This window comes from Staurois parvus, unplaced genomic scaffold (genome assembly GCF_062004578.1).
Source record: "Staurois parvus isolate SC_StPar_1 unplaced genomic scaffold, SC_StPar_1.0 ptg000172l, whole genome shotgun sequence".
NCBI classification, from domain to species: Eukaryota; Metazoa; Chordata; class Amphibia; order Anura; family Ranidae; genus Staurois; species Staurois parvus.
The window spans coordinates 10,792,937-10,914,832 of NW_028317968.1; the positions used below are offsets into that span (position 1 = coordinate 10,792,937).

General features: G+C 41.2%; 2 protein-coding genes across 8 annotated transcripts in view; both read right to left on the reverse strand.

Annotated features, from left to right (window-relative positions):
• The window catches only part of CLTC (clathrin heavy chain), a 108,086-nt gene extending 97,565 nt beyond the window's left edge, over nt 1-10,521 (reverse strand). The window contains exon 1 of one of the 2 annotated variants that reach the window (XM_089676662.1): nt 10,012-10,521. In XM_089676662.1, the coding sequence (XP_089532788.1) occupies nt 10,012-10,053 (42 nt within the window). In that variant the 5' untranslated portion in view covers nt 10,054-10,521. The remainder of the gene's footprint in view (nt 1-10,011) is intronic. The other variant, XM_089676664.1, reaches the window with a different exon arrangement.
• Nucleotides 10,522-40,101: 29,580 nt separating this feature from the next.
• DHX40 (DEAH-box helicase 40) lies at nt 40,102-121,429 on the reverse strand. 6 transcript variants are annotated; one of them, XR_016312630.1, is made up of 20 exons: nt 121,254-121,413; nt 116,812-117,001; nt 113,835-113,980; nt 112,685-112,804; nt 109,792-110,022; nt 109,076-109,142; nt 106,008-106,139; nt 105,105-105,204; nt 101,514-101,600; nt 101,229-101,411; nt 97,763-97,843; nt 85,698-85,855; nt 71,507-71,621; nt 66,888-66,996; nt 64,155-64,249; nt 61,095-61,164; nt 48,207-48,435; nt 44,883-45,022; nt 41,424-41,566; nt 40,102-41,066 (listed from the first exon to the last, which is right to left on the reverse strand). XR_016312630.1 is itself a non-coding variant. In XM_089676666.1 (19 exons), exons 2-18 carry the CDS (start codon nt 116,990-116,992, stop codon nt 44,886-44,888), a joined length of 2,241 nt encoding a protein of 746 aa, XP_089532792.1. In that variant the 5' UTR covers nt 116,993-117,001; nt 121,260-121,413; the 3' UTR covers nt 40,102-41,069; nt 44,883-44,885. The 6 variants fall into 6 exon arrangements, 3 of the variants coding, with proteins under 3 accessions (XP_089532792.1, XP_089532793.1, XP_089532791.1); XR_016312629.1 differs by having other exon boundaries at nt 40,102-41,069; XM_089676666.1 differs by lacking the exon at nt 41,424-41,566 and having other exon boundaries at nt 40,102-41,069; nt 121,260-121,413.
• Between the last annotated feature and the right edge of the window lie 467 nt (nt 121,430-121,896).

A 121,896-nucleotide genomic window follows, 5' to 3' on the forward strand; every position in this document is an offset into this window, starting at 1 on the left:
CAAACTCTTCCTCCTAAGAGTGTTTGAGTGGGTTAATATTTTGCATGTACAGCAGTTTTAACATGGTGCAAAAAGATATACAGAAAATTAAACTAGACCACGAAATGAAAGTCTGTGGACACCACACCCTGAAAAATACACTTCAATATGATGGGGACAGGATGGCACTGGTCCTTAAAATGTAAAACATGCTAGTGTTTTGACAAACTCCAGTGTAAGATGAATTCAAGTAAAAAACAAAAAAAATAGATTTGCATGCAAGTAAAACCCTGTACATAGTATTAGAAAGATGATTTTCTACAGACATTTCCATTTACACTTTTACTTTCTTTCATTTCCCCTGATGGATCATCCTAGGAAAAACAGCTAGTTTTGTATGATCTCACAAACCACTACAGTACACACATTTGGGAGGAAGGACATAGAGTTTGGTAATATACGAATACAAATGTTAGTTTCCAATTTTAGAGTCTGTAAAATTCTTTGTGTTGCCTCTACAGACTGGCTGTTGAATTCTGGGAACATGACAGGAATCTACGCCATTTTACTAGAATGGCTATTATTACAAATGAAACCTGGCAATCAATACCAGATGTCATCTGAACAGGGTAGTTAATAATTCAATAAAAGCCAAAAGACAATGTATCCATTACCTAGCTGTGTAGGAACACAAATTTTGTTTTTAAGCTTACACAAAGGAGAAACAAAGTTTCTTTTTTTGGGAGTGGGTGATACGTTTGTTACAATCCTTGAAGTATCAAACACAACCCTAAAAATGTAATATACTGCAACTTAGCAGTCATGATTAGATGAAGTGAATGCATTAGGTTTATTCCCTTTGTTTTCACCTGGTGATCTGGCCAGTAACATCTCCTTTATTATAGTGCCTCCACTCTGCATGAAGGAGCAAAGGGGGCACAGCAGCATTGTCTGAGTGGGATGGAGTGTTAAATGTACCAGCAGATTTCAATACACTAACAAACTGAAGCTAAACTCCAGCTCACACTTTATAATCAGTTACAGAATACCTTCTTTCCTTTTGCAATAAAGGTTTTAGATGAATAAATAAGCTGATCATTTTAAGCACCACTGCCAGTATTAAATTATTTTCTCATTTCAGTAAACTGATACATCTGGAACAGGGGCGGACTGAACATTCGGAAACTCGGGCACTGCCCGAGGGCCCGGGGTCAGTAGGGGGACCCATGACATGCCCCTGGTACCTTTTTCATAGGCTTTTTTGAGTTTGGGCATGGACATAGGGGCCCCATGATCCGCTATTGCCCGGCGGCCCCATGAGTTATCAGTCCACCCCTGATCTGGAAGAGAACTTGTTCAACAGACTAACTGGATCAACAAATTAAAATGGAAGAAAGCAAGCCTAACGAAAAAAAAAGTAATGCAGCCATCACATCTACAAATTAAGCTGCCATATAATAACTATGCACTTTTGGGTATAATACTGCTTTAAATTTGCTACAAATGTCAAGGCAAATTTAAAGGATATTCTGTATCACATGCACTGTGTTTTATCCCTTTGAAAGATCCTGCAAGAACAGAAAAATACCCGCTGATGTGCCAGAAGTGCACTAGGCTGTTTGCATCTTTCACACGGGCCTAGAGAGGCAGTAAGCATGTTAGTTGCATTTCTAACTCTCTGGTACCCTCTGTCAATGCACTAGGTATTTAAACAATGGCAGGTGGATGGGTCATTACACATAAGCGTGTTAGCAGTGCTTCATGTTGTGTCAACAATTTCTGGGCATGACCTGTTCTATGAGGTTTGCTGCAAGCTGCTGCCTCCATTGGCGTCAATTGCAATTCACCAAAAAAATGCACCTATAGTGCTGTTGATGCAGTCAGCATGTGCTTTTGAAACGCTCAGAATTTACTTCCTTTTAGAGGTCTACATAAGTGTACAGAGGACACAGGATATCTAGGAATTTCTGACAACCAGTGTTTTTTTTTTTTTTTTTACAAATCAACCAGATTTCACAAAATGCATCCAATGGAATATTTAAGAGACTAAAAGCAAGCAAATAAGTGAGGTTCAGTGCAGGGGCGGACTGACCATTTGGAAACTCGGGCACTGCCCGGGTCAGTAGGGGGCCCCATGAGATGCCCTGGTACCTTTTTCATAGGCTTTTTTGAGTTTGGGCAAGGACACAGGAGCCCCATGATCCCCTATTGCCTGGGGGCCCCATGAGTTGTCAGTCCGCCCCTGGTCCAGTGTTAGGATTTACATACCCTTTAATTAAAAGGTTTACACAAAGTGTAATGACAGAGTTACACTGCCATAAGTAATATGAAAAAGTAAATTTGTTTTTCTTGGTTCATGATCGACCGTCTTCAGAGGGGTGCAAAGGATGGAAACATGCATTTCCTACCATGGCTAACACCTTCCCCTCATCAGCCCATTCATTTAGTCCCAATAACTAACATTCAAGATCTTTTACTACCAGCTGCTATTACCAATTATTATGGCACACAGCCAGAAGACTGGTCACAATTATTGCTGTCAGGCAACCACCCTGATTCTTTAGCCCAGTACCCCATACAGCAACACTGTTTCTGCATTCAGGTTGCAATAAAAACCATCTACACTCTGGGTGACAAGATGAACATTTCTTCCAAAGTTTAGGGGGCTTAAATATAACTGTAATTTTTGTCAGTACAAACATATCACTATCACAAATGCCCTAAATGGTACATGATAGCACTACAGATAAAAATATAGCTTAAAATGTTTCTATTTTTTTTTTTTTAATTAACAAACATGTCTAAACTTACCTGTTGTGTGCAGTAGTTTTGCACAGAGCAGCCCGGATCCTCCTCTTCTCAGGTTCCTCGCCAGCACTCTGTCAGGTGCCCTCACAGCAAGCTATGGGGGCACCCGCTGCTCCGTGTGTCCATTCACAAGCGAAGCCGTGGCTAGGCCCTGCCCTCCTCTCTCATTGGTTCACTGGCTGTGATTGACAACAGTGGGAACCAATGAGAAGAGGGAGTCCGAGTCTCCAGTGCACATCGCTGGATCAAGAGGGGGCTTAGGTGAGTATTGGGAGGGCTGGGGGTGATGCTGCACACAGGTTTTTTACCTTCATGCATAGAATGCATAAACGTAAGAAGCCTTGAGCCTTTACAACCACTTTAAGCTCAGTAACTGCAGCCTGCCCTACTCCACCCACAGGGCCGTATCATTCATTCAGTTTCTGTAAATGAATAGCCTACAAGTACTGCCAGCTTGTTGTTCTCAAACTATGAGGGAACTGGTAAACGCTCTCACAGGCTACCGATCTTCCTACTAAGCTAACTGCATGTCACCTTTCAAACCCCAGCCTGTTGATTAGACAATGAGGTGCATGACAAGCCTTTACCATGTTGGCCCTCCCTCTCCTTTTTGTGAGTCACTGGTAATGTGCAGTAGACTGTGTGAATACATGTTTACCTTAACACACAAATTCAGTAAAGATTTTTTTCTTTTTTTGAGGTTCTACTATCTGACTTGCCACAAAACTGGCGTGAGTACAGTGATAGGATGTACGAGGAGGATTCCATCACTGCACATAAACCACACCGAAATGTAGGCATGCAGGAGTCTATGAGACGTTAACATGTGCTGTATATAACTGTATAAGTAGGAGCTGAATTATTTAATGACATGATTCAGTTCTCATAGGCTTAGATGTAAACTAGCCAATCAATAGACTACAATGCAAAATTAAATACTAGAAAAAAGCATCTCTGTAAAGAATAAATCACATACTTCCCTTTCCCACTTTCTATGCTACCAATCTTCCCTGTCTTCAAAAGTTATTGTGCCCAGAGAATCTACTTCATGCACACATTTCCAGAGTATAAGAATCTTGAATTCTTGCACATCACTGCAGTCCTGCCCACTTGTGTCTATAGCACTACTGTTTCCACAGTGACATACAGGGTCAGTGAAGCCAAAGTGCTCAGCAGGGATCAGAATCCAACACTCACAGTGTTTCAGATAGAGTATTCACTGTGTCACATACCTTTTTAAGCATAGTAAACATCAGAAGTGCAGGAGTGGTGCCAGGCTGAACACAAAATTAAAAGTAGAACCATAGGTAAAAAATTTTTTTTGTTTGAGACAGAGCAAGGGATGGTTATAACCCAGGTCCGTTTATTTTTTGTACTCTGTGTCCCATTGCAGAGATTTCCCTTCACTTCCTGTCCCATACCCAAACAGGAGGTGAGAGGAAATCCCTGCAAATTAAGGGAATTCCCTGGGGCCCACAGGTCACCAGAACTAGTGTCTCCATTGGAAGATTTCCCCTCTATTACATTTCTGGGGACAACCTAAAAAATTTAATTTTCTTTTACTTTCACTTTCAATAAAAATGGTAAACAGGATTAATAGAGAGGGTGAATCTCCTTAATGGGGGAACAGACAATCACAGTTAAATGTTAACATAATTGAATCAACTTCAATTTCAGTAACCTTTCCTACAACACATCTTTCTGTAAAGTGATCTGCTTTAGGTCTTGTTCCCACAGGACATACTAATGTGTAGGCCTGTGGAGGGACATGTTTACCTGCACACGGATATTGCACATCCCTGTACAGGAAGTCCCATTCATGTCAGATTGGACACAGTGAGTGCAGCCAGAGACGCTGCTTTCAATCTAAAATCCATGTGGGTACACTGTTCCATGCAACCACTGCATCCCAATGGGACTGCTTGCACCAGGATGCATGGAACAGTGCATCCCTGTGTGGGTACACATGGCCCTCCACATGTGTACACTTTAGTACATCCTATGAACAAAGCCTTAGTCACAACAACTGCAACATACAGTAGTGTTAACTGTTACTGAGGGGGTGCGATTTCAAATACAGAAAATGTATATGTGAGTTACGTACACCAAGTCTTAGAGACAAATTTATTAAAACCGCAACGTTCAAACATTCATTGGTCATTAATCATTCATGTAAAATGTCATTCACCAGGAAGATTCACCTGCAGTGAACGTTTCACTTCTTTACATATATGTCCTATTGTACTTCATGCAATCTACAGAGAGAATTCCTGCTCAAACTAATGAATGACACATCTGTGTCAAAGTCTCTATACAAACTTTTCATTTGCATATGAAGATGATTGCTTATTCTTTCAATTATACTGCATCTTACAGTCAGATATCTTACCGTAGTACTATATGTAATGAGCCAAAGCACGCAAATGCAAAAATACCAAAAAGATAAGCTACATGACTGCAAGTCAAGGAAATCTATATACAAAAAAAATAGTGATATTTCACCCATATATAGAGTTGGCTTCTTAGATTTCCAAGTAATCCCAGTAGCAAGATCTCTTAGCCACTGTTCCTGGCTCTGCTTCAGTTCAATGTCTATAATATGTCGAATATTCCTGCGAACCCCAGAGGGGGATCATGGCGATTAATTGTGGGAGGCAGTGCCACCGAAAGCAAAGAGGAGGCTGCCAGCTACTGCATTTATTCACTCATGCAGTGATCACCTTGGATGGTGACATGTGAGTGGCCACAATTAGATGCGGGAGCTAGCAGCCTCCCATAGCTTTCAATGGGGCTGCCTCCTTGAGCTAATCGACGGGAACCCCTGCTGTGACTCTTACATGTAATCAATGTCATGTATTTGCAGGTATGAATGGAAGACAGGAAGAAATGAAAATCCATGCAGGATATGGGCCTGCTCCCATGGCAGGTCTACATACTTGGGAACCTGAGTGCAGAGATCACACCACTAAACCTAAAGCACATAAGAGGGCATTAGATGCCTTCATTCTAAAGCATCCATCAAAAACAACCAACCATTAGCAAACAAATGTTTGCAAAAGTTTTAATTAAAGCATCCCTAGTAGAATTGTAGACAGAAGTGTATGAAACAGAAATTCAACATCCACACTACAGTTTGTGTAAAAACAAGCTTCAATTCTAAACAGAGTCTGACTATTTTCTGATACAAAAGGTGAATTTGTTTCACTACACAAGCACAAACAAATGTTGCACCAGGTTTGCGGGACAGAGGTACCTGGAGCTCTGCCATATATGTAAGGGTGGTTAGACCCCAGAAAACCCCACATCTGCTGTGGGATTATTAATCTGTTTGAAAAATGGAAACTAATTCCACTGAAAACTCTTTACTCAAAAGAAAATGCAGACAAAAAGCAAGAGAACTGATGCTGTCCAGAAAAACAAACAGTGGTAAAAGCCCTTTCTGGTGCCTCAAAACAAAAAGGTGTGTAAAGTCTTACAGCAGCCACAAGAGTATGAATTATTTACAGTCTAAACAAATGGACTATCGGTACTATTAAAGTCCATTTTTTCATTCTGTAAATAATTCATACTCCCTTTTAGATGTGGTACCAGTGCTCACCACTGATCACATGTATAAAGTGATAAAGCCCAAGCAGAAAAGCATGTCCCCTGGCAGCATGCTACGATCTGTCTGGATACAGTGGTGTCTCTTCAGAGGTCCATCACTACCCCTGCAATCAGCAAAGATCATGCTCCACACTGATTTGAGAGCTCAGGCTCAGCAGGAGGCATGTCAGTCCTCTGCAGAGATCTCCTGCTTCCACAGAGAGCAAGTGCATGCTGACAGGGGAAAGGCTTTTCTAGTCCCACTGTGGCTACTTTCTAAAGAAAAGCAACTGAAAGACTTGTTTACATGACCCTGGAAAATTATCCACCAGATCAGTGCAGCTCTAAAGGGCAGGTTCACATACAGACATAGTTAAAGTAGAATTACAGGTTTGTCACTTTAAATAGTTTGGGACAGAAAGATGCAGCCGCTGTGTGTGCTGGACTATACTGTAGTAGTCTTCACTACAAACAGTAAACGGTGTAGTATTCAGGCAGCACAATGTGTAACTTTCCATTTGCTTCCAAGATTAAAGTGAGTCATGCTGAGTGCTCCTCCGCCATTCAAGAGAAGTCTTGTATTTTTATTAGTGAATACAAGACCTCCTCTGATTGGCCAAGGTGTTAAGTCATTACAACATACACCTGCCTCTCCACCTTGTCCAATCAAGGGAAGCCTTGTATTCATTGATAAAAAAAAAATAAATAAATAGAAGGCTTCTGCTGAAAAGCATAGAGGGTTACTGGAAACTGAAATCTCAGCAGTGGAAAAACCTGATGCATGGACAGGATGACAAACAGAAGCCCTCAATATGCAATGTCCCTTTCTTACCTAATTTTCAATCTTAGCAGAAACATATTTTATAAGGAACAACACATTCAAATGAAAGTAACCTCTGACCTACAAATCAAGACCTGTCAACCCAAGGTAGTAACCCAGTCCCCTTTGCAAAAATGTAATATTTGAAAAGAACTCTTAAAAGTAGAACTAAACACTCCTATCCTATACAGTCAAGGAAGCTGCCATCTTAGCCTCTGATCTGCATTCGTCATGGTGCTGCATGTGATCAGTTATGACACCAAACATTTGATGGCTTGACAGTCTGGATGAGACCAAAACAACCCCTGACAGCTATCATTCACAGCATGCCTTGAATGTAACAGTTTAGGAAAACACTTGGACAATATTTAAAATATAGTAGTGCATGAATGTGCACAAAATCAAACAATTTTGCACATTCAAAAAAACGGTCTAAACCGCTTGCTTTCATTCATTGTTAATGGCACCCTATTCTTGGTACCAAAGATGCACATGGCATAAGTTTTTGCAGGCTGCAAAATGTGTGGTTAAAAAAGCAAGCAGCTCAAACAAAGGTGAAAAAGCTGCTTTGCTGCGCCGCACATAGCCCGGCCTACTGAAATGAATGGACTTCCTTATGTATGAAGGGCGACAATGTTCAAAAAAGTGCATACGTGTGACGCCTGACGTCACGCAGAAGTGTGAATTCTGAGAGGGAATGGGGGTCTTAAATTTATAGGTTTAGTTTTGCTTTGAGCTGGCCATACACTGCACAATCGCCTTTAGATTTACCAAAACAAAAAGCTGGAGAGTGCAAAATCAGACTCACTTCCATATAGAAACCAATCAGCTTCCAGGTTTTATTGCCAAAGCTTCAATTGTACAAGCTGAGGTTAGAAGCTGATTGGCTTCTATGCAAAAGTAAGCTGATTTTGCACTCTTCAGCTTTTTTTTTTTTTAATCCACGAATAAGCTTTATTAAAAAGGTAGAACCAAAACATTGCCATGCACTCTCCAGCTTTAGTGAATAAAATCCTAAGTGTAATTTCTCTCTGCTGCCTCCCTGCTCTGCTATTAGCATAAGTCACTTCAGACAAGGTTCCCTAACACCAAGAGAAAAATGTTGAGGGGGGGGGGGGGACGGAGCTCCAGCACCCAGCCTGCAATTGACAACCCCAGCTCTGTTCCTGTGTGAAGGGAGATGTGTCTCTCTCCTTGGATAGTGTAACTTCAGCCCCGTTTTCTGAAAGCTCACACAAGCTTTATGAATTCTGGAATGTTAACAGATGTAGAAGGGCAACAGTGTGGCTAAATGGTTAGCACTTCCGTCTGGCAGTACTCGGGTCGTTGGTTCAAATCCCAGCCACGGCACATCCTTCCTGGAGTTTCTATGTTCTCCCTGTGCCTGCTTGAGTTTCCACTGAGTACTCCGGTTTCCTCCCACACTCCAAAGACATGCTGGTAGGTTAATTGGATCCTGTCTAAATTGGCCCTAATATGTGTATGTATGAATGTAAGTTAGGGACCTTAGATTGTACGCTCCTTGAGGGTTAGGGACTGATGTGAATGTACAATATATATGTAAAGAGCTGCGTAAATTGATGGTGCTATACAAGTACCTGTAATGAGCAGCACAGTGGCTAAACGATTAGCACTTCCACCTGACAGTACTCGGGTTGTTGGTTTGAATCCCACCCACGGCACCACCTGCCTGGAGTTTGCATGTTCTCCCTGTGGTTGCGTGTGTTTCCTCCAGGTACTCCGATTTCCTTCCACATGCCAAAGACATGCTGGTAGGTTAATTGGATCCTGTCTAAATTGGCCCTAGTGTGTGTGTGTGTATGTGTGTGAATGTAAGGTAAGGACTTTAGATTGTAAGCCCCTTGAGGGTTAGGGACTGATGTGAATGTACAATATATATATGTAAATTGAAGGCGCTATGGAAGTATCTGTAGCAAATAATGTAGAGAAGACTGCAGATAAAGAGGTACAACTTATGTAAGGGGATTTGAGTCATGTCTATCAGGTGAGGTCACTTCACTGGGTATATGGAAGGGATTAGACCCTATAGTGGATAGTAAATCCAAAGTGGGTGTGAAATCAGATTGTTTAGTGAATGGACAACTTTAGAATGGACGAATGACACATCAATATAAAAAGGCTCCTACAGGACCAGTAAGAAGGATGAGACAAGCCGCCGCTCATTGATTGGCACTACCCAAAGTGAATATACAACAAACCGTGGCATGTGAATGGTCTAGATTGCTGTGGAGCCCCTGGCTTGTTCAGTATAACTGGGGGATATGTGATTGCAGTGCTGAATCAATGATACAACATTGGCTTGCCTCAGCCAGCAGCGATCAGCCATGAATCAAACTGAAGATATAATAACGGCCAAGCCCAGTGTGTATGATGAATGATGCAGGTCGGGCCGATCTTTGCCCTTTCCTATAGAAGACACACACACTCTCACAGTCATTCATTCGTCACTACACCCAAATTACACAATGCCTGTCCCAGTGACACTCCCTGGTGTCCATACACTGCACCTGCCCAGGTCTACACCTTCCTCATCTCTTCTTCCGCCCTCACTCTAGTCAGGGCCCCCAGGCCTGAATCCCATCTACACAGGCTGGACGCCGCAAGGTGATTCCTGCTATCCTCGGAGCCGCCCGCCGGCCCGCCCGTCCTCCAGTCAGGGTGACCCGGGCGCTGAGGTGAAGGCCGGAGGTGGATTCATTGAGCCGGCCTAGCAGTGTAGAGAAGTCGGGCGGGATGCCATTACTGGAGGTCTCCCTGAGGCGCCCCCTCCCGTCCCCGGGCCGGCCTGCCCGCTGTACCTGCAGGTGCTCCTGGAAGCGGATGGGTAATATCTGAGCCATGGCGGTTCCTAGCGCTGCTGCTGCCTCCTTCCTCTGTGTGGTGTGTCACCTCCTCCTCCTCCGGCTTCCTGGCTCGCTGTGAGGGAGTGTGGGCCGATGAAAGCGATGTCCTGGCTGGGCCGCCTGTCAGGGAGAGAGAGCGAGTCCTCCGGCTGTTCCTAGCTGTCTCTCTCGGGCAGGAACCGCAATGGCGGAAACGGGAGAGCTGCCTCTGCAATCCGGAACGACAGCTTCACCCTCACTCTGCGCCCCGCCCCCTCGCCGCGGACGAATCCGGCCTGACCTGAGCCCAACGCCCGGCGGAAGGATACCACGTCCTGCCTTTAGATTATCCCGCCGTTCAGAAGAATTCCAGGCTGCGTCTTGCCTGCGGCGGCTGAGCTGTAGCTGCTTCCTACATCCAGCGAGGCAATGACTGGGCTCTCATTGGGGTTTGGGCTCAGCGCACCGGGATTCTTTTTTTCCTCCTTCCTTTTTAATTTTGCCACATCATGCGACTCGATGCTGTGATGTCATTTCCGGAAATTCTGTACCTTGGCCTTGGAGCCCTGGTCACATGACGCGGGATGCTGCCTGATGCTGGGAGGCGGTGATGTTAGCTGTCAGCCACTTGCACAGTGGGATGCCGGTGTCCTATGTGTGACTGGTCCGTGATGAGCAGGATGGAGAGCGATCGCTGCTTCACACTGCAATACACTGAGCAGCAGGATGCTTCAATTATCCGGGACATCTGTGTGCACGTGTGAGCCTGAATTGGTGCTACAAAGTGCCTCCTCCATAAGCATCCCTAGTCCAATCCGGTCACCTTGGCTAAGGTCATACAATGACACCAAAAACCTTCCCGGGAAAGAATCATGTTAGAAATCCATCATGTTCAATGACAACCAAAGGGCTCATGCACACTGGGCACTTTTAACGCTGCTGTTCGGAGCGTTTAGCGTTTTTTGGTGTTTTTTTTTACGCCGGAAATTTTCGTTTTGTTTCAGATGCATTTGTTCAATTACTTCATTTCGTCACATTAGCTACGTTGGACTGATTCGTTTTCAGAATTTGTTTCATATGTTCGGCATTCATTTCATATATTCATTAGTCCAGGTGGATTCAAAAAATGTAACAGTTTTTCCCGAAGATTGCTATATATTCGATATATTTTCAGAAGCTAGGCCAATCCACTAGGACAGGTGTAGGCAACCTGCAGCTCTCCAGCTGTTGCAGGACTACAAGTTCCATCATGCCTCTGCAAGTCATAGCTGTAACTCAGTTTTGTAATGTTGCAATGCCTCATGGGAAATGTAGTTCCACAACAGCTAGAGAGCCGAAGGTTGCCTAGCCCTGCACTAGGAGAAACGGCATGAGCTGATTGGACGTTATTTCCTGGTGTCATGTGCATCCAAATTAACCACTTGCCCTCCTGAGGATTTACTCCCCTTCCTGACCAGGCCATTTTTTGCGTTATGGCGCTGTGTTACTTTAACCCCCTGGCGGTATTCCCGAGTGTAGCTCGGTAAAGTTTCAGTACCAGAAGCGGTAACCCCGAGCTACACTCGGATTACCCTGCAGCGTTGCTCTGGGATCCCTGGATCACTTGTTTTGTCCCGTGCTGTCCCGCTGTGTCCCCAGCCATGTCCTCCGACCATCCATCTTCCGGGTTCCATTCCCTGCAAGCGTTGGGACGGAACCGGCAGGAGATTCAAAAATGTCAAAATTTCACATACACATAATACACTAAAATCTTATAGTATTACATTACTGTTTCAAACCATTTCACATACATTTTGTCCCTAGTGCTTTGTCCTGTGCCCTGCCTGCATTTTACCGTTCTTTCTGCCTGGAAACATATTTCCATTGAAAACAATGTACCGCTTTGAGCACAGAAATACTGACATAATCAGACCGCTAGGGACTTTAACTGACAATTGTGCGGTCATGCACCCAAATGAAATGTATGTCCTTTTTTTCCCACAAATTGAGCTTTCTTTCAGTGGTATTTGATCGCCTGTGTGTTTTTTTTTTTTGTATTTTTTTACACTATAAAAAAAAAACAATTTTCAGAACAAAACAATATTTTTGACTTTTTGCTATTAAACAAGTAAAAAAATTGTAAAAATCTAATTTCATCATAAATTTAGACCAACATGTATTCTGCTACATGTCTTTACTAAAAACAAAATCCTAATATGTGCAAATTAATTTGTGTACGTGAAAGTTAGTGTTTACAAATGGTATATACACTGGAATTTTTTATTTTTTTTTACTAGTAATGGCGGCGGTCAGCGACTTATAGCGGGACTGCGGCAGGCATTCTGACACTGGGGGGGACTGGCTTGGTGTCACTGACATCCCCAGTGTCACCAATACAGGGATCAGTGCTAAAAAAAAAGCACTGACACTGTACTAATTGCACTGGGCAGGAAGGGGTTAACGTGAGGTGTGATCAAAGGGTTAACTGTGTGCTGGGAGTGTTTTACTAGGGGGCTGTGTCAGTGTGCTTCATTGCAAGCACACTGCTTTGGATGGCTGTGCTGTACACAGCCATCCAAAGCAGTGTGCCCAAGCTGACAGGGAGGAGAACTGTTAGTAAATAAAACAATCCTCCCCATCGGAAATCATCGGGCGCCAGCGAGTAAGCACTGGCCGGGACTCAGTGATTGACAGCCATGGCGACGCAGGTATGGCACGTGCGCCCCCTACCCGGAAGTGCAAAATCACGTGTATATATATATATGTGATTTTGCGCACTCGTGCCACACTGTAGCAGTATATCTGCTATAGGGTGGACGGGAAGTGGTTAAAGTGTTAATAAACCCACAAACAGTAAAATCAATCTGTATATGCAGTAAGAGAGAATTCACACATCTGCTGATTGAAGCTCAGGTTTCACAGCTAATTGATACAGTAGTTGATTATGTCAGGTTTACATCAGGATTAGGTCAGGATTTTATCCTGTTCACACATATGCGGTTTAGAAACAGTTCCTGTAGAAGTCAATAGCCTGTACCGGACTGCACTGCTCAGAAATCGTACAGGACTCTTTTTCAATCCACACTGAATCTGCACCGAACATGAACAGGTGAACAGGCACCATAGGAAGCAATGTTATTTCACATGTCATGTGAATTGGATGCGGTTCAAACCGCATCCAAACAGCATACATGTGAATTGACACTAAAGCATGCTTATTATGCTCACTGTGGAACATAAGGGGTTAATCCTCTGCATTGTGTAAAAAGGCTTTCTGATCCTGGCTTCTCTAATCCTCCCCTTCTACTGTCCCCAATCCATCTGCTGATAGAATAGAGACTTTTGGGTAAGTTGAACATGCTCAGTTTGGTGTGTATTGCTAGAAAGTTGTTTTTCTTTTCTTGGGAGAGTGCATGTGATCAGCACAGGGCCAATCAGCACTGTCCAGATAGAGGGTCAGGGGTCCTGCAGCCTCAGAGAAGAATGAAAACTCCTGCTAAGAGCTTTAACCAGTGCTCTTCTGGACACTGATAGAAGTCACAAGCCTGATATATGCTGCTGATAAGAAAAGGTATTTAGCAGTTTATATTTACTAAAATAATTGCATTTCTGTGTTCTGTGGGAGACCAGATATAGTGAATGCAGGGTCCTGGGTTTAGTAACACTTTAACAAATGGAACAAAATTTGGATCCATTCGTTATCTGAATCCAAATGATCAAACAAATTAAAAAATTTAATTAATTTCCCCATGGGCCCAGACACCTATCACATCATGTGATGTCATCTGAATGAAACAAATGCATTTGTTAATTTTGTTATAACATTTTTCAAATTCGTTGACATTCATTAACATGTCCGTTCGGAGATTCAAATGCAGTATATCTGAATCTCTGAATATATGATTTTAGTCTGAAGAACAAAACACACGTGTCTACGCTGCATGTTGGCCAATGTGTCCATGCACACATACATTATATTGCCAAAAGTATTGGGACACCCCTCCAAATCATTGGATTCAGGTGTTCCAATCACCTCCATGGTCACAGGTGTATAAAATCATCACCTAGGCATGCAGACTGCTTCTACAAACATTTGTGAAAGAATGGGTCGCTCTCAGGAGCTCAGTGAATTCAAGCGTGCCACCGTGATAGGTTGCCACCTGTGCAATAAGTCCATCCGTGACATTTCCTTGCTACTAAATATTCCACAGCTGTTAGTGGTATTATAACAAAGTGGAAGCAACTGGGAACAGCAGCAAATCAGCCACGAAGTGGTAGGCCACGTAAAATGACAGAGCGGGGTCAGCACATGCTGAAGCACACAGAAGTCGCCAACTGTCTGCAGAGTCAATAGCTAAAGACCTCTAAACTTCTTGTGGCCTTCAGATTAGCACAACAGTGTGTAGAAAACTTCATGGAATGGGTTTCCATGGCCGAGCAGCTGCATCCAAGCCTTACATCACCAAGTGCAATGCAAAGCATCGGATGCAGTAGTGTAAAGCACGCCACCACAGGACTCTAGAGTAATGGAGATGTGTTTTCTGGAGTGACGAATCACACTTCTCTGTCTGGCAATCTGATGGACATGTCTGGGTTTGGCGGTTGCCAGGAGTACTTGCCTGACTCCAATGTGCCAAGTGTAAAGTTTGGTGGAGGGGGGATTATGGTGTGGGGTTGTTTTTCAGGGGTTGGGCTTGGCCCCTTAGTTCCCGTGAAGGGAACTCTTAAGGTGTCAGCATACCAAGATATTTTGGACAATTTCATGCTCCCAACTTTGTGGGAACAGTTTGGGGGTGGCCCCTTCCTGTGCCAACATGACTGCACACCAGTGCACAAAGCAAGGTCCATAAAGACATGGATGAGTGGGTTTGGGGTGGAGGAACATGACTGGCCTGCAGAGAGTCCTGACCTCAACCCGATAGAACACCTTTAGGATGAATTACAGCGTAGACTGCAAGCCAAGCCTTCTCGTCCGCCATCAGTGCCTGACCTCACAAATGCACTTCTGGAAAAATGGCCAAACCTTCCCATATTGTCTTTCTCTCCCCTCTCAAAAAAAAAAAAGCAACAAATCTGCATTCAGAGAGGAGCTGAGGAGCATAATTTAGACGCATAAATGTGCACGTATGAACATAAATGTTTTCGAATAGCCAGAATACATTAATATTTTGACCAGTAGAATAAATTCACACGTCGTTGTGCATGAGGCCTTATGGGAATTCACCAGGACAGACATTACAGTTCAATTGGACCAAACTGAGCTTTGTTGTGCCGAGTAATCTTTTCTCAGTGGGTTGTCAGAAACAATTGAATCAATGAGTGATCATTTATTGGTACATTTATGACCAGGATAAAAGTATGTAAGCACACTGAAAACTGGTGGTGTCATTGTTTGTATGTTCATTGAAAAGGCATTTTGAACTTGTGTTGATAGAATTACATTGACATCAGTTTGAGAAGTTACAAGATCATCCAATATTTATTGACAGGTGGATCTGGCCTACTTCAAGCATTCTATCAAAGTAGAATTCTCTGTTTATGATGACTTTAAACTGTTGGAGCCTCCTTTATCCAGAAAACGGTATAAATCTCTTCCCAAACACAACGCAACGCGAGCCTTGTATGTGGAAACAACAGTCAGTCCAAATGGTGGCCAATTGGCTGGCATGAGTGGAGGATATTCAGCAAATGGAAAACCTGACTTCTGCTCCATGGGGCAAATCTGAGGAACAGATGGTTTTATTGGGACCTTTTTCACTTCTTCAACGAGTTCCTCCAATACTCATAACCCCTGTGCCACATAGGTGGCATGTCATGCTTAATTGTTATGGGTTGTCCCCTTTCCTTTCCCTTACTGTCCCCCCCCCCCCTTATATTTTTTTTTTTTTCTCTCTCTTTTTTCCCCTTTTATTTCCCCCCCCCCCCCTTTTCTTTCCTTCTTTACCCTACCATGCAATACACACAAAAAAACATTTTTGGTGTGCTCAAAGGCTAGCTAGATCCCCTGCTTTCGACTTCCCTCCATGATTGATAGTCACTGGTGGGGGACAATGAGCCTTTTAAGGTATCTTGGCGCAGACCCCAATATAGGCTCTATTATTTCACCATTGAATATCTCTATCTACTGGTTCATTTTGAAATGTTCTTGGATTCAGTTAATAACTGATGTATACTTTGCTTGCTTATTGATCGTCTTACTGATTACAAACTATTTGCCTAACATATCACTTGTACCATACTTGTACCATGTCATTGGCTGAATGAGAAATCTACATTTTAAGGTGTTACTAAACCCACAACAGTAAAATCAGTCTGTATATGCAGTAATGCATGTTTGATATACTCACTGTGGAACCTAAGAGGTTAATCCTCTACATTGTGTAAAAAGGCTGTTTGATCCTGACTTCTCTAATCCTTCTCTTCTTCCAGTTCCCGCCTTTTATCTCCTGGTAAGACATTCCATGTGGAGACACTCTGCACATGCTCAGTGTGGTGTGTATTGTGTCTTGTGAAAGTGCATGTGATCAGCACAGGGCCCATCAGCACTGTCCAGACAGAGGTCAGTGTTTCTGCATCCTCCTAGAGCAGAAAGAAAACTCCTTCTACAAGCTTTAACCAGTGCTCTGTTGAACCCTGGTAAAAGTCACAAGAATAGTTAGTAGAGAGACCTCCTCGTAAGCTGCTCAGTTGTTTTTTAAACGTGTACCAGGCTTTGCAGTTGGTTTTCTTTAGAAAGCAGAATTAGAAAATTGAAACCACTTAGGACTTTTAAGGTGCTAAAGTAACAGGAATGAAAATGGGAAAATATGATTTTTTTTTTTTTATTTCACAAAAGTTCGTAATAAAAAAGGTATGTCATTCATGACTTGCTTATTGCACTGATGACCTTTTTCCAGCATTGCCAAAGGTCTACCAGCATAGCCATTGCTACAGCAAGCTGATCCCATGTCCAGGCAAAGAGATTTGCTTAATTTGGCATTCAAGTAAGATACCAACAGATTGGCATCAGATTTCCCCTGCTTACCACAGATATGTTGAAATATCCCTGTGAGGTACCTGGTTTTGACAGGTACCCGCTCCCACTTCTGGCTCAGTTCCCCGTCAAACTTCCAAGATCCCAGAGGCCTGCAGCCCATGTACAAATCACAGCATGCTTCGCACATGCACAGTAGGAAACCCTAAGTAGGAAATCTAAAGGTTTCCCTTAATCAAGAGCGCTGGGGGCACCAGCACCTGACAGCCAATTGAGGTATCAGCTCGGGGTGAGGACACCGCTGGATGCATGGACAAGTAAGTGCCCTATTATTAAAAGTCAGCAGCCACAGTATTTGTAGCTGCTGATTTTTAATTTTGAGGGGGGGGGGGGAGGTGACAGGGCTGGAACTCCGCTTTAAGCTGAAAGTTCAGTTGGATTTTAACATTGGTTTCGATTTTCAGCTCCCATATAGACCATAAAGGGAGGAAAATAATAAATTGTATGTTTACAAAAAAACATGTAGGAAAATGGTCCATAAACCAGGGCTAAACTACATGGCAGGGGCGGACTGACAACTCATGGGGCCCCCCGGGCAATAGGGGATCATGGGGCCCGTATCCTCACCCACACTCAAACCACACCCAAAAAAGCCTATGAAAGGTACTAGGGGAATCTCATTGGGCCCCCTACTGATCCTGGGCCCTCGGCCAGTGCCGGAGTGCCCAAATGGTCAGTCTGCCCCTGCTACATGGGCTGTTCATACTCACTTGTTATTTATTTATTTATTTATTACAGGTACTTATATAGCGCAGTCAATTTACGCAGCGCTTTACATATATATTGTACATTCACATCAGTCCCTAACCCTCAAGGGGTGTACAATCTGTGGTCCCTAACTCACATTCATTCATACTAGGGCCAATTTTAGACAGGAGCCAATTAACCTACCAACATGTCTTTGGAGTGTGGCAGGAAACTGGAGTACACGGAGGAAACCCACGCAGGCACAGGGAGAACATGGATTTGAACCAACAACCCAAGTACTGCCAGGCAGAAGTGCTAACCATTTAGCCACTGTGCTGCCCGCTCTATTGAGAGCTTTAACCACTTGCTGGCACGTTACCTTATTGGTCTGCACAGAAGACTTGTAGCTCAACCACTAGCAATTAATATCAAATTTATTGCTAAACATATGGAACAAAAGGCTTCTTACAAAGTAAGCTGAACATGTAATGTCTTGTAACAATAATTGTACATGATTGTAGCATTATGTGATTATGTGAAAAGTAGCGGTACTCTACATGCTAGCTGTGTAACTTACCACACAGAGAGTCATTTGTTCCATCTGTTTAACATCCAAATAATACTTTTATTAATGTTTAGCAATTGCAGTAGCACCGTTAAGCTACCAAAATGTGCCTCTCTAATTTTATCTTTGAGGTATCTTCCAGCAATTGGTTAAAGTTGCCCTTGTTGCTTAGACCTTCAGGGTAAATAATGAATTGCTTGTAAGTGATGTGAAAATAGCTAATTAAGGGGATCTGCAGTAATACGAGAAAATTAGACTTCTTGCATGTGTATACAGATGTGTCATCTGGAGTAGAAATTGTAGTAATTGCAGCCCAGGGTAGGGATTGTACCCAAGACAGTGGGTTACAAATAACGATTATCTACTTGTATACAAGGATAGTATCGGGCTATGCTCTAGTTGCTCACCCAGATAAGGGGACATGACATACAGTGGAAGTACTGACAAGAATAAAAACTACAGCATTACCATGACAGAATAAAGTATTTCTACCAGGAGAAAAGCAAACCACTTTCTTATGGCCTATTTGTGTTTAAGTAGAACTGTTACAGAATTACAGTAGCTGCTTATCCCCATCTGAAAACGCTTGTAGCCTGGCTGTTATTTTGACCCTCTGGCTTCAATACTGTCACAGTCACTGACCCATAACAAGTATGTAAAATTGTCTAAAGTTGTTATTGTTTCAGATCAATGACTCAAAGTATAGAAACAGGGTTGTACATGACAGTCGGGCAACTTTCATTTTTAGAGGTCAGCAACAGCAGACTCTAAATTTCTCTCATAAGTTAAGTTCTAACCTAATCTAAAGCCTAACTCCAGACTTTAAGTGCAGGTATCATTTTTTCAGCTGTCTTCTGGTTGTCAAATGTCCAGTGGGGTCCATTTCTCTTCGGTGGTGAGCAGTCCTTACTGCTTAAGTAGTGATGTGTGAACACAATTTTGTGAAGTATGAGCCTAGGCCGGTGTGGTAACACTCTCCCAAAGGGTTGGTCCACAACACAAGAAGTTGGTTGACTGATGCCAGGAAGAGGACTGGCGCTAGAGGACAGGAGCAGAGTTCGAGCAAGGAAAGGGTGAGTACAACCCAATTACTCCTGTATTTTACTTTTCTTTTTATTTTAAATAGAAGGGGAGGCTATATTGAAACAACACAATATTTGAGGGTGGACCGGTGCTTCAAGCAATATGACCAGGGAACGCTCTACTTCATGCAGGTCTGCATATGTACAATATAAACAAATCTAATGTTAAATATACAAATAAATGAGACCCAATTTGCATTATTTTGGAAAATATTTATTAAGTGCTTTTCAGGGACTAGTTTAGAAATGTAAAGCAGACCACACATAATATATATTGACTGTGTAATCTTCTTTCTATCTAGCAACAACTACACTGCTCCAAAAAATTAACGGAACACTTTGAAAACACATCAGATCTCAATAGGGAAAAATATCATACTGGATATCTATTGTGATTATAGACTGGTTAACATATTAGGAATGTAAGAATGCCCCATTGTTTTATGAAAATGAAAATTATCAACCTACAGAGGACTGAATTCAGAGACACCTCGAAAATCAAAGTGAAAAAATTATGCAGGCTAGTCCATTTTGCTGAAATTTAATTGCAGCAATTCAAAAAGATACTCAGTAGTTTGTATGGCCCCCACATGCTTGTATGCATGCCTGACAACATTGGGGTATGCTCCTAATTACACAACAGATGGTGTCCTGGGGTATTTCCTCCCAGATCTGGACAAGGGTATCACTGGAGCTCCTGGACAGTCTGAGGTGCAACCTGGCATTGTTGGATGGACCAAAACATGATATCCCAGAGGTGTTCTATTGGATTTAGGTCAGGCGAGCACGGGGGCCATTCAATGGTATCACTTCCTTCATCCTCTGGGAACTGCCTGCATACTCTCGCCACGAGGCCAGGCATTGTCGTGCACCACAGAGGTCTGTGCGTCCCTCCATGGATATGCCTCCCCAGACCATCACTGACCCACCACCAAAATGGTCATGCTGAACGATGTTACAGGCAGCATAACGTTCTCCACGGCTTCTCTAGATCCTTTCACATCTGAACATGAGAGCAAGTTCACCCTGAGCACATCTGTGAAAAGCACAGGGCACCAGTGGTGTACCTGCCAATTCTGGTGTTCAATGGCAAATGCCAATCCAGCTGTATGATGCCGGGCAGTGAGCACAGGGCCTACTAGAGGACATCGGGCCCTCAGGCCACCCTCATGAAGTCTGTTTCTGATTATTTGGTCAGAGACATTCACACCAGTGGCCTGCTGGAGGTCATTTTGTAGTTCTCTGGCAGTGCTCATCCTGTTCCTCCTTGCACAAAGGAGCAGATATTGGTCCTACTGATGGGCTAAGGACCTTCTATGGCCCTGTCCAGCTCTCCTAGAGTAACTGCTTGTCTCATGGAATCTCCTCCATGCTCTTGAGACTGTGCTGGGAGACACAGCAAACCTTCTGGCAATGGTATATATTGATGTGCTATCCTGGAGGAGTTGGACTGCCTATGCAACCTCTATAGGGTCCAGGTATCGCCTCATGCTACCAGTAGTGACACTGGCCCTAAGCAAATGCAAAACTAGTGAAAAACAGTCAGAAAAGATGAGTAGGGAAAAAATTTCAGTGGCCTCCACCTGTAAAACAATTCCTGTTTTGGGGGTCATCTCATTGTTGCCCATCTAGGTCAGCTGTTAATTTCATTAACACCAAAGCAGCTGAAACTGATTAACAACCCCCTCTGCTACTTAACTGACCAGGTCAGTATCTCAGGAGTTTAATTCAATTGATGCTATACTCTGATTAAAAAGTGTTCCTTTCGTTTTTTTAGCAGTGTATATACTGTAGTATAAAGGCCCTCTTGATTGTATATAACTTCAATGGATAGTTTAGGAAAGTCCTTGTATTAAGTCGATTTCTCACCCAAATTGTAGCATTCATTCTTACCCAGCATGCACATATTAAAACAACAAGTACATTTGATTCTACATTTCCACATATACAAGCACACATAATGATTTATAAATGGCCCATACAATTTTAAGTTTAAGAGCAAAAATAAGGTCCATGTTTGATATGTGTATATGTCTGAAGTACACAATCTCAGAAAAACATAAATGGTGTCAAAACCTCTGTTTTTCCTTCACTAAATGTTTCTACTGTTGTGCTGTAAAAACACTATTTAGTGACTTTTCTGTCAGCCTTGGGAGTTTACTTGGAGTATAAATAACACTGCATTCATAGCGGTTTAAAGCAACAATCATCCATGCAAATAATACAGACAGATCCATGTTCTGACCCTTGCAGTGTGGGTAGAGGAGATGCATCATACTGAACATATGGAATCACTCCTGGCACAAGAACTGGGCACCCATGGATGATGTCATCGTATGTGGCTCTACTGGAACATGTACAGAGAATCCACTGAGCTTCGAGGCCTGCTAGCTGGTAGAAGGCTGCCTAGCCTCCCTAGTTCATCTGATGGTTCCGTTGTGCGCCTGAGGGCACCCTCCTTGGGCTGGTTTTTTTTTTCCCTTTTTCTCCCCCTCCCCGTTTCTTTTCTGCTATTCCTCCTCTATTGCCCCCCCCCCTTTTATCTGTTCCCCAAGTTTCTGACCCTGGTGGGGCTTTGGTTAGCCTGCTGTATAGGTTTCTTATGCTTGCCGGTTTGGTGGTGGTGTTATGGGGGCACCGCCATTGCTTATTGAATGTTTATCTACTGCTTCTGGTAATTAGTGCTTGAGCTGTATTTCTATACTTGCACTTCTGTCTTTGTTTATGTTTCTGTATGCTGGCGCATTCCATGTATGTACCAATCTGACCACAGTCCTAGTTGTTTACTTGTTCTTGAATATTATTTTGTTCTGCCTTTTATTGTTTGTTTATTTAACCACTTGCCCTCCGGAGAATTTCCCCCCCTTCCTGACCAGGCCATTTGCGATACAGCGCTGCGTTACTTTAACTGAAAATTGCATGGTCATGCAATGCTGCACCCAAATTAAATTTATGTGCATTTTTCCCACAAATAGAGCTTTTTTTTGGTGATATTTGATCACCGACAAAAAACAATATTTTTGACTTTTTGCTATAAAACATCCAGTAAAAATATTTAAAAAATCAAATTTTGTCATAAATTTAGGCCAAAATGTATTCTGCTACATGTCTTTCCTAAAAAAGATCCCAATACGTGTAAATTAATTGACTTACGTGAAGGTTATAGTGTCTACAAATGGAGTTATATATAATGGAATTTTTTTATTTTTATACTAGTAATGGTGGTAATCAGCGACTTATAGCGGGACTGCTATGCAAAGCAATATAAAGCAGCCTGTTCATGTGCTGACAAGGGAGACATCTGTGTTGTTTACACAGAGACCTCTTCCCTTTCACTGTTCCTCAGCAATCGCTGAGGAATCTCTGGCCAGGACCCAGTGATCGACAATTGTAGCCACTAATGGCAGCATGTGTGCGCGCCCCTTACCCGGAAATGCTAAATCACATATGTATGTGATTTTGCACAGCCCTGCCACCCTTTAGCAGTAGTTCTGCTATAGGGCGGTCGGGAAGTGGTTAATGGGCTTATTTATATTTTTGTTTCTTGTGTTTTTATGTCTATTTCTGTAGTCCTTGCCCCATATTGTCAAGGCTATATACAAAAAAAAATGAAAAAGTGCAGTGCTGTATGATAACATATAAAATATGTATTGTCTTACATAAACATAAATACGATATGCTCCACACCTCACTTAAGGTGAACAATCAAATTTAAATCGAAAATCAGTAGTGCCCATTCAAAAGAGTTCTTCCAAACATGCATTAATATCTACACATTTTTTTGCAGTGTTCAGATTGTGATGGTTAAGAATCCCACACCTTCACCTCTACACTGTGTGCGTTAATTATGCTTGCCTGCATCTATACCTCCTAAATTATAGGAGGTTGCATGCGTTCATAACCAACCACACACCATATACAGGTCGATCAAGATCCTCCACCCTTCCAAGGCTCCTGAATGGATCACGTCCGATACCTGGGAAATCCCCACGGTGGAACACACATCTTGAAAGATTTCCTAGAGTGTTAAAATACAAGCACATGTATTCAACTATAACTGAGCCCTGAATCTCTTTTGCTGCTTCTTTGCACTTATGAATTGAGATTCCATCAGGTTCTACTTGATACTCTGGGAAATCAATATTTTTTTGCCATTAATTTACATGGGAACTTGTCTCCCAGGATTTGGACCACATCTTCCAACTTCTTGGCATTGCCAGTCACAAACATGATGCTTTTCAAGAGGTACCTTGGTAGGTATAGACATCTTTCCATTACAGGGTAGTTAGCATAGGGGTTAGAACGGGTGAGAGCAGGTTTAAGATTAGCTTTTGACTAGACTTCTACTGTAAAGTTATCATATAAAGTAGATAGTTTTGATGCTACTGAAACAAAGTATCATCTAATGTATCAGGTACAATATATACAATGTTTTATTAAACATTTGTTCAGCTAGCTTGTTTTCTGAGGCAGGGTTCACACTGTTCTTGTGCAGTAAAGCAAATGCATCAGCACAAATGTTAATGCAATCCATTTATTATGGATGGGCTGCCAACAAACTCCATCACAATCAAAACCCAACCTGAGCCTTATTTAAGAAATATACAGTAGTGTTTAGCTGTACATTACAGTGCACAGCAGTGCAGGTATGTTGCTTTGGGGCGCCATTTAACATGAATGGCATCCCAGTGCACCGATGCACACAACATGCATTGCAGTAACCACCCACTATTGTATAGGCATATTGCAGCTTTGGAAAGTAAGGAGAGCTCTCAGACAGACCCTTAACAATGATTATTAACAACCTGCTTCCCAAGCCTATTCCGACACTTCACGCCTACATGTAAAAAATCTATTTTTTTTGCTAGAAATTTACTTAGAACCCCAAAACATTATATACAGTATGTTTTTAAGCAGAGGCCCTAGTGAATAAAATGGTGAGTGTTGCAATTTTTTACGTTACACGGTATGTGCGTAACAGATTTCTTTAATGCTAATTTAAAAGAAAATGAATGATCAGTGCCGATCCCTGCTCTAACAACTGCCGGTTCTCGGCAGTACTTTCCTCACGATCTGACAGCGTGAGGAAAGTGCAGCCGAGAACCGGCAATAGCATTTCCCTGTGATCAGCGTGTCATTGGACACGGCTGATCACGTGGTAAAAGGCCGCTGTGATTGGCCTTTTACCACATTACGTAATCAGCTGTGTCCGTAGGACACAACGATCACGGAGATCACCGAGAGCGCGTTCTGGGAGGACGTCATATGACGCCCTCCCAGAACTGGCCGGCCACAGTGTAGCCGTCATTCGGCTATCTGCGGTCGGCAACTGGATATATAAACACACAATTTAAAGCAAAAATAGCATCTCCATCTTTAAGCCACTAAAAGACTTGTGCAGGTTACTGGCAGGGGGGGCTGGATGGTGCACTTGTGCTTTCTGATTACACGTAAACTCTGGAATCTCAGGCACAGGGCAGCATGGGACCTATAGAGTACCGGTATTCAAGTCTGTCTAAACTGATATCAGCATGTTGCTACAAAGAAGTGTCTTTACATATCCTTCATTAGCTCCTAGAGCATCTTGGGAGCTCCTAAACTGTGAGCACTCATATGCTGTTAGTTTATAGATTTATGTGAGCGGAGATTCATTTTAACCCCAGCTTCGTCCCCAAGTTTAGCCATAATCCTCTCACACTAGCACCCAAATTATTATGCCAAAATATAATGTACAAAATAATTCTATACTGTAATGTAACAAATATTTTAGCGATGTCATATAAAGTATCAATTCTGTATGCAGAAATATTAATAAAATGTCTTTACCGAAAGCAAACGACCCACGGTGATTGTAAGTGCTCTAGGATGCTTAGAACTTGTCAGGATACAATTTTCTTCTTGTCTAAAATCACAGCTGAGAGAAATTTAGAAGCTACTGAAGTGTTTTAATAGTTCTTGTACCTCCAGTGGCCACAACTCACTTGAAATTGATGTTCCCGAGAAACAAAGTGCTTGGTTTATCTACATTGTCTTAAAGTGGTAGTAAACTCTTTTTTTTTAACTTTTACCTACAGGTAAGCTTATATTAGAGCTTACTTGTAGGTATAATGAATATCTCCTAAATCTGCACTGTTTAGGAGATATTCGCTCTCTTTTTTCTTTTTCTTTAGAGTCGGCACATGCACTCTGATGGAATGGCATACCTGTGCCATTCCATCAGAGTACTATGCTGTGGCCAGGGACTCCTGCGCGCATGCGCAGGAATGACGTCATTGTGGCTTGGCCAGTCAGATGACCAGAGCTCGCGAATCTGGAAGGAAGACTGGGAGAAGATGAGAGCGTCTGAAGCGGTGACAGCGTGGTGTTAGAGGGCTTCGTTTTAAGGCATACGATGCATACTAGCACATTATGACATTTCCTTGCAGGGGATTTTGTTTTGTTTTTTTTTTTTTACCTGTGGTTTACTACCACTTTAAAGTGAACTGTTCATATTCAGTTCCTGGACTAAGTGCCCATTCACACCAAAGTTGTTCAGCGTCATTACAACACATGGCCAAAGCAAATTTCCTTATGTCTTATTACAACCCCTGGCAAAAAGTATGGAATCACCACTCTTGGAAAATTCTCATTCGATTGTTTTTTTTTTTCTACAGAATTTAACAAACAATCACAGGCACGTCTCAAAACTAGTTTCATTTAACCACTTGAGCTCCTGAGGATTTACCCCCCTTAATGACCAGGCCTCTTTTTGCTACTCGGCGCTGCACTAATTCAAATGATAATTGCGCGGTCATGCAATGCTGCACCCAAACGAAATTTACGTCCTTTTTTTCACACATATGTAGCTTTCGTTCGGTGTAATTTGATCACCTGTGCGCTTTTTATTTTTCACGCAAACAAAAAAAGGCCAAAAATTTTGAAGAAAAACAATATTTTTTACTTTCAGCTATAAAAAATATATAGTAAACTCAAAGTTGGTTATAAATTTAGGCCAAAATGTATTCTGCTACATGTTTTTGGTAAAAAAAATCCCAATAAGTGTATATTGATTGCTTTGTGTGAAATTTATAGCGTCTACAATCTATGGTATAAATACTGCAATTTACGCCATTTTTCTGCTATACAGCGCTGCGCTAGTTTAACGGACAATTGCACGGTCATGCAATACGGTACATAAATGAAATTTACATCCTTTTTTTTCCACAAATTGAGCTTTCTTTCAGTGGTATTTGATCGCCTGTGCGGTTTTTATTTTTTGCGCTATAAAAAAAAAGGCTGACAATTTTGAGGTAAAAAAAACAATATTTTGGACTTTTTGTTATAAAACATGTCCAGTAAAAAAAAAAATGCAAAAATCAAATTTAGTCATAAATTTTTGCCAAAATGCATTCCGCGACATGTCTTTGCTAAAAAAAACCCCAATACATGTAAATTAATTGGTTTACGTGAAAGTTATAGCGTTTACAAATGGCGGGAAAGATACTGGGATTTTTATTTATACTAATGACGGCGACCAGCGACTTATGACGGGACTGCAGTGGACATTTTGACACTGGGGAGGAACTGACTTGGGGTCACTGACATCCCCAGTGACACCAATACAGTGATCAGTGAAAAAAAACCACTGAAACTGTACTAATGTCACTGGGGAGGAAGGGGTTAACATTTTTAGAATTTGCTGTGTAAGGGGAGTGTTTTACTAGGGGGCGGGGGGGTGTACTGGACAGGGGAGGGAGGGGGGAGCTGATCGAGGGAGAGAAACTCTTCTCTCCCTCTTCAGCTTGTCGGCGAACTGTCACAGAGCAGGGCTGTGTGTAAACAATGCATCCCTGCTCTTTGTCAGTGATTACCGCTCATTGCGGAAAAACGGCCGATAAAAACCGGCCGTGACCCAGTGGCGGAGACCCTCTGCTGACACCCGCGGGACAGGTAGGGCGGGCACGCGCCCCCTACCTGTTTTGAAGTTAGCTGTTTTAAAATGTGCTTTTGCCTACGAGCGCCGCCCTGCCACCGTTTATATGCGGTGGCTGGGCGGCAAGTGGTTAACATTCCAACCCTCTGGCTTTAACCGCTTCCGTGTCACCCTATAGCAGAAATACTGCTACAGGGCAGCTTGGGTGTGCAAAATCATGTATATATACGTGGTTTTGCACTTTAGGGTAGGAGGTGCACGTGCCCTACCCACGCCGCCATTCACGGCCACGGCTGGCAATCACTGGGTCCCGGCTGGTGATTACTCACCAGCGCCCGGTGATTTCTCACCATCTCCGACGGGAAGGAGAACTGTTTTGTTCCTTTCAGCTCAGGCACACTACTTTGGATGGCTGTGCACAGCACAGCCATCCAAAGCAGTGTGCTTACAGTGAAGCACACTGAGATGGCCCCCTATGTAAAACACTCCCAGCACACAGTTAACTCTTTGATCGCCCCTCGTGTTAACCCCTTCCTGCCCAGTGCCATTAGTACAGTGTCAGTGCTTTTTATTAGCACTGATCATTGTATTGATGTCACTGGGGATGTCAGTGACACCAAGTCAGTTCTCCCCAGTGTCAGAATGCCTGCCACAGTCCCGCTATAAGTCGCTGATCGCTGCCATTACTAGTAAAAATAAAAATGATTTAATAAACTCCAGTATCTATACCGCCATTTTTAACTGCTAAAACTTTCATGCAAACCAATTTACATATATTGGGATTTTTTTTTTTTAGCAAAGACATTTAGCAGAATACATTTTGGCCTACATTTTACAAAATTTGATTTTTTAAATTTTTTTACTGGACAAAATAAATAGCAAACAAATCTAAAATATTGTTTTTTTCTCAAAATTGAGGGGTTTTTTTTATACCACAGAAAATAAAAATGCACAGGTGATCAAATATCACTGAAAGAAAGCTCAATTTGTGAGAAAAAAAAAAGGACATAAATTTCATTTGGGTGCAGCGTTGCATGACTGTGCAATTGTTAAAGTAACGTAGCACCATAACGCATAAAATGGCCTGGTCAGGAAGGGGGTAAATCCTCAGGAGGGCAAATGATTAAGAAACACTTAAAAGAAAGAAAGAAAACTGTAGTCAATTGCAACTATTTTTGCAGATGAAACAGAGGGAAAAAAATATGGAATCACTCAATTCTGAGGAAAATATTATGGAATCACCATGTACTTTGCAGTTCTAAAACAAGCATCGGCACCAGATTACATCTGCTAATTAGTTTGCAGTTGAAAAAGAGTGCTTGCACACCTTGGTGAGCTGTTGCACCAAAATGATTGACATGAATCATGGCTCCAACACGAGAGATGTCAGTTGAAACAAAGGAGAGGATTATAAAACTTCTTCAAGAAGGTAAATCATCACAGAATGCTGCAAAAGATGTTGGTTGTTCCAGTCTGAATTACGGTGAATGCTGGGCAATGGGAAAAGCCCTTCCACTCTCACTGGCCATTGGTGGCAGAGATTATCATTGCTAGGCTGTAGCTTGGTGCTGCCTGTTCCACCTACTGGATATCCCAATTGGTCAATGGAGCTGTGGCACTCTATATGAACATCACAGACCTAGGGCTCTACTCTTGCGATACCGTTCGCTTCCTAGCTTCTGTACCTTGTGCCTATCCATTCTTTAGCTTGCCACAGCTGCTGACCCTCGCTTGGAAGACAGATATACTAGCCTTCACCCTTGCCCAGATATCAGATTATACTACTGATCACCACCTGCCCTGACAATTTGTCTGGATGACAGATTATGATACTGATTGCTGTCTGCCCTGGCTTGTGCCTGGATACGGACTGCACTACTGATTGTCACTTGCCCTGAACGTTACCTGGATAACAGACTCAGGTATTGCCTGCTTCCTGCCAGCTTGGCATTTAACCAGCCACTAGTTCTGGTCACTCCTGTAAACTACGCCTACCTTGAACCACTCCACATTCTGAAATCATCTCACACAATAAGGGTTCATTTATACCTGCAGAGCTATACAGACAGGTGGTGAGGAGGCAATATGAAGAGCTTTGTAGGAGAGAGAGTGCATTTACTTGGACTGTGTACACATACGTAATTATATTAAAGTGGTAACTGTAACGGAACTGGACCCCGACTGCACTAGGGTATATCCGTTAGACTCCCGCTTCCCTGTCTAAACACAGATCCACGGCCACCACTGCTGGCCATACAAGACGAGACAGCACCAGACTTGAAGGAAACCAGGAGATAGACTGCTTTATTTTGTATTTCAATGGTTTTTATTATTTTAAACAGTATAAAACAGAGGCAACAAAACACACCCACGCAGGGGCTATCAATTGCACCAATAAAAAAGGCATAATAGAGCAGACAACGCTCTAATTCCAATAAGGCAAAACGTATGCCCACGCAGGGGCTATCAATGGCACATAGGTTACAATAACATCAGTAAGACTCTGACTATCGCAACTAAAGACAGTTGTCCACTGTCACATCAAAACAAACAGAAAAGGAGAGAAGAAGAGCAGAGAAGAAAGGGAAAAAAAACAAAAAACAAAAAAAACCAAAGAGCAGGGGTCCACGAGCGCCAATACCAAACTCCATTACCTCCCCACACTGGCCGGGGGGAGCGTGGGAAAGGCGTATTGCAACCACAGCTCCCATACTTTCAAAAATTTATGTTGAGAGTCGTTGCATATACTCGACATCTGTTCGTTGAGCATCATAGTAGTCATACGATCCCGCACCCCCTGGAAATGTACAAACGGACTCTTCCAGGCCTGAGCAATTGTCCTAGTAGCCGATAAAAACAAATAGGAAGCCAACCGCTGCTGACGAGCCAAGAGGCCCGGTATGGGGCAATGAAGCAAAGCATACCGAGCATACCGGCGTATGGAGAGATGGAACAATGTGAAAAGGAGGCCAAACACACGAGACCAAAAACGAACCAACCTCGGGCATGACCACCAGATATGCAGTACATCGCCACGATGGCCACAATCCCGAAAACATCGATCACTACAGGCAGGGTTAGCCTGGGCCAGACAAGCCGGAACCCAGTACCAACGGAACAATACCTTGTAGGCTGCTTCCAGCGTGGTCGTATTAAATGAACATTTAGCTATGAGTGACCAGGCCCTACTCCAGTCCTCCGGATCCACAGCCACTCCCAGGTCGCGTTCCCACTGAACAACATATGAAAGAGAAGTGTGAGACGAGCGTCTGTTCAAAGCTGCGTAAAGAAGGGAGATAAGGCCCGGGGCGCCCGGGTGCTGCTGGCAAAGCCGTTCAAAGGCAGATTTCTGATATGGGAAAGCAGAAGTGGCTCTCAGCGAAAGTAGCCAGTGCCGCAATTGAAGGTACCGAAAAAATTCCGCTGGGGGAACATCCCGAGACTCCCGAAGGACATTCCAAGCGGGAAAGGACCGAAAAATCAAAAAGTGTTGCACCTGTGAGAAACCATGAGCCACCCACCAAGAAAATGCCCTCGGGCAATCTAGACCCGGTGGGAAAAGAGGGTTGTTAACAATTGGAAGCAAGGGCAAAAAGGGTGACATCAGGCCACTGGAGTAACGTACCGAGTCCCAGACTTGTAGGCCATGGAGCAACATCGGACTCAGCGCCATAGGGCGCAGGGCAGGGGGAAGCCATAGGAGTGTCGACAGTGCAATAGGGGCACAATTAGGTAGTTCCAGCAGGACCCAGAGAGGAACATCGGAGGAAGCGTGCAACATAGACAGCGGGGCAATCTGGCTCGCCTGATAATACTTAGCTACATTGGGTACCCCAAGACCACCCTGGAGTCTATGAGCAAAGAGCGTATTTCTAGAGACTCTGGGGTGTTTATCGGCCCAGATAAAACGCATAAACTTCGCCTGAAGCAACCGAACAAAGTGAGGGGGAACCCGCACCGGGAGGGTGCGAAAATAATATAACAATTTCGGCAAGATGGTCATTTTCACTGAATGAACCCGTCCTATCCAAGACAGGTGCGGAAATTGCCAGGAATGCATAAGAGAAGATAAAGAGCTAAGCAAAGGATAATAATTTGCAGCAAAAAGGGAGTCATAGGTGGGGGTCAAGCGAATGCCCAAGTATTCCAGAAAAGAGGAAGCCCACCGGTAAGGGAAGTGGGATTGTAGGCGCGAAACCAAATCTGAAGCCAAAGTAATATTGAGAGCGACGGTTTTATCCAAGTTGATACATAGACCCGAAATCAAGGAGAAGCGCTCAAGAACTCGTTGCAAGTTAGGAAGAGTCGTCAGAGGATTAGTAAGGGTCAAGAGGGCATCGTCCGCAAAGAGGCTCAGCTTAAACTCCTGTCCCGCGTATGGAACCCCCGATATATTGCAATCGGTCCGGAGCGCTAAAGCCAGTGGCTCGAGCGCCAGGACAAAGAGCGCTGGGGACAGGGGGCAACCCTGCCTCGTCCCTCGCCCAACAGGAAAGGGATCCGAGAAATACCCAGCGTATTTAACGGAGGCCGAAGGAAAGGAATACAAGGCCTGAATCCAAGAGAGAATAGAATCCCCGAAACCCCAACGAGACAGCACAAACCGCAGATATTCCCAAGATAGAGAATCAAAAGCTTTATATATGTCCAAGGACAGTAGGAATCCTGGGATTTTTCGTTGTTGCAGAAAATGTATAAGATGGACCACCTTACGGACATTATCACTCGCCTGCCTCCCAGGGACGAACCCTACTTGGTCCCGGTGGACCAGGCTACACAAATATTTATTGATGCGAAAACTAAGGATCTTGCCCAATATCTTCAGGTCTTCATTAAGAAGAGAAATGGGCCGGAAGGCTTGCGGTTCCTGGACATCGTCGGTCGTCTTAGGAATCATAGAGATATGTGCCCTAAGTGCATCCGGAGAGGGCAAAGAGCCCTGTCGTAACTCATTGAAATAGGCCGCTAAAAAGGGCGCCAATAGGGCTGAGAATTTTTTATAATAGAGACCGGAGAAGCCGTCGGGACCTGGGGCTGCGGTGGACCGTAAAGATTTGATCGCTTGGAGCACTTCCGGTACGGTGACACCAGCGTTGAGGGCCGCCTGTGCTGCCTCGGTTAATCCAGGAAGATGGAGGTCTTGAAAGAATGCCTCTGCCTGGGCCACAGGGAAAGGATCTGGGGCAGCATAGAGGCGCGAAAGGAAGTCCGAAAATCGGGAAACAATCTGCTGGGGATTAGAAGTACAGCCACCTGTGGAAAGTCGAATCGGTTTATGGGGTTTCCCCACAGAATTGAGTTACCTGGCTAGCATGGGACCGGGCTTATTAGCGCAGGAGTAAAATTTATGTCTGGTCCAACGCATGGCCCGTTCCGCCTCCGAAGAGGCGAGGAGGTCCAATTCTGTCGCCAGAGCGTCCCGAGAGCGTTTATGGGCCACGGATGGAGATGACTTCCAACGCGCATCCGCAGAGGCCAGGAGAGAATGAAGCTCCAAGAGTCGGCGTTCCCGCTCCCGCTTCCGGACCGCAGCCAGCTGTATAACATGACCCCGCATCGTGGCCTTATGCGCTTCCCAAAGGGGCACTGCTGAAGAGACCGATCCCGAATTTTCCGCAAAGTATGTTCGTAAAAAGAATTCTATTTGTTGGCAGGTAGCCTGAGTGGTCAGCAAAGAGTCATTGATGCACCAATGAAAAGGGCGCCGTTCTGACCCAGAAAGGGCAAGGAGGAGTACCAAGGGATCATGATCTGACCAGGGTGAGGAGGGAATAGTTATCCGCCAGACCGAGGGGAGCTGCTGGACCTGCATGAATATATGATCAATTCTACAAAAACTGTCATGAGGATTGGAATAGAACGTAAAGTCGCGTTCAGTTGGATGAAGTTCCCTCCAGACATCCGCTAGCCCCGCCGTCCGTAAAAGAGAGCGCATACGTTCCTCTAGCACCAAGTCATGAGAGGGGGTCGCTCCCCGTGCGTAGCGCCTATCCAATGTGGAATCCAAGGTAACATTCGAATCCCCCATAACAAGAAGAAGACCCTTAGAGTGTCGAGAAACAATGGTGCAAAGATGCGAAAAGAATTTATGCTGGGAACGGTTAGGCGCGTAGTAAGAGACAAAGGTAACCTCCTGGTCCCAGAGGGTGCCTTGCAGAAGCAAATACCTGCCCGTGGGGTCCGCTATATGCCTAGAACAGACAAAGGGGAGATTGCGTTTAAAAGCTATCAGAACACCCCGACGCTTCTCAGGAGCCGAGGCCGTGTAAAAGATGGGATAGTGATGTGAAAGATAATGTGGAGCGGAGGACTGAGAAAACCTGGTCTCCTGTAGACATACCACATCAATTTGTTGCGATTTAGGTGATGAAAAACTTTAGCCCGTTTCTGAGGCAAATTGAAGCCTTGAACATTTTGTGAATGTATTTTCAAAAGGGGCGAGGCCATGGCAGTATCAACGCAACACGCTCAGCAGAAAAAAGCCCAAAGCAGCCAGCAATCTCCACTCCCAATGGCAATCGGACCATGGCGTCCCAGAACCCTGCAGAAAACAAAAACAAAAAAAAAACAGAGAAAAAGAAAAGAACAAAGAAAGAAAAAAGGAAAAAGACACAAAAAGTATACATAACAGTGCAATTGTGTCACACCAATGGTGACGTGCATCCTACACATGAAGGATACAGTTAGGGGTAACTCTACCGCCGGACACATGGCTGCAAATGGAAACATCAAAACAGAAGCCCTCAGAGGGCAAAAAGGTAATAAACATAATATAATGTAGTAAAACTTAATAAAACTAAAAGTCCCAGGAGCAGGGACCTCCGCGATAACCTCCCCATAGAAACCTGGAGAACCATAGGGGCCAATCCCCTTCCACCCAACCAGACCCACCGGGTCAACCTCCCACCCCGGAGCCCGAGGAGCAGTATCAACCCGGAACGCAAACAAACTGGGGGAGCCCCAAGGGCCAAACTCACCGTCCCGTCAGAGAGTTCATCGGTGAGATGATACATGGAAAATCCAGGACGCATCTTCAGCCCGGAGAAGAACAGGAAGGACTTGATCGCAAAGGGGTCTGAGACAGGGCCCTCTTCCTATTGGACGACCGCTCCCAGATGCGGCTCGGAGGAAGCGGCCTCGCCGGGGATCCAGATGAATGAACTGGGCTCCGATCCGCAGCCTCCGGCGAAAGAAGGTGTAAGGATTCCAGGAGAGAGTGAGCCTCCTCTGGTGTAGCCACAGAGTGACTACGGCCCTGGTAGGTGAAGGTGAGGCGGAACGGAAAGCCCCAGGCGTATTTAATACTATGTTTCACCAGGACCGAAGTGAAGGGCTTCAACTGGCGGCGCTTTTGAAGAGTGGTCTGGGAGAGGTCCGCGAAGAGCTGATAGCGATGCCCCTGGAAGCTGAGATCAGGTTTATTTCTGGCCGCCAAGAGGATGGTTTCCTTAGTGCGGTAATAAGTGAACTTGATGATAATGTCTCTCGGGGGCCCATCCGGTCTTCTGGGGCCCAATGCACGATGTATACGATCAAATTCAAGACGGTCAATGGGAATGGCGGACATCAGCTCCTGGAACAGAGCAGTAGCAGTGGAGGTAAGATCCGTAACCGTTTCCGGGATACCCCTTAACCGCAAATTGCCACGGCGGGAACGATTTTCAAAATCCTCAAGCCGTAGCAGCGCGTCCGCCAATTCTTTCTTGAGGTCGCATAAATCCTGCTCGTGATTTTCAGGGACCGTAGCCGCAGCATCCATTTTATCTTCAAGGTCGTTCGTCCGACTGCCCAACTCCCGAATTTCCCGTGAGAGACGGTCGGCCAGCTTGGAGGTAGCGGAGGACAATTCTGATTGTAACATAAACTGGAAGCGGCGCAGGAGCTCAGCATCCCGCAGAGATGGCATGGGAGACTGCTGGGATGGCTCCAGTGGCATGGGAGACTGCTGGGACGGGTCCTCCACACTGCCATGATCCGACCCACCTGCAGATGGTGATGGCATGGGACCCAAAATTGCGGCTGGGGCTCCATTCAAGGTCTCCGGCGGGAGCCGCGAATCCGCGGCCGGGGTCCTGGAAGTGTTCGGCGGCCGGCCCAAAATCGAGGCCCCGGCTTCAGCCGCGATCTCCGGCGGGTAGGCCGCAAACTTCCGAACGGCCCCCCGGGAGCTGGAGGCACGGGCGGCCGGCGTTTTTTTGCCCATCAGGGCACCAGGGAGACAGGGGGCCAGTGAGGAAACAGGGGGACCCCCCCTGGAGGGCGAAAATCGACCGATGTGTCCGGCGGCCAAAGCACAGATTTAGAAGGCAGCCATCCTGGCTGCTGCTCACGAGCGCCCCAGACTGCTTTATTTTAACACAGATACAAGATATATACACAGGGCGGGGCAATACATTTAGTAACAAGAGACACACAGCAGGCACCCCCCACCAAGCCAATACACAAACACATACATCCCATAATAGTTTGCTCCCAAGCAAGACACACAATAGAACAATGGGACAACCACATGACATTAAACAATGAACAACCCCCACCCCACCTATACATGTCTACACAATAGCAGGACATTTCACCCTGCACCCCTAACAAGCACAGGGTGACTTACACATAAGAGGGATATGGGGAGCTGAGACGGGTCTCCCCACCTCTGTAAAAGTGAGCTGTGTTCCATGGGCCCCCCACCCAAAGTGACTCCCGTCACAGTAATAAACTCATTAAAAAAAAAACCTACTAGCATTGCATACTAGCACATTATGAAAGACTTACCTAACAAAGACCTCCAGCAGCGTGCGGTCACCGCTGCAGAGGCTTCTATCTTCACCTGGACTTCCTTCCGGGTTTGTGGGTTATGGCTGCATAAATGGCTAAGCTGCTGATGACATCACTACTGCACATGGGCGCAGGAGTCTCGGTCACAGCACACAGCTCTGAAGAAACGGCACAGGCACGCCATTCCTTCAGAATGATGTCACTAGCTGCTGCTCCATAGAGTGTCGCCTAAACGGTGAAAATTTAGGAGACATTAATTTTACCTACAGGTAAGCTTTATTATACACTTACCTGTAAGTAGAAATGAAAGTGACTTTACTACCTCTTTAGCATATATACCGTTGTGCTCAAAAGTTTGCATACCCTGGCAGAAATTGTGAAATTTTGGCATTGACATTGAAAATATAACTGATCATGCCAAAAAAATGCTCTTTTATTAAAGGATGATAATCATATGAAGCCATTTATTATCAAATAGTTGTTTGGCTCCTTTTTAAACCATAATAACAGAGATCACCCAAATGGCCATGATCAAAAGTTTACACACCCTGGAATGTTTAGCCTTGGTACAGACACACAAGGTGACACACACGGCTTAAAATGCCAATTAGAGGTTAATGTCCCACATCTGTGGCTTTTTAAATTGCAATTAGTGTCAGGGTATAAATAGTCAATGAGTTTGTTAGCTCTTACTTGGAAGCAATGACTAGGCTAGATACTGAGCCATGGGGATCAGAAAAGAACTGTGAAAAGTCCTCCGTAACAAGGTAATGGAACTTTATAACGATGGAAAAGGACATAAAAAGATGTCCAAAGCCTTGAATATGCCAATCAGTACTGTCAAATAACCTATTAATAAGTGGAAAGTTCAGGGATCTCTTGATACCAAGCCAAGGTCAGGTAGACCAAGAAAGATTGCAGCCATAACTTCCAGAAGAATTGTCCAGGATTCAAAGAGAAACCCACAGGCAAGCTCAAAAGAAAAACAGGCTGCTCTGGAAAAAGATGCTGTGGTTGTATTTAAGGAGTACAATACGGCGATACTTGAACAAAAAATTAGCTGTTTGGTCGAGGTGCCAGAAAGAAGCTTTTAATGCCACAAAAACGCCCGGTTACAATATGCCTGACAACACCTTGACATGCCTAACAAGGCCTTCTTGTGTCATTGATGCAGTAAAGGCTTCTTTCTGGCACCTCCACCATGCAGCTAATTTTTGTTCAAGTGTCATCATATTGTGCTCCTTCATGACCAGTCATATTTTCAATATCAATGCCAAAATGTCACAATTTCTGCCAGGGCATGTAAACTTTTGAGCACAACTGTATCTGTCTATCTTCCATGTCTCTATATCTCCCTGGGGTCAATTCATGAAGAGTTAAATACCACATAAATGTTTGCCTTAAATTAACTCATGCAGTATTTATCTCAAAAGTAGCCAATTCAATATAAAATATGCCTTATCTCATGAATTGTTGAATATTTGTTTTGCCATATTTAGCACTTAAATTTAGTGTTCTTTATTGCAATTTTCTGCCCCAGAGGAAGTCTGTTCTTTGAATGAAGACTCAGAAATATTGTGAAACTGTATTCCTATCCTAGGTTCCAACTTGTGCAGGTTTGCAGCCCACGTTTGCGCAGGCACAGCAGCCCATTCATTTGAATGGGCTGCTGTGCCTGCGTTTTCCACAAAAAAGAAAAGAAAAAAAACAACACTACTGTAGGGAAATCGCATGGTGCTTTTGCACCTACACCCACAAACACGGTGAGAGTTGAGATGTGTAGGGGTGCCATTAAGAATGAATTGCAGCCATGCACATCTGTACAGAGCAGTGTGTTTTGGCTGTGGGTGCTGGAATAGCTGCGATTACCGCACCCCACAGTTTGAATCTAGCCTTAAGCTGGATGCATACAAATTTTCTTTTTTGTTCAATCAGCGAGCTAAACAAAAAAAAAAAAAAAGAAACTATTCCTGCATCCATACATGCAAGGCGGATGCAGCAATATCCTCCTTGCGATGCTACTGTATTCTGACAGCGGGACTTCTCTGCTGTCAGATACACTGATCAGAACTGCAGCCGACTGGCTGTAAGAAGCTGATCAAAGGAGGTTTTCCAGCAAGATTATTCGACAGAATAAACTGTACCATTATTAGTGCCAAAAAGAAATTATTTTGGAAATGCTATAAGGTATTGTTTGGAATACATGTATACACCTCTTTCAGAAAACAAACCAAAAAACTGCCCAATGCAATAGAAGTCTATGGCAAACCACAGGTGCCCTGTGCGGGAAAACAGCGTGAAGTGCCCTTAGATGTGTGGCATTTCACATTACATGAATTGGTGCAATGCCATGTCAGTAGTTCTAAACACCACCCCAACACACCTTGCTGACAGATGTGTAATGCAGTGCTGTGCAACGCAGGACAACACAATTGTATGTGCATTGCAGTGGGTGTGCTCTCAGAAATGGTATATGCATCTTTTTTGGTGCATTCTGGTGTGGTAGACAGTTCATTCAACATGTGGCATAATGTGCATGCCTTACTACACCACCATAAGTCTACATAGGTCTTAGATCTAAAGCTGGGACTTTTTTCAGTCCAGCTACTAACAGATTCCTCCATCCACACAAACAAGGTGGCACCCACAGCTCTCAGAAGACACTGATCAAGAAAAGTTTTGCAACATGTCCCAAGTATGATAAAGTGGTTGCAAAGGATGAAGGTTTTTTACCTTCATGCATTCTATGCATGAAGGTAAAAAACCTTCTGTGTGCAACACTGCCCCCAGCCCCCTCAATTCTTACCTGAGCCTCATCGGGATCCAGCGATGTGAATGACAGCCTCGGCTATCCCGGGTCTCTGCCTCCTCATTGGCTGAGACAGCAAGTGGGAGCCATTGGCTCCAGCTGCTGTAAATCATAGCCAGTCAGCCAATGAGCAGAGAGCGTAGGTAGGGCCAAGCAGCGGCTCTGTGTGTGAATGAACATACGGAGCAGCAGGTGCCCTCATAGCAAGCGGACTGGAATGCCATGACTGACTAAATACAGGTTGCTATAAAGCGAATGGAAAATGGGTACCATTCTTATCCAGTTATTGAACTTTAGACAAAGCATACCACCTTGACTTCAATAATTTTGCAGTGTATGGTTGAATAGAATACTGGTGTCCTATATGACTTTTTTGGGTTTGCACAGAGATTTGTATAATGCATCAGTGAAAAAAAAAACAGGTTGTTGCTAACAATGACCAATTAGGTTATATCAGTTTTTAGACAGTTTGTCCCTATCCGATAAAACCAGCCTTGCTCTGCTCAAGGAGAGGCTGAAAAACCCATCTCTCAACAATTTAGAGCCACCTAATGGGATTGATTTACTAAAAGAGGAGAGTGCAAAATCTGGTGCAACTCTGCGAGCCAATCAGCTTCCATGGTCTTTGTCAAAGCTTAATTTAAACAAGCTGAAGTTAGAAGCCGATTGGCTACCATGCACAGCTGCGCCAAATGTTGCACTCCCCGGTTTTAGAAAATCAACCCCAGTGTCTTCAAAACCTAAAGGAAATCTGTCAAGATACCTCTGGGAAAAACCCCAGGGACAGCAGAGCCTGTATCTACTAGACTTATATTGAACAGAGATCATAAATCCGTGTTTCGTTATACTAGTTAATAAAGTGCAGGGGAGTGCATTAAGGTAAAAAATGTTTAGATTTTAGAAACGTTATATCATTGTGTCTTGGCATTTCTTGTACCTCCAGAAGAATTTCTTAGTATGCAAGTCACAAGTTCCCCTATACAATGAAGAACCAGGAATTTTCTTTTTGGTGACCAGGCAGTGGATGGAGGTAGCTGGGGAGCATTGAGGAAGGTAAGTACCTAATGGAAAGAAAACACTAAGAATGTCTACAGTGACTTCCTATACTGAAACAGCTAATTGCAGGGGTATGACAGAACGGAGCTAAGGATATCTGCATTTATATGGATCGGTCACTCCCTATCATCATCACTAGTTTAAAGTATTTGAATACACCGGAGCGGCAAGCCAAGAGTCACAAATTCTTTTAATAGTTTTTTTTAACAACAAAACAACACAATTTGGGGGCCACAACCCCCAAGGCCTACAAAAAGTACAATTAGTCCTATATTTAAAAATATAGAAACTTTATATAAAGGGATACATAAAAATATTGTGAATTAAAATATACAGAACAGATATGAATGAAAAACAAAACAATGTAATTAAATCAAACTAATATAATAAAAATACAAAATTCAGTAAACATGGAGAAGTGCTGTGTACTGGGTGGTTGCTGGTAGAGCTCTGTACTTGTGCGTTACCCACTCCTGAGCCCTATAAAATACCACCCCGGTACAATATTCACTCCTGAGCCCTGCACAATATATAGTCCAGAGCCTATATATGCACTGCTAAGTCCTGTACATTCTCCTGAGCCCTGCACTTTGCACTATATGCATTTCCCACTGATATTTTTGTTCTTCGTAACAACATTGACACAAGGGTATTTCTTCATGCCAGTGACACCCCTGACACAGGGACATTTTTTCCTTTCAGTGACACCACAAATGCAGGGACATTTTTTTTTACCCACTGACAGTGATGCAGTGCTACCAACACAGGGTTCATTTTTCCTTTCAGTGACACCACAGATGCAGAGACAATTTTTCCTTCCAGTGAATCCACAGATGTAGGGACATTTTTCCTCCCAGTGACACTTCAGATGCAAGGACATTTTTTTCCTTTCAGTGACACCATCAACACCGAGACATTTCATTTACGCACAGGGACATTTATGCCTTTTTACTTATCCCATTTTTGTGTATCAATTTTAAACTCTTCAATTTGCTGCAGTGTACCACAAACATTGGTACTAGATCATCACATGCCACAAATGGGTCTATTGGCTCCACCCCATTCTTCATCCAGCAGGAAAGGGGAGAAGCAGTTTTCCATATTTGCTCAGGGCAGTGGGTGACCTTGTCCTGGCACTGCTAAAAAGGAACAAAAAACAGTCTGTATTTATGAAAAAGCAAAGGACAGACAAAATATAAACCATTTTGCAGAGCTGTAGGATGCTCAACTAAATTTAACTGTATTCAGACACCTTAGGATTTCAAAATAAGCAGAGGTTTAGCCAGTGTCAGTGGCAATGTGCTGAGAGTGCTGTTATCATCTGTGTATAGTTTAAAATGGGTAATGGGTGCCAGGAAGGTAGGAGATACAAAGAAACAAGCTGAAGTGGAGGAGTGATGTGCATGGATGTGATTGAAAGTGACACAATGAGAAGTGCCAATCTGAAAGGGAGCATAAGCAAAGACTTGTGGGTGGATCTAATTAACACTGACCTATTGCTTGTGTGCAGAGCCAGATATATCATTAGTGTGCGTGATGCTCTGCAGAAAATACTGTACATGAAGACAATCATCAGATTGCATTTATGACCGTTATTACCAAATATTGGAAAGATGAAGGGAGAGATCAAGAGACCCTAAAAAAAGTGAAAACAAAAATTGGAACAATCTATTGATGAAAACGTGAGCAGATTAAAGATGGCCATACGCTGGTACAACTTTGTACAAAAATGGTTGTTTTGTAAATATTTGTTTTCTTTTCAATTCTTTTTTATTATTTTTCAGAAAAAGGTTACATTTCACAGAGATAGGTCCAGACAGAGAATATACAAAACCAGTAGGCATAACACGTCTTAGCACCACAATGTCACTACGCTCACAGGTCTGGTGGAACCTTGGAATAATGGCCCATGGCCTACAGTTGCATACATAATAGATTACTTCTAACTTGTCAGTACCTGTAATCAACATTTGAGTTGACCTTTAAGGCCTAATATTCGTTCTATTTTCTAATTGTTAATGGGAATAAATCTATGTCTGTTTACAACTGAACGAACAAGAAAATTTGAAGGCTCAGGATGGAAAAAAAAAAAATAAAAAAATTATGGTAGCTTCAGTTTTTATTTTGCATGATTTTTGCACAACTGTTAGTCAAAACTATATTTTCAGTTAAGAATACTATAAAATTAATTTTATCACACACTATAAGCACAATTGAATTACACAATTTTTGTTGTACAAAATAAAAGATGAGGTAGTAAATAGATACCAGATGTGTGTTTGTATCTGTAAAATAGTGAAAAATTATAGATATGTGGTGCGGCAATAGATAACGTGTGGTGCAATTACTGTTTGCATACCCATGTACAGGTTTACATTTATTGGTGTGCGTAGGGCAACAGGGCTGCTAAAAAAATAAAATTATATATAATATATATATATATATATTTATTATAAAATATGTATTTTTTTCTTTTTTTTTTTTTTAAATTGATTTTACTATAATGGGGTTTTTTTTTACATTTTTATATTTTTGTTAAGATTACATTTATTGTTATTACAATGTAACTAACAGTGTGAAAGCACTGGGCATTCGGACAGGCCCTCTTTATGGAGACATTAGGGGTCTATCAGCCCCTAATATCTCTCCGCTACAGATATTCAAGCACATATTGTGCTAGAACAGCCAGGAAATTACAGCTATGAAGCTGGATGCACTTTGAGCTGAGCTCTTGACAGTTTCATACACGGCAGAGATGATTAAGAAACAGATGTTTCCTGAACTCCTGCTGCTTGCTGTCCTGTTGTGATCCCAGGCTCCCAGAGTGAGCCCAGGAACCCAGAAAGGGGGGATCCCTGTAAGCACTGTAAAAGTAATCACTTTTGCATTACAGCTGGGGGTTGGCAGAACAACAGTAACAAACTCACGACTGCAATTTGTTTAACCTTTTTAGACTCTGGACATACATAGTACTTCTAGAACTAGGCAAAGTGGTAAAAAATCTGTTAGATTTCTATGACAATCAAAGTAGTTGCCGTCAAATGAAAATTCCTTGAGTCAACGATGGGCACATTGATTGTTCTGTTGAACAACCTTTCACTAACTGTTTTTCGAAAATCTAACAGTGTGTTTCCAACTTAAAGTAGTATTAAAGCCTCAGTGTTTTTTAGTTTAACACACTGAGCACATCAATATATACTGTCCCCAGTAAAATATTTGTTAAAGGATAAATTCACCTTTTGACCAAAAATAATAAATGCACTTTTTTTTGCAGGTAAAAAAAAAAATAAAAAAATGTGCATTTAATATTTTCAGTTGCAGGAGACTGTAAAGCATTGCACCAGCGATCAGCAGATGGCTAATACCATGCAGGTCTCCTGCAGACCTGTCAGTATATCTACTAACTAGCCCACACAGATATACTGGCAGGAAAATTCAATGAATTACCAAGCCAATTCAGTTCATTGAGAACTACAAGCCAACAGTCACTAAGACTGTCAGGACTTGTAGTTCATTCATTCACAGAAACCCTGCACAAACTCACTGTTTTTAAAAAGTGGCAGCTAGTACAGGGAACTTCTCCCTGTTCTTCTGTCACAGGGAGGGGGGCAAGCGGACAGCGACAGCAGCACTGGGAACATGTTACATGTTCCATCCGTTTTTAGGGTGGAACATGTAGCATGTTCCCAACGGTGAACTTATCCTTTAACATTCTTACTCCAGCATTTTCAGTTTACTACTTTCAATGCTGCTGGGTCCTGCTCTCTCAGCGCTGCTTCCTCAAACTTTTGAAAAAGTTAACAGTGAGCACTGTCTCCAGTCAGCCTGTTAGCTTGGAAAAAGGAAGCAGGAGAAGGAGGGAGGAGCAGGGGAGTGGGCATCTATTAATGCACGCAATGTAGGGAGACGCAACTTTAGTCCTGCATGTAAGGGTGGCTCCACAAGCTGTTGAGAGAAAGGATCCACCCTGAAAAAAGGAAACCTGGGGCAGTGCTAATGGTTTGAAATGGAACATAAGCAAGGACTGAAAAAAGAAGAAGCTGCTTACTTACTCAGTATGTAATTAGGTAAGTGTACCTTTGAAATAAATAAATGCACATATTTTTGCAGATAAAAATAATAGACAAAAAAGTAAAAATACTACTACAGTGCTTTGTATAAAATCATATGAATGAGTTGTGACATTGGGTGAAATTGTAAGCACTGCATAATTGTACATATGGTACACATACATAAAATTGAGTGTATATATTGAAAATAATGCGAGAATCTTAAGTGATATGGAAAAGGATGTCGTCGACCTTACGTTGGTAAGATTGACCTATTTTAGCATCACATGGCGTAAGGTCAGATACATAGATAATACAAAAACACTAAATGATGCAAAGAAAAAAGAAAAGGGGGGGGGGAATGGCAAGTGAGCAATAGTTTTGGACAGTGTTACTATATGCTAGGTAAAAGTAATGAACTGAGGTGGGGCTTCTGTGACTGCTTCTATTATAACCGCTACTAATCTATAGAAATCCTTGTTATGGTTCATAAGAAAATGAATAGTCATTCACCCCCAATCTAATATTGGATCCATGTTTGTTCAGTCTTTGTCCCGGCATATTGCGGGGGGGGGGGGGGGGGGGGCAGACCCCCTGCAAAACACAGTAACTCAGTGGGGACATCGCAGTATTAACAATGGATCGTTAGTACAGCGAGCACCTCGCAAGCTCTTCATTTCAACCTTGACAACTTCTCCTTAGAAAAAATGAAAAGGTAAGTAATATTTATTTTTTTTGGAATGCTGTGTGGATTGGAACACATAACATATAGTGAGGTTTTCTCAAATTTGACTGCAAAAGTGCAAATATGCTAATATGCTTTAAGTAATGTCACTCTTTCTGCTAGTTGTCCTTTAAACTATATCAGAAACCTAAAAGAGAATGATCGCCAAGAATGCATACTTGTCAGCTTTTGTCCACCTGCTGAATGTTTGTTTTCTGACTCTTCTGATGTTTACGCTCAAGGAAGCGTGCTCTTGCATCAGATATGGACTGGTCATCATTTCTCTTCTGCATTTTTTTCAATGAGGCCTCAAAATCATCTGAAATAGATACCATTAACACTCGCAACACTGGACAAATGGAGGGAAAGAAAATGTGGTTTTACTGCAGGCAAACAAAATCTATCTATATTGGTTGTTTTTTTTTTTTTTTTTAAAGGAAAACCCAAATTTAAATGCACATCCATCCCACAGCCATAAGCCATCGCAATGTTTATTGCTTTTGGTAGAATCTTCTTTGCACTGGCAGCACCTGCGCAATAAATCCCTACATACTTGAAGACCCTGCACTGCCTGTATGATGTAAAGAGTGCAGCAGGCAGGGACTACAAGATTCAGGTAAGAATACTGGAGGAGAGAAGGTGAGGGTGGTTTACTTTAGGTCTGGGTGGGTAAGCAGGTAGGGTAAAATTATGTGAAAACAAACCCACTGGTGACTGTTTTCACATCACTAATGCAGGCAACACAAAGACTGATTTAATATGAGTTGCTTTCAAGTGTACACACTGTGGTTAATTTACTAAAACTAAAGAGTGCAACATCTGGTGCAACTCTGCAAAGAAACCAATCAGCTTCCAGGTTTTTTTGTCAAAGCTTAGTTGAACAAGTTGAATTTAGAAGCTGATCGGCTACCATGCACAGCTGTACCAAATTTTGCACTCTCCAGTTTTAGTAAATCAACACCACTGTAATGTGTTCCAATGATTACTCCTAAGTGTCATGAGACCTCTATCTAAAACAAAACCACACATGTCCAGTAAAAGCAATCAAGCAGCCCACCTCTACATTAAATCTGGGAGTTGGTTGTACTACAAAAACAAGTTTACAGCTACTGCTGTGGCCTTAATCTGGCTTAGCCACTTGAAATTATGGACATACCAGACATGTCCAAAGAGCACACAGCCATAACATATTCCTTTACCTTGGGGAGAAAAGGGGATGTAAGCCATGGTATGCAGAAACACTTCTGCCATCAGCACTTGTGAGACAGTGCTGGCATTTTGATACCCACAGTAATTTTATACACTATGAAGTATTTGATAGATATACTTTACTCAAGCACAGATGCCAAGCACCCAAGACAGCTGATAACCACTGCAGACAGCAACTTTCGGTATACATTGTTACATTTTTATTATTTACAGTGTACCAAGTAATGCAATAAACAGCTGGTGTGTAAATATCTTGCATGCACTGCTAGCAGTTATGTACAGGAGCTGATGAGAAAAGATATAGGCAGAAGTGGCAGTAAATTTTGTGGCATGTGGGATGTTTTGGGTCTGCATTAGTTTTAGAAGGCAATTTGTGGATGCACCTTTAATGAAAATGGCAGGGAACAAGAATCTGCATGGTGCTGAACAGGCTCATCTAAATGCATATACAGTACCTGTACCTTCAGTTAAATAATCATTTAGTTATTCCCTCCTGCCATTTCTTTAAATAAAGTAGCTGATACTATACACAGCGTTTACAATATGAAAAAGTGCAGCGCTTATAAACAAATTAAATTTGCTATATCAGAGTCTGGCCACACCCTCAAACAGAGAGTATAAAGTTCATAGGAGCAATGTCCGGTAAAAGACAAATGGATGAAATGGTGACTTAGTTACTCCCAAGGAGGCACTCGTTAAAACCGTGTAGGAAATGTAAGAAATGCGCACTCACCAGATGCGCATTAGATAAGCGCAATATTAATAACCAGAGGTCCCCTCTTATCCTGTGGAAGGTGCAGCTCACGCTGGACAGGCTATCCCACAATACTGGCGCCTCGAGGGATCTTCTCTACTGGTGGAAGCTGCGTGTATGGCTCCTCCTTAACACGTTTCGCACACAAAGTGCATCCTTACACCTTCTGAGGATGCACTTTGTGTGCGAAACGTGTTAAGGAGGAGCCATACATGCCTGAGACGTCACGCCACCGGATCAAGGAGGTCTGGTGGCCCCCATAACTATCCAGCTGGTCAGTTTTTCAAACGGTTCATGAACGGTTTTGCTGCATGCTTTGTCTACTTTTCCTTGGCGATAGCCTCCATTTGCTTTTATGTATGTTCATCACTTTTAACCAGTAATAAAAGAATTTATATTTTGACCTACTACACTATGGCCACTATTCTCTGCACCACATCGAGCATTTAACCCCCCAGGACCATATGGTGACCACCCTGAGGCCCAGAGGAGAGTGACTCATTTGAGCTGACCCCCATCGCAGCTTCCACCAGTAGAGAAGATCCCTAGAGGCGCTAGTATTGTGGGACAGCCTGTCCAGCGTGAGCTGCACCTTCCACATGATAAGAGGGGACCTCTGGTTATTAATATTGCGCTTATCTAATGCGCATCTGGTGAGTGCCCATTTCTTATATTTCCTACACGGTTTTAACGAGTGCCTCATTGGGAGTAACCAAGTCACCATTTCATCCATTTGTCTTTAACCGGACATTGCTCCTATGGACTTTATACTGTCTGTTTGAGGGTGTGGCCAGACTCTGATATAGCACATTTAATTTGTTTATGAGCGCTGCACTTTTTCATATTGTATATGTTCGAGAGGTTATATGGTTTCCTTGTAGTGTATCAGCAGCTTATGTTATCATCTTAGCGCTCGCTGAATCATCTTTATATCCTATACACAGTGTTTGGCTGCAGTACAGAAATCAATAGTGAGCAATCAGGCTTCCTCATAATAGGTTTCATTCTCCTGAGGTATCTCAAAAGAATAGTATTTGTACTGTATACATTAGTCATATTTTTCTTGTTAAGTTTCCAATTTCTACTAAACCAGGGCTCCCCAAAACTTCCAACACATCAGATTGTTTGTTGACCCTAAATACTATTTAACAATCAAAGTTTATATTGAAGGTTTCATGGCATGAGATTGGCTTGGAGCTCTACAGAGACCTCATTAGATTAACTGGCCTTAATCAGCCTTCTATCATTTAGTACCTGCTGACCCCCTGACATGTTATGAACCCGTTGAATAATCCCATCATTCCTTCAGGGTCAATTTTGACGATTTTGGGGAACCCTGCACTAAAAACAATGACATCAGGATTCAGAAAGTTTGTTGTGGTCAACACAGCCACTTCCTTCAGACATTTTAAAAAGACAAAAAGGCCCATCAAGTTGCGAACAAGGACCCAAAAACATAAGGAAAGTAGTATACAAGACTTGGATCATCAATTGCTGTTCTAAATTTATAAGAGTGTGTTAAATTATGAAGGGAGTTTACCATAACGTTGCCGTGCTTTTTCTCTAGCATTCCATTTAGCCAGTTCCTCTTCAGTCACTTCTTCTCTGGCCACGTTGCTCAATTCATACGCATCAATATCATGCAATTTTGGAAGCAAGTCTTTAACCCATTCATAGTGGATAGGACACACAGTCCTGACAAATATCTTAGACGTCACCAAAACACTATGGAACAAAATCCACTCTAAGTTGGTTTCCTGGCCAAACAACTGAAATATAAAATGGTAAATTTTATTTATGAATTCACATAAGAAATCACGATAGGCAATGGTTGGCACACGTATGTGCAAACAAGCTTCAACCAAAAAACGTTACTATATTGTTCTTTTTCTTGTCATAATCCCACAGATGTCACTAGAAGACTTCTATAGCAATAACAATATAATTTGTGTAAGTAGTAGTGTCTGCACTTCCTTGCACTTGCAAAATGTCAAGGCACTCTGCCAAACCAAATTACGATTCAGAAAAAATACTTAAAGTGGCCCTAGCAGTAATTTTACAGTTTTGCTTGAATACTTTTTTGAGCAAGAGAATTAAAAGTATCATTTTTCAAAAGACTGTACCTTTTTTCATTAAAAGCAGTCTTTCATCTGCAGTCATAAATGTGCCCAGGTTCAATTTTTTAGGTCTGCTTAGGCAGAGCATTCTAGAAAAATGTTAATACTCTCTAATATTTACTTACATCATCTGTCTGCTACAGTCAGGAGGAAGTATTTTCTAGTTCTATGTCCAAACCATTCCACCTTGACGATTTTGTTCAGTGTAGTTTTCTGGCAGGTAACTGAGATATACAGGTGAAACTCAAAAAATTAGAATATCGTGCAAAAGTTCATTTATTTCAGTAATGCAACTTAAAAGGTGAAACTAATATATGAGATAGACTCATTACATGCAAAGCAAGATAGTTCAAGTCGCGATTTGTCATAATTTTAATGATTTTGGCTTACAGCTCATGAAAACCCCAAATCCACAATCTCAGAAAATTAGAATATTGTGAAAAGGTGCAATATTCTCGGCTCAAAGTGTCGCACTCTAATCAGCTAATTAAGCCATAACAACTGCAAAGGGTTCCTGAGCCTTTAAATGGTCTCTCAGTCTGGTTCAGTAGGAATCACAATCATGGGAAAGACTGCTGACCTGACAGTTGTGCAGAAATCCATCACTGACACCCTCCATAAGGAGGGAAAGCCTCAAAAGGTAATTTCAAAAGAAGTTGGATGTTCCCAAAGTGTTGTATCAAAGCATATTAATAGAAAGTTATGTGGAAGGGAAAAGTGTGGAAGAAAAAGGTGCACAAGCAGTAGGGATGACCGCAGCCTGGAGAGGATTGTCAGGGAAAGGCCATTCAAAAGTGTTGGGGACTTTCACAAGGAGTGGACTGAGGCTGGAGTCAGTGCATCAAGAGCCACGATACACAGATGGATCCTGGACATGGGCTTCAAATGTTGTATTCCTCGTGTCAAGCCGCTCCTGAACAACAAACACCGTCAGAAGCGTCTTACCTGGGCTAAAGAAAAACAGACCTGGTCTGTTGCTCAGTGGTCCAAAGTCCTCTTTTCTGATGAGAACAACTTTTGCATCTCATTTGGAAACCAAGGACCCAGAGTATGGAAGAAGAATGGAGAGGCACACACTGCAAGATGCTTGAAGTCCAGTGTGAAGTTTCCACAGTCTGTGTTGATTTGGGGAGCCATGTCATCTGCTGGTGTTGGTCCACTGTGCTTCATTAAGTCCAGGGTCAACGCAGCCATCTACCAGGAGATTTTGGAGCACTTCATCCTTCCTTCTGCAGACAAGCTTTATGGGGATGCGGACTTCATTTTCCAGCAGGACTTGGCACCTGCCCACACTGCCAAAAGCACCAAAACCTAGTTCGAAGACCGTGGGATTACTGTGCTTGATTTGCCAGCAAACTCGCCTGACCTGAACCCCATAGAGAATCTATGGGGCATTGCCAAGAGAAAGATGAGAGACATGAGACCGAACAATGCAGAAGAGCTGAAGGCCGCTATTGAAGCATCCTGGTCTTCCATAACACCTCAGCAGTGCCACAGGCTGATAGCTTCCATGCCAAGCTGTATTGAGGCAGTAATTGCTGCAAAAGGGGCCCAAAACAAGTACGGGGTACATATGCATGCTTATACTTTTCAGAGGTCCGATATTGTTCTATGAACAATTCTTGTTTTATTGATTGCATGTAATATTCTAATTTTCTGAGATTGTGGATTTGGGGTTTTCATGAGCTGTAAGCCATAATCATCACAATTATGACAAATCACGGCTTGAACTATCTTGCTTTGCATGTAATGAGTCTATCTCATATATTAGTTTCACCTTTTAAGTTGCATTACTGAAATAAATGAACTTTTGCACGATATTCTAATTTTTCGAGTTTCACCTGTATACACAATGCCAAGAATAAAAGGCAGTTTTAAAGTCATAGTAATTTACATGATGGTCTCATCTTTGCACCTGAACAAAGATGGTGATGGTGATGATGAAGAGTAAAGAAAAAACAATGGCTGGGAGAATAATGTGATATTTTTGAGAGCTAATAGTTTGCATGTTCACATTACTCCCATGGAAAATTAAATTTTTTGACTTACCAGTAAAATTTGTTTATTGGGAGTACAGGAGATCAGTAAAAGACACAAGATCTTTAGTCTTTAACCATGGGGTTATTACAGGTGAAACTCGAAAAATTAGAATATCGTGCAAAAGTTCATTTATTTCAGTAATGCAACTTAAAAGGTGAAACTAATATATGAGATAGACTCATTACATGCAAAGCAAGATAGTTCAAGCCATGATTTGTCTGTGGCTCTGCTGAGGTGTTATGGAAGATCAGGATGCTTTAAATAGCAGCCTTCAGCTCTTCTGCATTGTTCGGTCTCATGTCTCTCATCTTTCTATTGGCAATGCCCCATAGATTCTCTATGGGGTTCTGGTCAGGCAAGTTTGCTTGCCAATCAAGCACAGTAATCCCATGGTCACTGAACCAGGTTCTGGTGCTTTTGGCAGTGTGGGCAGGTGCCAAGTCCTGCTGGAAAATGAAGTCAGCATCCCCATAAAGCTCGTCTGCGGAAGGAAGCATGAAGTGCTCCAAAATCTCCTGGTAGACGGCTGCGTTGACCCTGGACTTAATGAAGCACTGTGGACCAACACTAGCAGATGACATGGCTCCTAAAATCAACACAGACTGTGAAAATTTCACACTGGACTTCAAGCATCTTCCAGTGTGTGCCTCTCCATTCTGCCTCCATACTCTGGGTCCTTGGTTTCCAAATGAGATGCAAAAGTTGCTCTCATCAGAAAAGAGGACTTTGGACCACTGAGCAACAGACCAGGTCTGTTTTTCTTTAGCCCAGGTAAGACGCTTCTGACGTTGTTTGTTGTTCAGGAGCGGCTTGACAAGAGGAATACGACATTTGAAGCCCATGTCCAGGATCCGTCTGTGTGTGGTCGCTCTTGATGCACTGACTCCAGCCTCAGTCCACTCCTTGTGAAAGTCCCCAACACTTTTCAATGGCCTTTTCCTGACAATCCTCTCCAGGCTGTGGTCATCCCTGCTCAGGGGTGGACTGACCATTTGGAAATTCGGGCACTGCCTGAGGGCCCGGGGTCAGTAAGGGGCCCCATGAGATGCCCCTGGTACCTTTTTCATAGGCTTTTTTGAGTTTGGGCAAGGACACAGGGGTCCCATGATCCCCTATTGCCCGGGGGCCCCATGAGTGGTCAGTCCACCCCTGTCCCTGCTGCTTGTGCACCTTTTTCTTCCACACTTTTCCCTTCCACATAACTTTCTATTAATGTGCTTTGATACAGCACTTTGGGAACATCAAACTTCTTTTGCAATTACCTTTTGAGGCTTTTCCTCCTAATGGAGGGTGTCAATGATTGTTTTCTGCACAACTGTCAGGTCAGCAATCTTTCCCATGATTGTGATTCCTACTGAACCAGACTGAGAGACCATTTAAAAGCTCAGGAACCCTTTGCAGGTTTTATGGCTTAATTAGCTGATTAGAGTGGGACACTTTGAGCCTAGAATATTGCACCTTTTCACAATATTCTAATTTTCTGAGATAGTGGATTTAGGGTTTTCATGAGCTGTAAGCCATAATCATCACAATTATGACAAATCACGGCTTGAACTATCTTGCTTTGCATGTAATGAGTCTCTCATATATATTAGTTTCACCTTTTAAGTTGCATTACTGAAATAAATGAACTTTTGCACGATATTCTAATTTTTTGAGTTTCACCTGTATGTAGCTCCCTAAACATGTTTGGACACAGGTTAAAAAAAAAAACAACAAACAAACAAAATAAAAAACTGCAGGAACCTCTACTAAATAACCCCTACCAGCTAGGTTCAGTTTTGTAGCAAGCAATAAGGAGATCATAAAGAACAAAAGGGAAGGCCCCATGTCCTGTACATTACACCCAGAAATTGAATTTTGCTATTAAGTCAACAATTCTATTCCCTAGTCCTGCATTACAGGGGGGGACAGAATGTTGAGTCTTTAACCATGGGAAATCCAACAACAGTCCAATTGCGAGGTGGGCAACAAAGAAAACAAATGCCAACAGGCCTACCTAACAAATGGGTCAAGAAGGACTTGCCATTTTTGGGAGTAAGGTGCTACAAGCTGCTCTGAATCTGTCATCAGAAGAGGCTTGAAAATCCATTTTGGTAAAACTTAAAAGTAGTTACTGTCTGGACATTTTTGTATGCAGACCGATAGCAAAGTATATTATTATTAATTTGTTTTAAACCTTTTTTCCCCCCATTTCTACAGTTTTTCCAATTTCTGGCCTATGTCAAAATTATGTCATACATCCCAAGGCATTTATTTTTCATCTGGTGGGGGGCAAGGGTCTTCTCAGCTAAGCACACCCCCCTACCTGCATTCCTGGCCTAAGGGCAGCTGGATTCCAGGAAGTAAATGCTACATGAATCATCTACTCTTACTCAAGATGGCCAAGGCCAGAAATTCTAAGGAGGTGTTTCTCAAAGAGATTTCTCAACAAAATAAAGCATGAGACATGGGTGAATAGGAGAGTTTGCTTTGAATAATCAATATGAATTACAAAGCACTTTGATTTGTGGTTCTCTGATACAATTTAGGTTCTCTTTAAACATGTGAGCAGAAGGCCAAGTGGCACCCTTGAAACAGATGCTAAAAAGCCTATGCAACACTAACAGATTTGGTAGAGCGCAAACTAACAGGGAAAGGAGGAATCCTATTCTTTAGAATAATTACTTGTCTAATCCAACTAGCAATAGTCGAGTGAGAAGCAGGGAGCCCCTTGTGGGAACCCTCAGAAAGCACAAAGAGGGAATCGATTACCTAAGAGGCTGTATCCAAAACTCTCACAGCCCATTCCATGGTAGGACAGTGAAAAGAAATTTCCTTGGGATGTTTTGGAGCAGGACATAAGGAAAGAAAGGCAATGAGGTATAAGGAGGAAAGTACCTAAGGAGAAAAGAAGAGGCTTTCAGTCTTAGGACGAGCTTGTATTTGTGAAACACTAAGAAAGGCTCTTTACAGAATAAGGCTGCTAATTTAGAGACCATCCATGCAAGAAGGTAACCTTGCAAGGTCAGATAAAAAATATCACTAGTAGGTTTAAAGGGCTGCCTCTGAAGACCAAAAGAACCAGGTTACAGGGAGAGATGTGTGATACCCTGCACAGGAGCCTAAGGAATGAGAGGCCAATGGTTTCTGAAACTGAGCAAACAATGTTAAGATCTGTCCCTTGATGGTACTCAAGGCCATATGCTGATCTAGACCAGACTGCAGAAAGGACAGGATGCATCCAACAGAGTACTTCCTAGAATGGACTTACCTTGCTTCACAGCATGCAAAATAGAAGTCAGCTTTCCAGGCTTTAAGGGGGTAGGGACGACTGAATCCAATAAGCTCCTGTCGTTCAGGACCTGAGATTCAACCAAAGCGCTGCAGAATCTACACTGTCCACTGGATACCGACTGACAGGGATAGGGAGGACTGATCCTGTATCACAAGATTGTCCAGGTAAACCCACATGTATTCCATGGGAACAGAGAAGACCTAAGACCTGGGCAATCACTTTGTTGAAACCAGGAGGAGGGGGGGGGGGTTCATGGACAGCATGAAGGGGGACACAGTTTGGTAATGCTGTCTGCCCACCACAAAAAAACAAAAACACACACCATAAAACCAGATAACTGATAAGGAGAAAAGATGTCAATGTGTAAGTAAGCATCCCATATGTCTACTGAAACCAGCAAATCTCTTTTAGGGGTGACTGACCTGGCCAATTTCATTTGGAATTTTTTAACCTATAGGAACAAGCAGAGAGTATTCAGATGTGGGATGAACACTTCTATTTATCTTGAGAACTGTGAATAGGTTCAAGTGGAAAAACAAAAAAGGCAACTGCCCCAATTCATTTTTACAGTAAGGTGCACATGGAAGGGCACTGCACAAAATAAACAAAACAAACATGAGCTTCCTTGAGGCATACCTGCCTTTAAAATATCCATTTTCCTATATGGAAACTCTTGAAGATTACAATTGGGACCACACTATACAAAGGGGCCTTGACGAGGGAGTTCGGCTACTGCATATTTGCAAATGTTGTACATATAAAACCTTTGTTTTTAATGCAAATTGTTAGTATATTTTGGGGGTTTTTGCTTGTTAGGTGGCAAGTGTGTGATCCTTGCATGGAATTAGAGCAACAACTCCCTGCGAAAGGAACTGCTGAATTGCAACAAGAATTCTGCCTGTCTTTATGGGAATAGTGGAAAATGTCAGTGCAGGAGGTGTGGAGGGGGCAAATTCCCAAATTCCAGTTTGGATTTCCTGGAAATGACACTCTGAACCCAAATCCCTGAGATTTCCTGGGATAAGAGGTCCAAGAAAGCAGCAAGATGTTCCTCTCACCCTGACCAGGCAGGATGCCCCTTCAAAGGGAAGAGGGCTAGAAGAACCACATCTTCTGATGGAAATATGTTCCAGACTTCAGCATGGAGCTGGAGGCCTAAGTGGGATGAAAGGAGCTTCTCCTAACCTAAGGGGTAAAAAGGTCTATCCGCAGAAATGCGGGCCTTCTTTTTGTGGGGGAGGAGAGTATACTTAACCCCCCTGATCTCCATGATGTGCATATCCAAGCATGAACCAAACAGGTGCCCCTTCAAAAGGGAAGATGTTTTAAGCATTTCTTGCACAGAAATTCAGCTTACCAACATTTGAGTCAAAGAATCCTCTGCAAGTCGATGGAGAGAAGACTCATCATGGAGATCTTGCAGAGCATGGGCACCAAGTATTTTAAGCAGTAGTGTAAGGCTACAGGTAAAAGTTCTAGTTGTTGCTCAGGCTTTGGGACCATGTGTTTAGTCCGGACAGCAGTGGTCTGGCAAATAGCCTTCGAAGCAACCACGAGTTGCATGGTGGTGCCTGCCAAGGAAAAAAAGTTCTTAAAGAGGGCTTCTAACTTTTTATCTACTGGGTAACTGAACAAATGATTATCCTCTAAATGTTAGAGTGTTATCCTCTGTTAAAGTGTTTTGTTAAGACAAGAAATTTAGGGTCCACTACAGAGACCATCCATTTTGTATGAAGCTTTCTCCCATAGGATATTGCTGAACAAAACTTTTGGAAGAGAAAATAGTTTCAGGGTGGGGCCAGTAACTGTATAGAATGGGTTTTAAGGGCAAGTGCACTGGGAAGGTCTTGGCAAGCTAGGGTAATTGTAGGGATCCTATGAGGGACACCTTGGAGTGAGCCGACCCAAACTGTTCAAATGCTAAACAAGTGTGTTCAACCTCAAGGGTAGCAATGGTATCCTTAAAGTGGCATTCCAGTCAAACTCAAAATCTATTCCATTCTAAGCCTATTTTATCTACCCTGTAAAAGAAAATATGCCTATATTTACCTTTTTTGAAGCTGCTCTGGTCTAGTCACATGGCTGGCTTCAGTGTACAGGAGGGACCAACGACAATGGATGCCCCATAGTAAGCCAATGGGTGACGTCATTGCCCAGGCTCTGAAGCTGTTGTCCTCTACATGGAGGCCGACCATGTGACTGGACTGGAGTGGCTTCAGAATAGCAGAATAGGCAAGTATAAGCAGCTTTCCTTTTACAGGGTAGATAGAATAGCTTTAAAGCACTGAGTAAACTGTTGGTGCTATATAAATCCTGTATAATATTAATAATAGTCTTAAAATGGGGGTGGGAGTAGATTTGGGCTTAGCTACGGTATGACTGGAATTTCACTTTAAGCTTGGAAGAAATTTTTAGCTGGAGGAGTCTAATCCTGATCAGATTTCTCAGAAGGAGAGTGAGAATCTTCCTCATCTACCTTTTCATCAGGCAAAGAGGTTTAATTACTAAAACTGCATGGTGCAAAATCTGGTGTAGCTCTGCATAGAAACCAATCAGCATCCAGGTTTTATTGTCAAAGTTTAATTGAACAAGCTGAAGTTAGATGCAGGTTGGTTACCATACACAGCTGCACCAGAATCTGAGTGCACCAGTTTTATTAAATCTCTCCCAACGCGTCTTCAACCAAGTTACAGATTCACCCAGGAGGGGAGACCGAAGGCACTCGCTTGTGACCTCTGTTTTCAACAGGACTGGAATTTGACCCATGAAATCGGACATTATGACAGCAAATTCCTACCTAGATAAGTAAAATGAAGGGCCCTTGGAGTGCTCACAGAAGTAATCAGACTGGGGTAACTAAGAACAGAGGGTACTAGACTACACCATCCCCCCTGCCCGAGCCATACGCTAAATCTTAGCAATGCCACATGACTCCTTACCCATACATTTGTGATCTGACATTTGCAATGCAAAAGTGTCCCCAGAGGAGTAATCTCTGTTGTTGTGGGAAGGGGAGAGTTAGTCTTCTGGGTCAGGCACTGTAAGCTGCTGCACCCAAGTAGGTATACAGGCATTGCTGTCCAGCACTGAGGGGGCCTTGGATTGCTTGTGCTGGCTAGGTAGAAGCATGTCCACAGAAGGAAAATGGCAGTTCTCTGAAGTGGCTAAGAAAGAGGCTACGTAGGCAGGATCACCAGATGCAACAGAATTGCACCAGACCAAAGGCAAAAATTGGTGCCAAATTTAAACAGCTTTTCTCAGTGCAGAGGTTCAGCACCGAAGGAAACTAACAAAAAAAACCTGAGGCTAGCTGGCAGTGGAAGGGGTTATATAGGTTATGTCCCAGCAGCTTTTTTTCTGCAAGTCTCCAATCACCTGAAAGTAGCTGTATAAAACCCACAGTTAAAGACTAAAATACTGTGCCCCACTAAGATCCTATAAATCGGTCTTCACACTACTGATATATTATAGAACAGATGATTGTTATCTTGTAATCCTTTTGTAAAACATTTAAGAATAATTCATAACAAGAACAAATATCTGGGCCATTCAAAATGAGTTTTTCATTAAAATGCTAGTGAAGAGCCAAACTGCCCTGGGTTCAGTTTGAGCATGGTTCGGTGAACTTCTCTCAAATTAAAAATGCCAATTTTCTGGGCCAGCAAGCAAGGAAGGGGGGTGGGTGGGCTGAATTTTAAAAAAAAATAGCATTGGGGGTGGGGAACTGCCCCAGAGAACATGTACCAATGAAAAAATAAATGTTTCTAAAAAGGATGAAACCGCTAATGCTGGATACTGTAAATGTGTTATGGGTAAAGGTCAAATGTGATTTTTGGTGCAGCAAACAAAATGCTTACAATACCAGCCTTAAAGTGTTACTAAACCCAGGACCGTGCATTCACTCTATCTGGTCTCCCACAATACACAGAACATGGAAATGCAATTATTTTAGTAAATACAGTATCAACTGCTAAATACCTTTTTTCATCAGCAGTTAGAGCAGTCTATCAGTGATCAGCAGAGAACTGGTTAAAGCTTGTAGGAGGAGTTCTCTAGGAGGATGTAGAACCTCTGACCTCTGTCTGCACAGTGCTGATTGGCCCTGTGCTGATCACATGCACTCTCCCAAGAAAAAAAAAAAAAACATGTGCAGTGTCTCTACATAATATGTCTTATAAGGAGATAAGAGGGAGACACTGTAAGAAAAGGAGGATCAGAGAAGACAGGATCCATCATCCTTTTTACGCAATGCAGAGGATTAACCCCTTAGGCTCCACAGTGAGTTTAACAGGAATGCTTTACTGTATATATAGACTGATTTTACAGTTGTGGGTTTAGTAACACGTTAACTATATAATATATAGAGTTTTTAGCTAGGCTTCTGAAATACATTATGCTTTTATAAAATGTATGTTTCTGTACCCCTAAAGTCTCAGTTCTTTATTTTGGGATGGTTCAAAGATATGTGTAAGGATGTTGGTACCAGTCATCTATCCTACTATCCTACCTGTCAGCACATTTTAAATGAGCGAGTTTAATACCATTTTAAGTAATTTTTAACGTGACTTTACATTCATTGTTCAAATAAAATTCCAGCCACATTTTACAGATTTTATTTAGTTGTCTTTCACCCCTACCATGACACAATTTTGGACTGGGTCCCTAAATTGCCAAATGGCATACACCAACATGGCTATGTTACATAGTACATTGTAGGAGAGTACAAGTTGCTGCAAGGGCCAACATTAAACTGGGCCTGTTTTGTCCTGCACAAGTGCACTTTACCATGTTGGATCTAGCTTTGCTTGGGCATATCAGCTGCACGGATGCATATATCATTTGCAATACAATATGAACTGGTAAATTACATCAGTAATTATGTATATACCCCATTAATACACTCATATCTATGCTAACGTTAAATACTTGAATCATCTTCTATTCCCTTTCCTATTGAGAAAGGCTTCAACCTTGCCACTCATATCTCTACCTAATTAACTGTACATCCTGAGGTTTTCCCAGGTCTGTAGCTGGTCAGTGAATGAAGAAAAGTCTAGTGCTCTTAATGTTTCTTTGCCTAACCAGGAGCTGGAAACACTTAAAGCTAGTTTCAGTTCCACCAGGGTTGAAAGAAAAAAAAACAAACTGGAATATCTCAGTAATTAATTAACCCCCACATATTCTGATCTATATTAGCTAATTATATCCTGACCATCCACTAAAATAACATCTTGGATGTATCATATTTTATAGAAGGGCAAAAATCAATGGAATTAAACTGAACATACTACCAAAACTCCTGTATCTCGTACGTACTCTCTCTATTCCAGTCTCCTCTTTCACTATTAAATCATTTCAAAACCATGTCATGGTATTTATATGGAATAATAAACGACCAAGGACATCCAGGCAAACTATGTACATGCATAAGCGCCAGGAGAAGCTTGAGGTCCAGAAATTTTTTAAATGTTAATCAGGCAGCCCAAATCACTATATTCACATTATATGCATCTGGGAAGACATCCTTCTGGGTGGAATTGGAATGCTATCTCTGACTACCTATAAATATGAGAGCTGTTCCTTGGATTCCACAAAGATGAAGACCAAACACAATGAGCCCTTTGATGCCTCATGCCTTAAAAATTTCTACCCTCCCTCCATCATTTTTTTTTGTCATTGGGATAGTGAATTTTGAGATTTTGCCCTCAAGTCATGCTTTTACCACTGCCTATTCCCTTCTTGAGAAAGGCTCAATCCTTATTTGGTCAATGGTCAGGGATAAATCTTCTACTGATTTTTATTTTCATTATTAGGCAGCTCAAATACGACCTCACGTCCAAACTCACAACTTTCAAAACACGTGTAATTACACACTTCTATCGCCTAACCGTATCTCTATATTTTATTCTCATTTAACCATTTACCCTCTCCCAAACACACACTCCCATTTCACCAAATGATGGACATTAAGGCAGAGAAAGATAGGACAAAAACGTGGTCTGCAATTACCACAAGCACTAATAACGTCACTACTTCTGAATCTGACCTTAAGATCTTGACTAGGTGGAGCTTAGTAACCTCAAAAGAAGCACATCTACATGCAAGGCTTTCAACCTATTGCTTTAGAGGCTGTAAGACTATCAAGGATGTTCTGCATACCTGGTGGACTTGTCCAGTGCTGGTCTAGGACTTCAACCTTTTGAAAAGACTGGTTGATACTCATAAGCCTAAAGATCCACGGCTAACACTTTTGCGTTTCAAAAACTCAATTTACACTAGCTAGTATTATATTGCTAGCTTCAAAATTCACAATAGCTCTTGCATGGAAAAAACACATTTTCAAAATTTACCAAGGTTAGAAGATGCATTGATGATTTGTTCACAAACAAAAAATGAGTAGTATTCTCTCAGATACCTATGGTAGGTCCCTCTGAGTGTGGGGCCTGTGGATCCAATATTCTCATCCACTGCTTTCTGCCAAGACCCTGGCAACCTTGTGAACCGTCTGATATTTGGGGGATAGGGATCCCCAATACATTGCCCTGAACTCCCTCCCCTACTAGCTGTATTTTCCCGTTGACAGTCATTCTCTTTTCTCTCTTCTTCAGACTTGCTCATCTGGACAAAGTGTTCACATTACCACTCACGCAATTGTCTACACTCACTCTAAATGTTCTTCAACAAACAAAAAAATGGTTAAACTGTTATGGAGCACAAACCAAATCACCTATCCCTTTACCCCCTTCCTCTTCCTATTGACCCTTCCCCTCCATCCTTTTTTTTTCACTGGGATAATAGTTTTTGAGGAGCTTCTGCTCCTGAATCACAGTTCTTGATTCCCTCTCGATTTGCTCTAATAAGCACAAGATGCAATAATTGATCTCTTTGCCTTTGTTCATTGTCGCGTCACTGATGAAACTTTTTACAACCTCTTGTAATCTAATAATTTTTATTGGGTTTATAGAAAATACAAATCTTTATTTCAAATACTCACAGTTGATGAAGGGTGGATGTGCACCACACTTCCATTTCCATCCATTGTGCAGAATGTTCTTCCTACTGACCTATACAAGCAAAATGCTCTCACAATGTAAATTAAACAAAAGGGCAAAGAAAACAACCAGAAATCACTTTTCCCTTATCTTACTGCAGAAATGAATATCAAATTAGTTGATATAGGCCACAACAGTCTAGTCATTCTCATTGTTCCCACTGCCCTAATACGCAAGCTGGATAACTAAAATGAATAAACATTCACTATAAATTTATACAGAAATCAAATTTAAATCTTTCATTGTTGGGGCAGTGATTTGTTTGTATAATAATGGAATCAAGCTTTGTGCAGTATTTAAAAGGAGAATCTTGTATATTCCGATTGACATCAGAGTAGCATGAAACAGGACTACAAGGGAGCCCTCTTGAAGGTTGTATTGTAAAGCTTTTGCTATCAACCTGCTCATCTCTTGCCAGAAGGTTCTAATATAAGGACACTCACAGCACTGATGTAAAAATGTACCCCTCCAACATCCTGCATCAACTAAAGGATATATCAGAGCCAAGTTTGCTGGAACCCTATATATATATATATATATATATATATATATATATATATATATATATATATATATATATATATATATATATATATATATATATATATATATCATCTTGATAATAGCTTATAACAAGATTCTCGTGTTTTAGAATGTATAGAGTACGTATGGGTTAGCATAATCATCTTAAAAATTGTGCTTTCTGGAATCATCTTACCCAGATCCTTCTCTCATGTCTCCACGTATCCAAGACAGAAGGTCCCCACAACCCTCACAAGGACTCAAAGGTTCTCAAAACAGGAACTTGTTTATTTATTTCAGGTACTTATATCACGCCGTCAATTTACTCAGCTTTTTACATATATATTGTACATTCACATCAGTCCCTAACCCTCAAGGGGCGTACAATCTAAGGTCCCTAAGTTACATTCATACATACACATACTAGGGCCAATTTAGATAGGATCCAGTTAACCTACCATCATATCTTTGGAGTGTGGGAGGAAACCGGAGTACCCGAAGGAAACCCACGCAGGCACAGGGAGAACATGCAAACTCCAGGCAGGCGGTTCCTTGGTTGGGATTCGAACCAATGACACTAGTTATGCCAGGCAGAAGTGCTAACCATTTAGCCACTGTGCTACTTTAAAGTAAAAGCTCCTAATCTCCCCTGATCCTCCTCAGCTGCTAAAGAAAGACATTCCCCAGGAGTGAACATCGGGAACACCCCTGGTGGTAATAGTGGAGACAGGGACAGGCCCAAGTATTGTATTTTCTTATGCCTAATATTCTGCTGGTCAATCCTTCCTCGAGGGTTATAAAGATTTGCATATTATCTATGCTATCTGCACAGGTTTTTACACATTCTCACCTGTACAGGATATGAGGGGTGGGATATAAAGATTAACAATTTTTTTGGAGCGCCCATGCTAACATACATCCATATTTATTCCCCTCTTCATAAAATTGGTGCGCCAAGATATATATCTGCGCTGAACTGGAGACTCAATCTTTTGTTTTAAAGTGACATTAAAGTCTTTTTTTTTCCTTAAAAATAACAAAAATATATCTATACTTGCCTGCTCTGTGCATTGGTTTTGCACAGAGCAGCCTGGATTCACCTCTTCTTGGGTCCTCCGTTGCTGCTCCTGGCCCCTCCCTCCCGTCAGGTGCCCCCATAGTAAACAGTTTGCTAAGGGGGCACCCGAGCAGGCACGCTCCCGAGCCAAAGGCTCTATGTGTCCATTCACTCACACACAGCCGTGTCGTGGCCCCTCCCATCCCTCTCCTGACTGGCTCACTAGCTGTGATTGACAGTAGCGGAAGCCAATAACTCGCGCTGCTGCCTCAGCCAATCAGGAGTGAGGGTCTCCAGAGAACCAAGGCTCTGGTGGACATCACTGGATTGGGATGAGGCTCAGGTAAGTGTTAGGGGGGCTGCTACACACAGAAGGTTTTTTTTTACCTTCATGCATACAATAAAGGTAAAAAAAACTTTGAGACTTTGGAAATATCTTAGGTCAGCTCGAAGCGGTTTCAATTTCAGCCCTATAAGATGGATCCAGGAATCTTTTATGAAGATGTTCCAGCTTTGAAATTTGTGAAAGTAACTTTAAGTCAGCTTGAAGCTGTCATTTGAGAAAGGCTCCTTGAAAGATAACCTCCCTTGCACTGTTTTGTAAGCCTCCAACAGCATGCTCTCAGGTAGCCCCTGCTGAGCATTTTCTACAAAATAATTTCATTGCATCCATCATTTAGGTGAGATTCATCCAACCTCCAAGTCCACTCACTGGGGACTACACAGGGCATCATTAAACGCAACAACACTGGGGCATGATCCAAGAGTGCGATGGGGAGGATTGAAAAAAGATCCAACCTAGAATATGACTGACGCACTGCAGGAAAGAATGTATAGTCTCTGTCTGATGCGTGTGTAATAAACCAACAGTCCACTAATCTAAGTTTAGATAGGGATTCTGAAAATGTCTCAGTGCTACACTTGACAATTGTGATCTTCCAGATGAGTCTAAATGTGGGTTCTGGCTTAGATTAAAGTCTTTAATAAGGAGCAGCCTTGTTGCAAAATTTAACAATTGCTGAACGACTGCATCAAAAACTGAATTCTAACTTTTAAGTGATTTAATTATCACCAATTTTAGTAGCATTATGGAGTGGTGTATTCACATCACAATTATAGATAAGCAAACTGGTATGTTTTGTGGTTTGTGAGTCCTCCAATATGAAAGTTCTTACTAAGCTTCACTTCTAATATGTAAAGTACCAGTATGGTGAGTACCAATATGCACGTATTTATTCATTGACAAGCCCAGTGACATAAGCTATTGTGCAGTCAATAATTGGTCATTTTTATAAAAGTTGTGCGAAAGGAAAAATTGATGTAAATGCCCAGAGCAACCACATTCCTTCCTTTAAATACTATGGGCAATGCAGGCACTTTCCTTTTGGACACTTTTCTTTATACCAAAGAATATCTGACTTACCTTCTGGCAACATTAGAAAAGAAACCAGCACAAAGACAACGTATGATTTTTTCATTCCTGGGAAGATCAATCTTTTCAATGGGAAAGTCCTTCATCTGAATAAATAAACAAGCACTATGAGTGATTTATGGAGTCATCAACTTAACTTCTTTACACTTGTTGTCCATGCATATGGATTCCCTTTAGGAGCAAAAGTCACTGGGGATGTCAACAAGGCGTTATTGCTTATTAATGCATATTGGATCTGTTTTTCCTTGAAAAAAAACGTAATAAACTTTATTGTTTAAAAAAAACAAAACACCAGAGGCAAGATTCTATCGTCTAAACTATAATACAAAAATGCATATAACACAGCCATAATGTTGGAAATAGAAAAATAAAGAAATCTTTGCATACAATATCCATATCCTCGTATTGAGGTGGTTATACCAAGATCATGGTTGCAGCTACAACTATGATCCTTGTTTGCGGTTTTGTTTAGCAGGCGATTCCCCATCTGGTAAAAGTGATCTGAGTGGCTATACAGCAGCTTGATCACTTTTACAGGTGGTGGAAGGGGGTCACCAACCTTCCAGTTGCTGCCTGCTGACTTTCTCGGGCTATCCCATCCCACCGAGGAGCCTGGGACCAATGCGACCAGTTGCATCAGGTGCACTGTGAAGAGTGGAATGAACAGAAGTTCCTTCCCCTCTTCTGTTATGTCAGAAACTGGAAGCAATGAGGATTTAGTCACTTTTGTTTTCAGTTTGTTTGTTTACAAGCCATTATTACCAATCTCAATTTGCTTGGCTGCTTTAGAGGGCAGAGGAAAGATCTGGGGTCTAATAGACCTCAGATCTCTCCAAAGAGTGCATCTCTCATGCCCCATGAAATCAGCTGTGCATTATTCCACTCCTTTTCACCGACAGGTGCTGACTCCTTCCTGTTCTCTTTCAGGCCTTCCCTTGATGCAGGTTAACCCTTTTGGGACCAAAGTCCCTGTAATCAAGGCTTGGAGGATCTTCGCCAACCAAAGTCTCTCTGCATCTCTGAATTTGGGGTCCTAAATAAGGACTTACCACTCTAGAGGGTACTGTAAATCAGTCCTTTTCTCTCTGACTAGTCTTCCCTAGAAACCCACATAGTGCAAGGGTGAGAACCCCGAGTACTAAAACTATGTTCCTATCATCCCACTTAAAGGGACCACAACCCAAATAGTAGGAAAATATACCTCCCATCCAGGACCCACGCAGCACAAGCATTCTTTACAAGATGGAAAGCAGAGAAAACAAACACAGTGAGCTTTAACCACTTGCCTACCAGGCACTTATACCCCCTTATTTACCAGGCCAATTTTCAGCTTTCAGCGCTGCTACATTTTGATTGACAATTGCGCGGTCATGCAACATTGTACCCATATGAAATTTTGATCATTTTTTTCTCACAAATAGAGCTTTCTTTTGGTGGTATTTAATCGCCACTGGGCGCTTTACTTTTTGTGCTATAAATAAAAAAAGTGCAAAAAATTTGAAAAAAAAAAAAAGTTTCTTTGTTTCTATTATAAAATTTTTCAAACAGGTATTTTTTCTCCTTCACTGATGTGCGTTGATGAGGCAGCACTGATGGGCACTGATAGGCGGCACTAATGAGGTGGCACGGATAGGCGGCACTGATAGACAGCACTAATGAGGTGTAACGGATAGGCGGCACTAATATGCAGCACTGATAGGCGGCACTGATAGGTGACACTGATGATGGGTACTGATAGACGGCACTGACTGGCATCACTGCTGGGCACTGACTGGCGGCACTGACTGGCACAACCCCTGGGCACTGACTGGTGGCACTGACTGGCAGCACTGCTGGGCTGCACTGGTGGGTGGCACTGGTGGGCAGCACTGGTGGGTGGGCACAGGTGGGTGGCGCTGGTGGGCACAGGTGGGTGGGCACAGGTGGGTGGCACTTCTGGGCACAGGTGTGTGACACTGCAGAGTGGCACAGGTGGGTGCACTGCTGGGCACAGGTGGGTGCACTGCTGGGCACAGGTGGGTGATCTGCTGGGCACAGGTGGGCGGAGCTAGTGGGCGCACTGCTGGGCACAGGTGGGCGGAACTTGCGGGTGGCACTGCTGGGCACCGATCATCAGGGCACTGATCATCAGTGCCCTGATGATCGGTGCCGATCCCCGCTCTGACAACTGCCGGTTCTCGGCAGTACTTTCCTCACGATCTGACAGCGTGAGGAAAGTGCAGCCGAGAACCGGCACTTGCATTTCCCTCTGATCAGCGTGTCATTGGACACCGCTGATCACGTGGTAAAAGGCCGCTGTGACTGGCCTTTTACCACATTACGTGATCAACTGTGTCCGTAGGACACAGCGATCACGGAGATCGCAGGGTGCGCGCCCCCTGGGGAGCGCAGGAGAGCGCGTTCTGGGAGGACGTCATAGGACGTCCACTCAGAACTGGCCGGCCGCAGTGAAGCCGTCATTCGGCTATCTGCGGTCGGCAGGTAGTTAAGCTCCATTGCTGGCTGGAGAAAAGAATAAAATATTTGTAAGCAACAACATTTCATACGCATAAGCAGTATTTATATTTTTAAATCAATATACATTCCCTTTAAAGCAGACTTTTAAAGTTAACAACAAATAAGTCAGAATACATATGAGAGCTATGTCTTTTAAGAATCCCTGATGAAAATAAACAAACACTTTTAACAATTGATATTTAAAAAAAAAAAAACTACAGAACATACCTCTTTGAGCTTATTTGTAATGTCTCTTAACTGCTTTTCCACACTGAATGCAGTTTTTACAGCTCTCCAATGAACTGAATTTTTTTGGCACCATGAAGCAGGACTATCACTGTAAAAGTAAAACCTCTATTAATATTTCATTATTCAATAAAAAGAAAGTCAAAAATGTTGCAAATAGATCACCTGAGCATTGACCGCTTCCTTCTCTCCCTGTAACCACTGACTACGGCCAGGCGGGCCACAACATGGGATATCCCCTTCCCCTTACCCCTTCCCTACCTCTCTCTCTCTCCTTCCGTTTTTTCTTTCAGTCAAATATTCAATTATTTTGTTAACATAGCTCAGCCTACTGAATACTTATTGAGCTCCCCTCCCCCGCTCTCAGGTTGGTGTGCATTGGCTTACAGACGGAGGACTCCTCATGGGCTTATCAATACCGTGCCTCCATACCCAGATGTGTAGTATGTGTCCTTCCAAGAAAAAACTAAAAACCTTCATGTTTACATTCTCTTTACTTCTGACTGTGCAAAGCTCACTTTCTTTGGTATAATACGCTCTGTTCTGAGCCTGCACTGTACTCCATTTCTGACAATTCAATAAAGAAAATAAGATCTTTAATAAGGATTAAGTACATTTTAACAAGGTATTCTACTACCTTTTGATATGTGCCTTCAGTTGGCCTTTTTTCTTTCTTATTATAAATGTATATGTAAAGGTAAATGTGTTTTTGTTGTGGATAGAGTAGGGGAAGGTTAAAATCCCTACTTGGTTATTTTTTCTGTTTGTGTCCTATCTGATTTACCTTCAGATATTGTCCTGCAGAAACAACAGGAAATCTCTCCTGAATTAGAGTTGTCTCCATTTGATGATTTATCTTCATTCCTTGAATTTCGGGAGCTCTAAAATTTTTCATTTCCCATCACTTTCTGTCTCAGGAACACAAAGGGTGAATCTCCCTAACAGTGACACGGGTAGTAATAAAAAGTTTGACAGTAGCCTGAGGGCCAAGTCACACTAGTGATGGCCACCAGTGTGGTGGTCCATAGCCGATGACAGATCACTGCACTGGCTTGCTGCCTGTGTCATGTGATTGCTGTGACCAATCGAAGCAGATCACATGACAATTTTATACAATGGAAGGCTTCCTTTCATGCCATCCATTGTATACAATTCTGTTAGCAGCGATTGGTCACAGCAGTCACATGGTACAGACAGGGCCAATCACAGCCCATCTGTACCATGTGATCAGCTTTGGCCAGTCACAGCTAATCACAACAAAAGACTGAATGAATCAGTTTCATTCAGTAAAATGGTTGCAAATATCAATGAAATACATTGGTATAAGCCAGTGGTCTCCAAACTACGGCCCGGGGGCTGGATATAACCCTTTGCTTGCCTTTATCCAGCCCTTGGCATACTATTCCTCCCACTAATACAAAGCACTATTCCCATCATTGACACCAACAACGGGGCATAATTCCTTCCACTGACACCAATAGCAGGGCACTCCTCTTCCCACTGACACCAATGATGGGGCACGATTCCTTCATACCAACAATAGGGCAATATTCCTCTTATGAATACCAATGATGGGGCATTGTTTACTCCCAGGGCTTTTTCTGTTCTCACTGGCCACAGTCCAGCCCCCTCAGAGTCTGAAGGAAAGTAAACTAGTCCTTTGTTTAGAAAGTTTGGAGACCCCTGGCATAAGCAATCATAAGGCATAAAACCCTGATCACTTGCCCAGAGTAGTACAATGTTACTATGGTAACATTGTATTGCTCTGGTCACAGTGTATTGAAAAAATAAAAAATAAATTGTAATAAAAAAATTTAATTTTTTTTTCAAACATACTGTCACCAGTCAGTGTCCCTGATTATCACCACACCAGTTATATGAAAACGCTGCACTAGACTGGAAAAAAAAAAAAGTGATTTTTTTTTTTAATTCCTTATTACCAAAAAAGTGTGTCAAAAAGAAAAAAAAAAAAATCACAACTTCAAAAAAACTCGCCATGCCTCTTACTAAATACTTTGGACTGTCTGTTTTCGAAAAATGCATCACTTGGAGGGTATTTGTACTATCCTGGCTTTTTTGGGCCTCAATAAATGAGATTGGCCATCAGTACATCAGGATTGATCGATTGTCAGATATATATAGTATATAGTACATAGTTTGTGGACTCTAACTTTCTTACCTAAATATTATACACCAAATTGGGTTATTTTCACTAAAGAACTGTAGCAGAATACAGTTTGACCTAAATTTATGAAGAAAGGTTATTTGCAAAATAGAAACAAAGAAAAAGACTTTTTTTCCTTCAAAAGTTTTTTTTTTTTATTTGGCAAAAAATAAAAACTCAGTGGTGATTAAATACCACCAAAAGTAAGCTCTATTTGTATGAAAAAAAATAATTTTTTATGGATACAGTGTTGCATGACTGCGCAATTGTCATTCAAGTGCAACAATGCTGAAAGCTAAAAATTGGCCTGGGCAGGAAGGGGGTAAAAGTGCCCGGTATTGAAGTGGTTAAGGTGTGAATACCCCAAGATTCTTTACTTGATAACAAACTGCATGATGAATGCTGCAAATCCTTTAACAGGAGGTGAGAGCAGCTAACTCAGTACTATAATTAAAGGATGTGAATGGGGAAGTATTTATACAGTAGATCAATCAAATAACAGCTACTATACTGTTTAGTCGACAGGCTTAGATTCTTATTATAGGCCAAAATTTTTATGGACCTTTATTTTGACTTTCAACAAGTGCATCTAGAAAACAAAAAAGCAGATACATGACAAAGACCTTAAAGCCATGTTGTTTTGCATGCCATCCTCTTTTAATGCACATCTCATTTTTCATGTTATACAGTATGCACATGCAAAAAGGAGAACTGATAAGTCAAGTTTCAAATCCAGATCAGTTAATGAATAATATTACATACAGACAGTCTATTGTGGTAAATTAAAATTTGTTTAGCTTTTAGGTCTATGACATTTGATAAGGTCAACAAGCCAGCTTTAGTGAAGTTTTCAAGTTCTGATGTACAGTGTAACTGTAATAGTGACACTAACTTCATAAGTTATGGTAGGCCTTAGCTCTACATGTGTAAATAACAGTGTGAGGGAGGAGGGTGCAGGAAGACCAAGTAGGATCAGCTGGGGAAGGTTGTGTGACGTTTACATAAAAGCACAGGTTCACTTTAAATATTAATCTCTCTCATAAGTTATATTTCTTCTTTTCAGAAAACTACATTGATTTCTCTGTATTTAGGTAGCCATGTAAACGTGGAATGTTCCCGAAGAAGGATTACTTCCTTTCTTTTATGTACAGCTAGACACCTAATAGAAGGCTTTTTCTACAAATGACACAGAGGGAATACAGCTTTATAAAGGATGTTACAAGTACTTTAGAGCTCAGCTCTTGCACCATATAAAACAGCAGCATTCTTAGTATTACTAAGCTTCTAAGGAAAAGCTTACAAAACATTACAACAGTTAGATCTGCTTAGTTGCAGTTTTTTAAATATTGCACAATGAGCAAACAGCATCCCTGTAGGCCACATTCTTATGTCACATCTTAAAATTATGCAAATGCTGCATGGAGTCAGTGAGTTCAATAAAAATCATAGTAATGTTTAGACAGAAGGAGAAATGGCTAAAACTCTGTCAGATTGTATTGCGGTTTGCCTTGCTTTGATGTTTGAGCTTTTCCCTCACTACCTGCCACAGCAAAAGGTAGTCAGTGGTTCTCCACCACACAAAAAGTACATCATAGGATGTAAAAGGTTTTTTTTCTTTTTCTTTTTACATGGTTTCTTTACATTCTTTGTGACAGCAATAAAAGTGATAAAAAAAAATATAAACATTCCTTGTGACAGCAATAGGCGGCGAGACAGGTACTCTTTATGGAGAGATAGGGGGTCTATTAGACCTCTCCTCTTCCCGAAAAGCATTTGATCACATCAAAATTGATGTGATCAGATACTTTGCCATTTTATAAATGATGCAGTTTACTTCTGGGAACCTGGAAGTGATAATAGTACTAGTCGTTTCCGGTTTCCTGTGTCAGAGGTGATCAGAGACCTTCTGGTCCACTAATGGTCCTATGTTAAGCCAGTTTCAGGAACTCCAGTGGGATGGAGATCCCAGAGAGGCACTGGCGGGAAGCAGGAGGGGACCTCCCACCACCTGTAAAAGCCATCCAGCAGCTAATCAGCAGCTCAGATGGCTTTAAAAAAAAAAAAAGTCCGCCAGTTGATACCAGGATGATGCATGCAGCTGCAGACATCATCCCAGTACAACCACTTGAAGCCCATAACAGATACACTATATTGCTAAACGTATTGGGACACTGTCCCAATACTTTTAACAATATAGTGCATGTATGTTAGTCTGCAAGTGGTTACAAATCAAAACCAAAACCTGGGGGGCTCTATGGAAACCAGTTACACACTGAGCCGCATATTCAGGACAGCTGCTATAATTCCACAAGCGGTCTGTATGATGTGAATATACACAATGTAAAGCACTGCATAAATCGTCATCCCCTCTAGAAGTGCCTGTAATTAATATTGAAAAAATATTTTGAAATCATAGTAGGTTTTCGACTTTACTCACATAGATTTGCAGTGTTCAAAAATGTAAAGCAGAGTGGCGAAGTCATTTCCTCCTCCAGCCATGCTGGATAACCTTTCATGACTATGATCAGGTTCCTTTTGTTTTTGAGATATTCCTAGAGAGAGAGAGAGAAAAAAAAAAGTAATTCAAAATGACTGTAAGCATCTACTTTACACACAGGTACTGGTTTTTGTTTGAGAGGCATCAGATATAGTAGAAGGCAAATGAAATTCAGACCACAAGCTGTAGCATTAAAGAAGCAAATATACTTTTTTCTCTGTACTGTTTTTGCAAATGTGATGGTGTGCAATAATAGACACCATAAACACAGCATGACTCCAGAACATTGTGCTTGAGTAGAAAAGTCTCATTGGTTTAAATATCTGAGCTGTAAGGAGAATCCTCTCACTTGTTACATTCCCCAGCTTTAACTCTACAGAAGCTTTTTAGTTTCCTGAATTTCTAAACGTTTGTGTTGCTCTTCTGCATTATGAACCCCAAAAGTACGGTATATAGCAATTGGCATAATACTGGCAGCCATTAGGAGCCTGGTTCAGGCAATTCTCATTATAGGGTAACATTGCTTGGTCTCCCTCTCCCAACTGTGCTCTTGCATTGTCACCTTAGGTTCCAGTTGAGTTTCAACACCATCTAGACAAGCAATGCCCACTGTTGCCATGGTGTACTGATACACAGTGCATTAGCCAACTAAATGTAATTAAGTTAGGGTGTACATCTTATTTAAGTGAAGCAAAGAAGGAATTTTAATTGTAGAGAATACAATGGCTACGTGGTTAGCACTTCTGCCTACCTGCGTGTCATTAGTTTGAAACCCAACCACATCACTACCTGCCTGGAGTTTGCCTGTTTTCTCTCTGCGCCTGCATGGGTTTCCTCTGGATACTCCAGTTTCTTCTAAACACTCCAAATGCATGCTAGTAAGTGAATTGGCTCCTGTCTAAATTAGCCCTAGTGTGTTTGTGTGTAGTTGTGTTCAAAATAATAGCAGTGTGTTGAAAAAAGTGAATAAAGCTCAAAATCCTTCTAATAGCTTTTATTTCCATACACACAAATGCATTGGGAACACTACATATTCTATTTCAAATCAAAACATGAAGAAAAATAGATCAAATTTGTTCCTCTAAAAAAAATTGAAGAAAAGTGAATATTAGACTGTTCAAAAAAATAGCAGTGTTTGTATTCTTCTTTACAAACTCAAACATTCACTATATAAACTGAAAAATGTTTGAAGATTTTGCTTTCTCCGGCCACTAGACCCAAAAAGAACAATCTTACTTTCATCAGTCCACAAAATGTTGCGCCATTTCTCTTTAGGCCAGTCAATGTGCTCTTTGGCAAATTGTAACCTCTTCAGCACGTCTTTTTTTCAACAGTGGGACTTTGCGGGGGCTTCTTGCAGATAGCTTAGCTTCACATAGGCGTCTTCTAATTGTAACAGTACTCACAGGTAATGTCAGACCTTCTTTGATCTTCCTGCAGCCGATTGTTGGCCTTGAAATTTTGGCTATTCTTCTATCGATTCCAATGGTAGTTTTTCGCTTTCTTCCACGTCTTTCAGGTTTTGGTTGCATAAAAATTTGTATTAATGTGCATAAAGAAGCCAAAGAAAGATGGAAAAATCTCCAAAAGGCATCAAATTACAGATTAGACATTCTTATATTATGTCAACAAAAGTTAAATTTTATTTCCATCATTTACACTTTCAAAATAATAGAAAACAAAAAAAATGGAGTCTGCAAAAGTTTGGGCACCCTGCAGAGTTAATATCTTGTACTGCCCCCTTTGGCAAGTATCACAGCTTGTAAACGCTTTTTGTAGTCAGCCAAGAGTCTTTCAATTCTTGTTTGAGGTATCTTTGCCCATTCTTCCTTACAAAAGTCTTCCAGTTCTTTGAGATTTCTGGGCTGTCTGTCACGCACTGCTCTTTTAAGGTCTATCCATAGATTTTCAATTATGTTGGAGGTCAGGAGATTGTGAAGGCCATGGCAAAACCTTCAGTTTACGCCTCTTGATGTAATCCCCCGTGGATTTCGAGGTGTTTTTAGGATCATTATCCATTTGTAGAAGCCATCCTCTCTTTAACTTCAGCTTTTTCACAGATGGCATCAAGTTACCATCCAAAATTTGCTGAAATTTTATTGAATCCATTTTTCCTTCTACTCGTGAGATGTTCCCTGTGCCACTGACTGCAACACAACCCCAAAGCATGATTGATCCAACCCCATGCTTAACAGTTGGACAGAGGTTCTTTTCATTAAATTCTGTGCCCCTTCTTCTCCAAACGTACCTTTGCTCATTCCGGCAAAAAAGTTCAATTTTAACCTCATCGGTCCACAGAACTTGTTTCCAAAATGCATCAGGCTTGTCTATATGTTCATTTGCAAAGTTCAAACGATGATTTTTGTGGTGAGGACGTAGAAGAGGTTTTCTTCTGATGACTCTTCCATGAAGACCATATTTGTACAAGTATCTCTTTATAGTGGAATAGTGTACCACAACTCCAGTGTCTGCCAGATCTTTCTGGAGGGATTGTGCAGTCAAACGTGGGTTTTGAATTGTTTTTCTCACAATCCTGCGAGCTGTTCTGTCTGATATTTTTCTTGGTCTTCCAGATATTGCTTTAACTTCCACTGTTCCTGATGACTGCCATTTCTTAATTACATTCTGAACAGAGGATATTGACATCTGAAAATGCTTTGCTATCTTCTTATAGCCTTCTCCAGCTTTGTGAGCGTCAACTATTTTCAGTTTCAGTTTTCTAGACAACTGCTTAGAAGAACCCATGGTGCTGATTGTTGGGGCAAGGTCAGATGAGTCTGGGCATTTAAAACCTTTGAGATTGACATCACCTGGTCTGCCCAGATGATGATTGAGAACAATCCATGACACTGGCAGGTCTCAACTTGGCAAAGGGGGCAGTGCATGCTATAAATTGTGCAGGGTGCCCAAACTTTTGCAGACGCCATTTTTTTGTTTTCTGTTATTTTGAAAATGTAAATGATGGAAATAAAATCTAACTTTTGTTGACATATTATAAGAATGTCTAATCTGTAATTTGATGCCTTTTGGAGATTTTTTCCATCTTTCCTTGGCTTCTTTATGCACATTATTACAAATTTTTAGCTGGGGTGCCCAAACTTTCGATCCCCATTGTATATGTTTTCCCCTCTCCAATCAACTTTTTAATCAAGGTACGTTGTTCTTCTGAACAATGTCTGGCACGACCCATTTTCCTCAGAATTTCAGAGAGAAATGCACTGTAACCAGCATGTACAACATTTGCTGCCTTCCTTCCTTAAATAATGGCAATAATTGCCACCTTTTTTTCAAAGAATGAATGACCTCACTAATAGAACTTCACACTGCTATTATTTTGAACATGCCCCTTTCAATTAGTGATTCAATTACACAGAATCAGCAGCATGCATGTCATGACTGTTGGATTTCTATTACTCTACTACACCTGCTAGTAAATTATTTGCCATGTAGAATTTCTACCATTCATACCATTCTGCCATGTAGATCATTTCTACCAAAAACAGTGATTGATCAGGTTAGTGATGTCTGACTGCTATTATTTTGAACACAACTGCGTGTGTGTGTGTGTGTGTGTGTGTGTATACACACACACACACACACACACACACACACACACACATATACATACATACATATACACACACACACACATATATACACACACATGTACAGTTGCAAGAAAAAGTATGTGAACCCCTTGGGATTACGTGGAGTTTTGCATAAATTGGGCATAAAATGTGCTCTGAACGTCATCTAAGTCACAACAATAGAAGAACACAGTCTGCTGAACATAATACTACACAAACATTAGACGTTGCCATGGTTTAATTGCACATAACATGTAAACATTCACAGTGCAGGGAGGAAAACGTATGTGAACCTTTGGACTTAATAACTGGTTGACCCTCCTTTGACAGCAATACCTCAACCAAACGTTTCCTGTAGTTGCAGATCAGACCTGCAAAACGATCTGGAGCAATTTTGGACCACTCCTCTTCACAAAACTGTTTCAGTGTAGCAATATTCTTGGGATGTCTGGTGTGAATCGCTCTCTTAAGGTCATGCCACAGCATTTAAATCGGGTTGAGGTCAGGACTCTGACTGGGCCACTCCAGAAGGCGTATCTTGTGCTGTTGCAGCCATTGTTTTGTTGAATTACTTGTATGCTTTGGGTCATTGTCCTGTTGCATCACCCATCCTCTGCGGAGCTTCAGTTGGCGGACAGATGGTCGTACGTTTTCCTGCAAAATGTCTTGATAAACTCTGGAATTCATTTTCCCATCAATGACAACAATCCATCCAGGCCTTGAGGCAGCAAAGCAGCCCCAAACCATGATGCTCCCTCCGCCATGTTTTACAGTGGGGATGAGGTTTTGATGTTGGTGTGCTGTGCCTTTTTTTCTCCACACATAGTGTTGTGTGTTCTTCCCAAACAACTCAATCTTGGTTTCATCTGTCCACAGTATATTTTGCCAGTAGTGCTGTGGAACATCCAGGTGCTCTTTTTCAAACTTCAAATGTGCTGCAATTTTCTTTTTGGACAGCAATGGCTTCCTCCGTGGTGTCCTCCCATGTACTCCATTCTTGTTTAATGTTTTCCTTTTTGTAGATGTGTCAACAAAAATGTTAGCATGTGCCAGAGATTTCTGTAGGTATTTAGCTAACACTCTGGGATTCTTCTTTACCTCATGCAGCATTCTGCGCTGTGCTCTTGCAGTCATTTTTACAGGATGACCCTGCCTAGGGAGAGTAGCAACAGTGCTAAACTTTCTCCATTTGTAGACAGTCTGTCTTACCGTGGACACATGAACATCAAGGCTTTTGGAGATACTTTTGTAACCCTTTCCAGCTTTATGCAAGTCAACAATTCTTGATTGTAGGTCTTCTGAGAGCTCTTTTCTGCGAGGCATGGTTCACATCGGACAGTGCTTCTTGAAACCAGTAAACCCAAAACAGGTGTGTGTTTTTTAAGGGCAGGACAGCTGTCAGCAACACATCCAATATCCTCACACTGATTGGAGTCAAGGTTGGCTCACTTCTGGCTCCAATTAGCTCTGGGAGAAGTCATTAAGCTAGGGCCTCACATACTTTTTCCTCCCTGCACTGTGAATGTTTACATATTATGTGCAATTAAACCATGGCAACATCTAATGTTTGTGTAGTATTATGTTCAGCAGACTGTGTTCTTCTATTGTTGTGACTTAGATGACGTTCAGAGTACATTTTATGCCCAATGCATGCAAAACTCCTTGTAATCCCAAGGGGTTCACATACTTTTTCTTGCAACTGTACACACACACACACACACACACAATGAAGAAAATAAGTATTTGATCCCCTGCTGATTTTTAATGTTTGCCCACTCACAAAAAAATGATCAGTCTAAAAATCGAATGGTAGGTATATTGTAACACCAAGAGACAGAATAGCAACCAAAAATTCTAAAGTATTATTATTATACAGGATTTATATAGCGCCAACAGTTTGCTCAGCGCTTTACAATATATATAACGGGAGACAATACAGCAACAATACAGTTCAATACAAAAGGGAAAGGAGGGCCCTGCTCCTTGGACCTTACAATCTAGGACATAATTTTCTTTCCTGAATAGAGCCATTTTTCTTTTTTTAATTCTTTCTTCAAGAGGAAAGAACCATTTAGAATGTCGACATGCACAATTCGCAGACATGGAAATACTGCCTTTTTGGCACCAGTGCCTGGCCTCCTAGGTGCTGAGACTTTATTTCCTCAGTCACTGTAACCCTGTAAATGAGGCCCTGGCCAACAGGATAAATCCAAAATCAAACCAGAAGGAAGTGCAGGAGAAAGCCTTGGACCAAATTCTTCCTCAGCATTCCTCTAATCCGGACCATCCATCACTGTGGGAAGAATGGGCTGTTGAACCCCCAGCTCTGGCTCTAAGTAATGCATTTGTAACAAATTATGCACTGTTTTGCATGTCCATGAGGGAAATAAGTATTTGATCCCCTTCACAAAACATGACTTCGTACTTGGTGGCAAATCCCTTGTTGGCAATCACAGAGGTCAGACGTTTCCTGAAGTTGGCCTCCAGGTTTGCACACATCTCAGGAGGGATTTTCGCCCACTCCTCTTGGCAGATCCTCTCCAAGTCATTAAGTTTTGGTGGTTGACAACTCAAACTTTCAGCTCCCTCCACAGATTTTCAATCGGACTAAGGTCTGGAGACTGGCTAGGCCACTCCAGGACCTAATGTGCCTGTTCTTGAGCCACTCCTTTGTTGCCTTGGCCATACCAATTGTTTTCTTGGTGACTGTGGTCCCAGCTGCCTGGAGATCATTGACAAGATCCTCACGTGTAGTTCTGGGATGATTCCTCACTGTTTTCATGATCATTGACACTCCACGAGGTGAGATCTAGCATGGTTCACCAGACCTAGGGAGACCGACAGTTGTTTTGTCTTTCTTCCATTTGCGAATGATTGCACCAACTGTTGTCACCTTCTCACCAAACTGCTTGGTGATAGTTTTGTAGCCAAGTCCAGCCTTTTGTAGGTCTACAATCTTGTACCTGACATCCTTGGACAGCTCTTTGGTCTTTGTCATGGTGGAGAGTTTGGAATCTAATTTTTGATTGCTCCTGGGGACAGGTGTCTTTTATACAGGTAACAAAATTATATTAGCAGCACTCCCTTTAAGAGACTGCTTCTAATATCAGCTTGTTACCTGTTTGAAAGACACCTGGTCATTCAGCCAGAAATCCTGCTGAATGATAAGGGATCAAATACTTCTTTCCCACGTGAACATGCAAATCATTGCATAATTTGTTAGACATGCATTTCTTTTGAATTTTGTTTTGCTATTCTGTCTCTCAGTGTTACAATACACCAACCATTTTTAGACTGATCATTTCTTTGTGAGTGGGAAAACATTCAAAATCAGCAGCGGATCAAATACTTATTTCCTTCACTGTGTATATATATTAGTGCTGTGGAAATGGTTGATGCTATACAAGAACCTGTAATAAATAAATAAGATACATGGAATTATTGTTCTACAAGTATTGATAACCCAACAGTAGGCAAGCAGAGAAATTATAAGTAAAACACTGAAGGTTTAAACAGTAATTTTGTACTTTGGATTTGTATGCACCATGTGAATAAAATGAAACCTGTTGTTTATAAATGTGCCCTTGCAAAAAATCTGGTACATATTTGTATTTCTTTATATTTAAAACCTCATTTGCTTGTTCAAATTCTTTCACATTTACCGATTTAAAATATAAAGTAAGAAAAGGCAAAATATAAAGTAAACAAAAAAAAATAAAAATAAAAAAAACACAAATCTTTGAAGTATCATTTATAGCCAAGCATGCTTCAAAATGAAGTACAGTAAGTGTAAGTTGAGCAAATGGAGGTTTGAACAATAAGTTTGTACTTTGGATTTGTATGCGCCATCTGAGTAAAATGAAACCTGTTGTTTATAAATGTGCCCTTGAAAAACTTGGTACATACAGTTGTGCTCAAAAGTTTGCATACCTTGGCAGAAATCAGTCATATTTTTAACATCCATGCCAAAATTTTACGATAATGCCAAAAAACGTTTTTTTTTATTTAGGGATAGTGGTAATATGAAGCAATTTATCATCACATACAGTGGGGATCAAAAGTTTGGGCACCCCAGCTAAAAATTTGTATTAATGTGCATAAAGAAGCCAAGGAAAGATGGAAAAATCTCCAAAAGGCATCAAATTACAGATTAGACATTCTTATAATATGTCAACAAAAGTTAGATTTTATTTCCATCATTTACACTTTCAAAATAACAGAAAACAAAAAAATGGAGTCTGAAAAAGTTTGGGCACCCTGCAGAGTTAATATCTTGTACTGCCCCCTTTGGCAAGTATCACAGCTTGTAAACGCTTTTTGTAGCCAGCCAAGAGTCTTTCAATTCTTGTTTGAGGTATCTTTGCCCATTCTTCCTTACAAAAGTCTTCCAGTTCTTTGAGATTTCTGGGCTGTCTGTCACGCACTGCTCTTTTAAGGTCTATCCATAGATTTTCAATTATGTTGAGGTCAGGAGATTGTGAAAGCCATGGCAAAACCTTCAGTTTACGCCTCTTGATGTAATCCCCCGTGGATTTCGAGGTGTGTTTAGGATCATTATCCATTTGTAGAAGCCATCCTCTCTTTAACTTCAGCTTTTTCACAGATGGCATCAAGTTACCATCCAAAATTTGCTGAAATTTTATGGAATCCATTTTTCCTTCTACTCGTGAGATGTTCCCTGTGCCACTGGCTGCAACACAACCCCAAAGCATGATTGATCCAACCCCATGCTTAACAGTTGGACAGATGTTCTTTTCATTAAATTCTGTGCCCCTTCTTCTCCAAAACGTACCTTTGCTCATTCTGGCCAAAAAGTTCAATTTTAACCTCATCGGTCCACAGAACTTGTTTCCAAAATGCATCAGGCTTGTCTATATGTTCATTTGCAAAGTTCAAACGATGATTTTTGTGGTGAGGACGTAGAAGAGGTTTTCTTCTGATGACTCTTCCATGAAGACCATATTTGTACAAGTATCTCTTTATAGTGGAATAGTGTACCACAACTCCAGTGTCTGCCAGATCTTTCTGGAGGGATCGTGCAGTCAAACGTGGGTTTTGAATTGTTTTTCTCACAATCCTGCGAGCTGTTCTGTCTGATATTTTTCTTGGTCTTGCAGATCTTGCTTTAACTTCCACTGTTCCTGATGACTGCCATTTCTTAATTACATTCCGAACAGAGGATATTGACATCTGAAAACGCTTTGCTATCTTCTTATAGCCTTCTCCAGCTTTGTGAGCGTCAACTATTTTCAGTTTCAGTTTTCTAGACAACTGCTTATAAGAACCCATGGTGCTGATTGTTGGGGCAAGGTCAGATGAGTCTGGGCATTTAAAACCTTTAAGATTGACATCACCTGGTCTTCCCAGACGATGATTGAGAACAATCCATGACACTGGCAGGTCTCAGCTTTGCAAAGGGGGCAGTGCATGCTATAAATTCTGCAGGGTGCCCAAACTTTTGCAGACGCCATTTTTTTGTTTTCTGTTATTTTGAAAATGTAAATGATGGAAATAAAATCTAACTTTTGTTGACATATTATAAGAATGTCTAATCTGTAATTTGATGCCTTTTGTAGATTTTTCCATCTTTCCTTGGCTTCTTTATGCACATTAATACAAATTTTTAGCTGGGGTGCCCAAACTTTCGATCCCCACTGTAGTTGTCTGGCTCCTTTTTAAGTCACAATAAACAGAAATCACCCAAATTGCCTTGATCAAAAGTTTACATACCCTGGAATGTTTAGCCTTGATACAGACACACAAGGTGACACACACAGGTTAAAATGGCAATTAAAAAGGTAAATTTTCTACATCTGTGTCTTTTTAAATTGCCTGTGTAAAAATAGTCAATGAGTTTGTTAGCTCTCACGTGGATGCACTGAGCAGGCTAGATACTGAGCCATGGGGAGCATAAAAGAACTGTCAAAAGACCTGCATAACAAGGTAATGGAACGTTAAAAAGATGGAAAGTGATATGAAAAACATATCCAAAACCTTGATTATGCCAGTCAGTACTGTTCAATCAAGTATTAAGAAGTGGAAAATTCGGAGATCTCTTGGTTAGCTATACTACCTGCAAGAATTTGGGGACTCAGGACCACTATTACAAAAGACTGCACACAGTCATTGATGCTAAAGGGGGCAATATGCAGTATTAAGAACTAAGGGTATGCAGACTTTTAAACAGGGGTCAGTTTATTTGTTTACATGTTTTGTTTTATGATTGTGCCATTCTGTTATGACCTACAGTTTAATATGAATCCCATAACAAATAAAAAGAAAATGTGTTTTGCCTGCTCACTCATGTTTTCTTAAAAAAATAGTACTGTATATTACCAATTCACAAAGGGTATGAAAATGTTTCAGCACAACTGTATTTGTATTTCTTCACATTTAAAACCTCATTTGCTTGTTCAAACTCTTTCACATTTACTGGTTTCAGAAAATATATTTCACAAGCACATTAAAAATCATGCCTAACTGGAAAGAAATACTTTAACTTTGGTTAATATTGTATAGCTGCAAAAGCAGACTATAACATAGAGACAAAGGTCTCCAGTTCAAGACTGCTTACACAGAATGTCACAAAAATACAATCCAAAAATAACATGTTTTACTTTCATCACAAGTATCCATGATATTTGTAAAAACATGGTGCACACGAGAAATCTGGTCTGACCATACTAAACTTGGATGATTTGGGTCATTATACATTAAGGGTGTCTGCTCCAAAACTGGAAAACTTCAAAATGGTTTTTACCTCTGGTATCTTAGTGCTGATGTTTTTCTGCCAGGGACTGAGTGCTTTTGTTGCTATTGGCTCATAACTTTTGTCAATGTAAAGATAAGTAGAGGGTTAACAAAAAGGTCTATTTAGAAATGTTTCCTCACAAAATTCATACCAGTTTCGCCCAAGAATCACACATTTTTCTAACTGAATCCAGTTAGAGAAATGTGTGAATCCTGGGAGAAAGATGTGTAAAAACATCTATAATCTTATCAGACCCCCTTCTGAGGCGATGTCATCCTGGGCTAGATGAGGATTGAGAAATGGGAGCTGGTAAGTCAAAAAAACAGGTACTCGCTCTCAAGAAAAAAAAAATGATTTTGTTAGACGCTGGGGATAGGAAAATTATGAGGGGAACTCAGTTTTCAACTGTAAGTCCACTTTAAAAAAGGAGAAGTACAGCCAAAGCACTTTTGGTTGTAGTTCTCCTGTGGATCACAGGAGTGCAGTTTGTTCTGCACTCCTGTGGCTTGTTTTCAGCTGGTCCAGGTTGGGGAAAGATCCTGACTTCAAAGTCGGGATCCACTCCACAGTCTGGAGCGGCACCTATCTCAGCCCCTTAGCGAGCTGCTGAGAGCCTGAGCCAGCCACTCCCTCTCTGTCCACAGCCTAGCACTCCAGTGAGCGCTGGGGGGGGCGGTGTTTTAGAGCAGACAGTGGTGACTGACAGTCCCGCTCTCTGCCCAGAGCAGCAGTGAGAACTTAGCGATCAGTGAGCCGGGGGGGGGGTCAGATGCAGAATTGGACCGATGCTCCATCCACCTAGGTAAGTATATTATGGGGAAAACAACAAACTCCATACTTCTCTTTGAAGGTTACGGTTGGGTTTTAGAGGGTTAAGCATTAGAGTTCAAGGTAAGTGTGTTGGGTAAAGCTGGGTACACGTGGATCAAAGTTCGGTCAGTTCCACAGGGAGTGGCCGAATTTCAATCTGTGTGTGGCCCTCCCTGTTAGAGGAAAGCTCATTTTCGAACAGAACTGCTGGAAAACCTGCTTGAAGTAGCAGCTTGTAGCCTATTGGCTGCAAGTTCTGATCAATGTTTTCTGACAGTGAGATATTCCCTGCTGTCAGAATACAATGTCCCCGCAGGGGGAGGGTTAGGAGGAGGCTCCTGCGTCCACCTCTCGTGTGGATGCAGGAATCGGTTAGCTTTTTTTTCTCCAATCACCCTCTGGCTGAAAAAAAAAATAACCCTGTGTACACAGCTTTAGTTTGAAGAGTGATCGCGGAGGTAACAAAGTGCTGGCTTCATGTTAATGTTAAAAAGTTAACTTTCAGGTTTAAAGGTTAACAATGCTTGATTCGAAGTCTCTGTTAGGAGTTAAGTAAGGATAAGTCCGCTTTTTGGAGCATGTTACATGTAACATCTATATTTAGGGTGTAACGTGCAACATGCTCCAGTCCTGCCCCCTGCACCCCAATTCCCCACCAATCCTCTACCCCAGCAGCTGTCACAATTGGGGAAAAAAAAAAAAAAAGGCACAGCTGCACCTACACAGCCATGTAATTAATTTACAGGAATCTGTGATTGAATACACAAGTCCTGTCTGCCACCGTGACAGATTGTAGTTATTAATGGACCGCAAATGTGCCGATCAGAACATTTGTAGTCCATTCACACAACCTACAGCTCTTCATACAAAAGGAATGGGCAACAGAGCTGCAAGAAACGGGGTGGAGTCACTAAAACTGGAGTATACAGAATCAAGTGCAACTGTGCATAGAAGTCAGTCAGCTTCTAGGTTTTATTGTCAAAGCTTAATTTAACAAGCTGAAGTTGGAAGCTGATTGGTTACTACAGCTGCCCCAGATTGTGTGCTCCAGTTTTAGTAAACCCCACTAATGTGTGCAAGAGCCTGACACTGCACCCACAATCCACTGATCACGCTGGCAATGCTCTGCAGGCTCCAGCAAACATATGTGCATTTATTATTTTTTTAAAAAAGGTGAACTTATGCAGGCCATAGAAGGGTCAAAAATCGGCAAAAAAAAAAAAAAAAAAAAAAAAAAAAAAAAAAAAAAAAAAAAAAAAAAATCGCCCGATTTTCGCACCGTTAATGAGTTAATTGGGCGGCCATTTTTCGGGGTTTTGGCACATTTTTTTTTTTTATCGGTAAAGTTGGAAAAAAAAAAAAAAAAACAGCTGATTTTGCTGATCGGCCGATTTTCCCGGCAATAATGGGCAAATCGGCCGATCGTTTTACCGATAAAAAATCTGTGCATGAGCAGTGACCTGCAAGAAGAAGAAAAAGAATAAGAATTACAGTCTGCTATTATATTTGACATGAAAAAGTATTGCGGTTGCAACAATGTATCTATTTGTATCCGAATAAAAACATCTGTATCCGAAATGGATACAAATGGATACATTGTTGCAACCGCAATACTTTTTCATGTCAAATATAATAGCTGATCTCTCTGCAAGGGACAGAAGTAATTAAATGCCGGCCGTAGACGGGACGAAAATCGGCCGATTTTGTTACCATTGGTGGCAACGTTGGATTATTGAACAAACGATTTTTCGTTTTTTTTTTTTTTTTAAAAGGACAGTTTTTAACCCGTGTATGGTCTGCATTAGACTTTAAGCTTTAGGCTGAATTCACACTGTTGAGTAACATGTCAAACACATGTTACCATGATGCATGGCAATGGTTACATTTATCTGCTAATTCCCTCTAGCCATCTCTAGATCTGTTACATTGTATCTTATTACAGGGACACATGTATTTTTTATGCTCTTCAGCTCCATCCAGGGGCTATGATGCAGTATTTTACTATTGCAAATAAAAGAACATTTGTTCAGAAGAGAAAATATCCAAAAAAAACATACATTTTTGCTCAGTTCTCACAAAACAACTGTACATGCAGATTCCCTGGATATGGCTATGCAAATTTTTTTATAAATAGACCCCCTACGTGTGAAGGGTAGCCCAAAGATTCACATTAAGGTTAAGGGTCAGGGTAGTAAGGGCCTTTTTCTCCCTCTTTAAAACTTGTTTTAGTTACCAAAAGCCATACCCCCAATTCTTAATGTAAATGAATGTACTATAAAATTCCTATTGTCTGCTCATGGCTAATATTTGTTATAATCCGTGTCCAGTTGTACAAAGTTTTAAGCCAGCCATAGATGGTATGATTCTAGGCTATTCAGTAGGAACCGGCCAAGGTTTGAACCATGTATGGGCAGGCTGAATGTACCCAAGTTGATCGATCAATCAACCTGGGTACAACTAGCCTGCCGTATTTTACATGAGATTATTGCTAGCAACTAACAAAGCCACTTGCAGTAATCACTGGAACCATCCCCAGCGGGGAGAACACAATGGCTCTGCGGGAGGGATTCCCCCATCAACATTGACTGTGATGTGGGAAACAAGCGATTTTCCCATCCATCTATAGCTGGCTTAGCTGAATGGTCCTAATATATGTATGCTTGCCCATTTTTGTAATCTCTTATATTTCACTTTAATAAATTAGGAAGTAGACCAGTAAAGGCTTTAAGACGACACTTTTCCTTTTCTCGATTCATTGCAACACGGGTTATTTACAATCTTTTTTCTCGATATTCTCTTTTGCTTATTGTGCTTACTGACTGTAACCCAAACTGATTCTACTGCCTCATCTGCGATCTGTAAAGCTTTATTACGGAGAATATATATTATAAATGATTATGTACCCAGAAGGTATAACCTATAACCATATCTATTGCCTACTGCAAGTTGGGGTCAAAGCAATGTTGGCTTGCATGCAAAATACCTGACTGTATGAAGACGTGTTCCACTGATAACATAGCTGCCACTGGAAGAAGCAGGTCTTCACACCCCGCAGAGGTAGCTTTAATCACAGCACAAGCGAGATTTGGCGATAATGGAAACTCTATCAAGAAATGTCCTAATCTTGTGACATTACCACTCCTTAAAAAAAGAAAAACAATAAAATATACATAGCTCATCATACAATTTTTTTTTACAAAATTATATACTGAAGCCCAACACCAGCTATTACATTTTTAGTTTTGTAAGGGAGAAAAATCCCTTTTGGGTTCTTTTCATCACTTTTTTTTTCCAATGTCCTGGGTATTTTATGGGTGCCACAGAGAAGGATCCTTGCTCCCTATGCGGAAGAGAAGATCTCTAAAAATCTGACATATCCTGCAGAGTCAGAGTTAGAGCTCTCCAATCAGCAAAGCCCATGCTCTCTACTGACTGGAGATCTCTACCTCTCACTCAGCAAGGGCCATATCAGATGTCTGCAGAGAGACCACTACTTGCTCATTGAGAGCCGGTGTCTTTCTGTGCAGGATACTGGAATGGGACAGGCTTTTTTATTCAGTAAAACATGTTTGTTTGTTTTTTCACTTAAAAGTGTGTAGCACTGCTCCAGCAGGAGCCACTTGGTTTGATGGGCTCTCTCTTCTGCCAAGTCACTTTATGCTGCTCAGTCCCCACTGACACACCTGTGCAACTAAACATTAGTATGCTTCCACTCTATAATAATACACTGAAAATGGGCCACAAGCAACTTGGTAGTAGATGAATTAGATGTATTATGGCAAGGCAAGTTAGAAAATGCATGAATCAGTAAACATGAAATTGAACACATTTAAAGATGCTATTACTTGTTAGGGTGAACACTGGTCTATAATATGGCAATTAACTAACTGCAATAAATGACCAAATTTCAAAAAGTATGAACAGTGGGCAATATAATGACATTTACTAACACAAATTGTTATCTCCAAGAGTGGGTGTAAAGTACCTGGCATCTTAATTAGCAGATTTAAGCTGGCCAATGTTGGAGCCCGTGTGTATGGTGGTGCACATGTAACAGTCTCTTTAAACTGTATGCAGAGGATGACTGCAGGGCTGCTAAGTAATGGCGAGTCTCTAGTAGCATTACCTGCAGGCAACTAAGGGACAAGCACAGTTGGTTCTGCTCACCACTCCTGGTACACAACGGATCTGGTACAGAATGCTTGGCAGTCCGTTGTCCTCTGAAATCAGGCCCGGTATCTCAGTCCTCATGAACAGGTCCTCACAAGGCTCAGTGTCTCACTCTGGTCCTTAAATGTTCTCTCCTTTGGCTCTAACAAACAGCAAGGATGCCCAGCTCCAGTCCCCACTGCACGGTCTGCCCTTATCTGTATTTCAAAGCCCAGGAAAAGTTGTTTCTCCTTTCCATTGTGGCAGGGAATTAAGGGCATTGTAGTTTGCAGTCTCTAGCCTCCATTGCACAGCACTCTTTTTTTAGACTACACATCCTATGATCCTCTGCAGCTGCACAGCAAGTTCTCTCTGCCACTGTTGACTGGCTTAAGCTGCTGCTGCCAGAAGGGAGGAGGAGCAAGGGGGATTTCACTGCACTCACAGCCAGAAGCACAGCAGGGGAAAGTCTGGCTGGAAAAAGCACAGCCCGGCATTTCTCTCAGTTGGCCTTACAATGGTGGTGGGGGGCTGAAGGAGGAGACCAGGCACCAGTGGGGGTGGGGAAGATAGGAGGAGAGGGGGCGCAGACAAGCACAGCCTGCTTCTCCAGCAGCAAGTCGAGCAGGCTAGGTGAATTTAGCCTTTTATTTTGTGAGTGCATATTTTACCATTATCAAGATTCCTTTACCGTGAGATAATATACTAGGTTTTTGCGACCGTCTCTTTTCTATTTTGCTTTACCAGTATATGCAATCAATCATAGATCATTGTACTTTGTATGTTATCACTTCTTTCTTCACTGGCTTGCTTAGTAAAGGCAATATATGCCATATACAGCTGGCTGAATTAAAACACACCTTAGGACCAGTGTCAACAGGCAAATATAGCATTCTTTTGATATCAAGTTGAGATGCATCTGAAATAATTTAGAATTCATTGCAGGGGCACTTGACCTACATTTAACCTGCTTCAGCTGCTTTTGCATTTCCACATACTTGTATAAAGAAATAAACTGTTCTGAAGTGAATAAAAGGCCATAAAAACTGTCCCTTAATCTGGCCAAACATACAAGTGAGCAGGCAAAACACATTAAATTATTTGGGATTCATATTCAACTGTAGGTCACACAGAATGGCATAAAATAAAAGATGGCAACAAGTAAACAAATAAAATGACTGCAGTTCAAATGCCTACATACCCTTAGTCCTTAATACTGTATATTGCCCCCTTTAGCATCAACGACAACGTAAAGTAATTTTGTAATAGTTGTCTATGTGGAATGAAATCTTGCAGGTGGTGTAGCTGCCTATTTGTCTTGCCAAAATGCCTCCAGGTCATGCAAAGTCTTTGGTCGTCTTGCATGGACAAAACGTTTGAGATCTTCCCAGAGTGGCTTGATGATATTTAAGGTCAGGAGACTATGATGGCCACTCCATAACCTTCACCTTTTTCTGCTGTAACCCCTGGAGGGTCAACTTGGCCTTGTGCTTAGGATTATTGTTGTGCTGGAAAATCCAAGAGCATCCCATGTTCAGCTTTCGTAAAGAAGAATGCAAATTGTCTGCCAGTATTTTCTGATAACCTGCTGTATTCATCTTGCAAATTTCACACAATTCTCCAAACCTTTGACGCTCACACCCCCCCAAAACATCCATAAGCCACCACCATGCTTCACAGTGGGGGTGGTATTCTTGTTGCTATAGACCTTGCTGACCCCTCTTCAAACATAGCGCTTATGGTTGGGACCATAAAAACTATTTTGGTCTTGTCACACCAGATTACAGTGTGCTAGAAGCTCGACAATGCAGCTAATTTTTGTTCAAGTATTGTCGCATTGTGCTCCTTGAAACAACCACACCATCTTTTTCCAGAGCAGCCTGCATTTCTTCTGGAGTTATCTGTGGTGTTTTCTTTGTATCCCAAACAATTCTTCTGGGAGTTGTAGCTGCAATCTTTCTTGGTCTACCTGACCTTTGTTTGGTCTCAAGAGATCCCCAAATTTTCCACTTCTTAATAAGTGATTGAACAGTACTGACTGGCAAACTCAAGGCTTTGGATATCTTTTTAAAACTTTTCCCATCTTTATAAAGTTCCATTACCTTGTTACGCAGGCCTTTTGACAGTTTTTATGCTTTCAAGGCTCAGTACCAAGCCTGCTCAGTGCATCCACATGAGAGCTAACAAACTCATCAATTATTTATACACCGGCAATTTAAAAAGCCACAGATGTAGGAAATTAACCTTTAATTGCCATTTTAACCTATGTGTGTCACCTTGTGTGTCTGTACCAAGACCAAACATTCTAGAGTATGTAAACTTTTGATCAAACTTTTGATTTCTGTTATTATGATTTGAAAAATGAGCCAAAACAACAATGTGATAATTAATGGCTTCACATGATCGCTATGATTGACTAAGAGACAGTTTTTGGCATTTTCAATATCATGTCAAAATTTCACGATTTCTGCCAGGGTAAACAAAATTTGGAACACCTGTATTACAATCTGATTGTGCAAGCTCCTTTAAAGTCCATGATGATTGACTTGTGTTCACATACAACGGAAGCCTGTTGAAATCAGTAGACATAGGCCCTTAGATATGCAAACAACCCTGCAGTGTGAGGTCCTACCCAATGGATATAATATAAGTGGGTTGTTTAGGTGGACCTTCAGGCAATATAATTCTTGCTGCTAAAAGAGCTTGAGCAATATGAATGTTATGTATGTGGAAAGCTATTGAATTATTAAAAGGTGACCTGTGATGAGAGAATTGTGTAGAAAGCCATTGCTGATCTCTCCTTCTGGAAATATCAGCTTTATAGCTGTCATGCTGATCCAATAACTTCAGAAATGTCATTGACCTATAACAGATATGCACATCTACAGCTTTAATCCCACTTGCTGCAAGTTTAAGAACCTAACATCTTTTACCAGGTGGTAAGAGATGGTAGTCCACATACACTATATTGCCAAAAGTACTGGGACGCCTGCCTTTACACGCACATGAACTTTAATGATATCCCAGTCTTAGTCCGTAGGGTTCAATATTGAGTTGGCCCACCCTTTGCAGCTATAACAGCTTCAACTCTTCTGGGAAGGCTGTCCACAAGGTTTAGGAGTGTGTCTATGGGAATGTTTGACCAATCTTCTAGAAGCGCTTTTGTGAGGTCAGGCACTGATGTTGGATGAGAAGGCCTGGCTCACAGTCTCCACTCCAATTCATCCCAAAGGTATTGGGTTGAGGACAGGACTCTGTGCAGGCTAGTCAAGTTCCTCCACCCCAAACTCGCTCATCCAAGTCTTTATGGACCTTGCTTTGTGCACTGGTGCACAGTCATGTTGGAACAGGAAGGGGCCATCCCCAAACTGTTCCCACAAAGTTGGGAGCATGAAATCATCTAAAATGTCTTGGTATGCTGACGCCTTAAGACGTCCCTTCACTGAAACTAAGGGGCCAAGCTCAACCCCTGAAAAACAACTCCACACCATAATCCCCCCTCCACCAAAAACTTTACTCTTGGCACAATGCAGTCAGGTAAGTACCATTCTCCTTGCAACTGCCAAACCCAGACATGTCCAACCTAGACAGAGAAGCATGATTCGTCACTCCAGAGAACACGTCTCCATTGCTCTAGAGTCCAGTGGTGGCATGCTTTACACCACTGCATCTGACACTTTGCATTACACTTGGTGATGTAAGGCTTGGATGCAGCTGCTCGGCCATGGAAACCCATTCCATGAAACTCTGTACGCACTACTGTTGTACTAATCTGAAGGCCACACGAAGTTTGGAGGTCTTTAGCCACTAACCCTACAGACAGTTAGCGACTTCTGGGCACTGTGTGCTTCATCATGAGCTGACCCCGCTCTGTCATTTTATGTGGCCTACCACTTCGTGGCTGATTTGCAGTTGTTCCCAGTTGCTTCTACTTTGTTATAATACCACTAACAGTTAATCGTGGAGTATTTTGTAGCAGGGAAATGTCACGGATGGACTTGATTTTATACACCTGTGGCCATGGAGGTGATTGGAACACCTGAATCCAATGATTTGGAGGGGTGCCCCAAAGTTTTGGCAATATAATGTATGTATCGCTTTGCATTACAAGTTTCATGTAAAAGAGGTTTTATCAGTTAAATGATGAAGCCTTTCTTCTGATGACACTGCAGAACAACCACATCAGTTTCCTTTCCTCAGCCTTACTGCAGTAGATTAATAAATAATAGAAGGTAATATCTCATCATTATGGATTGGGGATTTGTAATGAGTAACTATAAATACAGAACTCAAAATGGCTGCTGTAATCATTTCTAACTGCTCATTTCCATTTGAGAGATAAATTATTACTTTAATGGCTAACTTTGGAGTGTTCCATGTCCTGCTTCATTCAGTTCATTAACATGAAAGCCCTTTTTTTTCCCTATACAGACACACACAGAGAAAATCTACAATATTAATACAATATATACATTTATACATTATATATATATTATATTAGCTACAATATATATTGTATTATATAGCATAAACAAATACTAGAGATAAGGGTATGAGATCTGGTAGGAAGCAAAACAAAAACAAGAAGATTCTTATTTATCTAGGGCACGGTATTCCTTGTAATATTTAGTCAGATTTTGAACTGGACACATGTTCTGTAATGCTGAAGACTTTTTTTCACTCATCCAAGTATGTTCTTAACTTTTAATGAGAGCTGGGAACACACCCCAGCATGTATAGCCACAGGGGTAACTCACACAAGTAAATGTTTAGATATGTTCTTGACTCATTTAACATGAAGAAGCTGCTTGGATAAGTACTGAAGATTCTAACATTACAAAACAAGTCCAACTTAAAAAGAGAAGTTTGGGAAGTTATTGACCCCCCCCCCCCAAAAAAAAAATAAAAAAATAAACAAAAACAAACAAAAAACCCCAAAACACTCACCTAGGTGGATGTAGCATCGGCCCAAGTCTGCATCTGTCCCCTGCCGCTTCTAAGACTAAGAACGGAGCGATCAAAGACTGTTGATGGCGGTGACTGAGTCTCTGCCCTGCCTCTCCAGCACTCACTGAAGAGCTGGGCTATGGAGGGGGTGGGAGCAGCTGCCTCAGGTTGAGCCAGCTGCTGGTCCAGGCATCTGGGTGGATCCTGGCTTTAAAACCTCTTTTACATGAAACTTGTAATGCAAAGCGATACATTCATCATATTGCCAAAAGTATTGGGGCACCCCTCCAAATCATTGGATTCAAGTGTTCCAATCACCTCCATGGCCACAGGTGTATAAAATCAAGTCCATCCGTGACATTTCCCTACTACTATATATTCCACGATTAACTGTTAGTGGTATTATAACAAAGTAGAAGCAACTGGAAACAACAGCAACTCAGCCACGAAGTGGTAGGCCACGTAAAATGACAGAGCGGGGTCAGCTCATGATGAAGCACACAGTGCCCAGAAGTCGCTAACTGTCTGTAGGGTTAGTGGCTAAAGACCTCCAAACTTCGTGTGGCCTTCAGATGCAGACTTGGACCAATGCTGCATCCACCTAGGTAAGCGACAACAGCCAATAGCGGCCTTTAGCCCACTGCTGCTGAATATGGGTCACAGGAGTGCAAAACTAAGTGCACTCCCGTGACCCACATGAGAAGTAGGGCCAAAAGAGCTTTGGCTCTATTTTTCCTTTAACGTCACTAGCTACTACTAGCCAAAAGAAATACTGAAAAACTGAAAGTGCAGCACCAAGCATGTAATGTAATACAAAATAGGCTGCAAAAAAGGAAAAAAAAAAAAAATGAAAACTGCTAAATGGCTGAATGAGCAAATAATGTTCTAATTGTCTCCAATACCGTAGTATTTTTATTTGATAGTATATTAAAAAAAACATTTAAAAAATTGGCCATTATGTTACTTCTATAATTTATCTATTTGGCATGGACAAAATACATAAACATTGGAGAACATCAGTGGTTCCTTCTCCAAAGCATCGGTTTAAAGCCGAATTGTAACGTAAAACCACATCTCACTTATTTTACCCATCCCGCTTCATTAAACCAATAAACAGTAATTTCCATTTGTCCATAGGACTACTGTCCAAGAAGATAACGAGCAGGGAAAAATGCTTGGCTTCCAGTGTTAGATATTATCTTTGCTCACAGAGGAAACTGTGATTTTGATCCAACATACTGCACAATGGCTTAGAAACAGGCGTTTGGAATCAAGACTTAGGAGTAAGGTAATTGATGTACTATCCACTATTTAAATTTCATTTTTTAATGGAGTTGGGCTTTAAAGTGGAACTATGGGAAAAATCAAAATGGCATAAATGTCAATAGCAATAAACCAGCTGTTTTCATTTTTCTAAGTCTCCCTGTAATGTAAATGTATTACTTGTTTGGACTGCCAAGTTGTTCAGAAAGTGTTTCAGATAAAAGGGCAGGGACAAAATCACAACACTGACAGGTGTGCTTACAACTGCTAGCTTTGATTCATAGGATTTTAACCTTTTTTCCGCCCAAACAAGAATAAAAACAACCATAAATAACATGTTGCTCGAACTTTAAAAAAATCTTAGCTGGAGTTGAACTTTAATTTGTGTGTTGCTTACTTAAGGTACATTTAAAAATTATATGTCCATCTAAGTCCCTGATCACTGCTGTGCAATTTCATTGCAAAATGAACAGTTGTCTACCTACCAAGAAATAGAAACAAAAAAAACAAAAAAATAAAAAATAAAACACATAAAAAAAAACAAAACAATGGGGCAAAAAGGGATTCCTGCTGTGTAAATGCCAAACTGCAAGAAATATATGTCATTTTTTTTTATTTTGTCCACAGTTCCACTTCAATTTTTTTTCACAATCCATAAGCGATACCCATCCCTTTTTGCATGTATAAAATGGGGACTCATATCTTGTGCACCAGGTGCCACAATGATAAAATGGACTTTTGACACATGATGTGGGCATAATAATAGTCAATATAAGAATTCTGGAAGCAAGCGGTTTTTTTTGCATCTCCTGGTACCCATACGCTTTGAGCAGCCCAGGGATCATGTGATCGCTATCACAATGTCAACAAAGCTGTTATGAACGAATGTCTTTTATAACAGCTGTGCTTCCTATAGAGAGTGATGATGTGATTGGTTCACAGCTATCACATGGTACCTGGGCCAATCACAACACCCTGTATCCTGTGATTAGCTGTAGCCAACCACAGATCACTAGTAATCATAGCTGTCATGAATGAAACCCATTCATGACAGTTCAAAACATTGCTGTTACAGTGATCATCATTGTAACAGCAAAGTAGAAAAAAAAAATCTGCAAAACAGATAAAAATTTAATTTCTTCATTGTCATAAAAATTGTAAACAATGTAAAAAAAAAAAAAATGACAACTTCAAAAAACTTGTGATGCCTCTTACTAAATACTTCAGTAGACTTCTGTCTACTTTCCAAAAAAAGGTCATTTGGGAGGTATACAGTATGTAATGTCATGACATTTTAAGGGCTAAAAACACTGACACCAATTTAAAAAAAAAAAAAAAAAAAATCCTGACCTTTGACCCTGACCCAAACACTAACCCTGGCACTGAACTAGATTAAACCTCAATCTAGGCATTTTTTTATTTTATATTTTTTTTGTTTTTTTAACAGTTTTTTTTTCCTCTCTGCAGAAGAGATGGAGAGACACAATGCATCTCTCTCCTCCATTCAGAGAAAAAAAACAAGGGGGGCGGGCGTCATAGTGACTGATCACTGTGATAGCCAATCAGAGGTTATCATAGCGATCATGTGACCTGGAATCGGGAGTCCCGGGTCCTGATCGTTAGAACAGGACCTGGTGCCCTCAGTGACACCTCGGTTTTTGTGCTCCCAGCACAAAGACAGGTACGCAAATATGCGGCCCACTTTTGTGAGGTCGCATATTTGTGTTACTTCGGCTTGAAGGGGTTAATTATAGGTGTGAGGCCACAAAAACATCAACATGACAAAGCTTGAAGGGTCCAATGCTACTGCTCTGGCAAGCCCTTAACCAGCTGTCATTAGAAACACAGTTTGCTATGGGATTGTGCCTACAGGTTTTGGGCTTGTGTCAGTAGTTAAATGCAGCGTGCATTATTTTTTGCACATGACATCAGCTTGAGACACTTTCAAAAGTACCACAATGTACCAAAGTTTACTGAGAGGTGCATTTGCCCTTAAGCTGACATCCTGACCTGCAAAAATGTATTAACTTACTTTGAGCTCCATTTGCATATCTATTAACTTGTATTTTTTTTTTTTAATTTCTCTTTTGTTACCATTCGGGTTTGTTTACACTTGTGAAATGTGAACATGGTTCCTGATGAAGTCACGTGGGGCGTGACCATGGCTGCACAGATATTTAAAGGAGCTTTTCACAATTTTATTCTGTAAGTGAAATACTTTTAATAAGCATTTGATATACTACACTATGAGAGGCCATCCTATATGTTTTTAAGGGCTTTGGCAGCAGAGAAGGAAAAGGCTGACGGCTTCTTAAAGGGACACTAACCAGATGTATACAGAAAGGAAAGGACCATTCCAGAAAGGCTAAGTGGGAAGGCAGTCAAGAGTGTATTCATACTCCCACAGGGTAAAACATCCATGTAGACTTATTAACAATTGTTATAGGTCCACACCTTGAGGTGAGCGCATTGGAGGAAAGGTGGTGGGACTGACTTGTATGTCAGTGTAGAGTTGTGATTCTGTAGAGCACGGATTGGGGGAAGGTATATATTGGGATGCGCACATTGTTTGATATACAGTATGCTTTGACTATTATCACAAAAGTGGAAGAAATCTTATTCGTGTTTTGAGTTTATGATGCTATTCACAGAATATTGATGTGCCGTTTTAGAGGTTTATTATACTTACACATATATATATATTATTATTTTTTTTTAGGTAAAAGGGATGTAACCGCATGTAGGGAGCACCGTACATTTATTTATATTTTAAATCTTATTCACACCAGGGCTGTGCTAAAACGCAGCCACTTTTGTGGATGACATTGGTGCCAGCGAGACGCTTGTGGTGTATCGCACTTTTTTTTTTCTTTTTTTTTTTCTAAAACAAACCGTATGTCATAAAAGTGATATTTCATCAGGTACTATTGGTCCCTGCAATGTGAGGTAATAGAGTGACTTTTGTAGAGAACTTTCTGTCAGAGTCTCAGGAGGAGTGGACAGTTTCTAGAGACCTCTTAAGGCTGTAGTGGCTTCTAACAAGAGGTGCCAAGATTTACCAGAGACGCTGACCAGACACTGGAGAGGAGACTGGGATAGAGAAGCGGATATACACTAGAGCAGGGGTGGCAAACTGACGGCCCTCCAGCTGTTGCAAAACTACAAGTCCCATCATGCCTCTGTCTTTGGGAGTCATGCTTGTAACTATCAGTCTTGCGATGCCTCATGGGACTTGTAGTTTGGAAACAGCTGAAGGGCTGCCAGTTTGACACCCCTGCACTAAAGAGAGATTCCCAGACACAGGGAGAGAGGGCCGTCCCCCAGTGTGACGTCACGTCCAGTTCTGCATTCCACGTTGGCTCAGAAAACTTCCTGGTCGGCAACTAAGCAATCTCTTTTACATCTCACATGCCTGCTGCAGCTGCACTTGGCGTTTTTTTAATAAAGAGGAATACTTATGCTGCACTTAAATTTGGTGCTTGCTTGTGCTTTTGTATTGTTATCAGCCCGCATCTCTGATGGTATGGGGGTGCATTAGTGCATACGGAATGGGCAACTTGCACATTTGGAAAGGCACCATCAATGCTAAAAGATATATTCAGGTTTTAAAGCAGCATATGCTCCCATCCAGACTGTCTTTTGACTTTGTGGTGGAAGAGTCTGGGTGCTTAGCTGGCCTGCCTGCACTCCAGACCTTTCACCAATTGAAAATATTTGTGGTGAAAAATAGGTCAGACAACCCAAAACAGCTGAGCAGATAGAATCCTATATAAAGCAAGAATGGGACAAGGTTCCTTTCCGAAAACCCCGGCAACTGGTCTCCTCAGTTCCCAGACATTCACAGAGTAATGTAAAAAGTAGAGGGGATGCTGCCCTGTAGTAAACATGGCCCTGTGTAATTTCAAAATTACCTTATTTTATTTTCTTAAAATGGCACATTTTGTCAGTTTAAACTGATTCTAAAGATGTTCACCCTCAGGCATTCTATGCATGAAAGGAATAAACCTGTGTGCAGAAACACCCCCCCCCCCCCCAATACTTACCTGAGCCCCATCGCAATCCAACAATGTGCACAAGAGCCTTGGCTCTCCCTCCTCAATGGCTTGAGACAGCAGTGGGAGCCCTTGGCTTCTGCTACTGTCAACCACAGCCAGTGAGCCAATGAGAAGAGACAGGGGGCAAGGTGGGGCTGAGCCGCAGTTCTCTATGTGAATGGACATGCAGAGCAGAGGTTTGGGAGCTAGTCTGCTTGGGCCCTAGCAAGCGGTTTGCTCTGGGGGCACTTGGTAAGACGGAGGTGCCATGAGCGCCAGTGGGAAACCGGAAAGAGGATTGGGGCTGCTCTGTGCAAAGCTACTGCATAGAGAAGGTAAATATGACTATTTTTTAGCATGCCTTTAATATCACTTTAAACATTTGGTATGTGTTCTATCTTCTATAGTGAATAAAATATGGATTCATGAGGATTTGCAAATCATTGCATTCTGTTTTTATGTAGATTTTACAGTGTCCCAACATTTTGGGGGGTTTTACACAATAACAAAACAACTGATTAACAGGATCATTATAAATAAATGTGTATATATATATATATATATATATATATATATATATATATATAGATAGAAGTGCCTAAGCAACAATTTCTTGAATTTCCTCTTGAGAAAAACCGTAGAAAACATTGTTTACCTGTCAATTGCGCTGCACTGATATAGCTTCCTGAGTGATTCTAAAATAAACCTTTCTTCAGGGGGGTCCAAGTATGGGAACCTGCAAACAATTTAGTTAAATCAACTAAAATTAATTTGCTGAGAATATAATTGAATAATCTGTTTTAATGGTAAATCACATACAAAAAAGAAAAAAAGGAGCCATAAGTTAGGGGTGTATCCACCCATCAAAAAGCATTTCCCCGACTCACCATGATTAAGGTGTAGATTCTAAACCAAAAAGCTTATAAGAAAAAATTAGCAGCTGACAAGAGCAGACCTGCCAAAAAAGACGGTATATTACGAATCCTATGCGGAGTAAATATTCACTATGAATAGTGGATGCAAATATTTTTATTGAGGTCAATTAGATCTTTCCCCTCATGGGCATCACAGCATGGAAGGATGCAGAACATGACGATGTCACTGCATTGACGCGTTTTGTCCGCCAACCATCGCGGACTTCGTCAGAACTGACTCACATTCTGCGTCCTTCCATGCTGCGATGTCCATCAGGGGAAAGAGGCACGCCACACGCCTCCATCTTGGACAAACACTGAGCAAGACAGAAAACCACCAGTACTTGGGATGACTCCCGGGAGTTCATTTAACTACATGTGGCGTTATACTACTTCCACCGGTGGCAAGTAAATTTTTGAATAGAGCTAAGTCATATCTTGCAATCTACAATAATGGGACTTTAGTGTTCTGAACCTTATTAAGGAACTCCAGTACTCTTATTTATAGAGAAATTTTTGGGCCTTTTTTAGGTGAATAATGATTTTTTTATCTTGCGATAAGCATTATTTTATGAAAAAAAGGACGTTCTGTCCTAAAAACCTCTCAACAGGAACCGCCTTGCTCTTGTATAGAAGAGGACTTTTTGGAGCCAATAGAAGGCTATTTACACATATGTCCAGTACAACATTGCACACTCCAGCTATACCTACCACATCATATACAATTTTTGGCACCTAGGAGGATATACACCTCTCATCTTTTTCAGGATCTATATGATCCATATTCTCCAAGTGGAAACAAACATGAACTCTATCAGGGTAATTATCTCCTCTTTTGGAACTGCCCATATTAATGACTGATTTCTGTGTATTAAAACCCTTATTATTCATTTTAGATTTATCATTATTGTTATCCACTGAAAACATCCTATTTAAGGAACATCGGTCGGCTGAAATTGGCCATACACAATGTAATTTTCTTGACCAATCTATGTGATGATGATGAATTGCAAAGAAGGTAATAATGATTACAATGCCATATTCCTCCTTTAGAAGCCATGTTTTTGTATTAGGGGTTAAAGCTTGATGTTGTAAGATGAAAATACATGCTCATAGCATCTATTCCAAGATTCTTTACTCATCACATATTTATTCTTCAGGAGTTTCATCCCTCATCCTTCATCATTTCACTTTGATGAACATTTGAAGGAAATTTTTGACGCTTCAAGGATAGAAGAGAAAGATTTAGAAATCTAAATTCTGAAGATTTACTTAATACTTGGATTCAACTGTTATGGACTTCCTACACCCAATTATAGAAGATTTTTTTGCCCAATACCCATTTTGACCTTTCTAGCCATAGATGCAGCTAAGTGAATACGCAGAACGTTATTTTGTTTTTATTTATTGATTTTATTTTCATGATTGACAATATGTTCACCATGATTCAAATGCCTACCTTTTCATGATCTAATTGATCTCAATAAAAATATTTGCATCCACTATTCATAGTGAATATTTACTCTGCATAGGATTCATAATATACCAACGTTTTTGGCAGGTCTGCTCTTGTCAGCTGCTAATTTTTTCTTTTTTTATGGTAAATCATGCATAGAGCAAAAGAAGAATTGTGAAATTCTTAAAGTTCAAACCTATTCTTGTGATTTTATACACCTAAATCAGCATCACTCTGCAATACGGAAGTGCAATGGTTAGCAGAGTTGCTTTGTAACACTAGGGTCTTGGTTTCAACTGCCATTAGAATGCTGTCTGCCTGGAGTTTGTATGTTATCCCTGCCTTGCGTTTGTACAGGATGCCACACTCCAAAAGGGCAGGCGTATGATAGTGCTAAAGGAAATAAACAAACATTCTTGAGCATTGTATACTATATGAATAATATGTTTAAATACTGCTATAATAATAATTTAACCATGTGCTATTATTGCTGGCAAATACTGGGGGCAAAGCACCAATGGAGAATCTATTGGAAACTTAAATTAAAGACACATTGAACCAAAAAAATAGGATTACTGCAGTTTAAAAAAATAAATTAAAAAAAATAAAATCACACATCAACAGTGTGTCCTTCCTCACAAAGGCCAGAGTTCCTTCATAAGATCATCACAGACATGCATCTGTGCATGTAGAAGCATTGGATCAAAATAATAAATGCAGTGCTCAAGGTATATGAAAATGTATATACTAAATAACTCCACCATAAAAGTCAATGAATAAATGTCCGCCACATATGACTTAATCTGTATCTTTGTATCCTTGCGAGCTGCTATATATGATAATCCCAAATAAAAGTAAGAGCTGCGGACACCATGCACAATCCTATAAATTTGTGTGCTCCTTCAGTGAAAAGAAAAAAAAAAAAAAAATCAATATTTTCTGTGCCGTGCTTATATGCCTTAAAATTGTTCTATTATATTATGACATCCATAAATGTGCCCATCAATCATAAGACTGCATCATACTGCATCAGATTGGAGCATAATCTTGTATGATTTAGTCTTATGATTGATTTTTTTCATACGACTTCGTGTAATCTAATTATAAGTGCAAATCAAAAGTGCAAATGAAGCATGCATATATCCAGTCCATTTTACAATCCATGTAGTATCCATCACTCTAGATAATTAAAATGACACCATCCATGTGTATCCTTCCACTGTGCAGAGTGATTCAAACATTCACCGCAAGGCTATGCAATCTAAGGATAGAACAGCAGTATGCCCTTGTTACACAGTATCCTTAGTGTTCTCCACTGGGTGGGGCAGTGTCCACACTCACATTGATAAGATACCAACAATAAACTTTCCTGTTGTAGTAATTATTGGTAACTCACAAACGCATATAGTGCACACTGAATCAGTTTAAAACATCCGCATCCTAAAACCATCAGATTAGAAAGCCGTTTGTAACACTTAGATGAGGCGACGCCAACTGCCATACAGAGTGGCGGCATGACCTCTCGCAATTCGGCTCTGCTCAATGCAGTTTCACGCGATTACACGTCCTCAGGGGTCTCATTGGATGAATGTTCTACATACACAAACATTATATGCAGGAACCTCAGATTATTTTCACTAGCCGCAACACAGGGCAAGTGCAGGTACTGCCCCAGCAACACCAGTAATGCTACCACTGGTTCTTATAATTATAATGTACTAAAGTAATAAAGTAAACATTCTGTGGAATACCTGATAACATCATTTACTTCCAGGCATTTAAGGGTTAGAATGACAGATGTTAGACTGGTGCGCTTAATCTCAGGTATCATGTGGTCCGGCATACATTTATTCCAGAACTCCTCACTGTAAATTCGGTAGCATTTTCCAGATGCTGTCCTCCCTGCTCTGCCCGCTCTCTGCACTGCTTCACTTCTTAAGGAAAAGGAACCAGAACAAGAGATACATATTTAGAGAGAAAATTGTCATTTTAGCTATATATATATATTTTAGCTATATATACTTTCTGTTGCTTACTTTGAAATGGGAACTATTTCTAAAACGTCGAGTCCAGCCCTGGGATTGTGGTTTAGCTGCTTCACAAATCCACTGTCTATTACATACCTGAAAATAAATGGAAAATTTACTAAGGTAAACAGCTGATGGGAAGAATAAATATTAAGCAAAAAATGTTTATACTTGGGTTCTCTGGTGGAACTTAACTTTTCATAGTTACTGATATCCTTACCCTTTTTAAAAGAGAAAGTATATAATGTACTGAGCACGTTTTTAGGCTAAAATTGCATTATTTACTGTACAGTATTTTTTTTATGTGACTTGTGGATTTTTACATACTTACGTTTTCATTATCTTTTTGTTTTAAATATAAAGGTTTGTAGAGTAGCCAGTAGAGGGGGCTTCATGTTAACCATAAAGAGTTCAGCCACACAGAGAGTAAATTGTTATCAGAGGGTCTGCAGACACACAGACTAGCAATGTGAGAAGGAACAGTAAAGCATGACAATTGGGGATTAGGGATGAGCGAATGTGTCTGGATTTGGTTTCCATGGAAGGAAGGGGAGGGTATTTGTGAAGTCTGAAAATTAAAACCTAAAATCAAACCCAACTGAAGTCTATAAATCTTGATAATCAGCGCTCAACATTTTTAAGGCTAATAGATGAGGGATTGTCAGAAAGAGAGAATAGGGAGCCACAGGGTATATAGGCAAAACACAAAATGCTAAAAAATACTGTACAGCGGGGGGAGGGTCCATCTTTTAATGTGACTTTGAGGGTGACATAGGAAAATCACTAATTCTCGAATTACAAGTTTGGGAGGTGCTTTGGAAAAGTAAGATTTTCATAGACCAACAACACTGTATTCTGGCATCACATATTCTGGATGTGTAAAACTATATTTTTAAACGTTATGTTATTGCTTGGCTTATATACAGCAGCAGCGCCCCAATCAGGTTAATTACAACAATAAAAATAAGGGGTTTTTTTTGTTTGACTGCAACACTTTTTTTGTTTATCCAATGCAACTGCCATGAATTAAATGGTGGAAATGGCAACCATAATAGATCTAAAAGCTATAGGGAAAAAACCTAAAAGCTAAAACTTCTTACCAACTGGCCAGTGGCAATACAGTTTCAAAGTATGATTTGTGAGCTTCTTTTTCTCAGTACTACACTGTATTGTCTTAAAAGTTTAAAGTGATTCTAAAGGCTTAAAATTTGAAAGAAAAAAAAAAAAAAAAAAAATCACACAACAACAAACAGGTCTATACTTACCTGCTGTGTGCAGTGGTTTTGCACAGTACAGCCCGAATCCTCCTCTTTTCGGGTTCCCCACCAGCGCTCCTGGTCCCTCCTTTCTGTCGGGTGCCCCCACAGCAAGCAGCTTTCTATGGGGCACCCGAGCATGCACACTCCCCAGCCGCTGCTCCGTGTGTCCATTCACACATGGAGCCATGCCTTGGTCCCACCACTCTCTTCTCATTAGCTTACTGGCACTGGCTGTGATTGACAGCACTGGGAGCCAATGGCAAATGAGGAGAGGGAGTCCTGGAATAGCCGAGTCTCAAGTGCACATCGCTGGATCGTGAGGGGGCTTAGGTGAGTATTAGTTGGGGCTGGGGGCGATAACGAACAGAGAAGGTTTTTTTACCTTCATGCATAGAATGCATGAAGGTAAAAAACCTTGAGCCTTTACAACCACTTTAAGTATCAAAACAGAACCACAACCCCACTTTCTTCAAACCAAGCCCCATTGCCTATCCAATTATTTCCAAAAATATTCCAAATATAATCTTACTATATAAGATATAATATATAATCAAGTATGTGTTTGACAAAAATTGACTAGTCTCAGGACAGTACACAAGCACTTTAAGAGGCAGCAATATAAAAGAGAAAAAGGCAGACTTTGTTTTGTACTAAAAATTTTAAGAAAATGTGTTTTGCCTTGTTGTAGGCAGTTTGTATGGTCTTGTAGAGTACATTGGGGCAATAGCTACAAATATTGTTCAGTGGTTAAACAGTATTTAGGCAGCTTGGTTAGGCTGCAATATATAAAAAAAGGGAGAGACAAAACTGTTTTTATATTGAAATAACCAATTGAGTATATTATTTGACAATAGAGACAATAGCCACAATTACTGTATGGAGGCCAGACAGTACGTTAGGAGCTTAAAGCGGAAGTAAGCCGCGAAAAAAAAAAATTATAAAAAAAAAACAAACAAAAAAACAAACAAAAAACTTCTGCATCACATACTAACACATTATGAATGACTTGCCTGAAAATGAAGCCCTCCAGCGGAGCGCTGTCATGGCTCCCCGAGGCTTCCATCTTCACCTGGTATTCCTTCCGGGTTTGCGAGTTGCAGCCATCTGATTGGCCAGGCCGTGATGTCATCACTCCCGCACATGCACGAAGGGAGTTTCAGCCATGGCACAGCTCTCTCAATGGACGGCACGCCATCCATTTGAGAGCACAGTGCGCATGTGCCAGTGACATCCCTGGCGCTTCTAGATGCACGTTTTCACATTTAGGAAATATTTAGAAATGTTTACAGTACCTACAAGTAAGGCTTATTAAAGGCTTACCTGTAGGTAAAATCTGAAAAAAGGAGTTTACTTACACTTTAATTGGGATGCAATGTAAGAGGGAGAGATGAAGCAAGTTTTATCCTTAACTAAAATTTAGAATATATTATTTGAAAGAAGTCACAAATATTGTTCAGTTGATGGACAATGTGTAAGCAGCTTCTTTGGACCACAATGTAAGAGGGAGAGACAAAGCAAAACATTAGAGAGTACTATTTCAAAGACAACAGCCACACATTTTGTACAGTGGATGGGAGAATATGTTATCAGCTTGGTAAGATCACAATGTGAGGGAGACATAATAAATATGTGAGTGTTTGATTTCAAAGACAATAGCTATACATAATGTGTAGTGGTTGAGAGAGCCTTTCCTTCTTGAATTGCAGTTTGCCTTAAAAGCTTCAAGTGGTCAGCTTGAAGCTGTCTAAAAACCTTGCAAATGCTTTGTGAAAGCTTGCTATACACACTGCTTTTATACAGGGTGAAGCAAGTGGGTACAAGGCATAATCATTCCCAGATTAGTGACTGGAACATGTATGCAGCTAGTAAAGTCATAAATCCGTATATGCAGATTTGTTTCAAATAAGTGACTCAAAGTATTGAAGCAATTAAATCAGCATGAAAACAAGTAGAGTAGCATATTCTGAAAATGGCCAGCAATGTTGACCCGATTATGTATCCCAGTACAGGTTTCCTCTAAGTAAGCACAAATGAAGCTGCAATAGCCCCTGTAAGAGAAATCTGATACTGCTGTGAAACTATTTGCATACAATGACACCACGTATAATGTCTGCTTTATGAAATGTAGTCTCTCTGGGGGCTAGGGCTGTCACATTGTAAAATGTACATGTTTTTCCTGGTTGTGGTGCCTCACTAAAATGCAGCTGATGTAAAACTATAAAATGTCAATGTTAAGTCAATCTTTCCACTTGATGACCACTCCTTATAAAATAATTTAATAAAGCACAAGTGTCCAATCTGGAGACAAACGTCAAAGGACTAAAATAATATTTGCTTGCACCTTATTCCTTCAATGGTCACAGAGGTTGCAGCAATATTTGTGGCTACTACACATTTTCTGATCCCTTTAGGGGGAGGAAGAAATATTCTTTTTTGCTGATCTGGAAAACAAAATATAAAAAAATCACTATTTTATATTCAAGCAAATGTATTACTGACAACAGTGAGAAGTACAGCAAATCCACATGGGCACAGAACAGACTTTAGCATAGCACATAAAAAGGAGGTCATAAAAGTCTGCCCATAACAGCTAAACAGAGCACTCCAACAAAGTTTTAACAACATACTAGAATAAAATATAGACAAAAGGTCTAAAACAACTTTTCCTATAAGGAAAAACAGTTAAAAAATACAGAAGGCTGCCACTGCTGACCTCCCTTTCTGAAAATGCTGGCTGTCATTCAGATCTAAAGGCTTCAATACTTTCTACTTAAAACAAAAATGCAGATCAAATCCAACTCCACTCTGACTTTCTTATTGGAATGCTTCTTTTGGACCAGTGACTCAAAAGGGTAAATTTAATAAAACTGCTGCACTCAGAAGCTAGAGTGGCTACCATGCAAAGCTGCACCAGATTCGAACTTCATCTTGTTCAATTAAGCTTTGGTAATAAAACCTGGAAGAGGACTGGTTTCTATGCAGATTACACCAGATTTTGCACTTTCCAGTTTTAGTAAATAATCCCCAAAGTGTTGAAGATAGAGACATTAAACTACTATTCTCAGGAGAAATCCAGCTAAGGCAACCCATGCATTTTTCCTAGTTTGTGTCCTTTAAAATACTGATTAGACTTCTCGGGGTTGTACATACAATAGTATTCAATTTAAGATATTGATCTTAATAGAATACAATGAATATTATTGTCAAAATATTTTTAAAAACCAAGTTTAAAAAAATATGTTACCTGTTGGCATGGAGCCATACAATGGCAAAATTAGCAGGCCTTCCACTGAAGAGTCATAAACATCATGGCGATAGTCAGTCAGTTCAGCCTTTTCAAATAGCATGTCACAAGCCTTCTCAATCTCTGATTGGCCTGAAAAAAAAGCACAATTATTGTAACTGCAATAATATAAGAGCTATTAAAAGATGATAATGACACAGTGGGTATATCAACTTTGAGGGTCCTTTCACACTAGATGTGGTGATTGTGATATGCGGTGAAAAAATTACAACATGTAGTACTTTTTTCGAGGGGGTTACAGTAAGAACCACTGCATCGCAAAGCTGCTGTAGTGGATGGAACTCTATAGAAATATCACTCCTGACATTTCAGCAAAGTTCTGAAACCCCCCCCCCAAAAAAAAACAAAAACCTGTAAGATGTGCTGGGATGAACAAATCATCGTGTCACACAATGCACGCTTAAAGTGCCAAAATGTCTATTTTTTTAAGTTTTAGAATCTCCATAAGGTTTCTATGGCTGTCTCTGTCCTCTTTGGAGATATTTCCCATCCCTTCATGTTGTACCATCAAAACAGGCAGAAGGTAGAACACTTTTGTTACCAATTATGTGATAAATCATACAATATTATATATATATATATATATATATATATATATATATATAATCTCAAATCACACATACATACAAAAACACACACTTTTAGTATTGAACACATCACTATTTTTTCTAGGTAAATATATTTCTAAAAAGGTGCTACTGACATGAAATTTTCACCATATGTCGTTAACAACCCATACATACAAAGACACCAAAACAAATACCGTATTTTCCGGCGTATAAGACGACATTTTAACCCCTGGAAATCGTCTACAAAGTCGGGGGTCGTCTTATACGCTGGGTGCTGTGCTGAAACCTTACCGTACTTCCGGGTTGACGCTACTGCGCATGTCTTCGGCAGCAGTAGACGATCGCGGATCACCGTAGCTCGCAGAACTGCATGAGACGTCGGATGCAGCAGTGCTCGATTGAGCTTGACTGAAACTGTGATATGCAGAGAAGGGATACACAGTGATTCTGCGCATGTCACAGTTTCAGTCACGATCAATCGAGCACTGAACGGCTGCATCCGACGTCTCATGCAGTTCTGCGAGGAATGGTGATCAGTGATCGTCTACTGCTGCCCTAGACATGTGCAGAAGTGTCAGCTCGGAAGTACCGGTATGGTACTGCTGCATCCGACCTTGTCCCCTTAACTGCTATGAGATACGGTAATTAATTATTAATATTATAATGTCTGTGGCAGTTCTGTGCAATTTATGGTATCTTGGAGACAGGCAGGGCTGGGCAGGCAGGGAGAGCTGACCCACCCAATCCAAGCAGGCTTTGTATGCAGTGTGCACAGTGTGCACAGAAAATACTGGTACATTGCTTGCCGTGATTGGTTGGAAGAGGGGGGTAGTCTTATACGGCGAGTATAGCCCAAACCCTATATTTTAACAGGAAAAGTAGGGGGGTCGTCTTATACGCCCAGTCGTCTTATACGCCGGAAAATACGGTAGGTTAAGAAATTAAGTTATGTGTAACAAACTGGAATGACATAGGGAAAAGGTATTAAACACATTAACGGAAATGTAATACTTCGTACAAAATCCTTTTTTGATAATGGCAGCTTCAAGACGCCTCCTGCATAGAGAAATAGTCACATGTATTGCTCAGGTGTGATTTTGCCCCATTCTACCACACAAACAGTCTTCAAATCTTAAAGGTTCTGAGGACCTCTTCTATGAACTCTGATATTTAGTTCTTTCCATAGATTTTCTATTGGATTCAAGTCAGGTGATTGGCTAGGCCATTCTAGCAGCTTTATTGTCTTACTTTGAAACCAACTGAGAGTTTCCTTGGCTTTGTGTTTGGGATAATTGTTACTGAAATGTCCACCCTCTTTTCATCTTCATTATCCTGGTAGATGGCAGCAGATTTTTATCAAACATGTCTTGGTACATTTTTCCATTCATCCTTCCTTCAATGGTATGATGTTTGCCAGTACTGTTTGATGAAAGACAGCCCCGCACCATGATGTTCCAACCTCCAGACTTCACTGTTACTATGGTGTTTTTTGGGGTGATGTGCTGTGTCATTTGACCTCCAAAACATGGTGTGTGGTATGGCATCCAAAAGAGTTCAATTTTGGTCTCATCTGACCAGACTATACTCTCCCAGTATTTCACAGGCTTGACTAAATGTTGTGCAGCAAACTTTAAATGAGCTTCAACAATGCCTTTTCTTCAGCATTGGAGTCTTGCGTGGTGAGCGTGCATACAGGTCATGGCAGTTGAGTGCATTACTTATTGTTTTCTTTGAAATAATTGTACCTGCCAATTCCAATTCTTTCTGAAGCTCTCCACAAGTGGTCTTTGGCTTATGGAAAACTCTTCTGATAATTCCTTTCACTCCTCTGTCAGAAATATTGCGAGGAGCACCTGGTCATGGCTGGTTTATGGTGAAACGATGTTCTTTCCACTCCTGGATTATGGCCCCAACAGTGCTCACTGGAACATTTAGAAGTTTAGAAATCCTTCTGTAACCAATGCCATCAGTATGTTTTGAAACAATAAGGTTGTGAAGATCTTAAGAGAGCAGTTTGCCTTTACCCATCATGAGATGTTTCTTGTGTGACATATTGGTAATAAGACAGCTTTTTATAGGCCATCAGTTGAGGCTGAATCAGCCAATATTAATTTGCACTGACAATGGGGCAGGAGTGCTAATTACTAATACATTTCAGCTGGTGTCTTGGCTTTCTATGCCTTTCACCTCCCTCCTTGTGTTCAATACTTTTTCCCTGTGTCATTCCATCTTGTTACATGAATTTCTGAACTTACTTGTTGTGGTTTCCTTGTATGCATGGGTTACCAACATTTGGTGAAAATTCCATGTCAATAGCACCTTTACATATATATTTACCTAAAAAATGGTGAGATGTTCAATGCTTACTTTACCCACTGTTATATATATATATATATATATATATATATATAATTTTGGTATTCATTTCCATAATCTTACCTGTAAGAAAAACAAGAATGTCCCCAGCAAGTTCATTTAAATGTGTCTGTATTGTGACCTTTACAGTCTATAAAAAAAACAAAAAAACAACAACATTACCATAATACAATATGGCTGACAAAAAGGACTCCAGTAATTGAAGCAGATGTAAACCCTAGCTCAGTGGAATTTAATTTGGTAACACACAAGGTGTTAGAAAACATTTGCATTTTTTAAATAAAATCCTTGTTTTAAAATGTTTTTATTGTTTGTTGCAAATCAGTGCTTCTTGCAGACTCTTTGCAGTCACTTCCTGTCTACATCTATGCATACCAGTATTGGCTACATGGTATGTTTCAGGACAGGTTTCCTTGCGGTGATAAAAGTGGATAACAGAGCTGCATGTGTGCTGAAAATGCCACTTAGTCTCCATAAGAAGTCCATACAGTAAAAACATAGGAGTACAACTATGAGACTCAAACACCATTGCCCTCTAATAGGGAGTGCCTGAACAAGGACCACCTTCATAGATGGATCACTAGATATCATCTTAATGAAAGCTGCAGACCTAAAAGATTAAAAATGCTAAGATTTTATTGACTGGGTTCATAAAAGGGAGTCATACACTGGAAATTTTTGTCACAGGCTATACTATGCATGCTGAACTAGGTCACTTTCAAATAATTCTAATATTTTTATTTATTCCAAATAATATGTGGAAGTACTAAATCACACACCTCTGTAATGTACGCAGTGTTGTCCTTGTCTCGTGGGCCGATAAAGTTAAGGAATTTCTCTTTAATTGGAAAGACTTTTCCTGGAATTGTGACTACCGGGCAGTTATTGAAAAACTCAGAAAGTCGTTCAATATCCAGTGTGGCAGACATCACAATAACTTTGAGGGCATACTTCCTTTTTGGAGGATTCTTTGATAGGAACTGTTTTCTTAGCAGACCAAACAAAATATCCTTGGGGGAAAAAACAAAAAAAACCAAAAAACACACACAAGTCATCAATTTAAACATTATTTACAAAATGAAAGCATACAAGAATTCTATCAGCATGCAAAGCAAATATCTTATTTTACATATGTATATATGGTGTACAGATGCGTTCTAACAGCAATTCTAGTCTTTTGGTAGCCAAAGTGTAAAGTTTACATTTAAAAAAGAAATGAAATCGTCTGTGATCCAAATTGCATAGAAAAATTACATCTACAAATAGTAAAAGGGAAAAAAAAAAAAAAAAAAAAAGAAGAATAAAAAAAAGGGGGGGGGGGGGGGGAGAAGAGAAGAAGAGAAAAAAAGAAAGAAGAAGAGAAGAAAAGAAGAAGAGGAAAAGAAGAGAAGAGGAGAAGAAAAGGAGAAGAAAAAAAGGATTCTAGACCTTTTCAAATCTAGATTGCTTTTTCAGCCCCAAGTATACTGGCTACCTTCTCACGGAGCAATGTCCAACAAAGTTTATTTTGGCGGCAGCTATATTAACAATCGGTGTTTTTCATGCTCTAGCAATCGACATTCGCTGCTAAAATCAGATTTAGGTCTGTATATGTCTGGGTATGTCCACAATTGGTTCAGATTCGTCATGGAGTGTAAAAGTGTACATTCTAGTCCAGAACTGCTTGACTTTGGCACAAGCCCACCAGACATGGAACATGGTGCCTTCCTATCTGGATCCCCTGAAACAAATGGGGGATGCTTCAGGATAGATCTTGGCAATCCTGGAGGGATTAAACACTATAGCAATAAAACTTTGTAATTTGCCCCAGGTAAGGTTGTGTTAATACCCTGTCTGTTATCACCCAATCCGTGCCTGATATTTTCACACCCAGATCTTCCACCAATGCCAAACTGATGAGGCAATTTAGCAGGTAACATTTGAAGGTGTCATTACAATGCCATACATTGCCTCAGGAACCTTCAACTCTCATGCATCTGTTTTCAAATAAAGTTCTAGTAGTGACATCATCTATTTGTTGTTTAGGTGTGCGTAGAAAATGGAGGATTTGATGCATTTGGAATATTTCTGAGGAAGGCACCTCAATCAATTGAAGGAAGTAATCAGGATGTCTGATCCCCTAACAAATTTCCAATTTAGTAAAGGCCCTTGTTCAACTACCCCGAAAAGGGTTGTGGGGACAGTCCTGGCGGGAATAAGGAGTTTTTAAAAGGAAGGACTACTAACGTGTGTAGATTTAAAAAAAGGTATATTTTGTGAATAGTATACCATAGATGGAGGGAATGAGATAGGGTGGTGCACCATATGGCCCTGTGATGTTGGGACAGGAATCACATGAAGAGGTCTATAGGGTGTTAGGGTCCCACTTGTCATTCTAATTGGATCCAGTCTGGTTTATAGAAGGTGGAGTAAATTTGTAGTAGTTAAATAAATTGTATCGATCTGTAATAGTGTACAGAGTGGGGTACACCAAAACCTCCAGAAGATTTGTAGATATATGTTTTGCAGGCCACCCTACAGCCACCAGACCCCTCCAAATGTATTTAAATATACAAGACTGGCATTTCTTTAGGAGTGAGGAAGGAATAGGGATGGGTAAAGTCCTCAAGTCCACCTCCAGGACTGCGTAAAGAGGTATATAGTTTTCAGGTTTTCGGTATTGAGACGTTATCGTTGAAGTAAGTTTAGAAATAATGGTATATTTTTAGTCGGTACAGCTTTTGTTGATGTAAAAGTAAATTTTTTTACATGACTTTCACGTTACCTGCTTGCTGTTCAAATGAACAGAAACAAAGTAATTTTTACATTTGCTTGTTGTTCAATTTTTTACACTATATATCCCATACAAAGCACTCCATCTACTTTTAGATTTCCCTTCACTTTCTTTCTTGGTTAGAATTATTCCAAGGACAAACAGAGGGGTGAATCTCCCCAGTGAGACAGACAGCAATAAAAACTTTACTGATATCTCTTTCCCACCTCTATCCAAATCCCTTAACAAGGCTTTCCTAAATATACAGTTTAAATATCAGAGCTTTAGTGGATCTTGCACTGGACGTTTAAATGGCAGGACTTTGGAACAAAAGAATGAATCTCCTAGACCTGGCTTGGGCAGAAGTCTAGGTTATGTGCAGAAACTAGGCCTGGAATACTGTGCTTTATTAATTCTCAGAAGTTGTTTTAAAGACTATAAAAAAGTATATACATGTGCTACATTTGCACCATATTGTACTTAAGAAGCACTGCTATCTATTAACTTTTTGCAGGACCTGACAATTTTACTTGCTGCAATAAGGTTAATTAGCGTTATAAAGATTAGCTACAAATAAGCCCTATGGTGGGTGAAATACATTAGAGGGAGTAGCTCAGGCAAGTGGATGTGACTTTTATCTTCAATAGATTTATACACAGAGTTCATTTCAAGAGCAGTTTTGAATTGCTTTGTTATGGTATATTCATGTCATGAGCAAATGAGATACACAAACACACACATGCACGCACGCACGCACAATCAAGGTGTTTTTTTTTTTTTTTAACAACAACTTTTATTTTACTGTTATTATATGGTACCTCAAACCATATAAACAAACACTGGATATAAAAACAAAAAATAAAAAAAAAATAAAAATATTAAAAATCAGCTGTTCAGTGTGGATCTGCATATATACTTACAGTGCTTAAACTTCGCTCATGAGCTTCATCCAAAATAACTGTACTGAACTTCAGGAGATCAGGGTCTGTCAGAGTGTGCCGCAATAAACACCCATCAGTCAGGTACATAATGTCAGTCTTCTATAGTATATAAAATGGTTTACTGTGTTACAATGTGCACAGTTACTTCACACATTTATACAGCATTCTTTGTTGTTTCATTGAGCAAATAATAGTGCTTTATCCTACAGTAAACCTATATGGCAATAAGCACAATGTGCTATAATACGCTGCTGACTGTAGCTCTCTTTCTACAATTTTGCTTTGATGTGAATGCGACATTACAGTTAATTTAAAAAAAAAAAAAGGAATTATGCTGGGCATACATTGATCAAAATTTGTCTGGTTCCTACTGAACTGTCCAAATCTTCCCAGGAAGATTGACTTCTCAGGAGCCAGCTTGTTGGTAAATTTTTAAATCGATCAGTGCATGCAGCCAATCAGCAGCAGCACTGATCAGTGTATTCTGATGTGGGGGAGTTCTGCTGTCAGAATACAATGACAGAACAAGGAGAATTTCCCCATGCACATTGAAATGTGTGGATGGGGGAATCAGTTCTGTTTTTTTCGTTCAGTTGCCTGGATAAACGAAGGGAACTGAACCATGTATGGCCAGCTTTATAAAAACTTTGTTGGTGTTTTACAGCTATTTGTGTCCGTTAGGTAGATTTAAATTTGTTCTCGTAACAATTGTCACAGCTATTACCAGAAGGGACAGGGGAAATTAGGGACACCTCTTTTGATGACAACTGTCTAAGAGGGGATTCTCTCATTTTGTAGAGATCTATTCTCACTTTCTGTTGTGTCTCTGAGACAAGAATTAAAAAGTTAATTTTAATATTCACAGCAAAAAATAAACACAGGGGGTTTAACCCTCCCCAACTCAACCCAAAACTGAAAAAACAAAAACAAAAAAAAACACACAACACACCAAACAAGAATACACAATTTTTTAAAATCATGAACATAAATGCAAATCTTTTGACAGGTAAAACAGCCCTTATATTTGCATTCCTAACAGTGTATTCAGACATCTGTAAAAAGTTCAGATTTAGGAAAAATGTTTTATACAATTTCACAGAGCAAAGTAAAAGCTAGAACAGACCCCTACCTGGGATGTACAGTCATCAAATCGTACTTGGTAACCTACAGTACTTCCCAATGAGCAATTTATTTCTTCTGCCACTCTCTCTGCTACAGATATAGTGGCAACTCTGCGTGGCTGTGTGATTCCAATAATGCCATGCTCAGCAAACCCTTTAAATAAAAGTTAAAAGTCACAGTTATTTGACTCTTCACTGAACCTGGTAATAACACAGGAAACCTAACCTGTTACACACAAAACAAGTAATTGAAAATCAATATATACACAAAGTCCTACAGTACAGTTTATTTGTAACATGCTGCAGACCAAATTTCAGTTTTATTACTCCAAACTGCAAACTGGTTCCAGTTAATTTTTTTGGAAAGAATATGGAAGATTTAAATATTCTATTAGGTTTATTTCTGTTACACAACTGTGTGCAACTACATTTGCAAAGTGCACAGTGCCTTTAGTAAGTTAACCCCTATATGTAGGGAAAGAATCCCTACTTCTACCCAAGAAAAACGCTGCCATGATAATGTTGGAAACAAAGGGTAGAAAATAGAAATACAAATGTGTAAAATCTTACTGGTGCCCCAAAATACAGTATATACAATGTACACAATAGTTAAAATGTCAAATATTCTAATTTATTTAAACATACAACAATTTTACAGTAGGTAAAGTATTTTTGCTTCACAGTCAACTGTTGTGCTTTCCTCCCTTAAGTGGATAACTCATATCTTTATTATTTATGAACAGGTTTTTCCACAAGGTCCTGCATGTTGGTAAGATCAGGGAGGTATTTTTCTCTTAGCTTTCTCAACTCTGGTTATTGATACGATAAGCAAGGCAACAAAGAGCTCTACAAAACATACGTACCACAGAAGTTGAAGATTACAGAATTATTCGGAGCAGAAGGGTTTGGATTGGCAAAGCTCTTCAGTGACCCATATCTTGGACTTTCTCCATTTAGCCCTAGGTCTGCGTTGGAGCTACAACACAATTAAAAGGCCAGGTTTCAGCACTGTCGGTTTAACAGGCACCCACTGGGCCATAAACTCTTTTGTCGTGAAACCTCTCCAGGCAGTCATGAAGATTAGGCCTCCTATTAAGCTGATGTTCCAGAAGTGGGATCTCCCTATGGCGCTGAACAGCCTTGTTGCAGAACCATATTATCTGTTCACTTTGTTTTCCATTTGGCATCTGTCTCTGCTAATGGTAGTTCTCATGATCATTACTTCGGCCCACAGGGTCTCTGAACTTCAAGCATTCTTCAGCTGGCAGCCCTCCTGTCAGCTGTTCTCAGACAAAGTTTTGTTAAGACCATCTCTGGATTTTCTGCCAAAGAGGTATTCAGAATTATATTTCAATTCGGAAACTATTCTGCTATATTTTGATTCCTCTGCTCAATCCTTGGCAGATGTGCATTCGCAAAGACTGGAATTAGTACCTTTTTCTCAAGAATACCGGAGCAGGACCAAATCCGTCAGAAAAACAGACAGGCTATTTATTCTTTCTAGCAGTCCAAGAAATGGTATGGCAGGTTCCTCATGAGTCATACTGGCCTGGATCATTAGCACTAGAAGTTTGGCCTTAATCTTGGCAGGTCTTCCCCCTCCAGAAGAAATCAAGGCACATTCTACTAAAGGAGTTGCAACATCTTGAACAGAATTTGCTAAGGTGTCGCCAGAGGTGGGAGAAAAAAAAAAAGGGAGCTAAGTGGGTAAAAATGTATTAAACCACAGCTAAAAACACTCACAAGATTAAAAGATCAACTGTGGTTTAAGAAATTTTACCTGGATACTGCACTTAGAGGGCACCTTTTCCCCTCTCTCTTTCATTTCTGTAGAGTTGGCTCACTGGGAGATAGCTGCCATTTGTGCAACATAGGACTCTATGGGCTTCTATAGACTGTATATGAACTTCTACTATATGCCATGGCTTATTAGGAGAATCACAAGCCTTTTTGAGCGCTGATCATATATTTTCCAGATATGATCTGTATAGCAGCCAGATACAGTACCCTATAAACCTTTATCAGACAGTACACAGAGTACGTGGCCCTAGGCTCAGTCCGTTCCTTTGGGGCTGCTGTTCTTTCTTCTGCTCATTCCCATAATTAAACACAGACACAGCTTCTTCACATTTATTAAGCTCAGTGAACATTCCCTTTGTAAAGTGAACAAACACTATTTATATATATTATCTATAAATTTAACCCTATAATGCCTGGAGAGTGGATTTGCCAAAGCCCCAACTATGGAGTTCTAAAACATAACTTGCATATTAAAGTGCTACTAAACCCAGGACTCTGAATTCACTATATCTGGTCTCCCACAGTACACGGGAATGCAATTAGTTTAGTAAATATAAACTGCTAAATACTTTTTCTCATCAGCAGTTAGAGCAGTCTTGTGACTATGATCAGTGTCCAGCTCAGCACTGCTTGTAGGAGGAGTTTTCATTCTCCTATGAATGCCCTATGAGGCTGCATAACCTCTCACCCTCCATCTGGACACTGCTGATTGGCCCTGTCCTGATCACATGCACCGTCCCAAAGAAAAAAAAAAAAAAACTCTCTAGCAATACAGGAAACTGAGCTTGTGCAGAGTGACTCCAAAGACGGTCTTATCAGGAGATGAGTGGGGGACAATAGAAGAAGGGGAGGATCAGAGAAGCCAGGATCAAACAGCCTTTTTACACAATGCAGAGGATCAACCCCTTAGGTTCCACAGTATAACAAATATACTTGACTGCATATACAGTGATTTTACTGTTCTGGGTTTAGTAACACTTAAAATGCCATAAATGTGGAAGTCCCTGACGCACTCAGAAACAGAAAAAGGTAAACTGATAATACATTTCAGTATGAAAAACAAGGGTTATGCATACAAAATTATACTTCTGAAATTACAGATTTATAAAGAATATTTATACAAGATACTAAGTGCAACAGTATCTATGGGCATACATAATATAAGCATTAAAAGCAACAATTTACCTGCTTTGTAGAGATACTGAGGAAGCTGTGTAGTTTTTCCACTGCCAGTGTCTCCAGTCACAATAAAGCATGAAGTATCCCTGGCTGCCTGGACAAGCTTTTCTCTGCATCTTTCAATAGGAAGCCGGGGTAGGTAGGCCTGTTGAGTGTAGCTTTTACTAGGTCTCTCTTTAGATTCCATTTTTCTGTTCTGTAACATAAGGGGTGGCATAATGTCAGTAAATGGCATAACAGGCCATTTAACTCACTATCTGTGCCTGCACTTTCTCAGCATGCAAGCTGTATGCATACTGAGACATCAATTCACTGAGCTTCAACATAGCCCCAGGAAAACAGAGCAGTTATTGTTATACAAACCTTCCCTTCAAGAGGCGGATTAACCAAACTGAAGCAAGAGAAAACATAAGGCATTTACCAAACACCTGTCTAATTATGAAAATGAACAGTGCTATTTAAAGAACTGTACAATGCACAGCTTCAATATTTATTCACATTATCACACAGGTTTGGATATTATGATACTCTGATAGCATACATTAAAAGGAAACTACAACCCAATAAACGGTAGCACTTGTTTAATAGGCACAATACAAAAACAACTGCTTTATACAATCAAAATAGGTTTATCAACGTAAAAAACTCACCAAATCTGTCAAACACTGGGTTAATTTTCTACATTGGTGATGAACAAGTTGCTAAGTAAAGTAAAAGTGAGCCCATACCTCCCAACTTTCTGAGATGGACACCTTAAACCACAAAAACTGTAACTGCTGACTTTTAAAACAGCCACTTACCTGTCTCTCGGTCCCACGGTGTGTCCCCTGCAGCCTGTTTCACCGGCTGTCCTGTATTCCTGGAGGCCGACATCTTCTGTGTGGGCACCTGGCTGTGACTGCTTGCGTCTTTACAGCCAGGTACCCACTGCGCATGCACGAGTAGCGCTGAACTTCATGAATGGTCCTGTAGTCTTCTGGGACCTGTCACATGTCCCAAAAGACTACAGGGAGGACACCTTCCATTTCGATCAGACCGGAAGTTGGAGCGGGTACCTGTCAAATTCAGGTACCCGCCCCCCCCCCCACCCCCCAAAGGTGCCAATCCTTAATGGGGAGCAGTTCTTAAAGTGGAACTTCCCCTTTTGGGTGGAGCTCCGCTTTAAGCTGTCCATACATTAGTCAGTTGTTTTATTCAACCAGCAAGTTGCACAGAAAAAAGAAAGGACGTGGGAGATAGATAGGGTAATCTTTACCTCTAAGCTATTGTGTTCTTGTATTCTGACAGCATGGAGACTACAGTCGCTGGCCCTAATCAAGCAGAAAGTTTCCAACACAATGGCCATATAAGGATCAAAATTTGGCTGGTCCCTGCTAAACTGGATGAATTTCGATCCATGCACGGCTAGCTTTAGTAGACAGATGATACACCCCTGAGATGCATTAAATTACATGGACCATTAGGAACTAATGCACAAAAAAAAAAAAGAAAAAAAAAAAGGGAGGTTGGTTAAACCCACAAATTATTTTTTTGTTCACTACTGTTTATTATACTGGCATTTCGAACCTGTTTAATAATTAGTGATTGGATTTATGGCTTACTGCAATACAACACTTGGGCAGACAGATGGGAAAAAAAAAAGAGAAAGAGGGATTTGGTTCCAAAAGAGGGAAAGCCTCTCCAAATCAGGGACAGCTGGGAGCTATGGTAAAACGGTTACCTACAGTAAGCTAATTCATAACCTCAAAGAAAGAGGTGAAATTAGACAGCTTTATACTGACTACAGGTTTAGTTTTCACAAATTTGCTGACAAGACCAGCCAGGTTCAAAGACTGAGTATGCACAGGCCTAGTGCATTACCATAAAAAATGTTTAATAAAAAATAAAGTAGGTGTTGTACTCACAAACGACAATATAGTCAAGGCACATCATAGAAGAACAGCTGGATCAACACCGCGCTGAGTAACAGTCCACAATAGGGAGTTTAGACATCCAAAAGGCTGACGCGTTTCGAGGACTTGCCTCTTCCTCTGGCTCTGAGGAAGAGGCAAGTCCTCGAAACGCGTCAGCCTTTTGGATGTCTAAACTCCCTATTGTGGACTGTTACTCAGCGCGGTGTTGATCCAGCTGTTCTTCTATGATGTGCCTTGACTATATTGTCGTTTGTGAGTACAACACCTACTTTATTTTTTATTAAACATTTTTTATGGTAATGCACTAGGCCTGTGCGCCCTCTTTTTGTTCTTTCCCCATTCAGTATATTTGGATTCCCCCGGTCCATTTGAGGGCAGCAAGGTGTGCATGTTCCAGGACATTCTTAATGTGGTTGTAGCATCGAGTCCATCCCCAAGCGCAGGAGCATTTGTGTTTGCTGGTTCAAAGACTGAGTATACCTCATTCCAGTATACATCAATTTTTTTTCTTCAAGCCCTGATGAAGGGATGTGCTTTGGCCCCTAAAATGTGTTGGCTCTGTGATAAAACCTTATATCCTATCATGGAATACATTTGCTGATAGCCATCTTCTGGTGTCGTGCTTCAATCTTAGACTCTGTCACAAACAAGGAGATAGTGGATATACTGTATTTTGGTGTGGAAAAGCTGCCAGCCCAGAATCCAGGAACATATACAATAACAACAACTCCTATAGGAAATAAATGATTTCTAAATCCCCAGCACTTTACTACTATTTTTCTGATTGATAGACTCAGGAGTTTTGGAGTGAGCTGAGCTTGGCGGATAGTGCTGTTAAAACGATGTGATCTGATCATTTAGACCTCATTCACCGGGAAGCTGAGGCCTGTACATTAACTGACCGTTTGATAATGTGGCTGGGCTGCCAGGTGCCACATATAGACAGCCATTGTAAGTCTATGGATACAGACAGTGTGCATTCGGGGCCTCTCACTTGCACTAAGATGAGCGGCTGTGTCTGTGTAACCACTGCGTCCCCATAGATTTACATTGGCTGCCTGCATACAGCACGTGGTGGCGCAGCACCCCCCTGCGTTAGTACAGCCAGAGCGACGTATAGGTACATCGCCTTGCCTGTAGCTGCCGCCCGGCCGCAATACATTGCGGGTGGGCAGGCAGTGGTTAATAACATAACATTCATGCCTGATGAAGGGGTCCTGCGAGACTCCGAAACGTTGCCTTGCTGTAACTATGTGATCGTTCATTAAAACCTTTGGACCCATATTGGTGATCCTTGGTGTGCTGGTGACATTTTTCCTTTCTAGCTGTGAATAGCCACAGCGATCACATGCACTGGCTGGGCCAATCACAGCCCATCTGTGTCATGTGATTAGCCGTGGCTAATCACAACAAAAAAACCTGAATGAATCGATTTCATTCGAGTTAAATACTTGCTTATAGCAAAGAAAGTCTTTGCTATAAGCAATCAAATTTTGTAAAAAAAAATACTGATCATTTCCCCAAAGTTGTACAATGTTACTATGTTAACATTTGACTACTTTGGTCATAGTGTAATATAAAAAAAATCTTAAAAAAAATGTTTAAAAAAAATGATAATTTTTTTTTTTTCGTAGTGTCACCAGTCAGTGTCCCTGATCACCGCCACACCAGTTATATGATGATGCTGTACTGCCCTGGTGACAGTACGGAAAAAAAAAAAAAAAAAAATTGTGAAAATAGTTTTTAATTTATTTTCTAAAAAAAAATGACAAAAAAATTACAACTTCAAAAAATTCGCCATGCAGTCAGACTGCCCACTTTGCAAAAAGTGGTCATTTGGGGGATATCTGTACTGTTCTGACATTCTTGGACCTCAAGAAATTAGACTGGCCGTCAGTACTTCAGGATTGATCAATATTCAGATATATCTCATAGTTTGTGAACTCTATAACTTTCCTACAGACTAAATAATAAACATTGATTTGGGTTATTTTCACCAAAGACATGTAGCAGAATACATCTCGGCCTAAATTTATGAAGAACAATTATTTATTTGCAAACTTTTATAACAGAAACAAAGAAACATGTTTTTTTTTCAACATTTCAGTCTTTTTTTGTTAATTTATCAAAACATAAAAAACCCCAGTGGTGATTAAATACCACCAAAAGAGAGCTCTAGTTGTGTGAAGAAAATGATAAAAATTTAGTTTGGGTACAGTGTTGTATGACCGCGCAATTGTCAAAATGTGAGAGCGTTGAAACCTGAAAATTGGCCGGAGCAGGAAGGGGGTAATAGTGCACGGTATTGAAGTGGTTAAAGTGAAACTTCCCCATTTGGGTGGAGCTCCGCTTTAAGCTTTGACAAAGCCTGGAAGCTGATTGGTTTCTGTGCAGAAGTGAGCCTGATTGTGCACTCTCCAGCTTTAGTAAATAAACCCCCTAGATGTGAGATGACAGTAAAGGAAAATTGCTTCCCCAAAGCCCACATCCCAGTTGAGCTGACCCTGAACTCCTGTGTATTCCCCATGCTCCTACCTGTACCTTGCTTGCTAGGACCTCTCACACGATGGCTATGCGTCCTACAAACCGGTAAAGGGCTGTCTGTGTGCACACCAGTGAACCAGAGATTTACCCCATCACTAGCCTAGCTCACTGGCTGCACTTCCTGCTTCCTGCAGCTTTTTGACTCCTCCATAGACCCGTACACAGGACACTCTTCAACGTGCTCTGAACGTCAGCTGCTTGATAAACAGACGGAGAGCGCCCTCTGCTGGACCTTGGCAGAGTGCACCTACAGGAGTGATTTACACTTCTGATCCCTTTTGCTTTGCTGCTTCTGACCATTGCCATACCTCGAACGGCTAAATGGGATGCCACGTCACCCCTTTAAAACACATATTAATGACACAGGTTCTGAGACTAATTTAATGCAGATAAGGCATCGAGTTTAACCACTTGCTAACCGCACTATAGCCGAATGACTACAGCGGCGTTATCCAGTTCTGAGAGGGCGTCATATGACGTCCTCCCAGAACACGCCCTCCCACGCACCCGGCGATCTCCGTGATTGCTGTGTTCTATGGACACAGCTGATCACGTGATGAGGTAAAAGGCCAATCACAGCAGCCTTTTACTTCGTGATCAGCTGTATCCAATGACACAGCAGATCACGTAGTAA

What these genes read in the sequence shown, in the direction of transcription:
- DHX40 (XM_089676666.1), bottom strand. Translation starts at nt 116,992, where the DNA reads ATGGAATCTAAAGAGAGACCTAGTAAAAGCTACACTCAACAGGCCTAC. An exon ending in TTTGAACACTGCAAATCTAT is followed by an intron (nt 66,997 to 71,506) that starts GTGAGTAAAGTC and finishes TTACTTTTACAG; the next exon opens with TGATAGTCCTGCTTCATGGT. An exon ending in AAAAGCACGGCAACGTTATG is followed by an intron (nt 45,023 to 48,206) that starts GTAAACTCCCTT and finishes TATCTATTTCAG; the next exon opens with ATGATTTTGAGGCCTCATTG.